We start from the raw sequence: 129,275 nt of genomic DNA on the forward strand, positions 1-129,275 counted from the left end.
ACTGCACTCTAGCCTGGGTGAAAGAATGAGACTCCGTCTTAAAAAAATAAAAATAAAAATAGTTTCAAACTAGCGGCAGCCTAAAGGCTCCTCATGCCAGCGCCATCCTCCATGCACCTGCCAGAGCTTACCAACGCCGTCTCTGGGTCAGGTGTTCTGAGGCTGCTGGGGATACACAGAGACCCTGTGTCCAAGGCAGCCTACACATGCTGACGGTGGGGGGGTTGGCCTGCACCCTCCGTCCCTTCTGTAGCTAAGGACCGCGGTGTCAGCCACCACAGGCATGGCTATTAAAGACCCGCACAGACGGCCACATAGCGTACACTCCAATTACAGGATCTGTCTGGAAGGCAGGTCCCTGGGGACAGAAGGTAGACGGGTGGGTGCCCAGGGGAGGGGGAAGCGGGGGTTGATGCTAACGGACACAGGGTCTGTTTTTGGGGTGATGAAAACATTCTGGAATTAGCAGTGACAGTTGCACAACCTTCTGAACATACAAAAAACCACTGAATTATATAAAGTGGTGAATTTTATGGTATGTGAATCATATATCCCATTTGAAAAGCAGACTGACAAAAATTTGTTTCTAGGCAGGAAGCAGGAAACTGGGGAAGCCAAGTGTAGCTTTACCACTCAGGGAGAACAGTGTTGGAGAGAAAGCTGTCAGCTTTTAGAACGCGATGGCAAAAGCTGTGTGTGTGTTGGGGCTTTTGGCAGCAAGGAAAGTTCTGGGCAACCTTCATGGCAGTGACTTCCCCTCTGGAGCCTCAGCTTCAGCAAAGGATGAGGGCATGTCCCCAGAGCAGCCAGAGTCAGGCCTAGATCAAGGTTTCAACCCACGGGGAGGCTGGGCTGGGGGCTCCGTGCAGGGGTCGAGCCACGAGGCATCTTGAGCATCCCTGCAAGAGCATAAAGATGAAAGCCAGGGATAATTAACGCTGTCAGGCCTCGGTTGACTCCACAAAATCCTTTGTGGTGGCCTGAAAGGAAAAGCAAATCGATGCAAAACCCATCTCTGGTTTCTAGGACAGAAGGACCTTTGAAATTATAAGACATTAAAATAAAGCTTCGGGTAAAAGGACCGTCATGTTCTAGCTGCAGATTTGATGTGAGATCAAAACGCAATTGCTCCTCAAAGTCCAGGCACCGGCCTGCTGTGCAAGGTGCGCCCCACCCCAGCGTGCAGAGAAGCGGCCTGACCCTTGCGGCTAATCTCACCTGAGGCTGCTGTCTCTCCTCGAAGGGCTGAGGGTCCCCTCCTGATCATCCTTCTCTGCTTCTTTGTCCCCCCCTTTTTTTTTTTTTGAGACGGAGTCTTGCTCTGTCGCTCAGGCTGGAGTGCAGTGGCGCGATCTCGGCTCACTGCAAACTCCGCCTCCCAGGTTCACGCCATTCTCCTGCCTCAGCCTCCCGAGTAGCTGGGACTACAGGTGACCGCCTGGCTAATTTTTTGTATTTTTAGTAGAGATGGGGTTTCACCGTGTTAGCCAGGATGGTCTTGATCTCCTGACCTCGTGATCCGCCAGACTCGGCCTCCCAAAGTGCTGGGATTACAAGTGTGACCACCGCGCCCAGAATGTTCTGTTTTTTTTTTTTTCTTTCTTTTTAGACAGGGTCTCGCTCTGTCACGCAGGCTGGAGTGCAGTGGTGCAATCATGGCTCACTGCAGCCTCGACCTCCCAGGCTCACATGATCCTCCCACGTCAGCCTCTGGAGTGTCCCCTCCACTTTCTTAGGGGCTCCTCAAGGACATGTCAGAGGCCTGAGACTACTTGGGGGGTGTCTATGGGACAGGCAGGCTGCCAGCAGCTGAGCTGTCCTTGCCCTGTGGCCCCTCTGCAGTCAGAGTGACACCAGGCATGGGCCTGGCTTGGATGCATCAATACTTGACTGCAAAGACTGAAACGACAGACAGAAAAGGTGATGCTGCGGTCTCCAGGGGCAAACGCAAAGCCCCCTTAGCTGCCGTCCCACCGAGGGGTGAAGGCCCATCGTCTCCCTTTGGCTTGGTAACTGCCTGGCGCAGCGCAAGGGTTCTCTTTAAATCCCCAGCAAATGGAGCTGAGTGGAAATTCCACCTCATATTAGCAGGCACACGTCTCCTTCCACTCCTCACTATACCCTGCCCATGCCACGGCCGCCTTCTGGGAATAACGCCGACAGTTCCATGGCCCACACCCCCTTTAGTTAACTCGCTGTGCACACGGCAGCCCAGCCAGAAACACGCAGCCAGGTCGGATATTGGGAGCATTCAGTCGTGAAGCCTGAGGCTTCCTGGCTCCCACTGAGCACAGCGCAGCGTTCTGAAGGACAGGAAGAAGCTGGCCTCACTGCTCTTCTCAGACGGCTGACGGAGAAAAGCTCACAGCTGTCTGTGCCGCTCTGCCTGGACTTGTATCCTTGGCCCCACCCCTTGTGCAGATGTGAGGCTCCCCAAGACACTGGTGCCTGGGCTTGCTGTACCACAGGGCTGCTGGACAATGGGCCAGACCCAAGCCCAATGTGGATCCAGAGGTCTCTCTCCGTAGCAAGCCATGGAAGCGTGACGGGCACTGTGCTGAGAACCCTGGTCTGCACCTCTGACCTGGGGCTCCGGCTGTGCGGTTCTGTTGAGCTCACCCGAGAGTCCATGCGTGCATGGCGGAGACCTGAGTCAGTGGCAGGGCCACCCCGTTATGGGCACTCCTAACCCCTTATTAGGGGTGTTAATCAGCACAAATGAGCCAACTGGCTAATCAGTCGGCGCATGCTGACAGGTGCAGGAAATACAGAGGGCAGGCGGGGTGGGGGGCACGGAATGCTTCCTAACTTGAGGGCATCCCAGGCCAGCAGGCGGGGCCCAGAGACCCAGAAGCACCACAACTCCCCCGTGTCCACAAGGCACTTCCTTTATGCATTCAAAGCCACCAAGTTCACACCCAGGTTTGCTCAGAGGCCCAGAGGCGACCCCACTCTGGCGTGGCTACCACCTGAGCGGCTGGCGGCCCTGGCCCAGCTCAGCCTCCGTGTAGGCGTCATACAGCACCTTCAGGTGCAACAGCAGCTGCTCCAGGTTCTCGCCGGTCAACGCCGACAGCACGATGACCTCCTGTCCCAAGTGATCCTGGAGCTGGGACAGATTGGCTTGGGCTTCAGGGAGGTCAATCTTGTTTGCGATGATTGCGTGGGGCCTCTCAGATAGGCCCTTTTCATACATCTCCAGTTCGTATTTTAAATCGTCAACTTGAGTCCACGGCTCAGGCTGAGAGAGATCCACCACGAACAAGAGAAAGCGGCAGCGCTCGATGTGCCTGAGGAAGGCGGACCCCAGGCCCCTGTTCTGGTGGGCACCTCGTATGATGCCGGGGATGTCGGCCACTGCAGGGAAGACAGGGGCGCACGAGGTGACCACTCGGCACACCCAGCACCAAGAGTGCCTTCCACCTCGAGTCTGGGAGGGAAGGCCTGGAGCCCACTGCGGAGGCAGATCTCCTGAGTTCTAACACTTTCCTTTCAAGGAACGCCTTGAACTGAAGCCATCTGATTTAGCACCTGGGTGATTCATTGGGCCAACTGACACCTGAGGAATTCAACGCTTGGAGATGTTTGGGAGACCGGCATGGCGATGGATCTATCTAATAGGAAACATTTCATACCTTCTCTTTCTGCTTCAAATAGGATTCAAAAAAGAGGAAAATGGCCACCTGTACTCTACTAATCATTTGATTACTGACAGAAATTTACACTGTAGAGTACTCTGCAGATATAAAGTGCCGTTCAAATAACCTCACCAGCAGGCTTACTATTTTTAATGGGTATATTGTCTTCTGGGAAAAAGTTTTATTCTCTCAAAAGGCACAAGGAAAGCTTTTAAGTCACATGTTGTGATGCTGCTGAGCTTCCACAGATGAAAGAGGGGTACAAATAGGGAAGAAATACTGTCCTCAGGGCTGGAATTTCAATGCAGGTTTCTGAACTGTAACTGACAGATTCCTGGGGGATGGGGTGGGAACCTGATTTTCATAGAGAACAGGCTGATTAAAATTGTTTAAATTAGGGCCGGGTGCGGTAGCTCACACCTGTAATCCCAACACTTTGGGAGACTGGGGCAGGGGGGCGCAGATCACTTGAGATCAGGAGTTCGAGACCAGCCTGGCCAACATGGTGAAACCCCGTCTCTACTAAAAATAGAAAAAAATTAACTGGGCGTGGTGGCGCATGCCTGTAATCCCAGTTACTTGGGAGGCTGAGGCAGGAGAATCGCTTAAACATGAGAGGTGGAGGTTGCAGTGAGCTGAGATCACACCACTGTACTCCAGCCTGGGTGACAGAGTGAGACTCCGTCTCAAAAAAAAAAATTGTTTACATTAGGAAAAACAATGCTACATTTTTTTTTTTTCCGAGACAGAGTTTCGCTCTGTCGCCCAGGCTGGAGTGCAGTGGCGCGATCTCGGCTCACTGCAAGCTTCGCCTTCCAGGTTCGTGCCATTCTCCTGCCTCAGCCTCCCGAGTAGCTGGGACTACAGGCGCCCGCCACCACACCCGGCTAATTTTTTTGTATTTTTAGTAGAGACGGGGTTTCACCGTGTTAGCCAGGATGGTCTCGATCTCCTGACCTCATGATCCGCCTGCCTCGGCCTCCCAAAGTGCTGGGATTACAGGTGTGAGCCACCGTGCCTGGCCAACAATGCTACATTTTAAATAGAAAGCTAAATTTAAGAGTTACATCATGATTTTTCTGAATTACATCATTTAACTCTAACCTTTGGGAGAATTCTGGAAGTTCTACCTGCTATTTGTTGGTGGCCTTCGTAGTGGACGATCCCGACGTGGGGCTTCAGGGTGGTGAACGGGTAGGAAGCCACGGCGGGTCTGGCGTTTGAAATGGCCCGGAGCAGTGAGGACTTCCCGGCATTGGGGAATCCCACCTGGGGGAAAGAGGGAAGACGGTGGCACGGCCCGCGGCAGCACCTTTGTTAGTGCAGAGTCTGTAACTAACTCGGATTGGAGGGAGGATTTCAGGGCTGGGGGATTCACAAGGGCTCGTGCTCACGACCAAGTCAGCAGTGTACTGATGGGAAAAAGGTGAGCCGCAAAGCTGCTCTCTTCCAGGCCACTGGCAAATCCCCATCGAGAAAAGTGGATTTTCTAGAGTTGAGTGTGTGCAGATGCTGTTGGCAGTGGGGACACCTACCATTCCGGCGTGGGCCACCGTCTTGAGCTCCAGTTGGAGAACTCGCTGCTGTCCTGGCTGTCCAGGGGTACAGGTCACAGGGGCGCGGTTGTTGTTGGCCAGGAAGAAGCGGTTGCCTTTCCCTCCTGCCCCCCCCAGCGCGGCGACGTACTCATCTCCCACGCAAGACAGGTCGGCCACAACTCTGCCTCTCTCCTTCACCAGTGTGCCCACGGGGACCTGGGAAACAGCAGGCACTCATCAGCTGAGCTCTACGAGCAGTGAGGAAAGGCGGCCTTAACCCATTCCTGAAGCAAGTACTAAGCAAAGAAGACAAGAGCGGACTGTCCCCGGGGTGGCTGCCCACCCCACTCACCTCTGCTAACAGCTCCGGAGTACAAGGAAAAGGTCCCAGTGCTCCAGGGGTTTCATGGGGCTGGGTACACACCCTTCTGACTGCACAAAGGGCTTTTTCAAATAGTGTTTCTAAAACATTAGGGTGAACTGAAGCAACCGGAAAAAACAGCTAATCTAAGAGACGAGTGAATTCAGCTCGCGAAGGAGACGAAGGCCCGCTACGTGCCAGTGGCTTCCCTCAGTCAGAGGGCGGCTCACGGGGTCAGAGACGGAGGAAGTGTGCGTGCCGTGGGCTCCCTTTTTAAAAGAGCATCATTTCACGAGTTTTTCACTAGACATGCACACAGTGCGACCCTGGTACAAAGCCCGTCTGGGTTGCTTTGAGGGGTGGGGCTGCTTTCCTGCTGCCTGCCAGCCTCCGTTTCCATTGTGCTACTTCCTGGCTGTGGGCATCAAGTCACAGGGGCCCCGTGGGTCACACGGTGGCCCCCAGGAGCTGGATGATCCAGAACAACGGGGACAGGGCCAGCTGCGGCTGTTTCAGCTCACCCGGATGTAGAGGACGGCGCCACTGCGCCCGAAGCAGTTTTTACTCCCGCCATCTTCTCCACTGATACCCTGGTACCGCGACAGGACCGACGACAGGGACTTGACTTGTGGGTCAACTAAAGCGAGAACAAGAATCTCAGTCCCTTTGTGTTACGACAACCACGGCCTATTGCTGACGTGTCTGGGTCCAGTTTAAGAACCTTAAAAATACGTATGGAAGCATGGAGTGAGGTTGCAGCAGAAGTTACAAAACCAGCAAAGTGACTTTTTTAAAATGAAATCCTTATTTTCCTTCAAAAAGTGCTATCATTTCTGAAAATTTTTAAATTTCTTATTTTTTACAGTAGCTGTATTCTATGCTTTTGTTGTGAAGGCTTCACTCCCAGCTCGCTATGCGTCTATGCTGAGTGAGTGTGAATATAACCAGCAGCTGGCGGCACCCACCGAACCCACCGCACAGGCCTCGCGCTTTCACGCGACCGACATGTCAGCTTCCCTGACAGGAAACTCTCTGTGCTCCTGAAATTAAAAAACAAAACAAAACATGTTCAAAGTTGATTTTTCTTTTTTTTTTTCAGACAGAGTCTCGCTCTGTCGGCCAGGCAGGAGTGCAGTGGCATGATCTTGGCTCACTGCAACATCTGTCTCCCGGGCTCAAGCAATTCTCCTGCCTCAGCCTCCCAAATAGCTGGGATTACAGGCGTCTGCCACCACGACTGGCTAATTTTTCTATTTTTAGTAGAGACAGGGTTTCTCCATGTTGGCCAGGCTGGTCTCGAACTCCTGACCTCAGGTGATCCACTCGCCTTGGCCTCCCAAAGTGCTGGAATTACAGGTGTGAGCCACTGCGGCTGGCCTCAAAGTTGCTTTTTTGGGTGTGCTATTTAACTATGAATATCCATATAATTTATTTTTTTTTATGTTTTTTTTTTATTTATTTATATTTTTTTGAGACGGAGTTTCACTCTTGTTGCCCAGGCTGGAGTGCAATGGCATGATCTCAGCTCACTGCAACCTCTGCCTCCTGGATTCAAGCAATTCTCCTGCCTCAGCCTCCCTAGTAGCTGGGATTACAGGTGCCCGCCACCACGCCCAGCTAGTTTTTTTTGTATTTTTAGTAGAGACGGGGTTTCACCATGTTGGCCAGGCTGGTCTCGAACTCCTGACCTCATGCGATCCACCCACCTCGGTCTCCCAAATTGCTGGGATTACAGGCATGAGGCACTGCGCCCGGCTGAATATCCATATAATTTATAAAAATGATATCCATACATCAGGGTTTTTGTTGTTGTTGTTTTTTGTTTGTTTTTTTGAGATAAGGTCTTCTTCCTCTGTTGGCCAGGCTGGAGTGCAGTAGTAGCACAATCGGAGCTCACTGCAGCATCAACCTCCTGGGCTCAAGCCATCCTCCTGCTTCAGCCCCGAGTAGCTGGGACTATCAGTGTGTGCCACCACATCTGGTTATTATTATTATTTTTTAAGAGACAGGGTCTCACTATGTTGCCCAGGCTGGTCTCAAAAGCCTAGGCTCAAGTGATCCCCCACCTTGGCCTCCCAAAGTGCTGGGATTACAGGCATGAGCCACTGCACCTAGCTGGGTTTAAAAAATTTTACTTTCATCTTTTTAGAGACAGGGTATTGCTCTGTCACCCATGCTGGAATATGCAGTGGTGTGATCATGACTCACTGCAGCCTTGAACTCTGGGCTCCAGCAATCCTCCTGAGTAGCTGGGACCACAGGTGCACGCTACCATGTCTGGCTAATTTTTCCAAAAATTTTTTGTAGATCCACAAACCTTGAGGCCAAAAAAAATTACAAAAACAAAAAAGACATGGTCTTGCTATATTGTCCAGGCTGGTCTTGAACTTATGGGCTCAAGTGATCCTCCTGCCTCAGCCTCTCCAAGTGCTGGGATCACAGGCATGAGCCACTGTGCCTGCCCATACATCAGGTTTTTAGTTCAAATGCATATGCAGTCTCGGGGCCCCTCCCCAACCCCACTTGCACTGCCCCAGGGCACCTGCCTCTCAGTATGACGTGTCCACCGTTGCCTCCGTCCCCTCCATCAGGGCCTCCAAACTCCTTGCGGGGCTCACTGTGGAAGCAGCTTGCTCCAGCGCCTCCGTTTCCTCCACAGACAAGCACTCTCCGATAGTCCACAAAATACCTTTTCTACAGAGAACACAAGTATCCCACGTCATCTCAACACTCCGAGGTCCTTTCAAGACACCATACATCCATCTGAGATGTATGTCTTCTATCTATAACAGCCTATTAAAATTAGAGGTTAATGACACTAATATCTTCTAAAATCCAAAGATAAAAAACAGTTCCCACAAGTCAGTAGCATTTGTAGACCGAGGTAAATCCACAATGCAGATGTAAGTATTCTGTGTGGACCTACACTTCAAAAATTCAGCATTTCGGCCGGGCGCGGTGGCTCACGCTTGTAATCCCAGCACTTTGGAGGCCTGAGGCGGGGATCACAAGGTCAGAGATCGAGACACGTGAAACCCGTCTCTACTAAAAATACAAAAAAATTAGCCGGGCGTGGTGGCGGGCGCCTGTAGTCCAGCTACTCGGAGAGGCTGAGGCAGGAGAATGGCGTGAACCGGGAGCGGAGCTTGCAGTGAGCCGAGATTGCGCCACTGCACTCCAGCCTGGTGAAAAGCGAGACTCCGTCTCAAAAAAAAAAAAAAAAAAAAAAAAAACAAAAATTCAGCATTTCTTATTCTAGGTGAGACTGATTTAAAAACAACAACAACAAAAATCAGCATTTCTAAGCTAAAAAACCCACATCTTATTTAGGAAATATTCCTTAAATAATGTGTCTTTCCATCCAAAAAAACCATTCCTGAAATCATAGATCTTTACTCTTAGAAAGTTCTAGTTTCCCAGGATGCGATAGGGAAACAGGGAGTTAGAATCGTTCCTGGACAATTACCAGGCTTTCGACTCTGAAGAAAGAGTATTTTCTGGGGCCTGATGAAAACAGGTCTCATTTAAAAAATGTAGTGATGCAAACAGAGCCCCTTGCTGGAGGGAAAGCTGTTTTGTTTTGTTTTTGTTTGTTGTTTTTTTTTTTTTTTAGGCAGAGTCTGGCTCTGTCGCCCAGGCTGGAGTGCAACGGTGGGATCTCGGCTCACTGCAAGCTCTGCCTCCCAGGTTCCCGCCATTCTCCTGCCTCAGCCTCCCAAGTAGCTGGCATTACAGGCGCCCGCCACTGCGCCCGGCTAATTTTTTGTATTTTTAGTAGAGACGGGGTTTCACTGTGCTAGCCAGGATGGTCTCGATCTCCTGACCTCGTGATCCGCCCGCCTCAGCCTCCCAAAGTGCTGGGATTACAGGCGTGAGCCACCGTGCCCGGCCAGGAAAACTGTTCTTTAGGTCACTAAGGTAGGTGCAATCTGGATAAAGAGAGAGAACCAACCAGGTTACTGTTCAACACACAACAGCTCCTACCACAGGAGGGTCAGCTCCCGCGGCCCAGGGTGCTGCAACCTCACCACACCCTGGGGAGGACACCTGGCTTCTGCCCACGTGCACAGACAGACGCGCCCTGCCCCTGACAGCCACCCAGGGCTGCTGCCTCTGCACTCCGATCCAATACTCCTCAAATGCATCTTTTTTTTTTCTTTTAAAAGAAAATACACAAACATTTTAAGATTCTTTGGCACCACCATGTGGAAAAACCACAAACTGTTATTTGCAAATCTCAATGTGTAATGCTGTCATGCGCCAACGCAAGCAAAATCCACCAGACAGGGAGGAAAGCCCCCCTGGTAAGCACTTCGTGGAGGCAAAACCTCGACTCACTTTCTCTCCTGGGGAGGAGAGAAGCCTGTGCGAACGCTTCAGCTATCTAAGCACACATCCCACCAAAGTGGCTTTTCCACTGGAAGTGCTGTTCGTCCCAGTAATGCTTATCTGAAGCCCCTCCATTCAGGAGGAAATGAAGGGAGTCATAAACGTGCATTTTCTTGAATTTATTAGAGACAATTCATGTTTTAAATAGGAGGTTTTGGTAAATAGAAGAAGAAAAACTTGTAAGGCTTAAAGAACCATAAAACGGAAGGTCTATTTCCCCCCACTTTGTTTATTTTTATTTATTAATTAAAATTTTTTTTTTTTTTTTTTAGTAGAGACCGGGTTTCACCATGTTGGCCAGGCTGGTCTCGAACTCCTGACCTCAAGTGATCCTCCTGCCTCAGCCTCCCAAAGTGTTGGGATAACAGGCATGAGCCACCGTGCCCAGCCTCCGCATTTGTTTTAAATTAAGAAATAGCCACACATATTAAAGGACATATGTAACATACATGTAAGATACACAGGCTCATGGTAAAATGAGCAGCCTGTATCACGGCTTTCCAGGCACCCAGCGCCTCTCCCAGCCTGCTGGGATTTGCTGAGTGTGGGATTTAGCACACAGACCTGCATTTCACCCCATCATTTTCAAGAAGCTCCACGTGCCCCATCACTAAGATCATCAACTAACATCAACAGAGATGAGATCAAGAGGAGGACCCGAAACCACACCCTGTGCCTTCTGAGGAGGAGACAGGCAAGCTGCTCTAACTCCAGAAGTCTCACCAGCTTTTTCTCAGAGAGTGGCTTCTTCCCCGGGAGTTCCTGATGCCTGGCAAGGTCCGCACAGCTGACCGAGAGCAGCCTGGGAGAAGCCTGCTGTGGCAGTAGCCGGCTGGGCTTGAGGCCAGCCCGTGTGGACAAAGCCCAATGCCCCACGCCCTCAAACACGGTCCTCAATCTTGCTGAGAAAAGCCTCGCAGGTGTCATGGCCCCTACAGAAGTCAAATTGGCAAAATGAGATACTTGGTTTAATCCTGGGCATGAAACAGAAACTGAAGGGGAGGACCTCATGCAGCAGGTCTCCATGCACGTTTCTGAAACAAACAAGTGAACTGATGAATCCAACTTTCCTGGTCACTCACCCTCTCGGCCCTGGGTCACATCTTGTCCTCTGACCCATCAGCCTATCTGTGACTTGGGAGCAGGATTTCTGTACAAACGATTTAAAACATTAAATCTTCCACAACACTGGACAGATCCTCTTATGGAAGAGCAAGTATCCGCGCAACAAACATATTAAAAAGGAAATCTGAAGTGCAAGTCAAAATTTCTTCAAAATAAAAACATCCATTTATTAAAATGTTATCAAGAGTGTTATCCTGTGTAATTTTAAAGTTGTGATATTGGAACACAAGCATATTAAACATGGGGCATAGCAGCTAAGCACCCAGGCTCTGGAAAGTAACTCTAAGGGAAGGCCACCCACCTGTGTGGCCTTGGCCTCCTCACTTGCAAGGACAAGGCTGGGTGAGGACGGGCTGAGCTGATCCACACGGCTGCACAACTGCCACCCTGGCTGTGGCACTGACAGAATGAGAAGAACACACTTGGCCTCTGCTCCTGGCTCCTGACAGAGCTCTCAGAACGCTGGTAATTTCCTGGGTGACAGGGGTGATAGGGGTGCCTGACACAGAGCTCCTAAATCCCTTGGACTTCGCAGGTGACAGAAGAGTCTTCTGTTCTAATGAGGCACCTCTTGGTGGGCTCCTGGATGGCCTTGGGAGGGGGCTGGTCATCATAAAGACCAAGCCATGATGAGAAGCCTGGACCTTTCGGCCCCACCCCCCACCCTCAAAAAAGGGGAGAAGGGCTGGAGGCTGAGTTCATAACTGATCATGTCTCCATGACGAGGCCTCCATGGAAATCCTTGAACTAGGGGCTCTGGAAAGCTTTCAGTTTGGTGAACTCATCGCCGTGCTGTAAGGCCAGCCACACAACTCCCTGGGGACAAAGGCTCCTGTGCTTAGGACCCTCTGGGCCTCGCCCGTGCCCCTCCTCACCCAGCTGCCCACCCACGCCCGCTGCGGCATCCTTTATAGTAAACTGGCAATGCAAACCAAGTGCCTTCCTGAGTTCTGTGAGCCACTACCGCAAATCATCAAACCTGAAGGGGTTGTAGGAACCCCCAATGTGTAGCCAAGATGGACAGAAGTGTGGGTACCCCAGGGACCCACTACTTGCAATTAGCATCTGAAGTGGGGGGTGACTGAGCCCCTAACGCTAGGGACCGTGATAACTGCGGCAGGGTCAGATTGAACTGAATTACAGGATGCCTGGCTGGTGTCTGCAGAGGACTGGCGAATTGTTGGTGCGGAAAACCCACACATTTGGTGCCTGATGTGTGGTGTGGGTGGAAGTATCGCCGGAGCGACAGGGTTGGCACAGCTGCAGACTCTAAGTGCCAGCTACTGTCACTCTCGAAGCCTCATTTAAGCCGTCACTCATTCAACAAGCCGCTCATGACAGCCGGCTACCTTGCAGGTGCCAAGGGCACAGTGAGGAAGTCACTGACCCTGCCCTCCAGGAGAGGACAGCCCCTCTCCCTTCACCATGAGCACAAACACCTGCCTGCTCCCAGAGCTCCCCAGTCTTCAGCAGGTCCCACAGGAGGGACCTTACAAGGTGCTGCCCATCCTGACTACGAAAGACGTGTACAGAAGGCACCCCAGTGGATGGCTGAAAACTCAACATGAGGCCAGCGCAGGAGCACAACGAGGGGACACCGCCCGCCTCCTCCCTCGCAGTGCCTCGGACGCCTCCCTCTCCCCAGCCTCACTCCTCTGAAAAGGCGCCACCTCCTTTGGGGGGGTCACTACCTCTGCGGGGTCCTTGGCTATTCTGCTTTAATTCTGAGGCAATCACAGTTACAGAAAAGCTAGAAGAGTACAAAGAACTTCCTCCTGAATCACTTAAGTCAGTCGCCGACTGGACTTCCCTGCACCCAGAACAGTCCATGTGTGTTTCCTACAGAAAATGGTGTCCCCTCCAGAACCAGGGTGTCACTGAGACTGGCCATGACAGACAGCCCCTCCCCAGGCCCTCCCACGTGGGCCCCGGTCTCAGCAGTGCCTCTCCCTGTAGGAGAGTCTGCGTCCCCATCCCTGCTGCCTGCAGCTGCCACACCTTGTCCGGCTCCTTGGGCTGGAAGGTTCCTCAGCCTCTCCTGACTCCCGGGCCGGCCCTGACACCTGGGAGGCAGCAGGCCAGCTGTGCACAGGACATCCTCATTCCCAATTCAGCACTCTGGGGTCATTCTAATTTTCCCTTGTGGTCTCGGTAACTCCATTCTCCGCCTGTAAGAAACCAGGCCTCCATGCACTTTAAGATATTTATGGAGCTGCTCAACCCCTACCCTGCTGTGACACGCCCTCAGCTCCACCTCCCCGCCTGCTCCCAGAGCTGCCCATTCTTCAGCAGGTCTCTGTTCCCCGACTGGCTGAGTCCCCGTGCTGGGCCACCTCTCCATGGGACACCCTCCCCTGGATACCCTTCCTGTAAACATATTTTACAGGACAGCTGATTATGAGATGGTTTTAGATTTGTGGACAAGGTGTAAAGGCATCCCTGCGGACTTCCTCCCCAGTGTCCCCCACAGCCGCGCCTGCGTGCACTGCTACTAACTGAGCTCCAGGCGGGGCTTGGGGCTCAGCAGTTTCCCAAGAGTGTCCTTCTTCTGGTCCAGGATCCAGGCCAGGATCCACCCCGCTTTTAACCATTATGTAGGGATATTTTTAAGTGCTTGAAGAAAAGAGGCACCGAGGTATTCTATACACAGGGAAAATATCTTTCAGAAACGAAGGTGCAATAAAGATTCTAGATGGCAGAAAACGAACATAGTTTGTCACTAATATAGCTGCTGTATAAGGAACGCTGAAGAAAGTTCCTCGGGTTGAAGGAAAATGATACCAGAGGGAAGCCTGGATCTTGAGGAGGGAAGGGAGAGCAACAGAAATGGTAAATATAAAATACTATTGTTTTCCTCTTAGGAGTTCTTAAATATGTAAGACTGTAGACAAAAAAACATTGTGTAGTGGGCTTCCAACACGCACAGAAATAATCCACATGAAAGGCAACGGAAAGGTCAGGAGGGGATTCAAGGGACCCAGAGGACTGCAAGGTCCCCACGTTTCTGTGAGGGGCACAGTATGAACTCTGAGCAGACAGTGAAGGCTAACAGGTGCGCAGACTGGAACCTCCAGAGCAATGAGTAAGACACAACACAAAGACACAGATCCGAAAAGCCAACAGATAAATGAAATGCTCAGAACTAGCCCAACAATTCAGAAGAAAAAGAACAAACCAACAAAAAACAGAGGGGACAAATAGGAAACAAATAATAAAAGTGCACCTAAATCTAACCATATAAATGATTTCATTAAATGTTAATGTTGGCCAGGCGCGGTGGCTCACGCCTGTAATCCTAGCACTTTGGGAGGCTGAAGCAGGCGGATCACGAGATCAGGAGTTCGAGACCAGCCTGACCAACGTGGTGAAACCCCGTCTCTACTAAAAATACAAAAATTAGCCAGGCATGGTGGCGTGCGCCTGTAATCCCAGCTACTCAGGAGGCTGAGGCAGGAGAATCACTTGAACGGGGAGGCAGAGGTTGCAGTGAGCCGAGATTGCATCATTGCACTCCAGCCTGAGACAGAGCGAGACTCCATCTCAAAAAAAAAAAAAAAAGTTAATGTTTACAAATTCTAATTAAAAGGCAGAGGTTGACAAAGTGGATTAAAAAGAGCTAGCTGGGCACAGCAGTTCCTGGCTGTAATCCCAGCACTGTGGGAGGCCAAGGCGGGAAGATCTCTTGAAGCCATGAGTTTGAAACCAGCCTGGGCAAAATAACAAGACCCCTGTCTCTACCAAAGGAATTAGCTGGGCATGGTGGCGCGCCCCTGTAGTCCCAGCTACTTGGGAGGCTGAGGTGGGAGGATCACTTGAGCCCATGAATTCAAAGCTGCTATGAGCTATGAATATGCCACTGCACTCCAGCCTGAGCAACAGAACGAGAGAAAGAGACCCTTTTTTTTTCTTTTTTTTTTTGAGACAGGGTCTCACTCTGTCACCGAAGCTGGAGCGCAGTGACATAATCACAGCTCTTACAGCCTTGATTTCCTGTACTAAAGAGATCCTCCTACCTCAGCCTCCTGAGTAGCTGGGGCTACAGGTAAGTGCCAGTGTGCCTAATTTTTAAATTTTTTTTGCAGAAACGGGGTCTCCCAGTTACCCAGGCTGATCTCAAGCGATCCTCCTGTCTTGGCCTCCCAAAGTGCTGAGATTACAAGCATGAGCCACCACACCTGACCTGAGACCCTATGTCTAAAAATGGAAAAATAAAAACAGTAAAGACACAAAATCTGAACAATGCTATCAAAATATTTATCTAGTTGACATTACGTAACAGTACATCCAACAACTGTAGAATATACACTATTTTCAGGTACAGGTGGAACAGTCACCAAAACAGACCATAAGATGTGTCATAAGTCTCAATACATTGAAAAGAAATCATATACAGTCACTCCTCCATATCTGTGAAGTCAACAAACCTCAGGTCAAAAATATCCAGAAAACAAACAAAAAAAACAGTAATAATACAACAATTTTTTTAATTAAAAAAATAAAGTATAACAGCTATTTACATAGCATTTACATTGTATTGTACTATAAATAATCTAGATCAGCACACACCTGACAGACAGCCAGAGGGCAAGAGAATGCTGGGAACGACTTTACGCCAGCAAATTCAGTAACAAATTCAACTTACGTGAAATGGACAAATTTCTTGAAAAAGGCAACTTATTAAAGAAACACAAGAATAAACAATCTAAAATAGCCCTGTATCTACTCAAGAAGTTAAATTTCTTACAAAAGAACACTCCCCAAAGGAAAACTCTAGCTCGGCTTGTTTTCCTGGTAAATTCCATGTAACATTCCAGGAAGAAACAGTGCCCATCTTACACAAGCTTTTTCAGAAAACAGAGGACGTGAGATCACTATCCAACTCATCCTATGAGGCTAGTACCAAAACCTGACACTCAGAAAAAATAAAATTACAGACCACACCCCTCATGAATATAGATGCAAATAACTCTCAACAAAATACTACGCAATTGAATCCAGCAGTTCAGAAAAGATCACACATCAAGACCTAGCAGGGGCAATCTCAGAACACAAGGCCACATCAAGCAGTCAAAACTCAGCCCAGGCACTTCACTCTATCAACAGGTGGTACCACCGTCTCAACACCCATTCATGAGGAGGAAAACAAAACATCTCAGCAAACTGGGAACAGACAGGAACATCTTCGCCCTGATAAGGGCACTACATAGGGCCTACAGCTAATCACATTTAATGAAGAAAGACTGAATGGTTACCTACCAAGATGGAGAAAAAGGGCCTCCACACGCACCGTTGCTATGCAACAATGTCCTTTCATACACTGAAATAAAGGGGGAAAAAAGGAAGAAGTAAAACTGTCCCTGTTTACAGAAGAGAGGACAGAGTTCCATAGAGAATCCCAGGTAAGGCTGGGCACGGTGGCTCAGGCCTGTAAACCCAGCACTTTGGGAGGCCGCCATGGGCGGATCATTTGAGATCAGGAGTTCGAGACCAGCCTGGCCAACATGGTGAAACCCCATCTCTACTAAAAATATAAAAATTAGCCAGGCGTGGTGGCACGTGCCTGTAGTCCTGGCTACTTGGGAGGCTGAGGCAGGAGAATCGCTTGAACCTGGGAGGCAGTCAGCCGAGATCGCGTCATTGCACTTCAGCCTGAGCGACAGAGCAAGACTCCATCTCAAAAAAAAAGCCCCAGGGAAGGGAACGGAGCAAGATGGCATGTTATCGGGCTAATATAAAAAATCAATTGTATTCTTAAATACCAGCTGCAAACAACTGTAAATTAAAGTTAAGAAAAAACCCCATTTATGGTAGTGCCAAATACAAAAAGTACCTGAAAATAATTGAACAATAAACCTTCAAGACCTCTACCTCACTACTTGCAAAATACCGTTCTAAGTATTTTTCAGGGATTAACTCATTCAGTCCTCATAAAACTCTGTGAAGTCAGTCCTTCATCATCCTCATTTTAAAGTTGCGGAAACTGAGGCAGACAGGTGAAGAGACTTAACCTAGAGCGATCAGATGGGAAGGCTCAGGGGTGGGGCATAAAAACAGGCTGGGGAAAAACAACTCGGGCTCATCAACACAAGCATAGTCACGGCTCAGCCTGCTGGAATGTTACAGCATCCAGCCCGGATATTCTGGAAACCAGGCTTCCTGATGCAGGTGACACGGAACCTGAAGATCAACCGCAGAGAAGGTTGCAAAGCCAACCAGAGACCTCAACTCGGAATCTTGCCTAATTTGCTTCCTCCTTTTTGCCCTTTCAATTTCTCTTTGGAGGCCCGCTGAGTGCTGTGCTCTCCCTGCCGGATGAACAAATCCCACTGTTTCACGCTGCTCTTTGGTGTCTTTATTTGCCTTCCAACAAGGCTGTCCTTGACCTGTCCAGCACAGTCCCCACTGGCCAAATGTGGCCATTTGGCTAAAATTAACTGAAATGTAAAAACTCAGTTCCTCAGGTAACATCTAAGTGCTCACAGCCACATGTCGTGAGTGGGTACCATATGGGGCAGCACAGATTAGAAAACACTGCCCTCATCACAGAAAGGTTTTTTTTGAGACAAGTCTCACTCTGTCTCACTCCCAGGCTGGAGTGCAATAGCATGATCTCACCTCACTGCAACCTTCGCCTCCTGGGTTCAAGCAATTCTTGTGCCTCAGCCTTCCAAGAAGCTGGGATTACAGGCACCCATCACCACGCTCAGCTAATTTGTGTATATACATATATGTGTGTGTGTGTGTGTGTGTGTGTGTGTATATATATATATATATATATTTTTTTTTTTTTTTTTGAGACAGAGTCTCACTCTGTCGCCCAGACTGGAGTGCAGTGGCGTGATCTCAGCTCACTGAAACCTCTGCCTCCCGGGTTCAAGGGATTCTCCTGCCTCAACCTCCCGAGTACCTGGGATTACAACTGCGTGCCACCACGCCCAGCTAATTTTTCTATTTTTAGTAGAGACAGGGTTTCACCATGTTGGCCAGGCTGGTCTTGAACTCCTGATCTCGTGATCTGCCCACCTCAGCCTCTCAAATTGCTGGGATTACAAGCATCAGCCACCATGCCCCGGCCATTTTTTTTTTTTTTTTTTTTTGAGGCAGAGTTTCACTCCTGTAGCCCAGGTTGGAGAGCAATGGTGGGATCTCAGCTCACTGTAACCTCCGCCTCGTGGGTTCAAGTGATGCACTCGCTTCAGCCTCCTGAGTACCTGGGATTACAGGCACCCACCACCACGCCCAGCTCATTTTTGTATTTTTAATAGAGACGGGGTTTCACCGTGTTGGCCAGGCTGGTCTCGAACTCCTGACCTCAGGTAATCCACCCGCCTCGGCCTCCCAAAGTGCTGGGATTACAGGTGCGAGCCACCACGCCTGACCAATATATCCACTTTTAAATGTATTCCTAACAATAATACCCTGCGAGGGGTAATACTGCATGCCGAGCTATCTTCCATTTGCTTTTCCAGACCAGTTTTCCACCCTGCCCTGTGCTGTGTGTCAGGAGCCTGAGCTTGCCCCACAGGAAAACCTACTGGTCCCTCTACCAGAGACAGGAGGCAGGAGCAGGAGGCCAGGACATGCACCTCCCTGCCCACTCAGACTGAGGCTAACACCTCCAGTCCAAGAAGCCCTCCCCAGTGACTCTTCTCCCTGTCCCGGTCACTGCTGCCTTCCCTGATCCTTTGGAGTCCAGGAGTAGAAACTCCACTGCCACCAGTTCCAGGCTAAAGGACCAACTGTCATTTACCTGCGCTCTGCCTTTGCAAACGGTCCCTTTATAAACCCTCCTCAAATCCTCCTGTGGGCATGAAACCTGATTTTTTTTTTTTGTATGTTTTTGAGACAGTCTTGCTCTGTTGCCCAGGCTGGAGCAGAGTGGTGCGGTCTCGGCTCATTGCAACCTCCACCTCCCAGGTTCAAGCGATTCTCCTGCCTCGGCCTCCCCAGTAGCTGGGATTACAGGCGCCTGCCACCACGCCCGGCTACTTTTTTGTATTTTTAGTAGAGATGGGGTTTCATCATGTTTCACCATGATTACAGGCGTGAGCCACAGCGCCCAGTGGAAACCTGATTCTTGACTTTACATTTTTTATGCCCATCTAAAGCAGTGGAGGCTGAGACTCACAGAGGTTAAGTCACTTGCCCGAAGTCACACAGTATCCTCTGGCCTCCCTGGCATGTTGCTGACACCTGCATTTTACGGCAGGAATCTTCCCACTGAGGTTCGCGTACACAGACTTCCCAAGGGACTAAGGCCAGGATAATTTCAAAGGAATCCATTTTCTGCCCAAGTTTTGCAACGTTCTCTCTGCTAAAACAGAACTGCCTGAGGACGAATCTGCGTTTAAAACAATTTGAATTCTCCTTTTCCGTCCCCCTTTTATAACGGGTCCTCCCCTTTACAAAAGAAAGGTATTTCTCTAGTGACACTGCCCAACAACCCCTCTAATTCCCACCTACAGGTCTATGTGAACGCCGTTCCTCAGTATCTACAGCTACGAGAACGTAAATGGGAATAGAAAGGGTGACCCGCTCTCACTGGGCAAAAGCCACTCACGGACAGTGAATTATCTGGAAATGCGTCTCCTTGAGGCGCGTTTACAATACAAAACTTTATTGTTTTATCATCCAAATATGTATATATTTATGTTGTTTTGTGCAACTGTACACTGCCAATAATCACTTTAAAATGTTTAATACTTAGAGCGCTGGATCAAAGCAAATTCCTAACAACTTGACTCGGAACTCACACGGCACCCATCCTGTGACAGAGCAGCACCGGGGTGGCTGACAAGACTTCCCACCCCAAAACGCGGTTCTGCGGAGAGAGTGGGGCAGGACCGGGGAGCAAAGCGCAGCTCCCCACCGCCGGAACGCTCGCTACTCCGGGGCCGCAGCGCTCCGTCCCGCCGGGGTTCGCAGCCCGGCAGCCCTCCAGGCCTCTCAGCTCCTAGGCCGGGACCTCTCCCGCTCCCAGCGCCCCGGTACCCCGCGGCCCAAGCCGAGGCCCCTCCTTACGCCCGGGCCGCCACCACCCCCGGGGCCCACGCTCCCCGCTCCCCGCTCCCGCACTCACCGGCTCGGGAGAGTACGTCACTTCCGGAGCGTCGCAAGCGGCCGACCACTTCCGGGGGCTTTTGGCTCCGGAAGCCCAAGGCTTGCCCAGTGCGCAGGTGCAGAAAACACGCCGACGGACCCAGGAGCGACCTTGTCCCTGGTAGCAGAAGCAGGAGGAACAGCGGGAGGGCTGCGGGGCGCTCAGCTGCAGCCGCGCTTCTCGCCGGCGCCCTCGCTGCCCGAGCACAAGGACAGCCGCCCCGCCCGTTCCACCTGGTGCTCAGGGCGCCCCAGCTCCTCTGACCCCTCCGGCGTTTGCGGAGCCTCCCAGGTCTGATGAGGACACCGCCCTTGCCCGAGGAGGCTACGGGGCAACGCAGAGCAGGCAGTGGGGACCGCAGGGCAGCCCCGGGGCGCCGTCCCCTCCGCCCTTACCCTGGCTTCGCCTTGCCGCCGCGGGGAATCCGGTGCGGACGCACGGGAACTCTGCCCGGGAGCCGAGGTGACAATCTACCGGGTCTTGGTAATAAGTATTTGCAAAACAAACCACACCAAAATCCCGTTAACTTCATGAAAACTCACTTTATAGGATGATTTTTGAAGAACCAGTTTATTAAGAGATTACACCAAAAGCATAAACAATTTATACGTCAAACTCCGACTGAAAAAAAATTAACCGATAAGGATGTTTTTTAAATGTACTGTACTCACAAATAACAAGACAAATTTGACCTGTTCAATAAATAGAAATGAAGTGGCTAAAAATGTTTTAAGTGGAAAACAGTCTTCTTTGTACAGTTTTGAAGAGGTGCCCCCTATTCAAGCCTATACGTAGAAAAACCCTGACAAAATCAGAGGTTCACTTAAGACTCCAACCATATGAGCATATTAAGGTTTCTTTTCAGATCTTAAGAGATCTTGTCCACCTTAATCCCATTCATAAAGACTCTTGGCATGAGTTCTGATGTACTGTTTTAATATGCTAAGTACTGTTGATTCAACAACAAACCCTAATGGGTGATGAGTTTTTGCATACCCATATGAATTTGTCAGCACTTCTGAAAACTGTGGCCATCATTTTTCAAATTCACAATTTGCTGGATGTCAGGGAACAATAGGAAGAAGAATGAGCGTCAATTTTCATGTCTTCCTTTGCTTCTTCACTGGCCTTCCACAGAAGTAGTCAGAAAAAAACAAAGCACCATCAACCACACTTCACAAACAATTCATGTTGGCCTAAGCTTTGCTCGACATTCATATGACAGAAGATAGAATAAGTTAATGAAAAGGAACTGCTGGCATCACTTTCCCCACAATATTACATAAAAATGGACAGCACATTAAATAAACATTCTGTTATTAATCATTAAATATATTAACACCAAAAATCATGTATAAATTAGGAAATAAATGTACAAACTATTTTGCAAAGTGCTTTTTAAAATATATACACAACATTCAAGATATTCTTAATGTAAGACATTTCAGATTGAAGTTTTGGGATAAGTGTCCTTTTCTTTCAGAAAGTATTATTAATACAGCACTTAAAAAAACACACAAACACACATAAAAGGCATATTCCCAGATTGGCAAGGAATAAAAATAAACTATTTTCACAGTTATCTAAAATGTTTAACATTTTCAGTGGGAAATTGTAGTCCCCGATTGAGTTTGCAAATTCTATGAAAATTGACAGGAAAAGAACAAAATCAAGGGAGAAGACTCCCTAACTGAAATTGCTAATACTTTTGTCAAGTAGCAATTAAGAACTCTCATTTCAGTAATCTAATATGAACATATACATTTATTTTTAAGCCCTTACCAGTGTTAAGGGTTTTAAAAACCCTTATGCCTACCAAATAAACACTTCTATCCCCATTTGTGTGTGATATCTGTCTCCTAGAAGAGGGGAGAATGTCCTAGAACAGGACTGGTATTCAACACAGGCAAGTCCTTTAATCTGTGCCTCAGTTCTTCATCTCTAAAATGGGAACTGGTACCTGCCTCCAGATTTCCTCATAGGGGCTGTCAGAATTAATTCAAGCAAAACACATAAGTGACTTGTAAATTCTAAAGCACTCAACTCTGGATAAAGAATTAATTTTAACTTTTTTTTTTTTTGAGACGGAGTTTCACTCTTGTTGCCCAGGCTGGGGTGCAATGGCGTGATCTTGCCTCACCACAACCTCTGCCTCCTGGGTTCAAGCCATTCTCCTGCCTCAGGTTCCCGAGTAGCTGGGATTACAGGTATGCGCCACGATGCCTGGCTAATTTTGTAATTTTAGTAGGGACGGGGGTTTCTCCATGTTCGTCAGGCTGGTCTCAAACTCCCGACCTCAGGTGATCTGCCCGCTTTGGTCTCCCAAAGTGCTGGGATTACAGGCGTGAACCACGGCGCCTGGCCAAGAATTACTTTTAACTTTTAAAACAAAACATCAATTAAAGAGAAATATCGTTATTAGTAGGCCTCATATACCAAGCATTGGATATCTTTTGTATTTTCTTGGTAGTTCTTGGAAATTTGTCAGCATTTATCCAAAGATTTTTTTTTAAAGGATTCATAGCAAATATGAATATTATTATTCCAACTAAAGGTTGATCAAATGTCCATGCTTACTTATTAATGGAAATATGGGATTTTTTTCCTTCGACCATACTTTTGCAAGTGTGCTGTCTTTAATGTTCACACAGAATTTAAATGGATTTAATGTCCTAGAAATGTAAAAATTACTCAAGTTTCTCTATATAAAACCTTTACTTTTCATTAGAAAGAACACAGTAACGTGACTGGATGTGACTTTCAGACATCCCTAAAAGGAAAGAATGCTTGCTTGGAGATCTGAGCAAGTAGGTCCTGGAAGAAATAATATAAAATAAACAACTGGACAACTGTTTGGAAGATTTGGTTTGAATATTTTAAATTACCTATCAACTTAGAATTGGGCATATTAAATATTCCAATCCCAGAAATGACCATCAGCTAAACAAGGGTCAAAGCCAGAGTCATCTCTGAGGGCCCACTTCCCAGAGAGCTGCCCCTTTCCTTCAGCAATGCCGCTGGCCCTGGGTTAGGCAATTTGTCCATGGCCCTTAGGGATTCATATTTATTTGGAATACAGTCATTGATCCCTGTTTACTTGTTAATACAAAAACATGTACCTTCTTGGATAAACAGAGCTGACGAGAGACAGGCAATGAGCAGGCTCTGGAAGTGGCCATCTGTGGCCTCTCCCGTGGGAGATGTTTATCCTTTTCGTTATGTAACAGAAACTGACCCAACACACAGAAGATGCCCTCCCACCCACCCCATCGAGGCACAGGAAGAGGCTGCCCTCCAGGGGCTGCATGTGTGTCCAGCTGTGGTGTAGCCAGTTAAAGTTGACAACCCACACCACAACACTGCATGAGGAGGGAAATGAGACCTAAGGTCTGTTGACGGGAACAGGTGGACTGTGGTGTCCTCGAGATCTGTCCCGTCCCTGGGCACAGAATGCTCTGATGACAAAATGACCCCCAAAGCTAGCTAGAAACATTGAGAAGGGGGCAGGGGACAAAAAAGGGATACCTCTCCATGTACCGACATACAATACTATACACAGCACCAAAAGTATCACACCACCAAGCGCTGTCTCACGCCAGTGGTGTGCGCTCGGCGTCATACCCAGCATGAAATGAGCACGCTTCACATGCAGACGTGGCACTGGGCGAAAGGGTAACCAACATGTCACAATTCACCAGAGCTGCCGCCAGCCCATCCGGCCCCTGGATGAACACGCTACCACAAGGGCTCCAGCCAGAATGTGTGTCCCTTACTGCTGGTAATTTCCATACTGGCCCTAAAAGAGATCAAGACACAGATTACACCCCTATAGTCATGAGTGAAAGGAAGAGAGACGTCCACCCCAGCCAGGACAGGGGGTAGAAGGGTCAACGGCAAGCAAACAACCTCTGCTCACATCTCTGCGGGGCAGGGAACGGCTTTCCAGAAGCCACCAGCCAAGCCTGGGGCTAACAACGTAGACAGGGCCAAAGGTTCATTCGTTCAGTCACACACTGGCATTGCTGCGGCTGGGCCTGTGTCAGGCCTGGCATCAGAGCCTTATGCTGGGCCTGCTATGCAGGAAGGCTCTCCTCCAAGTTGGCCCCGCTGGGAGCCAATGCAAACACCATCTGGCCCCCAGCCTGCTAAAGGAAGAAAATGGGAGCGGGGACGACCAGGGTAATGGGTTTCAATCTATAAAAAAAATCTGAAGACCCAGCCTGGGCAACATGGCCAGATTCCATCTCTACAAAAATCCAAATACTAGCTGGTGTGGTGGTGTGTGCCAATAGTCCCAGCTACTTGGAGGGGGAGGTGGGAGGATCGCTTGAGCCCAGGAGGTCAAGGCTGCAGTGAGCCATGATTGTGCCACTGCACTCTAGTCTGGGTGAGACCCTGTTTCAAAAAAAAATCTGAATTTGGGAGGCCAAGGTAGGAGGACTGCTTGAGCCCAGGAGTTTGAGACCAGCCAGGGCAGCACAGCAAGACCCAATCTCTAAAAAAAAAATAGAAAAAATTAGCCTCAGCCAGGTGCAGTGGCTCACGCCTGCAATCCCAGCACTTTGGGAGGCCGAGGTGGGTGGATCATTTGAGGTCAGGAGTTCAAGACCAGCCTGGCCACCATGGTGAAACCCCATCTCTACTAAAAATACAAAAAAAATATTAGCCAGGTGGTAGTGGCACGTGCCTGTAATCCCAGCTACTTGGGAGGCTGAGGCAGGAGAATCACTTGAGCCTGAGAGGTGGTGGAGGTTGCAGTGAACCAAGATCATGCCACTGTATTCCAGTCTGGGTGACAAAGTGAGACCCTGTCTCAAAAAAAAAAAAAAAAAAAAAAAAAAAAATAAGCCACATGTTGTGGCGCATGCCCAGGAGGTTGAGGCTGCAGTGAGCCATGTTCCTGCCAATGCACTCCAGCCTGGGCGACAGAGTGAGGCTCTGTCTTTAATAAAAATAATAATAAAAATAAAATAAAATAAAATAAAAAGGCCAGGCACGGTGGCTCATGCCTGTAGGATTACAATCCCAGCGCTTTGGGAGGATCACCTGAGGTCAGGAGTTCGAGACCACCCTGGCCAACATGGCGAAACCCTGTCTCTACTAAAAATACAAAAATGAGCCGGGTGTGGTGGCACGTGCTTGTAATCCCAGCTACTCAGGATGCTGAGGCAGGAGAATCGCTAGAACCTGGGAGGCAGAGGCTGCAGTGAGCGAGATCACGCCACCGCACTCCAGCCTGGGCAACAGAGCGAGACTCCGTCTCAACAACAACAACAACAAAACAACATGAAGAAGAGAGAACTTAGAGAGCCTGTGCCCCACAAGGCCACAAGGCAGAATTCCTTGGGCAGCAAAACAGAGCATCGGACCTGTGGTGAAAGCCACTCGGGAGACTGCCACGGAGGAGGACAACGGATCATCGTCTGCATGCCTGATTCTCCCTGTGTCCCCACCTAGTTAATGATCAGATTTCCTGAGTGCCCCCAGCGAGGAAGTGGGGGAGGGAGGAAAGCTGTTCCGGCCTGACAGAACACATCACATTCTCATTCCCAGAGCTGCCTGTGATGATCCTAGTTAGTGGGAGTCTGTTCTGATGTCTTTCTGCCCCTGCACCATTGGGTAAGACGGAAAGCCTCAAATCCAGAGCTGCTCAGCTGAAGGGATGGCAGCCCTGGAGCCCTATAAAACCACGGGCAGCCCCAACGCCTCAGCACTTTTTTTTTTTTTTTTTTTTTTGAGACAGAGTTTCACTCTTGTTGCCCAGGCTGGAGTGCAATGGCACGATCTCAGCTCACTGCAACCTCCGTCTCTATCTGCTCCCACCTGCCTCAGCTTTCCAAAGTGCTGGGATTATAGGCATGAGCCACAGCGCCTGGCTGCCTCAGCACATTTTTAAGTGTAGCCCAGTGGTTCTCAAACGGAGACAATTTTGCCCCTGGGGCATCTGACAATGTCTGGAGTCATTTTAAATTGTCAGACTGAGCAATGGGGGTGCTACTGGCATCATGGTGGAGGCCAGGGGTGCTGCAAACACAACACAGTGTGCACAACGGCCCCTTGGAGACGCCCAGCGCCGGCAGTGCTGTGCCAAAACGCCACAGCCAGTTACACTGGATTCTGACTAAAGACTATCTTATGTTAATATTTTGCAGTTAGATGGACACATTTTCCCCCAAATGTGAAATTCTCTATCTTCTCCATTGCTTTGTGTCTTTTTCTTTTCTTTTTTTTGAGATGGAGTCTCTCTGTTGCCCAGGCTGGAGTGCAGTGGCATGATCTCAACTCACCTCTGCCTTCCCGGTTCAAGCGATTCACCCACCTCAGCTTCCCGAGTAGCTGGGCTTGCAGGCACCCTGCTAATTTTTGTATTTTTAGCAGAGATGGGGTTTCACCATGTTGGCCAGGCTGCTCTTGAACTCCTGACTGCAGGTGATCCACCCGCCTCAGCCTCCCAAAGTGCTGGGATTACAGGTGTAAGCCCCCACGCCTGGCCTTTCTTTTTCCTTTTTTTAAGACAAAGTCTCGCTCTCTGTAGCCCAGGCTGGAGTGTAATGGTGCAATCACGACTCACTACAGCCTCGACCTCCTGGGCTCAAGGGATCTTCGTGCCTCAACCTTCCAAGTAGCTGGGATTACAGGCATGCACCACCATGCCCGACTACTTTATTTTTTGTAGAGACAGGTCTCGCTATGTTGCCCAGGCTGGTCTCAAACTCCTGGGCTCTAGCGATCCTCCTGCCTTGGCCTCCCAAAGTGCTGGGATTACAGGCATGGGCCACCGCGACCGGTCACGGTCTTTTCATGGGTAGGTATTAAGGTTATATGTCCTCTGGTTCAGTCTTATAATTAAGTTAGGACATTCACTTATTTCAAAAATCCAAGTAAGTTATTTTCAGGACTGTATGAAGGAGGTACAGCGTCTCATCAGAATCATTCAAATAATTATAATTTAACATCAGGATGCAGACTGCTGTCCTTCTAGACTCCAGCATGACCTGTGCAAACCTCGAGGGCCAAGCTGGGACCTGCTCCCCGCTGACCAGCACCCAGCACACACTGGGGATAGGCGGCCCCTGGCGTCGGCTGCAGTGGCCTCAGTGTCCCAAGAGCACACCAGAGCCCTCCTGACGTCTGTGTAAATGCCTCATCGGCGTGCCCTTCCCAGACGTGGCCTTCTGAGTACTGCGCCCTGGCAGGGAGCCTGTGTTACATGATCTTTAGGCTTCTCTACATCTACCTGGTGACCCTTTGCCCTCTTGAAGGAGGAGGACGAGAAGCATTTAAAAAACAATATTTGGCCTCTTACCTACCCAATTCCCTGAGAAAAACAAACTTGATCGACGTAGTGCTTTGAAATTTCACTGGCAGTGTAAAGTGTCCCTCCGGCCAGCCCAGAGTCACCAACACAGAGCCACTTCCTGCTAAGGACTCTCTCAAAGGAGGTTCCAAAAAATGTCCCAGACCATTCTCCTTCGTATGCCCCGTGCTCCAGCCACCGAGCCTCCTTCGGGCTGCCTTCACTGGTGCCTTCACAAACCCCCTGGTGCCTTAGGACCTTGGCACACCCTCTTCCTGTGCCTGGCTCATTTTCCTCTAGGAGGCCCTCGCTCCTGCGTGCTCTCACCACACAGACCCTGTCCTCCTCCAGGGGCCTTATCCCACTCAGAGGGAAGGCGATGCCTGCTTTATGGAAGCCCCCACGCCCACCTGTCCCTGTCACCTCCCGCCACACCGGCCTCCTCATTGTCCCGAGAGCTCCCGCTCTTCCATCTTCCAAGCTGCTCTTTCCTCAGCTCCTTCAAAGCCCTGCTCACTGTTCCTGGGCAGAAAGGGCTTCCCCCTCCCTGGGCTGAGCCTGGGGCTGCCAGCCACTCCCCGCTGTGCCTTTGTCCTGGAATTGTCCACACCGGCCAAATGCGGCCGCCTGCGCCCCCACCTGGAAGGCGGGCTCCATTTGGGGCCCCCCACTCTGTCCTCAGCACAGTCTGGCCCTGTGGGACCACCTTATGTCTCCGAGCGAGACTTAAGCTCTCAAAGTGCAGGGTTCGTGTCGCGGCCACACGCCAAGCACTCAGCAGAGACCGGACGCGTGCCCAGTACGTGACAAACGTTGGCAGAGTGAATGTGAGACCCAGGCATGCAGCTCTAACGGGGAGCTTAGGGGGTGAAAAGCCAGCTGGATGACTGAGGTGAGCGTATACACAGAGGTAATTCTGAAAAACCTTACAGGCTCAGAGACTTAACATTCTGGAAGGAACCCTGGAAGCCAGTTAGTTCCAGCTCATTATTCCTCATGGCCATAAGAGAAATCTTCATTATGTCTCGACAGGTGTGGCGGATGGGCACATCTGGAAACATCCAGAAAGCTTGCCTGTTCATAGCCGTAGGGCCGCTGCTGCTGGGCAGACGGCGCTGTCTGCGGTGCTCGGTAGCTTCCGTACTGCTGGCCTTGGCCTTGCTGGTAGCCGGGGTACTGCGATGGGGCTCCCTGGGCAGGCCCTGAGAAAACACCAGGAACTGTGAGGCCGCCCAAAGCAGGCACATTTTTTTTTCTTAACTTAAAATTTTTTTTAAAAACTTCGTCTTTTCCGGCCGGGCGCGGTGGCTCACGCTTGTAATCCCAGCACTTTGGGAGGCCGAGGCAGGAGGATCACGAGGTCAGGCGATCGAGACCACGGTGAAACCCCGTCTCTACTAAAAATACAAAAAAAATTAGCCTGGCGTAGTGGCGGGCGCCTGTAGTCCCAGCTACTCGGAGAGGCTGAGGCAGGAGAATGGCGTGAACCCGGGAGGCGGAGCTTGCAGTGAGCCGAGATTGCGCCACTGCACTCCAGTCTGGGCGACAGAGCGAGACTCCATCACAAGAAACAAAAACAAAAACAAAAACAAAAAACAACAAAAAAAAAACTTCGTCTTTTCCTTGAAAAATTCCTGTCTCAATGCATCAGCCTTTTGTCAATCTCCAGAACACCTGGCACCTGCACCTGCTCCACGTTAACTCTGTATGGCGAGAGCACCACATAACCGTCTCACCAGCCCCTCCAGTCCTGTGAGGTCCTAGGACCGTGCCCCAGGCCCCCCACCAGCATGGCGAGGGCTGACTGGCTCTCTCCATCACCCCAGAACTGCTCCTACCTTCTGGAGGGCAGGACAGCCCTCCAGAACCCACTGGCACCAGTCACACTGGCTGCTGTAACTTGTAACTTAACTATCACAGGAGCTGCTGAAAACTTGCAGGCAGGAGAGACAGAGACATCGTCGACGTCGTCTCTAGAAAGGCTAAGTCAAAGGCTCCGGAAAGAACTGATAAGATGCCTTTTTTTTTTTTTTTTTTTTTTAAAAAGACGGTCTCACTCTGTCGCCTAGGCCAGGCTGGAGTGCGGTGGCGTGATCTTGGCTCACCGCAACCTCCACCTCCCAGGCTCAAGCGATTCTCCTGCCTCAGCCTCCCAAGTAGCTGGGACCACAGGAGTGTGCCACCATGCCCGGCTAATTTTTGTATTTTTTGTAGAGATGGTCTCACTATGTTACCCAGGCTGGTCTCAAACTCCTGGGCTCAAGCAATCCTCCTGCCTCAGCCTCCCAAAGTGCTGGGATTACAGACATGAGCCACGACACTGAGCCTCAAGTAATTTATTTTTAAATTTTATTTTTTGAGGAGTCTTGCTCTGTCGCCTAGGCTGAAGTGTGGTGGTGTGATCTCGGCTCACTGTGACCTCTACTTCCTGGTTCAAGCAATTCTCCTGTACTCATCTCCTGAGTAGCTGTGACTACAGGCCCCCACCACCATGCCCAGCTAATTTTTGTATTTTTAGTAGAGACGAGGTTTCACCATATTGGTCAGGCTGGTCTTGAACTCCTGACCTCAGGTCATCCACCCACCTCGGCCTCCCAAAGTGCTGGGATTACAGTCATGAGCCACCGCACCCGGCCTCCTCAAGTAATTTCTACACTAATTAGTAATGGCTGTAAAGGGCTGAATAAGCATAGCAGAATCAGGCATGAGCCTCATAAGAAACCACATGTGTGGAGCTCATCCTGAGAACTGAGATTTTGCTCCAACAAAAGACGTGGGGCAGCCCAGACCTTATTTTTCAGAAGTTTCCTGGGTGATTCTAAGCTGCTGTGAAGGCTGAGACCCACAGGCTTTGACCTGCTCTGTCAAAGAGGTTGAAGCTGGGCCTGAGGCGTGCAGGTGACAGATAAACGGGACCATGGCTCCCGTCACAGGCCACGTGGACAATGAATTTATGTTTAAGTTAAAATAAGATGTTTCAGGTCTACATGCATGGATGTTTCCAACTTTTCTGGAAAGCTAAAGGTTTCAAAATAAGTTTATTACACATCTGCCTGCGCACCAGGGTCACTGAGCACGTACCCATGTGCGGCAGGGGCAGGGGTGGGCACTGGGGGGCCCGGAGGAACGTGCTTCCCCTCTTACCATAGCCCTGCTGCTGTCCGGGGTAGCTCTGCTGGCTGGGGTACTGCTGCTGAGAGTAGGTCTGCTGCTGCGTGGCGCCCTGCTGGTACCCGGCCTGCTGCTGGCTGTACTGGGAGTTTCCTGGAGGGAGGAAGAGACATGGAAATGACTTTCCCCACCTGGGCTAAGGGGGCTCATTCTGTGGCCCACTCGACACGGTAACTTTGGAATCCCAAAACCAAATCCATTGCTTCAGCATGTTTACTTTTTCACAACCACTCAAATACTATACTACACCTTTATCTTATAGAAATACAAATGGAAAGCTAAGAAACGAAATGGTTAATATGACAACTAAGACAGAGACGAACGCCAGCGTCGCGGGTCAAACTGTGCTCCCCAGAGAGATGCTGACATCCGAACTCCAAGTACCTGTGAATGGAACCTTATTTGGACATAGGGTCTTTGCAGATACAATTTTTTTTTTTTTTTTTTTTTTTTTTTTCAGAGACAGGGCCTTGCTCTGGCACCCAGGCTGGAGTGCAGTGGTGCGATCAGAGCTCACTGCAGCCTCCATTTCCCTGGCTCAAGTGTTCCCCTCACTTCAGCCTCCCGAGTAGCTAGGACTACAGTGTGTGCCAGCGTGCCCAAATAATTTTTTTCTTTTTTTGAGATGGAGTCTCGCTCTGTTGCCCAGGCTGGAGTGCAGTGGCGAGATCCTGGCTCAGTGCAAGCTCTGCCCCCCGGGTTCACGCCATTCTCCTGCCTCAGCCTCCCAAGTAGCTGGGACTACAGGTGCCTGCTACAACGCCAGGCTAATTTTTTGTACTTTTAGTAGAGATGGGGTTTCACCATGTTAGCCAGGATGGTCTCGATCTCCTGACCTTGTGATCTGCCTGCCCCGGCCTCCCAAAGTGCTGGGATTACAAGCGTGAGCCACTGCGCCCGGCTCTTTTTTCTCTATTCTAAGAGCCCTCTGGCATTCTGTGGGGTGCCCGTGAGAAGGTGCTGGCAGCATGGTGCGTCTGTGAAACGAGAGGCCAGAGCACACCCTCTGCTTGCGCAGGAGCAAGATGTGGACACAACGAGCCACGAGGAACAAGTGAGCGATGCTCAGAGCCATGTGAAATAAAACACGGTGATCCACATGAGGACGCAGCCAAGGTGGTCCCAGCGCTGCCTGGGGAAGATGTGTCCAGCAGGCCCCGGCCACACCACCCTGTCGTCCACTCCTGAGACACGCTGGTCACCACCTGGCGAGAGCCTGAGAAATGTACACGACACGCCAGCCGTGCTCGGGACTCCAGGAGGTGTGGACAGCCATAAAGTGAGGTCCTTTCAGTTTCTGTGATAGCCAATGATGTTCCTTTTTTTTTTGAGATGGAGTCTCGCTTTGCCGCCCCAGGCTGGAGTGCAGTTGCGTGATCTTGGCTCACTGCAACCTCTGCCTCCTGGGTTCAAGTGATTCTCATGCCTCAGCCTCACAAGTAGCTGGAATTACAGACATGTGCCACCAAACCTGGCTAATTTTTGTATTTTTGGTAGAGACGGGGTTTCACCGTGTTGGCTAGGCTGGTCTCGAACTCCTGACCTCCTGGTCTCGAACTCCATCCACCTCAGCCTCCCAGTGCTGAGATGATAGGCCTGAGCCACTGTGCCCGGCCCCAATGATGTTTAACTTAACTACTGAAGCTGCCAATACATCTACATGATTCAAAGGTACAGACAGACAGACCCATACCTTCAAGAGGTCCTGGGAAGGCGGCCGCTTCCACCCCTGCTCTGGACTGCCTGAGCCCTAACCCCATCTCCTACCTGTAAGCATTTCTTTTGGTTGTTTTGGTGTTTGTCCATTGGCTGATGGTGTGAGTGTGCGTGTGTGCAAGGGTACAGTCTCATCTTGCCTGCATTTTCACAGAGGCGCATCCCACATACCCAGCTCCATACCTGGCTTTTGCAGCTCATGGGCGGTCTCTCCTAGCAGCAATGGCGCCCAGATGCCAGGTCACGAGGGGCTGGGCTCTGTCCAGTCTGAGCCACTGCAAACCTCACTGTAATGTGAATGCGGGTCTCGCACCCCTCTCCTGGCCCCCCTGCCACCGAGCACCACATCCCGATGCTCCTGCCCAGCACGAGTGACCCCGTGGCCCCCGCTGTCCCCTCCTGGCTTGGTCGGCCTCACTCTGGTCCCCTCCTATTACTGGTGCCCTGCGCATGAGCACGCTCTCGTTTTATCAGATCCTGTAGGCTCCTGACTGATGCCGTCACCAGGAACAATTCCAGCACCAGCCTGTCCCACTCATCCTGCTGTGGGATGACTCAAAAGTTGGAAAATTCTCTTTATTTTTGAGACAGGGTCTTGCCCTGTTGCCAAGGCTGGAGCGCAGTGGTGTGATCATAGTTAACTACAGCCTCGACCTCCCGGGCTCAGGCTGTGCTCCTGCCTCAGCCTCCCAAGTAGCTGGGACAACAGGTGCATGCCACCACACCTGGCTAATGTTTTTGATTTTTAGTAGAGAGGGGGTCTGACTATGTTGCCTAGGCTGGTCTCAACCTCTCAGGCTCACGTGATCCTCTGCCCTGGCCCCACAATGCTGGGATCACAGGTGGGAGCCACCACACCCGGCCCGGAAAGTTCCTTATGGTGCCTTTGACCCATTCCTCCTAACGTCCTCCCGGCCTCTCCACTGCACCATCGGCCACAGTTGTGTTTGAAGGTGGCTATGACACATCCGCCAGTCTCTTCAAAGCAAAGCACCCCCAGGCCTCTCACCCCTGCAAGACTTCACAGTACCACCTGCTGTAGGGTAAAGTGTCACCTACGTATGTGCACTCCTCATGTCAGAGTCTAACAAACAGATGGAATAAAATGCTTCTAAATCAAGGAGGAAACCACGCCATCTGTCTTACTGGTCTTAAGAGGTTACTCAGCTTTTTAGCAAATTTCTCAATGATGGAAGGCAAGAGTAGTAACCCACAACAAGCTACAGAAGTACCTATCAGCCGGGCGTGATGGCGCACACCAGGAGCCCCTGCACTGTAGGAGGCTGAGGTGGCACTTGAGCCCAGGAGTTCAAAACCGGCCTGGGCAACATGGCAAGACCTTATCTCTACAAAACTTAAAAAAAAAAAAAAAAAAAAAAAGCCCGGCCTGGTGGTGCATGCCTTTAGTCCCAGCAATTCGAGAGGCTGAAGCAGGCGGATCACTTGAGCCTGGGATTTCAAGGCTGCAGTGTGCCATGATCACGCCACTGCACTCCAGCCTAGGTGATAGGGCAAGACCCTGTCTCTTAAAAAAAAAAGTAGCTACATCAGACATTAAAAGACTGAACAGCACATCCTGCGTTTGTTTTTGGGATAAAGTGTGATAGTCTTGGGCAGATGTGGACACCTCGCCATGGACAAGGCTGAACCCTGTGCTCCAGCTGGAAGGGACAGGGCCAGGCCCATGATGGCAGAGATCCTGCCGACTCCCAGGGCTTACGGAGGCACCACTGCAGCCAATATGCCAGAAGATAGCCTCTGGGCGCTGGCCACAGGGTGGCTTTTGAGACAGGGTCTGGCTCGGTCACCCAGGCTGGAGTGCTATGGTGCAATCTCAACTCACTGCAACCTCTGCCTCTAGGTTCCAGCGATTCTCCCACCTCAGCCTCCTGAGTAGCTGGGATTACAGGTACCCGCCACCACGCCCGGCTTTTTTTTTTTTGTTTTTCGGGAGAGAAAGGGTTTTGCTATGTTGCCCATGCTGGGCTCAAACTCCTGAGCTCGGCCGGGCACAGTGGCTCACGCCTGTAATCCCAGCACTTTGGGAGGCTGAGGCAGGTGGATCATGAGGTCAGGGGTTCGAGACCAGCCTGACCAACATGGTGAAACCCCGTCTCTACTGAAAATACAAAAATTAGCTGGGCGTGGTGGCGGGGCCTGTAATCCGAGCTACTCAGAGGCTGAGGCAGGAGAATTGCTTGAACCCAGGAGGCGGAGGTTGCAGTGAGCCGAGATCGTGCCACTGCACTCCAGCCTCGGCGACAGAGTGAGACTCCGTCTCAAAAAAAAAAAAAAAAAACAAAAAAAAACTCCTGAACTCAAGCAATCTTCCTCCACTGGCCTCCCAAAGTGCTGGGATTATAGGTGTGACCCACCATGCCTGGCCATTTCTTTCTTTCATTTATTTTTATTGTTTTTTTGAGACAGTTTCACTCTTGTTGCCCAGGCTGGAGTGCAATGGCATGATCTCAGCTCCCTGCAACCTACACCTCCCGGGTTCAAGCAATTCTCCTGCCTCAGCCTCTTGAGTAGCTCGGGTTACAGGCACATGCCACCATGTCCAACTAATTTTTGTATTTTTAGTAGAGATGGGGTTTCATCGTGTTGGCCAGGCTGGTCTCAAACTCCTGACCTCAGGTGATCCACCCACCTTGGCTTCCTAAAATGCTGGGATTACAGGTGTGAACCAAGGCACCGAGCTAATTTTTTTTTTTTTTTTTTTGAGACAGGGTCTTATCCTGTCACAAGGCTGGAATGCAGTGGCAGGATCTCGGCTCACTGCAACCTCCACCTCCCAGGTTTAAGCGATTCTCCCGCCTCTGCCTGAGTAACTGGGACTACAGGCGTACACCACCATGGCCAGCTAATATTTGTATTTTTTGGTAGAGACGGGGTTTCGCCATGTTGGTCAGGCTGGTCTCAAACTCCTGGCCTCAAGTGATCCGCCCGCCTTGGCCTCCCAAAGTGCTGGGATTACAGACATGAGCCACAACGCCCAGGCTCTTTCTTCTTTTAAACTTTCATTATGTATTCATGTACTTTTTGTTTCCCCCAGGTTTACGAAGGTATAACTGACATTTCAGCGTCGCAGGCATTTGTAGCACGCACCATGATGTTTCTATATATGCCTACACTTGTGTGTTTTATTTCTTCACAGCAGGCTGAGATGTGTAAGCTCAGAAGCAAAACTTTTACACATCCAATTCTTTAAGAAGTAACCCAAACAAGGAAATCTGTAGCCGTTTAGTGCCCACCTGCTTTGTGCACCTGGTGAGGCCTTACCGACACTGTTACCTCTTGATAAATCGCAGCCCTGCAGTGGGAAGGCCTCAGCCACTGCTGCCTGCCGGTCAGTGTCAGCAGACACGAGGCCCCTATCCCCAGGGACTGCAGGCCCGCCTTCCCTCCCGGACGAGGTCATGCAATCCTGCAGGCGATCATCAGCTCTTCTCTGGGGGCCACCTTTATCCCGGGGTGGGGCTGGAACTGGCTGTGTGCACCTCTTCCCAACTCCATTATCCTGGGGTGGGGCTGGAACTGGCTGCGTGTACCTCTTCCCAACTCCATTATCCCGGGGTGGGGCTGGAACTGGCTGCGTGTACCTCTTCCCAACTCCATTATCCTGGAGTGGGGCTGGAACTGGCTGCGTGTACCTCTTCCCAACTCCATTATCCCGGGGTGGGGCTGGAACTGGCTGCGTGTACCTCTTTCCAACTCCATTATCCTGGAGTGGGGCTGGAACTGGCTGCGTGTACCTCTTCCCAACTCCACATTCTGGGACGTTCTATTGGGGTTTCAGGGCAGCCAGTGTGGGGGCACAGACACCACAGAAAGGGGCAAGTCCACCCGACACACAGCCCCCAGCGCAGCACTGCCCAGGACGGCCACGAAGGGCAGCAAGCCCCCAGCCACAGATGTGCATTTCCTGGCCTGCAGGTGTCTGAAGAAACACAAGGCCACACCCAACGCAGCCACTGCTGGCCTCCGGCTGAGGAAGCTCCAAAGAGTGGCTTGCAGGCCCCATGCTCCCTGGCCGGACCCAGTAACAGAGTCTGTACCCCCAACCCCAGTATGGCCGGCTGAACCCTTTCCTGTCTCATGAACACACACATAAGGCAAGCGGGGCTCCCGACACAGCCTGAATTTCCAGCTCCCAGAACACACTGTCTCTCCTCCCACGCGCTGTGCTGTGATTTAAGGGACTCACTGAAGGCAGGCACTGCGTGCTCCTAAGGGTGCAGCGTCTTAACTCTGCTGCGTGTGGCGCTTACGCTCGAGCCTAGCACGCGGCCGTGCTCCTTACCCCCCTCATAGTAGTGCTGCGTGGACTCCTCGAAGGACCGGTCGTAGCTCTGCTCCGTGTAGGATGACTGCTGGTAGGCGTAATCGCCGTGGCCTGTGCGAAATGGAGACGGCAACAGTCAGCAGAGGCTGCGCACTGCACAGGTCCCGGAGGGGGCAACTGAGACCCAGGCTGGGGAGATGCTGTCGGGCCAGGGAGACAACAAGAGCCGGCAGGACCCGTGTCCCCACAGACCATGCCCCACCCTCCTGAGCCTCGGCCTCCTCACTGAAACACAGACATCAATGCCTCCTTCTCGGGGCGACTGTGAAGCTACCTGGGGATTTACGCAGAGGATCAGCGCTCTCAGTGCCTGCCACACAGCCATGCTAGTGACCTGACTGCCTTCTCCTCCCCACCGCTAGCTCCTGGGAGGACGCAGGCAGGGGTGTCCAACCCTTACCGAGGCCTTCGCTGCATGTGACCATCACGTGGCAAGGGTGGCTTGCCCTGCTGCCACCTGCCCACCTGCCTGTGCACCTGCCGCTTGCTGGCTGAGGCCAGCTCCCTGCCTGGATGCCTCCCAGGGATCAACCCAGCCTTTAAGACCACTTTATTTTATTGTTTTTTTACTTTATTTAGAGACAGGGTCTTGCTCTGTCACCAAGGCTGGAGTTTGGTGGCGCGATCATGGCTCAATGCAGCTTCAGCCTCCTGGGCTGAAGCGATCCTCCTGCCTCAGCCTCCCAAAGTGCCGGAATGACAGGTGTGAACCGCTCTTCTCAGCCAAGACCACTTTCAGTATCCCCTCCACAAGCCCTGGGACTATGCAAAGACTGAAAGGTGACGACAGTAAAATACTCTGCAGAGATGAGAAGGGGCAGGAGGAGGTGCTGAAGGTGGAGCCATCACCTTCAGGGCATTCTCTGTGAAGCTGGGAGGGGCCTTCTTGAACATTTCCACCTATCTACAGCTGGGGGCTGCAATTATCCGCCTCCAACTCCCACAGCCTTTCAGGAAGTAGAGGCAAGGCCGCGTGGAGGTGAGTGCAGCGGTGTGTGCCATAGCTTCTCTCTGCAGAGGCCAGGCACCACTGCCAGCCCAGCTCACCCCGTCCCCTACCTTGCTCCTGCACGGCATCTGGCCGCTCTGCCTGTAGCCCACGCCTGAGCTGGAACCACTGAGGACACACTGCAGTGCCCACACCCTCCTTGCCCTCCCTGCCCTCGTCGCCCTCCTCGCCCCTGCAGCTGCTCTGTGTTCCTGGGCGGGGTCAGGCTGCCGCCAGTGCTCACCGTCGGGGTAGTACTGTTGGCCCATGGGCTCCGCAGCGCCCTGGCTGTGGCTGTACTGCTCGCCATAGTATTCCTCCTGGCCCAGGTACTGCTGGGAAGAGCCTGCGGGGGAACCACATTCAGCGCCAGCGCGTGCCGCGCCCTCCTCCCTCGGAGGACTTCCTTGCTCGCTGGGGAAGCTGAGGCCTTGCTGAACGGCCTCACCCACCGAGAACACCCCACGCTGTCACCGTATCCGACTTATGTTTTGTATTTTTAGTACGGAGTTTCACCATGTTGGCCAGACTGGTCTTGAGCACCTGGCCTCGGGTGATCCGCCCACCTCGGCCTCCCAAAGTGCTGGGACTACAGGCATGAGCCTCGCCTGTGACACTCTTAATGACAACTGCCGCCCCTGCCCCCAACACTGACTCCTCGGGGACAGCAGACCCTCCACGGGCCACACCCCGGCCCTCACCCACAGCGTCCACACTCAACGTTAACACCAAGGCGCCAAGCCTCACTCCCCCAGGCTCCCCGCAGAGGAGCACACAAAGCCTGGCGTTTCACGACCCGCGGCGGTCAGCTGTGCCCGAGACCTGGCCCGGCCGGGCGTTACCTTGCTGGGAGGGCCGGTAGGGCGCCATGGGCCGCTGCCCCATCATGCTGCTCCCCTGGCTGCCCTGCCCCATCATGGCGATGGACGACTGGCCCTGGTAGTGCTGGCTGCCGCCCTGCGCCGAGCTGTAGTGCGACGTGGCCGCCTGCTGCTGCATCATGGAGACTGAACGACAGGACAGAGGCCCCACATCACCCCGGGAAGCCACCCGCCCTCCCTCCCACACCCAACTACCTCCTGCGCCCGGGCGGGCTCCTCGTTATTTTCCTGTGCTCCCCACGAGAACGTCGTCCTCCACTGCAAGGCACATGTCCCCTATGTGGCCTGCACTGACGCCCTGCATGCTCAGACCCGCTGCTTGCACCATTTAAAAATGTGCCGACGTGCAGAAAACAACAGGGAGAGCCCCCGGGCGGGAAGATCCAGCGGCTTCCACAGCCAACAACCACCTTTCCACCTCTCCTCGGACACACGGCTCCCGTGACAATCCCACTGCCACCATGGCTCGAGTCCTGTTCTCCCTGGTCCTTTGAGCTGGCCTCACACTGTCCCTTCCTTAGCAGCTTTGCAACCTCACAGCCCTTCACATTGGCCTGTCGTACACGTCCCCCTGCTCAGAAGCCCCTAGTGGAGCCCCGTCCAACAGAAATGACACAAGCCACACTTTTTAAAGTTTCTAGTAACCACATTGAAAAAGTAAAAACAAACAGGTGAAATCCATTTTAATCATGCATTTTATTTGAGTCAGTACGTCCACAATAAATGCTTAACATTCAGTTATTGTGAGAAAATCCTAAGGAGGTCCTCGGCACCCTTTTTTGGCACTAAGCCTCTGAAGTCCGTGTGTCTCCAACACTCAAGAAACTCAACCGGGACCGACGCCCACAAAACGCGACCGGGGCCGATGCTCATGGAACGCGACGGGGACCCGCTGCTTCTCAAGTGCCCAACACCACACGTGGCCGCCATGGTGGACGGCCCCGCTCTCGGGCTCCCGCTGCCCTGCAGAAAGGCTGGGGCCTCTGGCCCAGCGCTTCTGGCCCCTTGTCTTCTCCACTGATGTGCCTCTGGCCAGGCTGTTCCCTCCCCGGGGAACAACTCTACCCCACCTCTGAGAGCCCAGTGCTGTCTGTCCAGACCCAGGGCCAGTGGCCCCCACTCCCTGGGGCATTCCGTGAGACTCCACGGGAAACACCCCAGCCCCTCGCAAAGCTGGGGGACAGGAGGAGTTGATTGTGCACCCACTGGCGCCCATTGCTCCGGAAGCTCTCGGAGGCGGCGGCCAGCCCCGATTCACGGGCCCCTCCCCTCCAGCACCCAGCAGGAGGGCAGCTTCCCGGGGAACACATGTCCAACGTGCACGTGTCAAGGGTCTTGGAGGCAGACCCAGGCCCCCCGGGGTTGCAGAGGCAGAGTAGGTACCTGGGTTGGACTGCATGTTGATGTTGGTCCGAGACACGTAGTTGCCGATGGTGCCTTGCCCCTGCATGGGGACGCCCTGCGAGGCGGGCCCCGCGTGACTGTAGCCGGGCCCAGAGATGCTCATGGAGGTGGTGGGCAGCGTGTTAGGCGCCGTCTGCTGCATGGACACGTGGCTCGGCCCTGGCAGGGGGAGGAGGGAGTGGTGTCAGGCGCTGGGGAGCCAGGTCACCACTTCTGAAGGTGAAGACACCCCAATTTCCCTTCAAGTGATTTTTGGGAAGAGTTGCTATCAACAGCACTATTAATGATTAAGTGACTAATAAAGAAATAAGTGGCTGGGAGCAGTGGCTCATGCCTGTAATCCCAGCACTTTGGGAGGCCGAGGTGGGTGGAGCACCTGAGGTCAAGAGTTCAAAACCAGCCTGGACAACATGGTGAAACCCCGTCTCTACTAAAAATACAAAAAAAATTAGCCAGGTGTGGGGGCACCTGCCTATAATCCCAGCTACTTGGGAGGCTGAGGCAGGAGAATTGCTTGAACACGGGAGGTGGAGGTTGCAGTGGGCCAAGATCATGCCATTGCACTCCAGCCTGGCCAACTACAGTGAGACTGTCTCAAAAAATAATAATAAATAAATAAAACAAAGAAGCATACATGCTAGCAAAGTACTGGATGAATCGTTTATTTGTTGTTATTTTGTTATTATTTTCTGAGACAGGGTCTGGCTCTGTCACCCAGGCTGCAGGGCAGTGGCATGAACAAGGCTCACTGCAGACTCACCCTCCCAAGCTCAAGTGACCCTCTCTCCTCAACCTCCCAAGTATTTAACAGTTTGGACTACAAGTGTGCACCATCACACCCGGCTAGTATTTTTACGTTTTGTAAAGATGGGGCTTTGCCATATTGCCCAGGCTGGTCTCAAACTCCTGGCCTCAAGTAGTCTGCTGGTTTAGGCCTCATAAGGGGTTGGGATTAGAGGTCTGAGCCACCACGCCCGGCCTGTTACATTACTGTTAATAGTCTCCAAATGTTATCCATGCTTCTCAGTCCAAAGACAGGAGCATTCCATTCTTATTACATGATCCACCTGGAACCCTGCAACTTGAGTTTGAAATGGATGGAACGTGACAGTGTCAGAGAGCGCGGGCAATCTGCAGCAGGGGCTCATCCCAGCCGCACAGCAAGCTCGCTGCGGCCCTGAGCCTGGGCGATGGCAGCCGACCTGTGGCTACCCCAGGAGTGGGTCCCCATGCCCAGCCCTGTGAGGGGTGGGGTGCCCCACCATGGCAGCCGGCTGCCCTAGGGCTGCCTCGGTGGCCTCGTGGCCAGGAACACCCTCCTCCCCCGCCGCACTCACCGTTGCCAATCTGGCCCTGCAGGAGGGAGGAGGGTGGCAAGCCCGTGCTGATGGCGTCACTCAGGCTGCCCTGGGAGTGCAGGCCCTGGCTGGAGCCGCTCTGAGTCAGGGCTCCGGGGCCCAGGTTCATGTTCTGCGTGGGCGGCTGCAGGCAACAGGAAGTTTTCAGGGAAGAACGGTTAATTTACAGAGAGCGACCTCCACAAGCCAGGCCAGGGATGAGAGGGCACCCGAGATTTGCCGCCAGACGTCATGCCACCTGGTCAATGTTCATAATCAGCAGCCATCGTCACAGCCAGGTGACCGCGGAGCACCAGGCCCAGATGGAGATGGCAGAGTGAGCGTCTGGGTGAGCGTTCAGAACTCTACTGAGTATCAAGTTCATCCACACGTGCCTGGGTGTGAAAAGCTGGACCTCCTTCTCCTGGGACAGCAGGGAACCCCTTCCCGGCCCACCAGGCTGAACGCACCCCGTCCCCCTCAGGCACAGCTGGCCGGTACCTCTGTGCTCCCCGACCACGACCCCTCTGTGCCGAGAGCCTTGGCACAGGCGGGATCCCTCTCTTGTGTCTCATGCTCCTGCTGCGTGTGCCCCTCCCCCTCACTCCCCCACCCCACGCCCACCTCGGATCACACCACACAGAAGGGAGTGAGTGTGAAGTGGCCCTCAGCACTCAGATGGAGGTGAAACAGCAGCAGCTCTGGAGGTCTGCACACACATGCTGTCTACACCTGGCCAAGAAAAGGAAACTTCCACCACGACCTGCGGGTGTCTGCAGGGTGAAGAACTGCAATTTGACAGGTCAGTGGAGGTGGGTTTCACATTTTTACTCGCAAAACACATCCTGGCATTTATGCCATCACTTGCCGGAGACTAAGGGTCCCTAGGAGATACATCATTCCCGGCGACATGTCTGTCCCGGAACCCCGTCAGCAGGACAGAGGCTGCAGCAGCACGACCTCGTCTTCACTGTGACAATTTAATCTTGGAAAAATGCATTTAAAAAAATCAAACAAAATAAAATATTTGAACTAACACTGGGAGAATGTACTGTGCCGGGCATGTTTTCTTTTAAGTTCCGTTTTCACCCACAGCAGCGCATGTGCACGGTTCACAGCGGCTCAAAGCACCCGGAGAGGTTCCAGGGAGACGCAGGGGCCCCCATCCCACCTCTCCCGACCCCCGACCCCGACCCGAGAGCTGCGGCTGCTCCTAGAGTGGCTCCTCCGGGGCTTCCCTTCCTTCAATACATAACGAGGCTGAGCCACAGTTCTGACCTGGCCACCTCAGACGCTGTCATTACCCCTGGTCTGTCAGGAAGGGGTGGTCACCACCGCCCACACTCCCGTTTCTGGTGGCTCTAGTGGTATTTTTGGTTTCTCTGAGTCATCTTTGCTACCTGAGGTGACATGCCCACAATTCCGATTTTAGGCAGTGCTGCAGTCCTTGCTGGGTAAAGGAGGCCAACCCCCCGCGGGTACTCACGGCAGGAAGCAGGGACTGCATGTTCTGGTTGGAGTCTGCGATCGTGGCCAGGTATACCAGGTTCCGGTGCAGGATCTGCTGGTACCTGCAGGAGAGGGGGCACGCATGAGGCAGGAGGACGGGACCACGGAGTCCCCAGGTGGATCCAAGGCGGAAGTAAAGTGTGAACAAGACAGCCTGACATCCAGCCAAACCCCATGAGGACATGGACCCCAGATGACACCCAGCTGGACACAGGCAGGTGGCAGGGTGCGGGGGTCTAGGTGGGGACGGCAGGGCAGCCTCTACCCTAAACCCTGAGCAGGCTCCCAACCCATGACAAAAACTCTGGAAAGACTCTAAGGTAACAGCTAAGAGGAAGCTGGCACTGGTCTGTTCAGAGGATGGAGATGGGGGTAGGGCACGAGGAGGCAGGGGCCTGAAGGTGACAGAGGGACAGAGCCCTCGTCCAGCTAAGCCAGGCAGTGGGCAGACTCCATAGAGCCAGCGACCCTGAGAAAGTCCTGGAAAGAAATGGGGAAGCACAGTTCTGCCAGGGAAGGCCCCTCGTACACCTCGCACAAGTGGGGACCCAGTCCCTTCACCCCACTCACACCCAGGGGTGTCTGAGGCCATTCACCCACTTCCCACCTCCAGGTCAGTCTGACGGCCACTTGGACAGCCGCTTGGAGGGTGGCAGGCTGGCCACGCACCCCTCCTATGCATCGGGCCCTAGGTTCACAGGGTCACAGGAGGTCCCACCTGGAGCAGGTGCTGTCTCCTGGTGTGCTGGCTGTTGGCCGCAGAGCTGCCCAGAGAGGCTGGCCCAGGCCTCCCCACACTGCTCCTGCCTCCCACCTTCCGCCTCCCGCCTCCCTCAGAACTACTCCAGTTCTGGCGGCAATGCTTCGCAGCTGTGCTGGGGACTCTCGGGACACATCTGACCTCCATGCTGGGGACTCCTGGGACATATCTGACCTCCATGATGGGGGACTCTCGGGACATATCCGACCTCCATATCCGACCTCCATGATGGGGACTCTCGGGACATATCCACCTCCATGATGGGGGACTCTCGGGACATATCCGACCTCCATGGGGGGACTCGGGACATCGACTCCGGGGGGGGGGGGGGGGGGGGGGGGGGGGGGGGGGGGGGGGGGGGGGGGGGGGGGGGGGGTGACCATGATGGGGGACTCCTGGGACATATCCGACCTCCATGATGGGGGGGACTCTTGGGGGACGGACATATCGACTCCATGTGGGGGACTCTGGACAATCGACTCCTGATGGGGGACTCCGACATATCCGACCTCCATGATGGGGGACTCTCGGGACATATCCGACCTCCTGATGGGGACTCTGGGACATATCCGACCTCCATGATGGGGGACTCTCGGGACATATCCGACCTCCATGATGGGGGACTGATCCATGTGGGGACTCTGGGACATATCCGACCTCCATGATAGGGGACTCTTGGGACATATCTGACCTCCGTGCTGGGGGGCTCTCAGGACTTATCTGACCTCTGTGCTGGGGGACTCTCGGGACATATCCGACCTCCATGATGGGGGACTCCTGGGACATATCTGACCTCCATGATGGGGGACTCCTGGGACCTATCCGACCTCCGTGATGGGGGACTCTTGGGACATATCTGGCCTCCACGCTTAGACTCTGCATGCCACCCTCCAAGTGCTGCCATGTGCGGCGGGCACTCACTGCGTGCACTCGGCCGTCTTGCCCTTGCTCTGGTACTCCAGGATGCACTGGATCAGGTGGTGGTTCTCGTCCAGCATCTGCGGAGAGAGCGTGAGCGGGTGCTGCCGACGCGGGGCTGTCGCTGACCCTCGGGATGAACTGCCATCGCTACACATCTAGTTTTCATATAGGTTGAGTGTCCCTTACGTGAAACGTGTCAGATTTCAGATTTTTCCAGATTTGGGGATATCTGTGTTAGACCCACCGGTTTGGCATCCCTAATCCGAAAACCCGAAATCTCAAATGCTCCAGTGAGCATTTCCTTTGAGCCTCATGCTGGTGCTCAAAAAGTTCTGGATTTTGGGGCACTTCAAATTCCAGATTTGGGATGCTACACCTGTTCTGTATATGAAACGGTCGTTACATGCATTGCCTCAGCCACCACAGACCAAACACTCACACATCCCTGTGCTAAGGACTTCATCCGTAAGCGGCAGGGCCATCTCAGCCCACAGATGAAAACACAGAGGCCCTGTGCCCCCAGCAGCCCCCACCCTAAAGGACCCTCCAGCTTCCAGGGCCCTTGACAGCGGAGCATCTGTGCAGCAAGGGTCAGCCAAGCCGATGGCAAGGATGTCAGGACCCTGTGGGCACCCCACAAGAGGCCCTGGTGCCCCTAGCTGGAGGGGATAGCCTCAAATTGCAACCACAGGGTGGGGCACAGGTAGCTGCCCCCCCAGGATCAGCAGGGGTCCAGGGCACTCCCAGGTGGAGGCATCAAGACTTCCTGCAGGGGCTGCACCAACCAGGGTTGGGGAGAGAAGGAAAGGGTCTGGGCGGGGGGCAGGGACAGCACCACAGGTAGAAAATACACAGGCCGGCGTGGGGGCAGAAAAGATGGGTGAGACTGCGGAACTGGGCATGACCTAGACCTGGGGCTGGCGACCTGCAGCCCTCACCCCCAGGGGTGCTGCGCTGAAATGCAGCGAAACGGCAGGATGGGCCCGCAGGCCACACAGGGAAGGCCAGTCGTGTCTTGAACCTTCTGTCTTACACATAGAGTGTGTGTGCACAGACAGGGTCATGACCCTAAACCCAGATTAAACCAGTCTCAAGTGGCTCAGGTGAACAGCCAGATGTGGGCCTCCCAGAGCTGGGCCAGGGGTCTCTGCAGGCGCCATGTGCTCCTAGAACTGGCAAAATGGAGGCTTCTGGTCCAGGGACGGCCAGGCATACACTCTGCCAAGCATGGTCTGCGCTCAAGATGGGCACTGCCAGGAACCTGTCAGACGCAGGGGCTCAGCCTGTCTCTGATATGGTGACCCATGTGCCTGGCCACACCTGATCAGCAGGGGGCTGGGCCCACAGATTCCCCAGGTTTCCTTCCCAAAGGGCTTCCTGAACGTGCTCGTGTGGCCCCAGGAGGGCTCTGGAGCAGCCCTCAAATCAAGCGGCCCGAGGCCTTGTGTCCACAAATCTGCACGCACTCAGGACGTGCTGAGTCTGGTGGTTGGTAGAAGTGGGGAGGGGTGGGTGGCAGCAGAGGAACAGGTGGCTGGGGCCGGGCGGCATCCTGCAGACACCACACAGGATGCCCACAGGCCATGGGGAGCAGGCACAGGAGAGCCACCTCTTCCAGTGTCCACCTGGGGGCAGCACTGGGTAGCCCGAGGAGACCCAACGGGAGGTGAAGGAGGAGAGAGAGGGCATGGGAGGGGACTGAGAAGAGGGGACACCCACCCTATGACCAGCCGCCTCTGTCTGCAGGGAGGCACAGAACTGAGCCCACCACACCTGCTGCTTTTCATAAAAAGGCCTTTGCTCAGAGGCTAGCACCCAAAGAAAAAGCAGTGCCTTTTGGCTCGGCTACCACGTGCTGGGTCACGCAGCCCTAGGAGGCCACTCCCGACAGGAGCTCTACAGGCCCTGGAGCAGGGGAGCCCTAGGGCAAGGGGAGGAGCCGCCTACCTGCCTGCCGGGGGCCCTGGGGCCACCCAGCTGTGCCTCCACCCTGCAACATGGCCCCTTTAACTGCGATTTGACCTTGGGGCCCAAACTCATCCACAGGCAGAGGGAGTCCCGGGCAGAGACAGCCAAGCCAGGCCACCTCACAGGGCAGAGCCCGGACCCATAGCCCCAGCTGAGTGACTGCCCTCAACTCAGCTTCCTCCTCTGACCGTCTCCACGACTTCAGGGTTGGTTTCTCCTGCTCTGCTTTTTCTTTAAGTTATAGCTTCCCCCTTTCCACGCTTTGCCACTTTTCTCCCTGCTGGGGACAAGGTGCCCTGCACTCAGCTGAGCCCAATGGGGCCGAGGAACTGTCCTGAGATGGGGGGGGGCGCCGCCAGGGGGCACTGTGGGCCAAGCTTACCTGTGGGCAGGTGAGGGAGCGTCCACCTGCCAGGCGCCGGCATTCCAGATGGGTCTGCCTTCAGATGAACTGAAGGAAGGGGACAGCTATGGGCTTTCTTCCTTTCCTTCTAAAGGGCTTCCCCTCCTTGACTCCTGACCCCCAGGCAGAGATTGTCTCCAGGGACACGAACTAGACATGGCGGGCATTTCAGCATCACTCCCAGCACGGGGCTGGGATGGGCCGGGGGGGGTGGGGCGCAAGCCGCTGACTTCATTAAGCAGAGCCCCGCGGGTGTGCACTGGCCAGGGCAGTGCCGCGAGGTTTACGCGCGCGTGACGAAACACAGTACTGGTGCGGTTGTTTAAAAAACTGGATACAGAGAACTTTCTCACGTACGTTAGACACATACCCATTTCAAAAACGGCAGGACAGGCAGAACGAAAGGTGGCAGACTGGACACCCCAAACCCCAGGCCCCGGGCAGTGACTAACGATGGAACAGGTGCGGCCCTCTAAGGACAGAATGGGGAGGGCACAAGATGGCAGCGGCGGGAGTTTGGAAGCTGAAAAGCACATGGATGAGTGCCCCCAAATCAGTGCCCCCAGGGCGCCTGGCCTGAGCCACACTGTGCTGCGAAGCCCCACAAGGCTCAGGAATGTTAAAATTCCGGCACCTTTCAGGGTCGCCCAGGATCTGCTGGCAGGAGATGGGATTGGAGGAGGGGGCATCTCCAGGAAAGTTACCAGCCTGGAGGAAGGATGCTCGGGCACTGAAGGGAACGAGCACCTCAGGGTGAACCACAGACCACACGCCTGCCTGAGCACAGCAGGCAGCGCCCCGGCCTCCAATCCCCGGAAGCCACGGCAGTGCGGCCCCAGCCTAGGCCAAAACCAGCCGCAGAGGCCAAAATCCAAAGATGAAGCTTATGCAAGACGGAAACTTTTTCTATCTGCTTTTCTTCTGAGACGGGGTCTCGCTCTGCCACCCAGGCTGAAGTGCAGTGATGGTGATCTTGGCTTACTGCAACCTCCACCTCCCAGGATCAAGTGATCCTCCTACCTCAACCTCCTGAGTAGCTGCTGAGACTACAGGCGTGTGCCCCCATGCCAAGAGACCATGCCAAGAGACCATGCCAAGAGACAGGGTCTTGGTAGAGACACGGTCTCCCTGTGTTGCCCAGGCTGGTCTCGAACTCCTAGGTTCAAGTGATCCGCCTGCCTCTGCCTCCCCAAGTGCTCATGACAGGCATGAGCCATTGCGCCCGGCCCGAAACTTTTTAAAAAAATCCAACAAAACCTATTATTAATATCGTCGCGAAGTCAGCCGGTGTAGTGATGCAGGTTACCGGAGCCCCAGAAAAGAAGATGATGCCGGTTAGAAAGAACAGAGGGGGCAGAAGAGCTCTGGAGGTGAACACCTGTTAGCCAGAACGCAACTCAACAGGGGGGCAGGGTATGAAGTTGAGGAAGAGTCCCAGAAACCAGGACGGATCGACCCAGGAGAAAACATTGCGAAGAGAGGGAGTGGGCCAGCGCGGCCCTCCAGGAGCCCCAGAGACAGGAGCAGCGAGGAAATCACCCCCAAATCCTTCAATCATTTTCTCAGAGCTGAAGGACGCATTTCCCCATTGGAAGGGCCCCCAGGTGACCAGTTTGCCAAAAAAGACCAGGGACAAAGAAAGATCCTAAACATGGCAGGAGAGAAAAACCAGGTTCCACGTGAAGGACGGTGGATGCCGATGGCATGGAGCCCCCCACCTGGGCCACCGGGGGGTGACGACCCCACGGAGACTTCCGGAGGAGCCGTGCCCCATACCAAGGGACACCCCTTGAGGTGTGATAACCCAGTCCCAATGGAGACCTCTGAGGGGCCGATGGCCTGGCCTGAGGGAGGCTCTGGAGGAGAGATGAACTCACCACAGAGGTTTCTGGAAGGGCTATGGTCTGATCCTGAGGGAGACTTCTGCACAGAAATTCTAGTCAGCCGAAACCCCAACCAGGCGTGAAGGGAGAATAGACGCACTTTCAGACCCACAAGTTAGGAAAACGTACCTTGTACCCAAACCAAGGGCACTCGATGACTGGCCGGCATTCTTCAAAAACTTTCAGAGTCATCAAAGACAAGGAAGATGGACAAGTGGTTCTCAACCAGGAGAGACTCAACAGACATGGTCCGGGGTCCTTCCAGTAATCCTTAATGATGTCCTACAAAGGCCATTACTGGGACAACCGGGAAGTCACAGTGAGTTGGAGCAGATGGCCGTGTTGCTGCCACGTCAGCTCCCCCGTTTCAATCTTTGTACAGCGTCACGTCCTTGTTGGCAGCAAAGTCACGCTCAATCATTTGGGAGTAAAGGAGCACCAAGTCTACAACTCATTCTCAAATTGTCAGGGCAAAAATAACGTGTCCACAGGACAGAAGAGGGGAGGGGACAGCAAATGAGGTGGCGTTAACATGCGAGCAGTCAAGTGAAGTGAGTGTGGGAATTCTGTTTAAAGGGGCACATCTCAAACACCTGTTCTCAGGAGGCCATAAAATGATGTGCCTAAGGAATTCGGCCAATGGTGGGAGGCCCACGGAGAGCAGCCCTGAGACTGAAACCTGGAAAAATACCTGAGCCAAGGAGGAGATACACTAGTGACAAGTGATCGAAAAGAAAAACAATCAACAACTCCAGGGAAAACAAAAGCCAGGCAGGAAAAGCAGTCACACGGTCCTGCATGGTCCAGCAGTGAGCAAGGTGTTTATCATCACCATGTCAACAGCAGAGGCAGATCCAACCCCCGAGAAAGCCACTCTGACGGGTATGAGTGGGGAGCACAGGTGTGCAGCGGGGAGGACAGACCTTACTCGGTGACCTGTTCTCCCTGGTCACCGGGTAAGGTCAGCAGCCCTAAACCCATTCCAAAGTGGCCACTTGGTTTGGCCTTGAGAAGGGCAAGACGGTGCCTCTGGGAGGCGGGAGGCATTACTCCTCAGGTTACTCACACCCTGATAGGATCTGGCTGTGTCCCCACCCAAATCTCATCTTGAATTGTAGTTCCCATAAGCCCCACGTGTCATGGGAGGAAGCCGGTGAAAAGCAATTGGATGGATGGGAGCCGTTTCCCCCACACGGTTCTCGTGGTGGTGAGTGAGTTCTCACGAGATTTGTTGGTTTTACAAGCACCTGGCATTTCCCCTGCTTGCGCTTCTCCTTCCTGCCGCCTTGTGAAGAAGGTGCCTTGCTTCCCCTTCCACCATGATTCTGTTTCCTGAGGCCTCCCCAGCCCTGTGGAACTGTGAGTTAATTAAGCCTCTTTCCTTTATAAATTACCCAGTCACAGATATTTCTTCATAGCAGTGTGAGAACAACTAACACACACGCCCATGGTGCTTCTTGACTCCTGATGTGCACGCGGGGCTTTGAGCATAAAATCCAAAGCAAAAGACCCTGACAGGAGGGAAATGCACTGACAGGCAGCTGTGGCCCCTGCTCTGGAGCTTGTCAATTCGTAGTTTCTTATGTGTCTGTGTTTATGAAAATATCTAAGACCAGCATTTACTCACGGTATCATCTGCAAAGCGACCTTAAAGAGGCCTGGAGTGAGTCTGGGGTTGCCAGGGCTGGTGATGGGCCCACCTGAGTCTCCTCTACCTGGTGTGTACCTCTAACACTAAGCTGAACAAAGAAGCCATTCCCGTGGCCTGGAGCGTTCAAGATCTTCTCTATTTACTGCTGTCTTCTGCAGACACTGTTTCCCAGCTTCCTGATGTGCACTTGTGGGTTTTTCTGCAACGTGAGATACAGTTCTCCACACCCTTTCCTGAGAGGCTGAGTTTCTACAGGTTCAGGGGTAAACCGGCGCCAGAGACGTCACCGGGAAAGCGCTGAAGCTGGTGGCCTGAGGCCTCCTGAGGTGAGGGCGCTGGGGACAGAGATGAGGTGGCAACTCCATCTGGAGGAGCCAGAGGCTGGCATCAGGGGCCGCAGCAAGGAGGGGTGGCGAGATCCCATCTCTGGGCATGCTTCATTGATGTGCCCATCCTAGGCCTGGGTGAGTGGAGGCGACAGTGAGGAGGTGCGACCCACTCTGCTCATGGTGGAGTGGGCGTGGGTGGCCAGTCGGGTGAAGACTGACGTGGGCATGCATCCGCTCAATGCCATGAGGCAGCGGAGCCCCAGGAGGCTCCTGGGGTTGACCTCCAGCTGGGCTGGAGGCTAGGCAGGAGCACATGGGTAAGGTGGGGGAAGGGCAGCCCAATGGAGGAAACAGGCATGTGTGAAGGCCACGGGGCATGTCCAGGAATGGAGACCAGCTCTGGGGAGCTGGAAAAGAGGGGAACGGGGGCTGCTGGGGGACATGAGTCCTGTGCCCACTGTGGGGGTGACTTTCTCAACCAAAGCCTGTGCTCACTGCAGAGGCTGGCTGGACCAAGATCCTAACGCGGCCGGGTGCATCCATTACCCAATGCGCAACAAACCTCCCGGAGCCGCATGGTTGAAACGTGATTTCTTAGTTCTCATGATTCTGGGCTGGCTCGGAGGATCTTCTGCTGGGCTTGGCTGGGCTCACCGCTGGGGCAGCTGGGACACCCGGGCCTCCCACTCCCTCTCTGTGTGTTCACCCCTGTGGTCTCAGGCCCTGAGGGGCGGCCCCAACGTGTCTCTGTTGGTTGGGCTGGCTGATTCCCAGGGCCAAGCCCAGCACCCACAGGGAGACGAACCCAAGGGGCACGGAAGCTGCGGCCATGGCGATGGACCATGCGGGTGAGCAGAGAAACTGGATATGGCAGGTGGGGACTGACGGGGGACACGGGGCTTGGCTTGGAGGGCCCAGGGCACAGCCAGGCACCAAGGATGGGGTCTGGGGCTGCTGAAGCCCCACTGTGGGGTCCTGACTGGGTAGGCGAGGGAGTGAGGATGAGAACTGGGGACGGAGAACAACTGGGGTCCCAGAGCACACAGAGAGTAGGGGAAGGGCTGGGGCTGCCAGGCAAAAACCTGGGTGAGGGGCTCTCAGCAGAACAGTCTCTCCCCAGTGACAACCTGTGTGGGGCCCTGGAAGCCAGAGAGAGGAGGGTGGGGCTCTGAGGCTCACTGCCGGGGCTGGCTCAGCCCAGACTGGGCAGGAAGACCTCCACCGTCCTTGTGGTTGTCCTTTCTAATTACAAAGACTTTTGGAACCTTTTTAATTTTGTAGGAGGAACCCCTGGCTCCTCCTACCCAGAGACCAGCTCTGCTCCTTCTGGAAGCGTCTCGCATGGAGCCTGTGTACTCGCCTCCCGACTCTGCACACACCCGATAATGTTCCACTCCCGCTGCTCCACACAGTTCCCTTTCCTCTCAAATATCTTGGAGACTGTCCTCTGTTAGCACATAGAGACCCCACCTGTCCCTTGAGCCCAGGAGGACAAGGCTGCATCAACTGTGATCACGTTACTGCACCTCAGCCTGGGCGAAGGAGCAAGACTCTGTCTCAAAAAAAAAAAAAATCCACCTCAATGTTTCTTACGCTGCGGAGAATTCCACAACATGGACACAGCGTAGTACTCCGTCTGCGCCGACAGACACTGAAATTGTTCCCCGTCTTCTGCCACTACATGCAGGGCTGCCATGCACTCCCCACGCATGGCATGGACACAGACGCAGGATCAATTCCTAGGAGTCATCAAGGTGTGAGGGGGACCAGCCTGGCTAACTGGAGAGCTGGTCGAGCATCAGCAGGTGGCTAAGCCAGAGATAGCACCTGCGCTAGTGCCTGCCACTCCTGTTCTCGGGGCAGACATCGCTGACCCACCAGCACTCCTTCCCTCTGAGCCCAGCCTGAGCTGCTCCGTCCCTGCCCCCGAGGTCAGCAAGCCGACACTACAGACTCCACTGATGGAAGCCAGTGGGACCCCTCCAAACATTCACCCAACTGTGGAATATGTGAAGTCGGTGTGTAGGTTTCAGAAGAGCCTCTAAACTTACACATGTGCAGTCTCCTTGGGAGGAGCTGGCTGCTGCCTCACGACCCCACCACTGTGTGCCTGACATGCATGTGCAATTTCAAAGACTCTAAGAACATGTGAAGACATGCTTAACACAGACACAACAGCAGCCGCATTTGCATGCACCTTGGCAATCACTTTCGGTCTCATGGCGCTCTGGGCTTTCACAGCACAGCAGTCACTTTGCTCCTGACAGTTTCCAAGCTGGAGACATGCTTATTGTACTAGCGACACGCGATGTTTGTGTGCATCTCATCCATGTGCTGACACTGCCTTTTCTTTTTGACACGACCCTGGACTTGCGATGGTTTCCTGCAGTTTGGAATGGAGTCCTCACCTCCCTTTCCGAATACCACGGATAAATTCCGGCCGTTCCTTGCTGGTTGATTGCCTGATCAAAGGCTAAAGCTGACCAATTACAAGGCTGCTGGGCATTGCCTTACCCATATTACCCATACACACAGGCCATGAGGGAGGCCACAGCCCTGTCCTCTTCCTAAAGACAAGGAAACTGGGGCACAGAAAGGCGAAGCACACATCACCATCAGCAGGCTAAGAATGTGAGCCCAGGAGGCCCGGCCTGCCCCACCCTGCCCTCCTGCAGCTCCACGGCCCCCATCCGCATCCTGGTAACACCGAGGACCTGCCTGCATCCCACACCTATTTCCAGTTTGAGGAGGATATAAACAGGCCATTTCCGTCCCCATTGTGCACAGCAACTGTGGTGGCCAATTAGAATCAGACCAGCATCACAGGAGCCCCCTTCCTACCATCATCCATGGCACCTTCTCCCAACCCTTTGGACTCCTCTTGTGATCACACGGAGGGAGGCAGTGGAGATGCCTGCCCGGACCAGGAGGGAACACCTGCACTCCCTCTTCCCAGGCCCCATAGGCCTTACAGGCCATCAGCACCAGCCCGCTAACTGCTCAGCACCCAGGGCCTGTTTATTCCTGCATCCACTGGGGGCAGGCGTGACACTTCCACCACCTGCAGCCCGGGGATTCCAGGGAATCTGTCTTCTGACTCCAAGCACACAGAGGCAGGTGCCCAGGCCCCGACCCGCTGGCCCAGGGCACAGACCGCGCAAAGGGTCGGAGCCTTGAGGAGGGCACCCACAGGACCGCCGGTTAGCGAGAGCCACCTGGGCAAGACCTGGGCTGCCTTCGGCTGCTTCCTCCAGACTCCACACCCAGCAACTGGATGGCAGACAGGGACTCTGGAGACCCACCAGCCTTGGAAAGGTCAGGGGTAAAGGACAATGGGCAGGCACAGTGTCTTTATCCAAACGCGTCCTCACCCTCCAGGCTGGGCAGGAGTTGGGAGAGCACCTTCAGGAGCGCCCAGCAAGAGGGTGTACGGCCAGGCTTTACAGGCAGAGGGGAAGAGGCCGGGCTGCGGCTGCTCCCTCTGGGACAATGCCTTTCTCCTGCCCACCTCCGCCAGAGCGCTCAGGTTTAAGGGCCTTGCAGAGCGCCTCCCTCACCTGACCTAAGACCTCAAGGAGGCCGAGCCTCCCTCACCTGACCTAAGACCTCAAGGAGGCCGAGCCTCCCTCACCTGACCCAAGACCTCAAGGAGGCCGAGCCTCCCTCACCTGACCCAAGACCTCAAGGAGGCCGAGCCTCCCTCACCTGACCTAAGACCTCAAGGAGGCCGAGCCTCCCTCACCTGACCTAAGACCTCAAGGAGGCCGAGCCTCCCTCACCTGACCTAAGACCTCAAGGAGGCCGAGCCTCCCTCACCTGACCTAAGACCTCAAGGAGGCCGAGCCTCCCTCACCTGACCTAAGACCTCAAGGAGGCCGAGCCTCCCTCACCTGACCTAAGACCTCAAGGAGGCCGAGCCTCCCTCACCTGACCTAAGACCTCAAGGAGGCCGAGCCTCCCTCACCTGATCTAAGACCTCAAGGAGGCTGAGCCTCCCTCACCTGACCGAAGACAGCAAGGAGGCCGAGCAAGGCTGGTGGCTGCAGGGTCCCTCCCCGGGGCTGAGCCCAGGCTCCGGAATGAGGGGACCCCACCCCCCCATCTCTGGGGATGTAAAGACAGGCCCCCGTGCTCCCCTTCTCAGGTGGGGGGAGCCTCTGATGGCAGGAGGAACGCTGTCAATCAGCCATGTGCAAGAGAGGCTCGGCGTCCCCAAGCCATTCAATCACTGGACAGCTTTAACCTTACGAACCCTCCTAGCCAAATTAGCTTGCATTCCTTCAGACAGCAAGTTCCACGTCTGAGGGAGCACACACGGTGCCCACTGCCTGCTGGGTATGCACCCCATCCTCCGCAGCCCATCCCCACCCAGAAGTGAGCCCCTTGCCCATGCCCCACCCCTGCACCTGGGTACCAAGGACATGGGGTAGGGCTGGTCCAGGTTCAACCACTCCCTGGCTCTCGGACCCTGGGCACGGCACCAACCCACCCCACAAAGGTCTTGTCTTCCCACACCAAACCCACCCAGCAGGCAGCCCAGAGGCCCACCTCCTCTCAGCTCTGTCCCATTCCCTCAGAGCCTTTCCCCAACCCTGCCCCGCAACAGGCGCGGGGGATCCAGACACCCAGCAGACAGGCAGACACCACTGCTATTATCCGGCCAAGGAAACCAAAGAGAAAACCAATACAAACAGAAACAGTAACACATTTACTGAGCAATTACTGTATGCCAAGCAGCAAAGAGGCAACTCAGGGGTCCCCTTCAAGCCTGGCCACGTGGTCCGAGGTGACCACTGCAGCCCCAGCCCCAACAGCAGCGTAAGGAGCACACACTGGACAACAGGACACTACAGTTCCCAGCTGGTGGCCAGAGAACAGCCAGCCAGGCCCAGGGGCCACTGTGGGGACATGGCCCAGCCCCACCGCAGGGTTCCCCAGCACACTCATGTCCTCTGTGGTGCTTGCCACAGAGCGGTTCTGTCTGTTTCACCCACGCACCGCTGCCTGGTCACCACCAGCTACCCTCCCCACATCAGCCCAGCACCCCCTGCCCTTCCCCTTTGGGTCCCCCAATACCTGCTCCATGCAGGCCAGGCTCAGGACCCTCTGTGACTCTCTGCCTCTGCCCCATGGTTCTCTTTCTCTGGGACAGCCCTCACCACAAATGCACTCTTGTGGGCTGAACTGTGCCCAGACCCCTGGTGCCTGCACATGGGAGGTACTGGAAACGAGGTATTTGAAAATGAAATAAAGATGACGTCATGCTGAATTAAGGTAGCCCCTAAAACCAATGACTAGAGTCCTTATAAAAAGTGGAAAATTGAGGCCAGGCGCGGTGGCTCATGCCTATAATCCCAGCACTTTGGGAGGCTAAGGGGGGGAAGGGGCAGATCACCTGAGGTCGGGAGTTCAAGACCAGCCTGGCCAACATGGAGAAACTCCGTCTCTACTAAAAATACAAAATGAGCCGGGTGTGGTGGCACTTGCCTATAATCCCAGCTACTCAGGAGGCTGAGGCAGGAGAATCGCTTGAACGTGGGGTGGGGCACAGAGGTTGTGAGCCCGAGATCGCACCACTGCACTCTAGCCTGGGCAACAAGAGCGAAACTCCATCTCAAAAAAAAAAAAAAAAAAAGATGATCAAAGCAGAGACCGGCTGCATGCACCTACAAGCCAGAGAACACCAACGGCTGCCCGCAGCCATCAGAAGCCAAGAGCGGGGCAGGGAACTGACCCCTGGACTTGGGACTTCTGGTCTCCAGAACTGTGAGGGAATAGATTTCTGCTGTTTGAAGCCACCTGGGTTGTGGGAACGTGTCAAGGAAGTCACAAGACACGAACACATCTGCTTATCTCAAAACACTTCCACTGATGGGACCAGCGTCACAGATGCTCCGGCACGTGCTCAGCACTAACTGCGCTCAGGCACTATGAGAGGCCGGGGATCAGCAAAGAACAATCAGTCACATGCCAAACTCAGGAGCCCAAGCAAGTGCTGCCCGGGCCACATGACTGCCGACGGAGCACGAGACAGGGAACACCTGAGTAAGGCTTTGAAGGTTGAGAAGCTGACCTGGAAGATCCCCACCCACACAGAATGCTGTAAGGACAAGTTGTATACTTCCTTCTCCTTCACTACCAAGCAGGCTTCAGAGGGGTCCCTGGCTTCTCTTAATGCTCTCGGCATGAGACTACTAGCACACACTGTGGACACAGCACACGTTTTAGGCATAGAACATGCACCTCTCACACCTTTCTCAGCCTTCTCACACCTCCCAGTAAAAGATCCCTGGGTACATATATTCACTGTCAAAACACCAAGTCCAATACGCAGACTGCTGACCCTCCCACCAGGCCACGTCAGCAGCCTAAGCTGAAGGCCTATTTCCAATGGTCAGCAGGCTGAGTTTCTGCCCAGGGATGCACAGTCCACAGGTGCATTTCTTCCTTTCTCATCTGATGTTTGGGGCGGCACCTCAATACACACTTTTACCTGGAGAATTTGGGGAGCCTCAATGGAAGTGTGTGTGAAGTGCAAATAACGGGATAAACGTTGAAGCCAAGGGTAGCTTCAGGAACAATGACTGTTAAGCTCCAAAAAACCAGAGTGCCAGGAGACGCTCTGGGTTCCAACATTTGCCTCCGAGCCTAGAGCTTGACCTCTGCCTGGCCAAATGTTCCCAGATCAAGGGGCACCAACAGAGCAGACCCTGGAGCCACAGTATGGGTTCAACACCTGGCTGTGCCACTTACCAGCAAGGCATTTAGCCCCCCTAGGCCTTAGCGTCCACTTACCAGCAAGGCACGGCCTCCCTAGCCCTCAGCCTCCTTAGATATTAAACGGGATGCCGGTAGCTTCTATGAAGAATTAGATGAATCAAGATTTATAAAACCCCTAGAACAGCGTCTGGGATCCAGTAAGCGCCACATAAGTGTTTATTAAGTAAAACGCCACACTTGTAAATCTGTATTTCTGCTATTCTCAATCTCTCTTGTTCAGAGTTGGCCAACGTTCTCATTTGTTAAGACCATCAAATTTCTAAAACTAGCAACAGCAAAGGTAGTCTCAAAATAGGCGATAAATTTAGGACAACTTCCACAGGAGACTGGCACGTCATCAAGGAATAAGAGCCTCAGTTAAGGTCAAGGTGAACCCCCTTAGGGAGACAAGCGGCTCCTGGGAACCTAAGAATACCACTGTTCATCCCTGCAATCCCACCACGGTGTAGACGGAGTCCGAGTTTAGGAAAAAAACCAATGTCACTCCAAAAAATGTGACAACTGAAACGGGAGTGGCTAATGCTGATTTCCTTCCGAATCTGTCTTCTACAGAAAAAACAGCAGAAAATACAAAGCCTCAATTTCAAAACTTAGGGCTTTGGATAACGGTGTCCCAAACCCACGTAAACGCTGTTTCTTGAAAACCACAAGGCCGAACTTACGGAGTTAGAGGAAAGGTTGTGAAGCAAATCCGTCAAGTTTGTTAGGCGAGGCGGCGGGCGAGGGTGTCACGCTGAAACCCGGCCTAGCCGCGAGGAAAACGGGAGGGGGGGGGCGGTGCACTCCCTACGGGGCCGGGCTGCGTAAGATGCCCCCTAAATGGCGATCTGGACGCGTCCTTTCGTGCCTCCATCGTCCGCGCCTCGCCCCAGCAGCAGGAGGGGCAGCCCGGCCACAGTCTCCGCCGTCGCCGTGCGCCCGGAAGCCGACCCGGGCCCCTCACCACTAACCAAGCTGAGCGCAGAAACCGAGTGCCGCCTGCCGCCCGCCTTCACCACCGAAGCTGGCTGCGGAGCGCGACGAGCCCTCGCCGCGGCCCCGGCCCCGGCCCCGGCCCCGAGGGGTCCCCGTCCGCCCGGCATGGCCTAGGACGGTTCCCAGCGCGCGCCGCGGACTCGGGGGACAGTGCGCTCGGGGGCCGGCACCCTCCAGCGTCCGCCCGGCCCCCACCGCCCAGTGCCCCGGCCCGAGAGACCCGAGCGCCCCAACAAAGTTGGCGCAGGTTCTCCGGGTAGCGCCCCCCACACGGCCCGGTGCCCGCCGGCGCGCAGGCGTGGGACGCGGGGACGGGCACGCGGCCGCCGTCGGGGCTCGCGGCCGCCCGGCTGCACCCCGGCTTTGTTCGCGCCCTGCGCCCGCCAGCTGCCCGCGCCCCGGCCCCGCGCGCAGACCCGCCGCCCGGCGCCACCGCCCCGGCCCGGCCCACCTTCTGGATGGTTTGCTGCGTGACCTCCCCTTTGCCTCTTGGCCGGGCAGACGCGAAGGCCACGGACATGGTGGCGGCGCGGGGCTCAGCCCGTGGTCATCGAGGTGGATACTCCGGCTGCGCTCGGCGGCCCGAGGCGCTCATTATCCGCAGCCTCGGCGGAGGGGGGCAGGGGGCGGGAGCGCGGGGGGCGCCGCGTCGTGGGCTCGTCCGCCCTGTTGCCGTCGCCGCGCCTCGGGGTCCGCGGCGCCGCCGCTCCGCCCTGCAGAACGGTCTGCGGCCCAGTGCCGAACGGTGGCCCCCGGCGACTCCCTCGCACCCAGCGCCCGGCCCTCGCCGGAGCACCGCCTCCCACCCCCGGCCACCGGTGGTTCGGCCTGGCCCCGCCCCGGCGCGCGCCATCACGTTCGCCCGACGCCGCCTGACGCTGCCCGTCGCCGCCTTTCACCGCCCGACGCCGCCTGACGCCGCCCGACGCCGGCAGCGCAGGTCACGGCGCCGAGGGTGGGGCGCGGGCGTAGTGGCGCCGGCAGCCGCGGGTGCGCGCGGGCCGTGAGTGTGCGCTTTTGAGTCGCGGCGGAAGGAGCCCGGCCGCCGCCCGCCGGCATGAGCTACGACCGCGCCATCACCGTCTTCTCGCCCGACGGCCACCTCTTCCAAGTGGAGTACGCGCAGGAGGCCGTCAAGAAGGGCTCGACCGCGGTGAGGCGCCGGGGCCTGTGCGGGACCGGGGACGCGGGCGGAAGTGGGGCTGGGGAGCCGAGAGAGGGCCGGGGCCGGGCACGGAGCTGTGGGCGTGCGCGGGGCAGCGGCGCGGGCGGTCAGGGCTGTCGCTGAGCGCGGGCCCCGCTGCCGGTCTCCACGAGTGCCTGCAGAGGCGGCGTTTGGCGTGAGCCGCGAGCCCCCGTTCTCCCCACCCATCGCCTCGCTTGGGGCCCGGCCTCGCGTGGGGCCCCGGGCACGGGGGCCGTGGCGACGCCATCTTGGGCACCCCTGGCCCCGGCCGGGCGCGTGGGTCGCGCCGCCGCCCGGGCGAGCAGAGGCCGGGCGAGGGCCGCTCCGGTCCGCGGAGCGCGGGGGGGTTAGCCGTGCGCTCGCTGGGGGCTGTTCACGCAGCTGGGTGGCTGGGGAGCGAACTACTCAGACAAACCCCCGTTATGGGGACCCCCCACCCGCTCCGGGGCAACACTTATTCTCTAGGCCCAGGTGGGCTTCGGGAACAAAGCGGCTCGCTGGCCTGGCCGGTGGCGGGCGCTTCCCGGGTCTCCGCACTCTGCCGGGAGGAGCCTTCCCGGGGCCGGCCTGCAGCCGCCCGGGTCAGGACTGGTTTGAACACGGCCGTTTCGTTTTGACAAGGGCTCGTGTACATTGACCTTAGTGACAGTTTGAAACTTAAATTCGTACCTTCAAGACCTGTCAGTTTAATTGGTCAGCCTGTGAGATCGTTATGCTTTTATCACCTGGTATTCAGAGGTTTGAGCAGGCAGAGAAAGCAGCACACACGGTTCTGTAAATTTTGAATTGTTTTCATTTTCTGAATCTTTGTTTTGAAATGAAGGCCCAGTGTTCATCAGGTGATGTAACTCAGCTTAAAGAGGACTAGGAGTCGGCTGACTCCTGCCCCCCACCCCAATACTGCCACCCCCGCCAGCTGGCCGCCGCTGGCTTTAAGGAACCCATATAGCTTCTCTGGGCCTCGAGTCAGTTGAAGGTCAAGTGAGTCAGTACCTGAGAAAGCTCCCAGAAAACCCCAACACTTCAGATCAATACTTCTCAGCCAGGGATGGTTTTGTGCCCACAAGGGGCCACTGGCAGTGTGTGGAGACTTTTCCAGTGGTCCAAGACCTTGCAGAGGTGCTCTTGGCATTTGGAGGGTAGAGGCCAGGGACGCTGCTCAATATCCCACCCGTGCTCAGGGCGGCAGGCACAGGGAGGTCACCCTGCCCAGGTGCTCACAGTGCTGAGCTGGAGAAGCCCTGCTCTAAACCAGGAGGCGCTGTTTATCCCAATGATGGTTCCCTTTGTTTCCGGCTTGACTCGGGGTTGACTGTCAGTGATTGTTCATGCTGTTAATAACAGCTATATCCTTCTCTAGTATCAGCCATAAACAATTTGGGATAACAGTTGACACCTTGTCCACTGACGGCAGATCAGGCCCCTTCTCACGGCTGTCACATGAGTATGTCACGGTGCAGGAAACAGTGCATTGTGGCTCAATGTAATTTCACAGCTACAGAAACACTGCCTTCAGAACACCAGACTTGCATGAAAGTCTCAGGCTTCCAGGCTTTGCATGGGACTGTTTGATTCATTGGGTTGAAAGGAAACACATGCCGATTATATAATGGTTACTTACTAGCTATGTTGTAACTAAAACTACATCTCAGTATTTGAAAGGCACAGGTTGGGCACCTAGGTGAGCACGCCTGGGCTAGCTCTACCAGCAGTAGATGAATGCCCCTGGGTTTGCAGGATGTGGTGCCAACCACAGTGACAGACAAGTAGAGGAGAAAGGGGTGTGGGTGAACACACCTTCCAGTGGGAGCTGCTACCCAGAGTACGTACCCCCCAGGACCCAGGTTCAGATCTGCTCCTAGTGCTTGCTGCCTGGCAGTAGAACCGTGTGTCACTTTTTTGGGAGGGTGGGGTGGGGTGAGGGGACAGGGTCTTGCTGTCCCTGTCTCCCAGCCGTCATGGCTCACTGCAGCCTCCACCTCCCAGGCTCTAGCGATCTTCCCACCAGCCCCCACAGTAGCTGGGACTACAGGCTTGAGCCACCACGCCTGGCTAATTTGTGTACTTTTTGTAGAGACAGGGTTTTGCCATGTTGTCCGGCTGATCTTGAACTCTTGAACTTAAGTCATCCACCCACCTCTGCCTCCCAAAGTGCTGGAATTAACAGGCATGAGCCACTGCACCCAGCACTCATACCACTTTCTTACGTGGTTTGTGGATCTTAATTAAAGGTTGGTGTTCGAGGAAGAGACATTGTTGTTCTTGGTGTGGAGAAGAAGTCAGTGGCCAAACTGCAGGATGAAAGAACGGTGCGGAAGATCTGCGCTTTGGATGACAATGTCTGCATGGCCTTTGCAGGTATGAGTCGGTGGGGAGCGCTGTCTTACTCTCAAGTCTCAGCGAAGAATAGGGCTTTGGAGGTTAACTTGGGTGTGTGGGCTATTGTGAGCCACAGAAACTGAGTAAGTGAAAATCATGTAAAAGAATTGGATTTGGACTTTTAAGTTGGCCAGTTTCTTTGGTGGCCTCTCTGCCATAGCGGGTGAAACAGAAATGACTAAATGGATGAAAACACTTGTGGCTGCTGCGCAATCTGACCTCTACTGTTATTTTTCTGTATCAGTCAGTTACAGTCTAGAGGAAGGCTGGACTTTCTAGAGCTAACTGCATCTGTGGCATGGAGAGGACAGAACCACGTCCTGCCATCCCCAGCAGTAAAAAGGACCACATTGGTGGATGCAGGCCATGCGTCACCATGTTCTCAGCGCTGTTTTGGTCTTGCTCATTTCTCCTCTCAGCAGATCCAATCTAGGAAGATCTCAATTCATGTAATGAAATTAGGGATTAACTCAATTTCTAAGATTCCCAAAAGGACTCAGGTACTGTATTTAAGTATGGTCCGAGGTACACAATTTTTCGTATACAGACACTCCTTGTCAATCTACGATGTTTTTAAAAATCCAGATTCTGCACAGCAGCCTACAATTTTTTATTTACAATGGGTTTATGGGGTAGTAAATGCATTTTCAGCCAGGTATTTTTGACTTACGATGAGTTTAGCGGGATACCACCCCACTGCACATCAAGAAGCATCTGTACCCAATTTCCTAGGAGTTCCCAGGGGCTGATAGGTTCCACTGCCAGTCAGTTAGAATAGCGTTGCTGCCAGTTTGGGGGTCTGTGGAAGGTTAAATGCTGGGTCATCGTGTCTGTCCCCCACCCTGTAGTTTGTGCTGTCTCTCTAGCAGAAGCCTCTCTGCTTTCCTTGCAGGCCTCACCGCCGATGCAAGGATAGTCATCAACAGGGCCCGGGTGGAGTGCCAGAGCCACCGGCTGACTGTGGAGGACCCAGTCACTGTAGAGTACATCACCCGCTACATCGCCAGTCTGAAGCAGGTGGGTGTCTGCCCGCTCGCATGCTCACCTCTGGCAGCAGGGCAGTCACGGCTCTGCCATGGAGGGTCCTGCCATATCACTTCATGTGGATTTGCATGTCACTTCAGGTGAATCAGAAAACTGATTTATTCCAGGGCATGATCCTAATCTTGACTAATCTTGACCTGCACAAGTGTAACTTGACCTAGCTCACCAATTTCAGTAACACTGTTCTGTTCTCACTTCCTGGCATGGGATATTCCAAATTCCTGTGTCTGGAGGGAAATGATGGCTTTTGTCTTGCCATCCTGAGTGACCAGTCACGAAGCAGTTGAAGGGGGCTGGAAGCCACCCTATGAGGAAATGCCATTAGTGTGTAAGCAGAATGCATGTCTACCTGTCAAAGTAATTTCCAGTAACCTGAGTTGTGCTCCACGGTACAATTCTGGTCCTAGGTGAGTTTTTCTAGGAGTGAAAATGCAGAAAAGGATGTTGAAAGCTATTGGCTAATGTATCATTTGAACTGCTAATAATCTGAGAGGGGGCTTAGGCATGATTTAAAATGTTCATGCCTTCACTAAGTACGGTTCTTTCCTCACATGCAAGTTCTTAATTGGATGGCACTGACCTGTTTCTTTTCTTGCTAGCGTTATACGCAGAGCAATGGGCGCAGGCCGTTTGGCATCTCTGCCCTCATCGTGGGTTTCGACTTTGATGGCACTCCTAGGCTCTATCAGACTGACCCCTCAGGCACATACCATGCCTGGAAGGTGAGTTGGTGACAAAGTCTTGCCAGAAAAAGGCTTTGAGGGGTGGGAGGTCCTGGGCTTCCTGCTGTACGCCCCGTATCAGTGAACGAGTCAGTTTAAGTTAACCTAGTCCTATGAGAGCAAGAAAATTATTAAACATTGCTGTTTGGAAGAAAATCAAAGGGCAGCAAGGTGTAAGGGTAGACCACATAAATTAAAATCCTTGGGTGAGTGTGGTGACTCACGCCTGTAATCTCAGCACTCTGGGAGGCTGCGGCAGTTGGATCACCTGAGGTCAGGTGTTTGAGACCAGCCTGGCCAACATGGCAGAACCCCCGTCTCCACTAAAAATACAAAAAAAATTTGCTAGGCATGGTGGCACATGCCTGTAATCCCAGCTACTCAGGAGGCTGAGGCAAGAAAATCGCTTGAGCTCGGGAGGCATAGGTTGCAGTGAGCCGAGATCACACCACTGTACTCCAACCTGGGCAACAAGAGCAAAACTCTATCTAAAAAAAAAAAAAATCTCCCATTGCCTCTTGATAGTGCAGTAAAAGGTATAATTGTATAATCCCATTCTCAGTAAGAATCAGCACCAACTCTAAAGAGCTCTTTGCAAAAGGAAGCCACAAGGCAGGGCCTGTGTCCAGGGCTGCTGTCCAGCACTCCAGCTTGCCTCCTGCCATCGCCACTGGCTGGGCGGCCCATGTGGGGCAGCTGTGTTCCAGGGCTGGCCCTAGGTTGTCATGCCCTATGCCACGTGAGAACATACGTGTCTGTTTTAGGCCAATGCCATAGGCCGGGGTGCCAAGTCAGTGCGCGAGTTCCTGGAGAAGAACTATACTGACGAAGCCATTGAAACAGATGATCTGACCATTAAGCTGGTGATCAAGGCACTCCTGGAAGTAAGTTTGCATTTGGAGTCCAGGCAAGGTGGTGAAGATACCCCGTTTTGGTGGTGACTGGTAGGTAGATGGGCAGCAAGAAAGGTGGCAAGGACCCAACAGTAATGCTTAATGACTGCTGTGTGCCAGGCACTGCTCTGGTCTATGGTGTATCCTAACTGCTGTGTTCCTTGAAATAGCCATGCAAGGTGTGATCATTAGTGTCCTTTATCCAGCTGGGGCAGCTGAGGGTTGTGCAGGGGCACACAGCATAAGAACCAGAGGCAGGATGTGAACCCAGCTGTCCAGCTGTGGAATCTGTTCTCACGCCATCACTAGGCCTTCCAGAGGCTTGAACTGTTGCTAAAGTCAGGGAATTAGAGAACTGGAGATATGGTTGGGCTTTGTCAAGACCTTGAAGTGCTAGCAGGTGAAACCAGAGAGGGACTAGCTGGAAGGCCAAGCTGGAGTGTAGGCATCAGGATTTCTGGTGGTAACGACTGTGTCAAGAGGAGGGCCTCAAGCACAGCTGCTGTGCAGGAGAGAGGAGTCCCAGTGCTGGGAGGCGGGGGTGTGCTGGCATCCCAAATAGACTTCACAAATGGCCATGCGTTTAGGACAAAGACACAGGTTTTGGGGGCTGGGACCTCTGTTCCTGGGACGGTGCTGGGATTGGGTACACACCTATTTAAGGTACTCCTGAGAGCTGCTTTTGTCTTGAATAGGGAAAGGTGGCTAATGCTCCTGTCTTCTGTCCCTTCAAGGTGGTTCAGTCAGGCGGCAAAAACATTGAACTTGCTGTCATGAGGCGAGATCAACCCCTCAAGGTAATCGCCAAGTTTGTCTGCCTTCTTTACCTGTGAGTTTTCTCCCACGATCAGGGCTGGGCAGTACCAGTTCAGAAGGAAACATCATAGGGCCATTCTGTGGTTTTAACATTAGGAAAATGTCTTTCCGAGGCTCCCCATACGTCAAAGAGAAGATTCCCGTCTTCCTCTGATTAGATGGTCCACGCGTGTTCTCTGGGCATGCTGAGCAGCTGCCAGTCAGATCTGCTGCTGCTGCTGCTGCTTAATACTTGTCTAGGTCAGGCCAGCATCCTCTTGTTTTCCTTGAGGTCCCCCTCCAAAGAGGCTGTATGAGCAGCAGTGCCAAAGCCTGGCTGCCTTCCCCAGGAGAGGGCGCTGGTTCCTTGGCACCTTGTGTGCCTTAGGTAACCATGAAGTTTTTTTCGATAGATTTTAAATCCTGAAGAAATTGAGAAGTATGTTGCTGAAATTGAAAAAGAAAAAGAAGAAAACGAAAAGAAGAAACAAAAGAAAGCATCGTGATGAATAAAATGTCTTTGCTTGTAATTTTTAAATTCAAATCAATCATGGATGAGTCTCGATGTGTAGGCCTTTCCATTCCATTTATTCACACTGAGTGTCCTACAATAAACTTCAGTATTTTTTAACCTGTTGTTTTTTTAAGAGACTGTGTATCTTTAGGTGCAATCACAGTAGTCCTCTCATCTCTCACCCTTCTTTTTCAACCCTGAGCCGCCGTAATTGAGCTTTCCTTTCTGTTCCTTGTGGCTAAGACAGCAAGCCAGTGTGAGACACAGGTTCCTCCCTTGGGAAGTCAGAGCTGCTGCCCTGGGTCCTGCAGAGAAACCTGGCCTTCAGCAGACCTGTTGCTCTGTTGTAGACACAGAATGACTTCTGTTTGCTTTTAGACCTTCATTCTAGTCCCCTAATGAATGTATAATGTCAAAGACACAAACACAAGTAGCCCTGGGTTCATTCTGTAGAGCAGCTTTGTTCAAAGCAGCTTTGCATGTCTGACTTTCATAGACCACGTCTTGACGTCTGCCCCCTACTTTCTGTTGAAGACTGGTTCTGGCTATTCTCTGCCCTTTCCTGTGTTTTGACTTCTAGTCCAGCAGTTTAAGGCTTTTAGATCCTCCTCTGGTCCTTGGTTTTGGGCACCTATCTTCTAAAAAGGAGTAAAGGGGCCCAGATACATTTTGTCCTTAGCATAAAATGTGCAATTGTCAAAACAACATTTTAACAGCAAGGTCAGGTGGTACGCGATAACCTGACTACCTTGAGATTCTCTGGAAGGCAATACCTGTTTTCACCAAGTCATCTAGCTGGGTGAGGGCTGTGGCCACCAGTATCTGACATACATAACATTTATTTTTCTGCTGATCAAGGATATCCATTACCCCCACCCAAGAAATGGAGGGCCCCCCGCTGGCAGTTCTGCTGTGGAGCCTGATGGCCACAGGCAGGTAATGAAAGGAGAAGCCATGCAGCTGATGTGTCTCCTCGTCCTGAGGGCCACTTTTAAGGTCACCTGGAAACCCGTTAGACTAAAATGGGATGCTCTGAGCCTAGAACCAGCCATGTCTTTGTTTTTCTGTGTGGGTCCAGGGTGTGGCTCGCTCATGGCTGTGTAACATGCTCTACGGTGCCTGAGAACATGAACGCTCCTGAGCTGGGGAGCTTGGAGGCAGCAGGAAGGTGGCAAAGGGGCCACTGCTTATGATAACAGGTGTTATCTGTGAGCTGGGTTTTTAAAAGGACTTTATATCCAGTTTCTGAGAGCAGAGCCATTCATCCCAGAAGCGTGGCCCACAGGGAAAACCTGGGTCTGCTGGCCACACTTCACCCGGCCAATTGGGTCAGCCACCTTGTTCCATCACCTGACAGGGCCCAAGTCTCCCCAAATTCCACCAGCCTAAGTGTGTGCTCCAGACCTGGACATGATGCAGAGGTGACTTGGGCAGAAGAGTCAACAGGATTCTTAGAGCATCAGAAAAGATTTTAAAGGTTTGCATGTTTATTTATAATTACAATTTACATTACTCCAACAGAGGAGCCCCCTTGCTATGTTCTAATTCTTAGCCATTAAGTCCTACAAAAATAAACCCAAGCTTTTACAGTAACTTAATCAATACAGAACTAAAGCCTTTATAGCTATTAGAGGGGTTTAGTTACCAAGGTGCTTATTTTCGACAAAATGCCCTGTCACTCGGAGGACGCATGCGTATACTAAAGTTCTGACCCATTGACTCATGCAACAAATGTAGACCCCGCCCTCCCTCCACCCACTGTGACAACACAAACACAAAACAACGATGTACAACAGAGGGGAAATATGCTCTTGGTCAACTGACCTTGCAGAAAAGACTGGCTCGTTTCCAAGTGGATGAGAACACCAGTGTGTGGCCAGAGGCCAGCAATGACTGACCGGCCCAGGTCAGAGGCTGGCAGGGACCACAGAAGGGCCAAGGCGCTGCCGGGGCTCATCCCAGGCTCCAACCCCAATCTGGAAGCTTGTGGACACCAGGCTCTGTGCAGCAGCTCCGTGGCTGGCGTCCAGGGCCCCTGGCCACTACTCCCAAATGCTTCTCTAGTCCACCCACCCCTGGCTAGCCCCAACCTTGACATCACTGTGGATGCCATCAGGGTGGTCTGGTTCACTTATACAACATGATCCATGGGACAACCCCTTCCGTGCCCTCCACCCACCCACCCCTGCCCCCCCACACCACTCTGTGCTGGCCCTGCCTGACTCCTGAGACCCCACCCTTGGCAGTGGGGGTGCCAGGCAAGCAGCACCAGGGGCCAGCTGGGTTGCAGAGATGCACTTGGCTGCCACCTCCGCCAACTGAGATTTGGTTCCACTTTTAAAAGTCAAAGCTGTCATTAAAAAAAAAAAAGTCACAAAGTAAGGATTCAGCTTTCACCATAGAAACCTTTTTGCAAAATACCAAAACCTTAGAATTAGGCTATGCGCAACTAAAAAGGAAACACAGGTAAAGAGACCTCAAAGAGGTTACCCATGAATACTTCCCCAAAACAAGTGGTTCTAACTCAGACCATGTCCAAGTTCAGTTAAGTCCAAAACATAAGTAGCAGTATAAACCCCATAAACAAAGGGACCGCTTCTCCCGTAAGCGCAGCGCTTTCCTCGCGTCCTGACACAGCATCAGTTCTGCGCCACTTCGGTAGGAGCCTGCAAGAGATCACAGGAAGTCAAGCATCTGCTGGGATAAGCTGGCACTGCTGCCCCTGCTGGCAAGCAGAAGCCACTCAGCCTCCCTCCTGCCCCCAGAGTCAGGCTGGCTACCCCTATTCTTCTCACAGCCCACTCTGAGAATCCTACTGGTACAATACACTGGGGACAGGGAGGCAGCTAGTGGCAGGAGGCCTAGTCCTTCCAGGGCCCACCTGGCTGTCCCAAGGCCCTGGGTGGGGTCGGCACCAGGCACCCCATGTGGGACACTACCCAAACCCTAAGGTGCCCACAAATCCACTGGGACCTTGTTAAAAATGAAGCCTCTGATTCATTTAGGGCCAGGTTGGGCCAAGACACTGGCTTTGGAGCAAGGTCTCGCTGGCTGGCTTCACTTCGGTGGCGAGCCCCAGCCCACGCGACTCTCACACCACCTCACCTCCCACACCTGCAATCTCACTTGGAGAATGCTGGGGCCTGGGTCCTACCCCCACAGATGCAGGTTTAAGTTGGCCAAGAGCCCCTTGGGTGACTCGGTCGCGGCCCTCGGTTTGGCTTTTACACCTCTGGGCCTCTCTTCTGCCTGGGAAACCGAGCCTGCTCCCCACCTTCCTAAGCTCCCCAGGTGTGCCTGACCCTACACCCTCCCACCAAAGCGTCCAGAAGGCTCATCCACTCACCTTTGGCTGCACCCTCACACCCTGCCAGTCCCAGCCCTGTGGGAAGTGGGGTTGCGACGGTTGGTCCCACTGCCCCTGCCTCCTCGGAATCCGCCCCGAGAACTGCGGCCACGAAGAAACCTCCCTGATACCCCAAAGGTCTCCGTGTTGAGCTTCCTCTCTTCGGCCCAAGTCGTCCGCCTGGAGCTAAACCATAGAGGAAATGCTGATTGTAGCAGGCACTGACTCCCAGGCTTCTGGCCAGGCCTCGTCCTCAGAGCGGCCCAGGGAAGGAGGGACAGACTCACCAGGGCCGCTACAGGGAAGGGGTGGCCCCATCAGCTCTGGAGCCCAGCTGCTCCCTGCCACATTTCCAACCAGGACTATCCCCACATGGGTGAGGGCTCAGGATCCATCTCTATCATCTCTGTCACCACAGGCAAGCAGTGATACTAGTTGGCTACCAAGGCAGCCCCTGTTGCTTTCTGAGCACAGACAGGAGCCCTGGGGAGGCCCAGGCGCCCAGGAGACCTGAGACCGGAGCATGAAGTGGACCCTCCTAGACAAGGAGGGGGCTAGGATAGATGGAACGAGGTCCCTGGAATGTGATGCTTCTGCTTTGGGGGTTGGAAAGACAAGGATACAGCATGGACACTCATGCCACCCAAACAAGCCGCTGGTGGGAAACTATCTCCCACATCCAACTGTGCGCCCAGCACTCCCAGCCAGCACTCCTACTGACACAGACCACAGCTCCGGCAGCACACCCACCCTGAGCTCCTCTTCAGCCGGAAACCTGCTGCTCCCACAGACTTCTGTGCTCAAAGAAACAGCAACTCCACCCATCAGCTGCCCAGGCCAAGACTTAGGAGTCATTCTGGCCTCTTGTCATGTTGGCCAATTCTGTTAGCGCCACCTTCAAGATACATTTAGACTCTACTCCTTCCCTCTGTCACCACCACTGCCTGGTTCCAAGCCACCTGTGCTGCAGCACTGGCCCCTAACTGGCCAGTCGGCAGCCACACTTGCCCATCGTCCAACCACTCTCACCAAGGACGCCGTAAAACATCAGACCGCACCAACTTCAGCACAAAACCCTCTGATGGCTTCCCGTGGCACTTGGAACAAAAGCCAAAGTCAATGCCATGCCCTACAAAACCCTACAGGAACCCACCCCCCAGACTCGGCCTGTCTGGAAGCACTTCCCGCACTCATCTGCGCAGCCTGCTCCACCTGTGAGAACTGACCATCCACTTCCCATCAAGTCCACAGCCCCATCCCATCGCCCTCACTGCCTGGCCTTCACGACATGCTGTTCTATTTTTCCCCTGGCAGAACTGAGCCTGAGGAGGTGGGGCTCTCCAGCCTGCCTTCTGAGGCCCCCTCAATGCCCTGCGGCATGTCTGGCGCTCAATCTGCAAGACAAATGGGCCCAAGTCTCCAAGCCAGGCCCACACTGTAGATGCCACCCACTCCCTAGGTTGCTTCGCGGGACTTCTGACCAGCTGTTAGGTGTGAAAAATAAAACACACCACATGGTCCCTGGCCTCAAACAATGAAGTGAAGGAAAGCCAGTGTGAGCATGCTCTAGCCATACCTCAGGCTGCAAAGCAAGGTCCTCAGGCCGCCAGGCCAGCGGGACCAGCAAGCAGAGCATAGTGAGGTATGCTGAATGTGGACACGGGTCTGCCGGGGAGGGCGGTGCAGCCTAGCCTTTGTGGGGACAGGGCAGCAAAGCCAAGAGGAAACAGGCTCGACCTCAGCCGACTCCTCGGGTCGGGATCCCCAAGAGGCTTCCCACACGCAACCTGCTGGGACTCCTGCGCCCATCATGCAGAAACACAAGCAGGACCCTAGAACAGCTACCCTGAGCCTCAGAGTCCAGCTCTGCCCTCAGGTTGAGAGCCCTCAGTCCTGTCCTTTCTAGATTGGAGGACTGCCCTCCCCTCATTCATTCAGCCTCTCACCTGGTCTTGAGTTCAGAAGAGATGTTGTCGAAGAACGATTTGGATTTGTCATAGTAGCAGTTGGGCCCCAGAAGGTCTTCCTCAGCGGGTGCTTCGGCACTCTGGGTCACCACAGCCAAGTCCTTCTCTTCCCCCTTCTCAGCCTTGTCATCTACAAAGAGATGCAGAACACGTGGAGATGGAGGAGGGGCAGAGCGCATAGGCTTCTAGCAGGGTGGTCCCTCCGGGCTCACTCGGGAGCCACCTTCATGCTAAGACATCAACTATGACTTGTGCAAAGCAGAGATCTCTTCTTCTACCTTCTAAGCACAGGTCTCGTTCTGCTGTCTGGGCCGTGCAGTCTGCACCTTATCCCACCCATTTTCACACGTCCTGGCACCTCACTTCATTAATTCCTCACTGCCAGTCACCATCCGCCTGGCGTCCCCAGTTCCTCCAGGCATCTCTTCCTTTTCCTTGAGACAGAGTCTCGCTCTGTCGCCCAGGCTGGAGTGCAGTGGCGCAATCTTGGCTCACTCCCACTGCAACCTCCACCTCCTGGGTTCAAACGATTCTCCTGTCTGTCTCCCGAGTAGCTGGGATTACAGGCGCCCACCACCATGCCTGGCTAATTTTTTATTTTTAGTAGAGACGGGATTTCGTTGTGTTGGCCAGGCTGGTGTTGAACTCCTGACCTCAGGTGATCCACCCATCTCAGACTCCCAAAGTGCTGAGATTACAGATGTGAACCACCACACCCAGCCAGGCATCTCCTCCTAACACTCTCTAGGGGTACTCCTGCGCAGAGGATAATTTTCATACAATGAGCCAAACCTTTAAAATTCAGTTTCTTCTTAAATTCTTTGTCAAGCTCCTCTCGGTTGAACTGGGCATTTGCACTCTCGAAATCAAAGTCACCCTCAAATTTGATTGTGTTTTCCTTGACGTTAGTTGGACGGTTTTGCCCTCTGGAGCGATTCCTTGTTCGCCTGTTTCCTGTGAGGACGAAGGACAGCCCTGGCTGAAGTAGGTCACCAACCCAGTGATCTCAAACACCTCACAAGGAGTTTCCAGGCACACCCCCAAGGCCGCAGAGGGGACAGAGCACACAAGCAGCGACTTCGCACCAGCACCCCTGAAACCATCACCCAGAGAAGCAGGCAGGAAGGCAAGCAGAGCTCAGCCTGATCACTCGTGGGCCCCAGAAATCAAGTGGCAACAGGTGTTACCTGATCGCCTCCTCTGAGGTCTTCTGTTCTCATCATTCACCTGCCCTTGAGTTTGCACAGCTGCCGGCTGGACTACATCTAAGGCGCAAAAGGGAAGAGTAAGGCAAAGCTCCTACAGAAGCCGGAAGCCAGAACCCAGCTGTGGAAGCAGGCCCCACCACCACGGGGCACGCGGCCAGGGCGGCACCGCAGGAGGCTGCTGCACAGGCCTGCCCTGCAAAAGCACATGGGACTTAGGATGGGGGAGTAGTATTTTTTTAATAAAAAAAAAAAAATGGCCCAGGAAGTAGTGTGCCACTTTTAGAACATCAAGCAAACTCCAGGAAAAGATGTGTTCAAGTACCGCTGGCCGTCTTGCTGCTTGGCTGGGCCTGACGACCGTTGAGCTGCGTCCCTATGGTTCCCTTGCCAGGTAACAGCTTTTTAGCATTCAGGTTGTCAGCAGAACCAGTCTGCACAGCCTGCTCCACCATGGGGCTCTTGCCGACTGGGATGGATGGAAAACCAGCTCCTGAATTGAGGAGGGGAGGAGGGTTTAAAAACAGAGAGAAAAGAAGCAAGCCTTACATCTCCAGGCATTTCTCTTCTGCTGGCATGTCAGGAAGGAAAGGAGGGCAACTGCCTAGATGTTCTACCAAATCCAGGCAAAGCACCCCCAGACTGGGCCGTTCCCTCTGAGGCTAGCCCAGGCAGCAAAAGAAGGCCAAGTCACTGGGCAGCACCAAGGCCAGTTCATCTTTGGACTCCCCACTCCCAAAGCCCTGAGCTTCCCAAGTTAGGGAACCTTAAGGACAGGAAAAACAACATGTCTACAAACAGGCACCTCCCTAGCAGTGTGGAAACAGCTTTCTTAAAACCACATAAGCTCCAATCCCAAAGGAGCTCAGCAGCCCCAAGATCCTGATGAATTCAGGATCTGAGAATTTGTTTCATTCTGGTCCATACTGGAGAAGAACCAGCCCAGCCTGGGATTTTCTAGAAAATGCAGTGATCAAATTCTGAAGTTAAATTCTAGAACACTGTCATTTCCACTTAAGGCACAATAAAACTAAAAATGATGAAGCAGGACCTGACTTCCGAGACAGTAGCAGCCTACACTTCTCTCAAGGGCAAAGGCTCATCATGAAGACACAAAGGGCTCCTAGGTAGCCTTTGGCAAGGGGCTGTGCCTATGAAACTGCAGTCCGAGGCCTACGCACAGGGAATGAACCCTCAGAAACCAGGCCCTCCGAACCAGGAGGAAAAAGGGAAGCACCACCCACCTCTCTCCATCTCCTCCCTTTCCAAAGTTCCAGGACCTGTAGGGACTCTAAACAGGACAATGTGGGACTGGGTGTAAGTGAACAGAGATCTGAAACAGAAAAGGCACCCTAACCACAGGGTAATTATTATTAGAGGAACAGCCCAATACACATGAAGACTGGGCATCTTATCTGTTTTTATGGAATACAAATGAAAAAAAAACTGACTGTAGAAAAATTCCTTGTAACCAGATCAAGAGAAGCTCTCAGAGGGCAGGTTGGAACGACTCTGCATAGAGGTCTGGCAAGCGTCCTCTGGCGGGAATGCACCCGGGCCACTTTCTCACTGATTGTCTCACTCAGCATGTCCGGGAGACGAACACAGCACTGCCTGCTTCCTGATCATACTGTGACTGCAGGGGCATGGATACGGGGCTTGTCTGCTTTTTACACAACCAACTAGTTCAAACAAAGTCTTGCCCTATGAGCAGGTTTAGGTAACTGATCCTAAGAGCAATAGAAGTATCTGTGTCATTTTTAAGTGGGAAAAAAAAATGACTACTCTGTAACTCAGATACACAGCGTGCATGCAGGATTTGGAAAGCAGCACCTGCAGAATGACAGACTGACAGCAGCTGTGTGCCATAAGGAAAGCCCAGGCATCATCCTGGACCAGGGCCGGGTAATGGCGATGGTTCAGCTTGTCAGGGTGCTACGTGTAACACAAACATACACAAGATCGTCAATGTGAATTTTAGAACTTCAGGGGAAATGAGTAGAATGTGAGGAAAGGTCTAGAAACCCCACAGGTGCCGCTGCCACCACAGCACAGAGATAGTTGGTGTACACCAGCACTGGCCAGCTGGCCATCAGGCTGATACTGTCCACCTGGCCAAACAGTTGGCGACTGTCACCCAAGCCCCTAATTTTGAATCCCCTAAACGAGTGACCTATGCACCACACAGATCAAAGAGCAGCACAGGCATGTCAGGTGCTTTGGGGAGTCCCCCCTGCAGCACTCTAGAACACATTTAGGACCCAGCAAAAACCCCAGGGAAATGACTTTCTGTGAACACTGAAGTTTCTCGTATGTGGTAGTCATGGTACAGGTCAACAGAGAACCTGGACCCAGGGAGAGAGAACAAACTACTCCACTGATTCTTTGTAATCCCTTCTTTAACACTGAGAGTTCATAAATCACGACTACATGCTGAAGCAAACAAGCAGCTCAGCGGCTACATGGGCTTGGCAAATGATCTGCTACAGCTACTGTCATTCTGTTTGCTGCTTTACCCCTCGCTCTCAGAATGGTTTGCAAGACAGCATGCAGTTCTCCCAAACTGCTGTTACCCTTGGCAGTGAGCTGCTGTGGCTCTGAGGACAAGTCAAGCTCTGAAACGGGCTGTGGAGATGGAGAAGAGCTAGGGCTGGAAGCAGCGGCTGAGGCTGGAGGGCTTACCAACTTCTCTAAAGGAAGATAAAGGAGAAAGAGCAAAAAGAAAGCACACAAATAAGTCAGGATACACTTGTCTTCTGTCTAGCAAGCTTGGAAAGAGCCAAGCAACCTCTTGTAGGATTCTGTCATACAAACACATTTTAGAAACATAGAGAGCTGGGCTGGGAAGGCCACCTGTCACACTAGGAACAGCAACCAAGACAAGCATGATTTGTAGCAGCAAGTGGCCTACAGACCTCGTTTAGGGTTCCCTGTCTCACTACTTCATGTGGGATTCTGAGCAAGGGCGGTGGATCACCTGCCAATTCTACACTCTGAGCCCATCTGCAAAGCTAGGTCCAGGTCAAGGCCAAGGCGGACTCATACTCTGGGGTTTTCCAATCTCGGTTGAAACCATTTTTGAGCGAGGTACTCACAGTAGAATAAGGGACATGATGGGTGGGTTTGTATTTCACTTCTATATTTACAGGCTTATAAATGTGCAAATAGCTAGACCTCATCTGTAACACTACATATATATCAGCTATTTCTTCTTTGAAGCAGATATACCAGGACTTCCACCTATTTATTTTTTTGAGACAGAGTCTCACTGTGCCGCTCAGGCTAGAGTGCAGTGGTGCAATCTCAGCTCACTGCAACCTCTGCCTCCTAGGTTTAAGCAATTCTCATGCCTCAACCTCCCAAGTAGCTGGGATTACAGGTGTGTCCCACCACACCCAGCTAATTTTTATATTTCTAGTAGAGACAGGATTTCCCCATGTTGGCCAGGCTGGTCTCGAACTCCTGACCGTGGGATCCACCCGCCTTGGCCTCCTAAAGTGCTGGGATTACAGGAGTGAGCCACTATGCCTGGCCCAGGACTTCCACCTAGATCCGCCCTGACTCTTCGAACGAATTTTGATTTGATTCTTCTGTTCCAACGCTCAGGCCGCTGCCTCTTTTACTTTCAGCTGAGTAGTTACTAAATGCTCTCACAAGCTGAAGTTGCACTGGGTAATTTACTAAGTGTGCAACAAAAGAGTCTACGAGCTGAGCATGACAAGAATGCACATCCCCACCCTCAGGCTCCATCGCTCCACTCGGTGACAGTTACATGCAAGGGTAGTTTACCGGACAGAAACAGGTCACTCACCTAGACCCAGGGAGGCGGCATACTGCTGGCTGAGCAGGGAGCTGGCCGCCAGCGGGCCGTAGGGCGCCATCCCTCGGAAAGGGCTGTAAGGCACGTGCGGCTGGAAGGGCGAGGCGGAGGCAGAACCCAGGGAAGACTGAACAATGAGACATGGGGTGAGAACGGCGAAGGCCATCCCATCACCCCGCACGCCTTCATCAGGGCGCTTGTTCAGCTGGGAAACAAGCACTGTCCCATCAGCCTGCACCCTTGAGATGCTGGAGGAGCCCTTGGGGTGCAAGTTTCCAGTATGGTGAGAGCTGCCTTTTCCACAGCATTTCAGTTCCAGTTTCACCTGTCCATGTGATTCCTTTTTTTTTTTTTGAAACAGAGCATTGCTCTGTCACCTGGGCTGGAGTGCAATGGCGTGATCTCAGCTCACTGCAACCTCTGCCTCCCAGGTTCAAGCGATTCTCCCTGCCTCAGCCTCCCAAGTAGCTGAGATTACAGATGCCTGCCACCACACCCAGCTAATTTTTGTATTTTTGGTAGAGACGGGGTTTTGCTATGTTGGCCAGGCTGGTCTTGAACTCCTGACCTCAGATGATCTGCCCGCCTCGGCCTCCCAAAGTGCTGGGATTACAGGCGTCTTGTCCATGTAATTCTAACCCAAATTTCTCCTAACTCAAAGCCATCGGATGGCTTCCCACTGCTCCCAAAGCCCGCCCTGTGTGATCCCACCTTCCAGGATGGGTGCTCAGCATAGAACCTAATGCAGTCTGAACCCCAGAGGAGCTAGTGAATATTTAAGTTTAAAAGTGAAGAAAATATTAATCTGGGCTCCCTGGTGAGCATGGGCAAAATAAGCCATAACCCAACAAGCAGGCACATGGCATCAGACTTGCAAATCTGGTGTCGTACAACAGCAGCATGGAACGTCTGGGCGTAACCCGAGGGCAAGCCCTGCAGTCCCTGCAGGTATGTCACGCCACTCACAGCAGCTGCTCAGGGCTCAGACTTCTCCAACCAGAAACTAAGGGCAAACGCTATGCCCCAAACATCACAGGTCCAGGAGCATCCACTCATACCGCACTACACTACATATGCACGCACACACACCCAACTCCCCAGGTCTCCTTCCTTAAGAGCCATGCGACACAGCACACACCACCTACCGTGTGTGCTACAAGAATCAACACCTTCTGTGAGAGCAGCAACAGCCCGGACAAAAGTTAAGCCACTTTTCATTAAAAGGTTATTCCTCAGGCCGGGTGTGGTGGCTCACGCCTGTAATCCTAGCACTTTGGGAGGCCAAGGCGGGCGCATCACAAGGTCAAGAGATTGAGACCATCCTGGCCAACATGGTGAAATCCCGTCTCTACTAAAATTACAAAAATTAGCTGGGCATAGTGGTGCGCGCCTGTAGTCCCAGCTACTCGGGAGGCTGAGGCAGGAGAATCGCTTGAACCCGGGAAGCCGAAGCTGCAATGAGCTGAGATCGCGCCACTGCACTCCAGCCTGGCGACACAGCGAGACTGTCTCAAAGAAAAAAAAAAAAAAGGTTATTCCTCACATTGAGCATTCTGACCAAACATGCTACCAAGCTCCAAATGGAAACCAGCGTCTCTTACAGCATGCACAGAGGGATAGTGGCACACTTACCTGAACAATGGCGGGATCCTGCGGGAGTGTGTGCTGAGCTTTCGGAGGTTCACACACAGTGATATCCTTGATGTCACTTCCTCGGAAAATGATGTACTCATAAATCTCCTCTCTGGGGGGCGCAGGCCTATCTGTGGGACGGTCTTCAGTGCCAAACGACCTCACTTATGAGTGGAGAAAGAGAAGCGTTATTGTTGTCCTCAGCCAGTTCAATCAACCCTGACACTACCGCTCCCAAGCCTTCCAAAAGACGGCGACACTTGCTCAGAGCCACAACGCAGCACCCCAGGTCCACATTTCAACAACTACTTAATTGTTTTTCAGTGGACAGTGATTTTCAGTGGACAGTGCTGATAACGCACCAATTGGTGAAGCTCCAGACAACAGACAGTTCTAGATCACAAAGATGACAAGGAACAGTTTCACAGACTGACAGTCTCACGTGCGAAGGCACCAACGTACAGAGCTCTCAGCAAACCAAGGCTTGCTTCATAAGGCCTCCTGTTCACATTTGACTCTGTAGATCAAACAGCCAGCCGGCTGCTTTATGCCCAAAGCCTCACCACACATTGCACCTGAGGAGGCAGTTTTCTCACAAAGGAATCTAGACGAGTGTTCTCCTTACCCTTCTATCCACAACAAACCTTGGAACAGCCGTAATAGAAAACAAAGGGAGACAGGGTCCCAGGATTATGGACCTCTGACCCCAGCTTCTGCATCTATAAGGAATCCTGAGCCTACTAACCCCTAACCAGCAGGCTTCCAGGAGCCCTACCAAGTCTCTTTTTAGCAAGCCTCTAGGGGCAGAGCTGGGTGGGACAGCAGCCTCTGATAAGAGCACAACTCCTGCTAACTCCAGGGCCTACTCTGGGCCTCAGCTTCTCTAACTGGGCTCTCCTGTAATAAGTGTAGTGAGGTCCCATGGCTGCAAGTGAGTGCATAGCCCTGGCATACTCAACGAGCTCCTGAAGCCACGCAGGAGACGGGCTTCAAAAGGAGACACTCCCTGTTTGGAATGAGTGCGTTTTTCTACACATGAGGTTCCCTGTGACCTAAGCAGCGTTTCAGACGCGTCTAGACACTTCAAGAACCCCTGGGAGCCTAGCGCCAGATCCAGCACACACACGGGCTTAGGCAGACGTGGCTCCACCGGCACTTTTCTCCGAGAGGCAGGGGAAGTGCACTCCCCATCTTCTCTGGGTGATGAAGACAAAGAAACTCTGGACCACCCGCTGCCTCAACAACCTCAGAGATTCTGACTCTAAAGAAGAGCTCCTCTCCTGTAAGTCTCCCAGCGGCTACAGCGGGTTACCAGCGCCCACAGGCGGCTGTCACCAAAAGGTAAGCCCCACAGTGGGAAGGTCAGGATAGAGCAGGAGAACCGTTTAAACCGGGGCATCTGGCTGCCAACGGATGCTTCTGCCTTGGCAGGAGGCTGCATTAGGACGCGGTATTTGTTCAGGATCAAGGCCCCAGCTGTCTAATAGGTTCCAGAAGGGCTTGCAGGATTCGAGTGTTGTGACCCCACCCCCAGCCTTCGGGAGAGGCCGGGACACTGGCCCCGCCGCCCGACCTCGAGGCTCCCCCGCAGGGATCCCCCCAGGCTGGCGGGGAGGAGGCCCGCTGACGGGAGCCGCCCTGCTCCTCGTAGCCGGCACCTGCAGAGGTGGGCTGGGCGGCCGAGGGGGCGGCACCGCGGGGGCCGGGCCCGCCCCTCACCAAACACCGCCCGGCGCCCGCGCACAATAACGCCGCCCTGGGAGCCTAGGGAGACCATTGTGCGGCCGGCTACGCTGGGGGAGGGTGGCGCGCGGGAAGGGGGCGCCTCGGGGGCGTCCGGGGTGAAGGCGTGGGCAGGGGATCTCGGCCCGGGGGTGCCCTGGGTGGGTCCTGGGCGGGGTCTGGGCGCCACGCTCCGGGGTGGTACGGGAGTCTCAACGCCAGGCTCCGGGGCGCCCCGGGGCGGGGAGGGCGGCGCGGGCCGGGGCTGTTGGCGGACGGGGGTCAGCGGGCTCCGCGGGCTCGGGCGGTTGGGGCCGGCGGGCGCGAGGGCGGGCGGCGGCCGCTACCTTTGGCGAGCGCCACGGTGGAGTTGTCGGTGTCGATGGTGTAGAGAATGCCCTCGTAGCGGATCTGCGCCTTGGAGATGAGGCTGATCTTGCTGCCCAGATACGGGGTGCCTGAGGAGCCGCTCATGGCGGCGGCCGGGGTGCGTCGGGCCGCGGGGAGGAACAAGCACCGGGCCGCGGCCCACTCCGCCGCCGTGCGGTGGCCTGGCCGCCCGCCCCTGCGCTCCTCCGCCCGCCGCCGCCTCCGCCTAGGCGCCTCCTCGCCACCGCCCGAGGGGCCTGCGCGGGCACCGAGCGAACCTAGGAGGGGCGCGCGACCGGGGCTCTGAGAGGAGCGCGGGGGAGGAGGGGCCGCCGCAGCCACATCCGGGGCCTCGCGCCGCCACGCACCACCCCCTCACGCTCGCCGCCCATTGGCTCGCCGCGCCCGCCGTCCTTTAAATACGGCCGGGCCGCCAGCTGGGGGGCGGGCCCGCGCGTCGCTCCTGCGCAGCAAGGCGCCGCTGGCCGGGGGCGGGTCTCCCCGGCGCTCCGCCCCCCGTCGGCCGGCTCCCGGCGGGCCCCTCGCCCAGCTGGGAGCACTAGACTGAGCGGGCTGGGGGAAGGGTGGGAAGCCGCCAGGGCGGAGCGCGCGTGCGCGGGGGCGGGCGGCTGCGGTTTGCACGCTCAGTGGGCGGGACCGGGGAGGAGCGCCAGGCCCCGCCCCCGCGCGTGCCGGCCCCGCCCCGGACCCTGGGCGCCGCGAACACGGGGGCTTTGCCCCCTTGGCCTCAGTTTCCCCTCCTACAGAAGTGGGGTCCGGACGACTCCCCTATCTTGGGCCAGATGCGCCTATAGCCCTCACCCTCATGGGGGACCGGGGAGTGGGGGAGGCCCTGGGTGCCGGGTGTTCCCTGGGAGCCCCGGGACTCCCGCCCCAGTGCCCAGGTGCCGGCGGGGGGCGGGCGCGGCGGCAGCTCCCGGGAAGGCGGCGCTTCCGGCGTGGCAGCCTCTAAATATAACATGCTGAGCACACTTTCTCTTTTAATCCTGCCCCTCCTCCCAAAGCCTGCCGCAGCTTTCCATTTCCCTTAAAATAAATTTTGACTGGCTACCGGGGGCCTCGGAGCCTCCGCTCGTACCTGGGGCTGCGGCCCGGAGGCCTTGCCCACCTCCCCGGCCGTGGAGGAAGCTCGGCCGCCCGCAGTCGCTTAGCTGCGGGCCCTCCCCGCGTGTACTCCGCGTAATTAGTGACCGAGGGCTCGCGGTGTGTGCTTTTTTTGCCTCCGTCTTGACCGTGATCATCATCAGATCAGGGACCAATATTGGGTCCTGGAAAAAAAAAGTAGTGGGTGGTGACTATAAAAATGCAGTAGGCTGGGCGCGGTGGCTCACGCCTGTAGTAATCCCAACACTTTGGGAGGCGGAGGCGGGCGGATCACTTGAGGTGAGGAGTTCAAGACCAGCCTGGGCAACATGGTGAAACCCGGTCTCTACTTTAAAAATACAAAAAAATTAGCCGGGCGTGGTGACAGGCACGTGTAATCCCCAGCTACTCGGGAGTCTGAGGCAGCAGAATCGCTTGAGCCTGAGAGGTGGAGATTGCAGTGAGCAGAGATCTCACCACTGCATTCCAGCCTGGGCGACAGAGCTAGACCCCGTCTCAAGAAAAATAATAATAAAAATGAAATAGAATAAGATAGAAAATATCAGATGGCGTGGTGGGTGGCTCATGCCTGGAATCTCAGCACTTTGGGAGGCCGAAGCGGGAGGATCACTGGAGGCCAGGAGTTTGAGATCAGCCTGGGCAACATATGGAGACCCCATCCCTACAAAAAAAAAAAAAAAAAAAAAAACTGGGGGCACATACTTGTAGTTCCAGCTCCTGGGGAGGTGGAGGCAGAGGCGGGAGGATAACTTGAGCCCAGGAGTTGGAGGCTACAATGAGCTGTGATTGGACTACTGCACTCAGGGGTGGCAGCAAGACCCTATTTCTAAAGGAAAAAAAGAAAATAATAGTATCTCGCATGGTGAAAGTAAGTATTATTTTGTGAAATATTTAATTCACCTGTTTGTGTAAGTGTGGACTTGGTAAGGACCTAAAATGTGTTTCTGACTATACTTAGAAGATCTTACCTGCCCTGCAGGATAGACGCTGTGATTCCCCATTTGACAGAAGGGGAAACAGAGGCCCAGCACGGAGGAGTCACACGCAGGGAAGTTGCAGTCTGGCCTGGTGGCATCCTCCACAGGCTTGGGGCCGCATCACACTGTCTCTTGTCTCTTCACAAAGGTGAAGCCAACCTGCTCCCACCAGAGTCCGGCAATGGCCAGTAAGAGAACAGTGATGAGTTTAAGGAAGGGGACACAGGAAGCAGAAGAGAAGAGGGAAAATTCAGTTTCATCTGCCAAGATTGACCTGTACATTCTAGAATTGCTTCTTGGCTCCTGGAACATCATGTGCAGGAAGAGAACAGAGACAGCAAAGCCATGGAATCAGCCCAGCTCAGGGAAGAGAGGTCTCCAGCGAATGGGGCATCTGGCCCTGGGAAGCGCGACCCGGACTCTCAGCTTCTCAACATAGCACATCCTTCCCCACTTGGACATACAGGGTGCACCTGTCAAGAGGAGGTGCCAACCAGGTCTCCTGAGTGACCTGGCCTGGTGATCCCGTGTGGAGTCAAAGTCCTTCTGTCCCCCCACCCCACCCCACCCCATTTTCCAAGTAAGGAAATCCAAGGTCATAGATCCTGTACTTCATGCCTCCTAGTTTCTGAGCTACAAGCTTCTAGCTGTGTTGGGGGTGGGGTGCATGTTTCACTAGCAGGAGCTGATTCTGCCTTGAAAGAGGAGCTGGCTTCTGAGCCCCAGGACTGAAGGCAGGGAGGGTGCAGTTCCCAGAGACCTCTGAGTGCCCGGCCAGCCAGTGGGTGTGCAGCTGGTGGCTCCCTGGGAACGTTAGCCACCCTGCAAATACCCAGGAAGGCAGAGGCTAAAAATATACGTAGTGACCAGGTCCGGGAATGCAGGCCCTGCCATTCATTCCTTGGTGTCCTGCCCAAAGTGGAGGGCACTTGGGTGAGGTCTGAGAAGGCGAGCAGTTGTGCCAGGCCTAAGTCGACCTGGACGTTCACTGGCATGGCTTGTTTTCCAGGCTGGGGCACATGTATCCAGTAACTCCACTGTAAGTAGCTCTTTACTGTGCACAGGTCTGAACAGCCTACCCGCCTGGTAATCACCAGACTTTAGACCAGTGAGACCAAGGATCTAGAGGAATGAGCTGGGGCTTCTGGGAAACCCTGGGCCAGTTGGACAGCCTGCCTCAGTTTCTCCATTTGCCTGCCCATCTCACTGGTGTGCTTCAGGCCCCCGGAAGATCATGCCTGTGAAGGGCTCTGGGAGTAACCAGGGGCTCTTCTGGAGGACCGTGTAGGAACTGGGTGTGCAGAGGGCACTGGGAGGGCCATAGGGACAGCTGGAGAGGTTTCTCCTGCAGCCACAAGCCACTCATTACATGCTCGCTCTGTATATGTAGGAGCATGCCGTGGTCCCCAGTGACAGGTGGGGAGACATGGAGTAAGGACCCTGCTCCGCGTTGCATCACCAGTCTAGCTGGGTGGCACAGGCCAGCATCCTGCAGCAGGTAAGGGTACCCCACCACAGAAAACCATCCTGTGACTCTAATGTTCCCCTGAGCAGGAATGACTGGCACAGCCATTGATCTCACAGGTGTCATTGTTCAGTAGGAGCCATACAAAACAGCTGAGTTAATTCAGAGGGCGTTAACGATGGATGGTCCACAGATAAAATAAGTCAGTGGTCTGAAGTGTGGCCGCGTGCTGTTGAGACAGGACTCAACTGTCCCCCTCCCCTCATTCAGGATCTGGCACAGGAGAGGGGATTGGGGAGGCCCTGCAGGCCTCATGCCCCCTCCCCTGAGGAAGACCTCCAACCGCACAGGTGCAACAGCGCCAGCCTGGAGGGAGCTGAGGAGGGCACAGGTGCGCCGGGTGGGGAGGCTCAGCGCCAGCTTAGCTAGGAGGCCTTCTGGGCAGGGAATGGGACAGTGAGGCCCAGGGAGGGTGTTCGGGGCACAGGGACCCACAGGTGGCTGGACAGTAAGGTGAAGAGGGAGGGCTGAGTTGATCCTGCACAATCAGGAATTCTCATGGAGGTCTGACCTGCTCTCTGTGAATCCAGTTAAAATCCATTTCCTCCTGCACGGGGCTCTGCAGGGCTGTTTTCCCAGGAGGCTGGATGAGCACCAGTGGGTTGAAGTCCAGGCATCCTCAGACCCTCTTCCCTCTTCCTATCCATCTCCCCCTCCTGCCTCCTGTCCCCTTTCCACCTCCCTTTCTCCCCTTCCCACCCCAACAGCCGAGTTTCCTGGCGTGAGGAGCCCTGTGTGATGGGAAGTTCCTTGGAAAATAAAAGAGGAGCGTGTTAAACTCCAGTGCCTAGCGGGCAGCCTCAGCCCTGCTTCCAGGTACAGCTGGAGGGACAGCCGGGCAGAGCTGATGAGAACCTGGGCAGACCCAGACACCAGCTTTCGAAATGTCAGATTCTGATAGGGCCAGCCCTGGTGCTGCCACCTCAGAATGCAGGATCAAATGCTGAGAGATCCTGGTGGAACAGAAGATGGGCCGTGAGCGGGAGGCCGGCAGCTTTTCTCTCCCGGCGGCTTTGAGGGGCTCCTGGGCTTTAGGGGCTCAGGAATGGCTGGGGTGGGGGCAGCATTCCCCAGCCCTGTGTTCTACTTGGATAGAAAGTAAACGATGAAAGGCCCCTTCTGAGTCAATCCACCACTGTCTTACTAAGTGTCCACCAGCCCAGTCCCACCGCTCAGTGCCAGACTTGGTGCCCAAGCCGGCCACGCATTTCCTCCCCGAACCCCTCCGCAGCCCTCTGGATGTGGTGCTGCACCTTGCGAGAGGAGGAAACCAGGCTCTCAGCCTGGGCTAGGTGACAGCCAGCGTCACACGGCCAGCACATGACACGGCTGGGATTCCTGTCTCGGTCTGCCGGCTGCTAACCCTGGGTGCTCAACGTCTGGGCGTCCTCCCTGGTGGTCCTCCGTGCTCAGCCTTCAGGTTGGGGCCGGGGGAGGGGATAGTTAACGGCAGGAAAGGACAAAGCCCAGACACGATTTCTGCACTTGGAGCTCATGCTCTGCCGATGTCCAGATGGAGACTGACCTGAGGCTGGCACTGGGCATGAGGGGAGGAAGCAGCTGCTTCTTCAAGGGTCTCTCCGCTTGCATTGTATCCTCCCTTGACTCCATGCGAAGGATGCCGGGTGCGTCCTAGAGCGTTGCCATGGTTACCGAAGAGGCCTACGGGCGCGTCCCAGCCAGGCTGGGCACTTGTCTTTACGCCTGCCTGATGCGGCACGAGCGCCTGCTGGGCAGAGTCACAGCCCGGGAATGAGGTCTTGTAGATAAAGGAGCGGTGTAGATGTCGGGAGGGGTGTGCCAGGCCTCCCAAAGCCTGTCCTCACCCGGCAGCGCACCTGTGGACCCTCGTCCGTGCACCAAGACATCCTCGCCGTCAGATGGAAAGCATTCTGCCAGGGCACGTAGTTATTTTTATTCATGTTCAGTTCCGACTTGTTAACACTGTAATCCTTTCCTTATGTCGCTGCCTTCACCACCCTGAGAGCATAGGCTGGACTGAGGCTCTGTGTGGCAAGAAATGATGTGTTTCAGAAGCCGGCAGGCACCCACACGGGTCCACCAAGGTCGACCCTGGCGGTGAAGCCCATAACTGGCTGCGCGGGGGTGTGTGCGGCGGAAGGGGCAGGGCATGCGCCGGGTGAGAAGAAGGTGCGCCAGTGCAGGGCTGCTCCAGGCTTGCAGTGTGTGCGGCGGAAGGGGCAGAGCATGGGCCGGGTGAGAAGAAGGTGCGCCACTGCAGGGCTGCCCCAGGCTTTTCCAGCAGGTACCAGGAGCTGGATGGGGAGGATGGCGCCTGAGACATTTCTGGTGGCTCATCTCGTTGAGACAGGCAGTCACGGATGGACGCGAATACGTGTTAGTCTTTCCCAAGCACCGGAACATGGAGACCCCATTTGCCCTGAGAGCCTTGCTGCATTCAGGCCAGAGCGTGTTTACAAATGGCCTTCCCCACGCACTGCGGAACCTTGGAGCCTGGCCCTTCTGTGCTGGGTTGAATCGGAACTCGTGCCTTATTCATTTATATGTCTAACAGCTTTATTAAGGTTGTTTATTCTATAATATTCACCCATTTGAAGTGTACAGTTTCGGCTGGGCACGGTGGCTCATGCCTGTAATACCAGCACTTTGGGAGGCCAAGGCGGGCAGATCATTTGAGGTCAGGAGTTTGAGACCAGCCTGACCAACATGGTGAAACCCCATCTCTACTAAAAATACAAAAAAAAAAAAAAAAACTAGCTGGGCATGGTGGCGCATGCCTGTAGTCCCAGCTACTCAGGAGGCTGAGGCAGGAGAATTGCTTGAACCTGGGAGGCAGAGGTTGCAGTGAGCCGAGACTGCACCACTGTGCTCTAGCCTGGGCGAAAGAGCAAGACTCCGTCTAAAAAAAAAAAAAAAAAAAGGTGTACAGTTCACTGATGTTTAGTATACTCATAGAGTTGTGCAACCATCACCACTAATTCCAGAATATTTTCCCCACCCCAAAATGAAACCCCAGGCTGGGTGTGGTGGCTCACACCCATAATCCCAGCAATTTAGGAGGCCGAGGCAGGTGGATCACTTGAGGTCAGGAGTTCAAGACCAGCCTGGCCAATATGAAACCTCATCTCTACTAAAAATACAAAAATTAGCTGAGCGTCGTGGCATGCGCCTGTAATCTCAGATACTTGGGAGGCTGAAGCAGGAGAATCACTTGAACCCAGGAGGCAGAGATTGTTAAAAAAAAAAAAAAAAAGAAAAGAAAAAAACCCCATGTCCATTAGCAGCCTTTCTCCATCCCCCTTCCCCAAGTCCCCGGCACCCACTGGTCTCTTTTTTGTCCTGGTGGATTTGCCTTGTCTAGGCATTTCCTGTAAATGGAGTCATACGGTAGATGGCCTTCTGTGCCCGGCCCCTTCACGTAGCACGTCTCTTGGTTTCAAGGTGTGCCCATGTGGTGTGGGAGCCTCTTTCCTTGTTAGGGCTGAATGTGGTGCCACCGTGTGATGCTGCGTATCTGTCACCAGCTGATGAACACATGGCTTGTTTCCACTTTTGAGCAGTTACAAATCATGCTGCTGTGAACATTTGTGTGTGTTTTTGTGTGGACATATGTTTTCATTTCTCCTGGATACATACCCAGGAGTACAGTTGTAGGGTTATGTAGTGATTCTTATTTATTTATTTTTTTTTATTTTTGAGATGGAGTTTTGCTCTTGTTGCCCAGGCTGGAGTGCGATGGCGCGATCTTGGCTCACTGCAACCTCCGCCTCCCGGGCTGAAGTGATTCTCCTGCCTCAGCCTCCTGAGTAGCCGGGATTACAGGTATGTGCCATCACACCCAGCTAATTTTGTATTTTTGGTAGCGATGGGGTTTCTCCATGTTGGTCAGGCTGGTCTCGAACTCCCGACCTCAGGTGATCCACTTGCCTAGGCCTCCCAAAGTGCTGGGATTACAGATGTGAGCCACTGCGCATGCCCCCATGTGGTGATTCTTTGTTTGACAGTGTGAGAAGCTGCCAAATTGTTTGCCAAAGTGGCTGCATCATTTCCTGTTCCCAGGAGCCATGTGTGAGGCAGAAACTTCACTTTTTTTTTTTTTGGAGTCTTGCTCTTGTCGCCCAGGCTAGAGTGCAGTGGCGCGATCTTGGCTCACTGCAAGGTCCGCCTCCCGGGTTCACGCCATTCTCCTGCCTCAGCCTCCCAAGGAGCTGGGACTACAGGCACCCGCCACCACGCCCGGCTAATTTTTTTTTTTTTTTTTAATTTTTAGTAGAGACAGGGTTTCGCCGCGTTAGCCAGGATGGTCTCGATCTCCTGAACTCGTGATGCACCCGACTCGGCCTCCCAAAGTGCTAGGATTACAGGCGTGAGCCACTGCGCCCGGCCTCAGCCGGTCACTTCTTGAATGCTTTGCTGCTTAGAAACTTCTTCCAGCAGATATTCTAAATCATCACTATGAAGTTCAAACTACCATGGATCCCTGGGGCATGAACGGAATACAGCCAAGTTCTTTGCTAAGGCATAACAATGGTGACCTTTGCTCCAGTTCTCAATAAGCTCCTCATCTCCGTCTCAGGCCTTGGCAGCCTGGACTTCATTGTTCTTATCATTATCAACATTTTGGTCACAACCATTTAACCTGTTTCTAAGAGGCTCCAAAGCTTCCTTCATCTTCCTGTCTTCTTCTGAGGCCTCCAAACTCTACCAACCTCTGTCTGTTACCCGGTTCCAAAGTTGCTTCCACATTTTCAGGTACCTTTATAACAATGCCCCACTCCTTGGTAACAATTGTCTGTATTAGGCTGTTCTTGCATTGCTATAAAGAAATACCTGAGACTGGCTGGGCATGGTGGCTCACGCCTGTAATTCTAGCACTTTGGGAGGCCAAGGCAGGTGGATCACGAGGTCAGGAGATCGAGACCATCCTGGCTAACACAGTGAAACCCCGTCTCTACTAAAAATACAAAAAATTAGCCAGGCTTTGTGGCAGGCACCTATAGTCCCAGCTACTCAGGAGGCTGAGGCAGGAGAATGACATGAACCCAGGAGGTGGAGCTTACAGTGAGCCGAGATTGCACCATTGCACTCCAGCCTGGGGACTAGAGCGAGACTCCATATCAAAAAAAGAAAAAGAAAAAAGAAATACCTGAAACTGCATAATTTTTTTTTTTTTTTTGAGACAGAGTCTCACTCTGTCACCCAGGCTGGAGTGCAATGGTGTGATCTCAGTTCACTGCAACCTCCGCCTCCCAGGTTCAAGTGATTCTCGTGCCTCAGCCTCCCGAGTAGCTGGGATTACAGGCACGTACCACCATGTCCGGCTAATTTTTTGTATCTTTAATAGAGGTGGGGTCTCACTATGTTGGCCAGGCTGGTCTTGAACTCCTTACCTCGTGATCCGCCTGCCCTGGCCTCCCAAAGTGCTGGGATTACAAGCGCGAGCCACTGCGCCTAGCCATGACTGCATCATTTATAAGGAAAGAAGTTTAATTGACTCATGGTTCTGCAGGCTTTACAGGCATCTGCTTCTTGGGAGGCCTCAGGAAGTTTCCAATCATAGTGACAAAAGAAGTGGGAGGAGACACATCACACAGTGAGAATGGGAGCAAGGTTGGTGTGCCACACACTTTTAAATTACCAAATCTCATGAGAACTCACTCGCTATTGCAAAGACAACACTAAGCCATGAGACATCCACCCCCATGACCCAAACACCTCCCATCAGGCCCCACCTCCAACGCTGGGGATTACAATTCAACATGAGATTTGGACAGGGACAAATATACAAGCTATATCAATTAGTTTTTTTTTTTTTTTTTTTAGACAGAGTCTCGCTGTGTTGCCCAGGCTGGAGTGCAGTGGCACAATCTCTGCTCACTGCAATCTCTGCCTCCCGGGTTCACGCCATTCTCCTGCCTCAGCCTCCTGAGTAGCTGGGACTACAGGCGCCTGCCACCATGCCTGGCTAATTTTTTTTTGTATTTTTAGAAGAGACAGGGTTTCGCTGTGTTAGCCAGGATGGTCTCCATCTCCTGACCTCATGCTCCACCTACCTCGGCCTCCCAAAGTGCTGGGATTTCAGGCGTGAGCCACCGCACCTGGCCTATCAATTAGTTTTGTGTTAATTTTTGTATATAGTGTGAGGTAGTATCCAACTTCATTCTTATGCATGTTGATATTCAGTTTTCTCAGCACCATTTGTTGAAAAGACTGTTTCAACAAATTTCCCATTGAATGTGCCTGGTACCCTTGTCAAAAACCAGTTGCTCATAAATGTGAGAGTTTCTTTCTGGTCTCTCTGTTCTGTTCCATTGGTCTATATGTCTATCCTTATTCTAGCACCACACTGTCCTGATTACTGTAGCTTCGTAGTGAGTTCTGATATTGGAAAGTATGAGTTCTCTAATTTGGTTCTTCTTTTTCAAGATTGCTTTGATTATTCTGTATTCCTTGCCTTTCCATATGAATTTAGGGACAGTTTGTCAATTTCTGCAAAGAAGGTAATTGAGAATTTGATAGGGATTGTGTTGAATCTGCCATACCAGTAGCATCAGGGAAATGCAAATAAAAACCAATTTGGGCAGTAATGTCATCTTAAAAATATTCAGGCTTCTAACCTATGAACATAGGTTGTCTTTCCATTTCTTTAGGTCTTTTGAAATTTCTTTCAACAACGTATTGTCATCTTCAGAATATGTGTTTTGCACTTATTTTGTTAAGTTGACTCCAAAGTATTATGGAATTGTTCTCTTCATCTCACTTTTGGTTTGTTGATTGCTGCTGTATAGAAACACAATTGATTTTCATATATTGATCTTATACCCTGCAGCCCTGTTGTACTCATTTGTTAGCTCTAATAGTTATTATTTATTTATTTATTTTGGGACAGGGTCTGGCTCTGTTACCCAGGCTGGAGTGCAGTAGTGTGATCATAGCTCACTGCAACCTTGAGCTCCTAGGCTCAAGTGAGTCTCCTGTCTCAGCCTCCCAAGTAGCTGGAACTATAGGCACGTGCCACCATGCCTGGCTAATTTTGAATTTTTTTGTAGAGCTGGGGTTTTGCTATATTGCCCAGGATAGTTTTGAACTCCTGGGCTCAAGCAATCCTCCCACCTTAGCCTCCCAAAGTGGTAGTTCTAATATTTTTTCAGTGGCTTCCTTAGGATTTTCTATGTACAAGGTCATGTCATCTGCAGATAGAGATGACTTTACTTCTTCATTTTCTTTTCTTTTCTTTCTTTTTGAAATGGAGTTTTGCTCTTGGTGTCTTGTTCCAGGCTGGAGTGCAATGGCATGATCTTGGCTCACTGCAACCTCTGCCTCCTGGGTTCAAGTGATTCTCCTGCCTCAGCCTCCTGAGTAGCTGAGAGTACAGGTGTGCACCACCATGCCCGGCTAATTTTGTATTTTTAGTAGAGACAAGGTTTCTCCATGTTGGTCAGGCTGGTCTCGAACTCCTGACCTCAGGTGATCCACCCGCCTCGGTCTCCCAAAGTGCTGGGATTACAGGCATGAGCACTGCACCCAGCCTACTTCTTCCTTTTCAATATGGATGCCTTTATTGTGTCTTCTTGTTTAATTGCCGACTCCCTCTCTTTTTACAGATGGGGCTCAGAGAAGAAAAAGTGACTTTCTGGGTTGCTCAGCTGGGGACTGGCAGTTGGGGCTGATGCCCCATTAAGTAGAGGCAACTGCTGCCTCCCGGGCCCTTCCTTCCCCACCTGTGTTATTGCCTTTTACTGCTAGGCCTCTCACTGGGGTCCTGGAACTCAGCACGCCACCACATGTAAGGCCTTGTGTGGCCATGGGGATGGGGAAGGCCCAGCATGCTCCAGCATCTCCAGGAAAGCCTGTAAGGATCCTGTCTCCCCACAGCAAATTTCTGGTTTTCTGTCAGTCTTCCTGACCTTGATGGCCTCCTGTGGTGAGAGGCTGGCTCTTATGAGCACATGGCAGGCTAGGTCTTCATCGACTTTACAGGCGCTAGCCACCATGCCTGGCCAAGACGGCATCATTTATAAGGAAAGAAGTTTAATTGACTCAAGGTTCTGCAGGCTTTACAGGAAGCGTAGTGGCATCTGCTTCCTGGGAGGCCTCAGGAAGTTTCCAGTCATAGTGACAAAAGAAGTGGGAGCAGACACATCACACGGTGAGAACGGGAGCAAGGTTGGTGTGCCACACACTTTTAAATTACCAGATCTCATCAGATGGCAAAACCAGATGCCTCCCCAGATGCCATTCTGCAAGATGGAGCTCTCTGGAGTGCTGGTTACTTCTGTGCCCAAGCCAGTGGGCTGTCTCTCCTGGACGCCAAATCAGGGTAAGAAGCTGACTTGACCCTGACCCCAGGCAGGTAGGGACCGGCAGGTGCATGGGGCAGCCTGATGCACTCTCCCCTCAGGGCATCAAACGGCAGTAGAGTCCAGCCAGGCACCCCCTGCCTTCCCAGGAGCCCCTTTTCTGGGGCTCTGTAGATACCCCATCACTCTGGGAGGTACGTGATGAGGGAAAACCAGGCTGGGGTTGCCCTCATGGAGCATCCAGTTGAGAGGGGGAAGGAGAGGTAAACCGGATACTCACCTGGCTGAGTAATGACCGGCAGCCAAGCAAGCACAGAGAAGACAAGGAGAGGGTGTATGAGGCCTGACCCTATAGGGGCCCCAAGGAAGTGACAGCTGAGCCCCAAATTGAAGAATGTGTGGAGGTTAACGAGGCAAAGACAGGAAACTGCATGGCAAAGGTCTTGTGGCAGAAGGGAAGATGGCCCCTCTGGGGAGCTAGAAGGAGACCAGAGTGGCTGGAGGGGCAGAGGTGTAGGTGGCGTAGAGTGAGGTAAGGCTGGGAGGGTTAGGGTGGGAGAGTGGGGGCACAGGTATGGGTGGGCCAAGGAGAGGCTGGACAAGGGGCAATGGGGAGCTTCAAAGGGTTCGAGGGAGGCCCCTTATGTCTGAAGACCAGGCAGGGACATCTCTGCAGGTTGCATCCCAGGGCAGGCGCAGCCCCGAGAGGAGCTCAAGTAGAACACTTGATTGTCTTTTTTTTTTTTTTTTTTTGAGACAGGATCTCGTTCTGTAGCCCAACCTGGAGTGCAAGGGTGCAGTCACGGCTCATTGCAGCATCGATCTCCTGGGCTCAAGCGATCCTCCTGCCTTAGTCTTCTGAGTAGCTGAGACTACAGACATGTGCCACCATGCCCAACTGATTTGTTTATTTATTTGAGACGGAGGTTCACTTTTGTCACCCAGGCTGGAGTGCAATGGTGCGATGTCGGCTCTCTGCAACCTCTGCCTCCTGGGTTCAAGTGATTCTCCTGCCTCAACCTCCCATGTAGCTGGAATTACAGGCGCTCACCGTCATGGCTACCTGATATTTTTATTTTTGTACAGACGGGGTCTCACTATGTTGCCCAGGCTGGTCTTGAACTCCTCTGCCTCCCAAAGTGCTGGGATTACAGGCGTGGGCCACCATGCCTGGCCTCATTATCTTAATGATTAGAACATTGCCAAGGCCACAGGGGTTCAAACATGGTTGATTTATCACTCTGGTAGTGAGTCTGTGGTTCAAAGGCAGCGTTAGCCTCTTGAATTATTTATAAGCTAAATGTGTAAACATGAAGAATTTAAATAACAATGTAAGGTTATTTGTAATTATGTCCAGAAATAAAGGTTATAGGCAAGAACTTCTTGAGAAAAAAGAGAAAGAGAAAAGTAATGTGAGAAAGGCCTTTGGATAAAGGTTTTGGGGGGTGTAAAAGACAACAACCCAGTCCTAAGAAAATAGAGTTGAACTAATGTTCAGCTACACATGCATCTATCCATCCATCCACCCACGCATCTACTCATCTGCCCACGAATTCGCTTATCCTTCTATTCATGCATGTATCCATCTATCCACCTACCCACCTATCTGTTCATTCACCATCCATCTGCCCATCCATCCATCCATCCATCCATCTGCCCATCCATCCATCCATCCATCCATCCATCTGCCCATCTATCCATCCATCCATCCATCCATCCATCCATCCATCCATCCATCTGCCTATCTATCCATCCATCCATCCGTCCATCCATCCATTCATTTCTATTTTTCATTCATACATTTATGCATTGTATTGGGTCTGGAAACACAATAATGTACTGAACACAACAGGGTTCTCCCTTTGGAGCTGGCAGAGATCAGCTGCAGCTGGTGGCAGAGACCAACGTATACCCAAGTGTGTGCTTAAGACGGGGTAAGGCTTCTTGATAGGCAGGTGCAGGCTGCAGGGAGGTAGGGGGAGCAGGATGGGAGCGCTGCTCCCTCTAGGAAGGTGAGAAGGCCTCCCAAGGAAGAAGCCGGTGTGATGGGGCTTCTCTCTGCTCCCAGCAGACGCAGACCCTCCCCACACTGGCCTGTCCACTCCTCCTCCTCCTCCATCTGGGGCCTTTGCTCAGCCCATGGTCCTGTCTGGAAAGCCACCTCCCCTCTACCTGGCTGATTTCTGCCCATACTCCCACCTCTTCCAGGAAGCACTCCCTGATTGGTATCTACAGTGACCTGTGTTTCTCAGAAATGCTAAGAACATTCACTGTTTGGATGAAGAACGCAATATTTTTTTTTCCTTCACATGCACTGGATGACTTCACCGTGTTTACTGTCTTTGGTTTGGTTCCAAAGTGGTTGTAAAAGTTGAGCCTGAGATGTGAAAACATCATTCCTTGATTGCTGTTTGTGCGCCTGGCTGAGTCCAAGTCCTTACCGGCAGTCCCTCCTGCCTCCCATGTGTCCCCCACTTCCGCCTCCCCCAACACCTAACTCTTCCTCCTTTCCCAAGGGCCCCTCCCGCCTCCCCCTCCTTTTCCCCACCTCCCCTGCCTCCCGCCTCCCCTTCCCATTTCCCCCATCTCTTGTCTCCTTCCTTCCAGACGACTCCTCCCCTGGCCCCCCGGCCTCCCTTCCCTTCTGCTGAGTCTGCTCCTGGGAACTTCAGCTTTCCCCTCTCTTCAGAGCCATCCCTAATAGCCCCCAAGTATTCTGCAATTTTGCCCACTCTAAACCCCCCTCCTGTAACCCCCTATCCCCTGCAAGCTTGCCTCCCGTTTTCTGCAAACTCCAGAGGAACCGCCCCTGTGATCACTGCCGTTCTGCCACAAGCTGATGCTGTCATGGTCAAGGTCACCCATGACCTCCTGGAGATTAAGTCCCTTAAGCTGTCCTCTGGGGTGGGGAGGGGTAGCTCGGCCACAGTCCCCCCTTCTACTGCTGCCAGGCTCCCCAACATCCCCTGGTTTCCTCTCTCTGCTGGCCCCACTTCTAGTCTCCCTCGGGTTCCTCCTGGGGCTCAGCGCCCAGTCCTGGCCTGGCCATGTGCAACCTCACCGCGTGGGGGCTTCTCCCTGAGCTGCAGCCCCCATGGCTCCTAGACTGCGGGTTCCCGTCCCCCCGGGGCTGCGTGCAAAGGACTGCAGTTCTGATGCCAGGAATGCAGATCTGTCTCCACCCGTCCCAGTGGCATCGGTCCCCACCACCAGTGCTCAGGCAAAGGCCCTGGAGCTCTCCACGACCCCCTGTCTTTCTCTCACAGCCGGGGCCAGGAAATCTCAATGCCCTGACTTTCAACACCCATGCAGAATCCGACACCTAACCCGCAGCCACCCGGTTCAACACCCATGCAGAATCCAACGACACCTAACCCGCAGCCACCCGGCCCCACCGCGGCCACCTTGCTTGCATTACAGGAGGAGCCTCTGCCTGGCCCTCCTCTGCCCTGGCCCCTCACCTGGTGCACACGAGGTCAGGGGGATCCTTTCTGGAGCATGGAGAGGCCTGGGGATCTGCCCAACTGCCCACCTCCCTGCTCCTCACCCTTGAGGTGCCACTCGGGTCCCCCTGCTGTCCCCTGAGGCCACTCTTGCCTTGGCGCCCTCTCATCTGCTGTGCCTGCCTGGAGACTCTTCCTCCAGACCCCACGTGGCTGGGCCTCAGCCTCCTCTGCTCTGACTTCATCTCGGAGAGGCCACCCGGCACAGATGGCAAGCAGCTCCTCCCTGCCACCCTGGGTCCACCCTGTACTCAACCCATCTTTGCCTCATGTTCTTTCTGGCTCCCTGGCTGGCATGCCTACCCCGTGAGGGTGGCATGTGTCCCCAGCTCCCACAGCAGGCACGGAGGGGCACCAGCCCAGGCCTGAGGAGTGAAGGGCTCGGAGGCTGCCCCTGCACAGTGGAGGGGAGAAGGGGCCTAGAGTCGCCCCACAGTCACCCTAACTCCCTAGGCCCAGGGGTCATAGACTCACTAGTAGGAACGGCGGTAATGCTGGGGAGCAGGCAGATTGGAGGGGCACAGATCCTATCCCAGGGGGTGGGGCAGTTGTCACCCCAGGCCATTTTTTAAAAATTAAAAGTAAATGTTTATTTTACAGATAAATACTTTGACACTCAGAACAATGAAGTGGCTTGTCAAGAAGCCCTGGCTCTAAACAGACAACAATGCTGCTTTGTGGGAACTCGGCTCCAGAGCTGTTTTTTCTTTTCTTGAGACAGAGTCTCGCCCTGTCGCCCAGGCTAAGTGCAGTGGTGCGATCTCAGCTCACTGCAACCACCGTCTCCTGGGTTCAAGCGATTCTCCTGCCTCAGCCTCCCGAGTAGCTGGGACTACAGGCACGCTCCACCATGCCCGGCTAATTTTTTGTATTTTTAGTGGAGACAGGGTTTTCCCGTGTTGGCCAGGCTAGTCTTGAACTCCTGACCTCAGGTGATCCACCTGCCTTGGCCTCCCAAAGTGCTGGGATTACAGGCGTGAGCCACTGTGCCTGGCCCAGAGCTGGTTTTTAAGAGGAGCTGTGTGTTAGGCTGTGGTTTTTGTTTTGTTTTGTTTTGTTTTTTTGCATTGTTATAAAGAAATACCTGAGGCTGGGTAATATAAAGAAATAAGTTTAATGGGCTCACGGTTCTGCAGGCTGTACAAGCATGGCATCGCCATCTGCTCGGCTTCCAGGGGTCCTCAGGGAGCTTCCACTCGGGCAGAAGGGGAAGCACGAGTGGGCACATTACCTGGCGAGAAGAGGAACAGGAAAGAGTGCGGGGCGGTGCCACACGCCTCTAAACAATCAGATCTTGGAGAACTCACTATGGCAGGACAGCACCAAGCCACCAGGGATCTGTCCCCAGGACCCAATCACCTCCCGCCAGGCCCACTTCCAGCACTGGCAGCCACAGTTCAACAGGAGATTTGGAGGGGATGAACATCCAACCTACAGCAAGCTGGAAGTCTGAATGTGACGAGAAATCTCCTGATTTTGTTTGTTGGCTACTCCTACAACTGCCCCATCAGACTATGCTCTGGATTCTTCCTGAGGTGGGAGAACCGAGGGCAGAGGCTGCTGGCCCAGCCACCCAACCCCAGCTCTGGGCTTCAGCTCTTGGGCCAGGTGTGCACACTCTTTCTTCTTTTCTTGTGCAAGTGACATCCCAGGTGCCATTTCTCGAGGTTGCCAGGCTTCCCAGCCTCTGGCTGCTGCTTGTGTCTTTGTAGGGGAGGTGGCGATGATGGTGACAGCACATTTGAAGCAGCAGTGGTTACAGTTTCCTTCTAAAAATGCATTTAAGACCGAGTCAAATGTAAGGGGGTGACTTCTGGTTCAGCACCGTGTGCAAAGCACACGCTTCTCCCTGGATCTTGGACCACAGAGGGGACACTGCTGACCTTGCTCCTCTGGGGCATCCCCTCCCTGGACTCATGGGAGGACCACAGAGGACACGGCTGACCCTGCTCATCTGTGGGCATCTCCTCTCTGGCTCAGCTGGAAGACAGACAGCTGGGTGGCACCAACTGGGCAGACCAGGGAGAGGCAGAGCCCAGGCACACAGGGTGGGGAATCCCCAGGACCCCAGAGGGACTCCATCCAGAAGGCCAGGCAGCTCTGAAGGTGGAGAATGGGGTGGACTGGGAGCTCAGACCCACCCCTAGGAGACTGCTTTTCCTACAGATGCAGGCAGAAGACAGGGGTCCAGGTGCTGCTCTCAGGAGTCAGGGCTGGGAGGTTCTGGGCTGGGGCCAGGGGTAGGCACAGCCTATGAGAGAGCAAGGCCAGGAGATCAGGTCACAGCCACATCCTGAAAGGTGGCCTGAGCCCTTTACTCTGCTCCCTCCCAGAGTGCCAACAGCCTGATGTGTCTCCCATGTGGGAGATGGTGGGCTCTGTGGAATTGCACTGGCCTCTTAAGAACACTGACCACATATTCAGACCTTGCTACTTCCCCCTCTGAGGTCCACCCTGGAGCAGCCCCTCATCCCCCTACACCCACACTGCTCCACCTCAGCACTTTTGAGCCTCTCATGAAGACACGTGGACCCCAAGGGTCACTGGACTTTGAAGAAGAAAAAGACCCCACACGAAAGACAGATCCCACATCCCCACGTACCAAAGAAGGGAGCTTGGGGGAAAGAGTAGCAACCTGAGGAACAAAAAATATAAAAAAGAAAAAACCCTATTGCTGATACCCTTGGAGAGAGAAGAGAAAACAGCACATCCGTGACCTAAGAACAGGATGTAATAAAAAAGGAACAGTGAGAAATTAAGAAAGAGCTCTTGGAAATGAAAAAAAAAAAGCACAAATGAAAACTTCCATAAAAGATAAATTTCTCAGGCCGGGCGTGGTGGCGCACATGTGTAATCTCAGCACTTTGGGAGGCCAAGGCAGGTGGACCACCTGAGGTTAGGAGTCCGAGACCAGCCTGGCCAACATGGTGAAACCCTGTCCCTACTAAAAATACAAAGATTAGCTGGGCATGGTAGTGGGCACCTGTAATCCCAGCTATTCAGGGGGCTGAGTCAGGAGAATCACTTGAACCCGGGAGGTGGAGGTTGCCATGAGCCGAGATTGTGCCACTGCACTGCAGCCTGGGTGACAGAGTGAGACTCCGTCTCAAAAAAAAAAAAAGATAATTTTTTCATAAAGTAGAGAAAACGAAATGGAAAACAGGGAAGAAAACAGTATTAAGAGCTCCAGAAAAAGAAAACAGAATGGAGAGCATCGCCAAGCAAGTGATTTATGAGGAAACATCCTAAAATGTGCACGCGAGGCTCCAGGTTGAATGAGTGAAGGGAGGCCGGCGTGGCATCATGAAATTTCTGAACACAGGACATGAAGCCAACTCTCGGCAGAGCAGGTCCCAGTCCCACGAAAGAGCTGGTGATCTGACTGGCACTGCCTCTCAGGTGGCCGCAGGTGGACACTGTCGGCAGCGGGCAAAACCTTCACAGCCCCGTGGGAAGCTACTCTGCATCCTCGTCCCCGGGGGGACCCTAAGACTGAGGAGGCCTCTAGGCACCTTTCTCAGTGAACTAGAGAATGTGCAGGGAGTGAGCGGGGAGGGCAGTTGGGGGACCCAGGTTCCGCTCAGGACAAACCCCAACAGAGGCGTGGGAGCCCATTGCCCGTGGACAGCAGTGTGAAGAGCAGCCGCTGTGGGAGTCAGAGCCAGGGTGCCCACGAGAGCCTCTGGGAGGATGGGGCTGATGGCTTTCTTGCTCCCCACGTGGAAAGGTGGCCCAGGACATGCTTTCTAGAGTCCCTGGGGAGGTTTGGGATGGGAACGGGCAGACATGGGATAAACTGACCACAAGAACGACTTACACCCAAAGCCTGGAGGAGTGCACTGCTCAGGCCTGCGTGGGCCCAGGGGACCACCCTCTGCCGGGCAGGTGAGCGGAGGAAGTGCAGGGAAGAAGCAGCAGGACAGCAGGGCCGTGGGGCTGGGAATCCAGAGCAGGCAAGGCCACTTTCTTCTCTTCGTGGCCTCATCTGTGGCCTCAGATCATTTTGATGCAGATGCAAAGGATGCCTTAGGAGAGTCAGCTCTGTCGTCATCAGGATTTCCGTCGGTATCAAAGGCGAGGGTGTACCCATGGGAAGCAGAGGTGGGTCCGGGGGTGCACGGAGGAGGGTGGGCTGCTCAGACAGCAAGCAGGTGGTGAGGAAAAACCCGAGAGAAGCCATCTCAGCCAACAGCAGTGGCCACTCAGATCATCCAGTCATTGGTTCATTCATTGATCCGTTGATGGACTGATCCCCCCATCACTGACGTATTGATCCCACAGAGAGTCATTGAGTGAGGGTCAACATATGATCCCCAGGCTGGCGAGCATCGGGGCTGGGGTGGGGCTGGGCAGTCTATGGTGAGGGCTCCCTCCTCGGTCTGGGACTGAGGCCTCCTACCTGCTGCACCTGGATGTACCTCGAGGCTTCCGGGCCAACTCTAGGTGTCTGGTTTAATGGGCCTGGGTGTGGCTGAGTATGGGGTTTTATCCAAGCTTGCCAGGCACTCTAATAAGTAGCCAGGGATATGAGCTGTGGGTCTAGGGAGAGCGGGGAAAGCTTCAGTGAGAATCTAGGAGGAAGGAGCGGGCAGAGAGGTGGGCTGCAGAGTCCCCTGAAGGCTGGTGTGGGGAGGCAGCTGTGAGGGTCTGAAAGGGGGTGTGGAGGGACAGGCGGGGGAGAGCCAGGAGGAACCCCCACGGAAGGGCTGGGTTGAGGGAGGGCATGGGAGAGCAGAGCTGGGAGGTTGCAGGAGAGCCTGGAGACGACAGAGGGATGGCCTCGGCATGGAGGCTGGACCCACAGAGTGGGCAGTACCACGTGGCACCTATCGGATGCTGCCAGATGCCCAGTGACTGAAGCAGGGCTAGTGGGGCGATCTGTAGGCGGGATGTGTGTGGGGTCCTGGGTCTTGAAGTGAAGAACACGCTTCCAGACTGCTCTTCACTGCCCTGCTCAGCTTTCCCCTGTCCAAGACGCCGGCTCCCAACAGGTCGGGGGGTGACCTGGAATGGCGTGGACATCCTCACCGGCTGGCAGATGGTGGAGTTGGGTCCAACCCAGCAGCCACCCCCTCCACCATGAAGTGGTGGGAGGTGAGTTCTGGGGAAAGCTGGTTGGTTCTGAGCAGCACCCTGTCTGTGGCAGGACAAACCCACCCGACCCAGTTCTGTGCTATTTTTTTCTTTCCTTTCTTTGTTTTTGAGCTGGAGCCTCCACTGTCACCTGGGCTGGGGTGCAGTGGTACAATCTCAGCTCACTGCAACCTCTGCTTCCCGGGTTCAAGCGGTTCTCCTGCCTCTGCCTCCCGAGTCGCTGGGATTACAGGCATGCGCCACCACACCCAGCTAATTTTTTCTATTTTTAGTAGAGATGGGGTTTCACCATGTTGACCAGGCTGGTCTTGAACTCCTGACCTCATGATTCACCCGCCTCGGCCTCCCAAAGTGCTGGGATTACAGGCGTGAGCCACCGCGCCGGGCCTGTTCTATTTTTAAACTCCCAGTTTGCGGGACTCCTTCACCATCACCTTTTGATCTCCCTGGAAGACAAGGGTTTTTTTGGTTGTTTTTTGGTTTCTTTTTTCTTTTTCTTTTTTTCAAGAAGGAAATGTTCTAAAACAGAAGATTTGTCCAGGCCCACATCTCCTTTTCCACAAGATTCACCTGGGAGGGGGTGAGGCCAGGCGCCGCTGCAGTGTCTTTTCCTGCCGTTCACTCTGGTGCGGGAAGGGACGCTGGGGATCCTGTGACTGAGGGAACAGTGGACCCCAGGCAGGCCCTTCCCCAACGCCACCCTGCAGGTCCAGCTCTGCTGGAACCCTACACTTGTCCTGGCCGCAGAGTCTGTCCTGAGCAGCCCGTGAGGCGGTCGGGGCCCTGCCTGGCTCCTGTCCTGCTTCCTCCTGGCCAGTGTCCAAAGAGCCCCAGCCCCAGGCCTAGGTCCCCACCCCGGGCTCCCACAGAGCTGGCCTCCAGCACATTGAACCCTGGGCTTTTAGGATGACTGTGTTTACTCTGGGTTTCAGAAATCCGTTTTGACACCAGAAAAGCCATGGGCTGCCCATCCCATCTTCCGTTTCTCTGCAGTGGGGCCTGTCTGCCTGTGTGTAAAATGCTCCCTGGAATGTGCCCTCCGCCCAACTGTCCGCGGTGCCCCCACCCTGCCTCTGGCAACACCCATCCCCCTGCATGGGGGCACCGACTCCTGTCTCCCCACACCCTCCCCCACCTGCACCTGCCCCTTGTGAGGGTGGGGCAGGCTGCCCCATGGGCCAGTCCATGCTGGGGGATGGTACTGAGAGCCATGCCCCCGCCAAAAGCATGCAGATGCCTGCCTCATGCCCACCTTGTTCCTGGGAACCCTCATGCCCATGTCCGAAATCGCCTCCCGCCCCCGACTCCGCCGCGTTTGCCCTGAGCGTGGTGCCTGCATGGCCTTCCCGGGGCAGCCTCTTGACAACTGTTCTGCTGGGGCTCGAATTACCCATTACTGGACAGCACGTGCAGTGAGCAGGGGGAGTCCCCAGTGTGAGGACAGGCAGGAACTGAAGTCATGTCATGGGATGTGGTCGTGGACAGGATGGTCTCCCTCCCCCTGGCGGGAGGATCCGAGGGTCTGGTCCCATGAGGCCCCCAGGGCATTTTGTCCTTGGCTATGCCCGTGGTGGCATCAACACGACTTCCCCAGCCTAGAGGCCATCCTTCCTCTTTGAGACCCCCACCACCCCCCACCCTGCTCTCTGATCTGACCAGGCAGGCCCTCTATTCCCCTGGTCCTTGCCATGCCCCACGAGGGGCGCAGAGGTGGGCCACTGTCCCTACTGCATGCATGAGAAACCCAGGCCCCAGGGGCCGCCTCAGGCTACACAGCCGGTGGGGACGGAGGAGGTGCCCAGTGCCATTCTGGATGACAGGTAACTGCAGGGCCCAGCCCTTCCTGGATTCACTTCTCGGCTCCCGGCCTGGGCAGTGCAGATCCCCCTGCAGGGCGCATCCCTCCCCATGCCTGACAGGGTCTGTGCCCATGACACCTCAGGGAAGCCCTCCCTGGCTCCTGTCCTCCCCCTTGCAGCCCTGTTGGCTCCTCCTGCTGGCACAACTGTGCTTGTCTCCTTTCTCCCTCCACTGTGGTAATGTGTCCCTGGCACCTGGAACATGCCCAGCCCATCGTGGCACCCAGGAGGTGTCTGTGGAGCCAGTCAAGGTTGTAGAGGGGAAGCCTGGCCCCTCTTCTTTCCCTTGAAATGTCTGCCAGCAGATCTGAGAGGGCCTTAGATGGGGAAGAATGAGGGGACCTTAGGAAACCCTGTGGTCCCTGCCGCAGGCCCCCAGGGGAGGGCTGGTGAGTGTGTGGGGCGGGGGTGTAGCAGAGGAGGCAGGACTGGGGTCCCAGAGGGAGATGTTGAGGTGGGGCGGTGGGCCAGGGCATGTGTGAGCATGAACGTGCTGTATGCAAGGGTGTGCAGCGTGTGAGAGCGCAGATGTGTGCATATGTCCGGCAAGGTCTCGTATTATCTGTTCTATGTTTCAACTTGGTACTTTGGTCCTTTCTCCTGCAACTCAAGTCCAGGATAGAGGCCCAGCACCAGGCTCCTAGTGAGCAGATTCTGGCCCTCATCTATTCCAGAGCATTCTTTCTGGTTTTGGGTTTTTGTCTTTTTTGAGACAGTGTCTTTCTCTGTCCCCCAGGCTGCAATGCAGTGTCATGGTCACAGCTCACTGCAGCCTCCACCTCCTGGGCTCAAGCAATCCTTCTGCCTCAGCCTCCCAAGTAGCTGAGAAAACAAGTGCACACCACCGTGTCTGGCAAATTTTTAATTTTTTTGTGGAGACGGTGTCTTGCTATGTTGCCTAGGCTAGTCTTGAACTCCTGACCTACAGCGATCCTCCCACTTCATCCTACTGAGTAGCTGGGACTACAGGTGTGTACCATCATGCCTGGCTAATTTTTTTTTTAATTTTGTAAAGACAGGGGTCTCACTATGTTGCCCAGGCAGGTCTTAAACTCATGGTCTCAAGTGATTCCTTCCTCAGCCTCCCAAAGTGCTGGGATTACAGACGTGAGCCACTGCTTCTGGCCTCCCTCTGCTGTGTTACTTTATTTTATTTTATTTTTTATTCTATTCTATTCGAGATGGAGTTTTGCTCTGTCGCCCAGGCTGGAGTGCAATGGCGCGATCTTGGCTCACTGCAACCTCTGCCTCTCAGGTTTAAGCGATTCTCCTGCCTCAGCCTCCCAAGTAGTGGGATTACAGGCACTCACCACCATGCCTGGCCAATTTTTAGTAGAAATAGTGTTTCACTATGTTGGCCATGCTGGTTTCGAACTCCTGACCTCAGGTGATCTGCCCGCTTCAGCCTCCCAAAGTGCTGGGATTACAGGCGTGAGCCACCACTTCTGGCTTTCCTGTTTTTTAAGCTGAAAAAAAAATGTGCCTGGTTTATCAAGGCAGGACATTCATTTTGCAAACTGTTTCTGAACCCCACACCCCATTTTATAAAATATGAACATTACAATGCAGATTGATATGAATTTGGGAAAGGTTTTAATGTATGGGATTACATTCATCAGCCTCTTCATGACTTCTAGCCTCGTACAGCACGTTACTCACTTTGGCTTCTCATGCAAACAGCAAATGATGTTTCAATTATCCCTTATTTTGGGAAACCTGAGGGAAAAGATTTGCGAGCGTGAGCACCTTTTGTTGTGGAGCAGGAGGTCTCGATCTCGGTGGCTGTGAGAATCATCTGAACGGTCTTTGCAGAATATGCAGGCGGCTGGGTCCCACTGAGAGAGCTCCTGAGAGAGGCTGGGCACACCTGTGTGCACACCTGTGCAGGTGCAGGCACATACGCAAGTCTCTGTGTGTGAGCATCTGCCTTACTGTTTAATATTAAATGTTTTTAGGCCGGGCACGGTGGCTCACGCCTGTAATCCCAACACTTTGGGAGGCCGAGGCGGGTGGATCACGAGGTCAGGAGATCAAGACCATCCTGGCTAACATGGTGAGACCCCGTCTCCACTAAAAATACAAAAAATTAGCTGGGCTTGGTGGCGGGTGCCTGTAGTCCCAGCTACTCAAGAGGCTGAGGCAGGAGAATGGCGTGAACCCGGGAGGAAGAGGTTGCAGTGAGCCAAGATTGCGCCACTGCACTCCAACCTGGGTGACAGAGCGAGACTCCATCTCAAAAAAAAATAAAAAATAATTTTTTTTAAATGTTAGAAGAGTGCAGGCTGGGCGTGATGCCTCACACCTGTAATCCCAGAACTTTGGGAGGCTGAGGTGGGTGGATCACTTGAGGTCAGGAGTTCGAGACCAGCCTGGGTGACATGGTGAAACCCTGTCTCTACTAAAAATACGAAAATTAACCGGGCGTGGTGGCAGCCACCTGTAATCCCAGCTACTCAGGAGGCTGAAGCAGGAGGATCACTTGAACCCAGGAGGCGGAGGTTGCAGTGAGCCGAGATTGTGCCATTGTACTCCAGCCCAGGTGACAAGAGCGAAACTCCGTCTCAAAAAAATAATAATATTAAAAGATTACATATATCAGGGTGTGTATAAAAGAGTGTATATATCACACATGCAACTAAAAAAAAAGAAAGTGCACACCCATGCACCCAACACAGCACCCAAGAGGTAGAATAGAAGCAACACTGTGAGGCCCAGGAAGCTTTCTCGATGGCTTCCCTTAGTAAGAGACTTCGTTTAGCTCACCTGCCTTGGTCTCGCATATGGCAGCTCTATGGGCTGCCATAACAAAGTGCCATAGACTGGGTGGCTTATAAACAACAGGAATGTACTTCTTACAGTTCTGGAGGCTGAAAGTTTGAGATCTGGGTGCCAGCATGGTCGGGTTCTTGCGGGGGCCCTCTTCCAGCATGCACCCGTCTCGGCTTCTCAGTGCACCCTCACGCGGTGGACAGCAGAGAGACTTGCCCTCTGGAGACTCTCATAGGGCGCTAGTCCCTCTTGGCATCAGCTGATAATGATCACCTCTCAAAGGCCCCACCTCCAGATGCCATCACACTGGAGATCAGACTTCAACATATGAACTGTGGGGACACACAAACATTCCATCCCACCCTCCCCAAATTTATCTATTCTTCCCATGTAAAATACATTCATTCCATCCCAACAGCTTTGCATGCCTTAGGCTTGCTGCAGGTTCTACTCTAAGGTGTGAGGTCCAAGTCTCATCTAAATATCATCTAAATCAGATACAGGTGAGACTCAGGGAACAATTCATACAAGGCAAAATTCCCCTCCAGCCGCAAGGCCTTTTAGCCAAGCAAGTTTTGTGCTTCCAAAATACAATGATCGGGGCTGGGCCTGGTGGCTCACACCTGTAATCCCAGCACTTTGGGATGCCAAGGTGGGCAGATCACTTGAGGTCAGGAGTTTGAGACCAGCCTGGCCAACATGGCGGAACGCTGTCTCTACTAAAAATACAAAAATTAGCTGGGCATAGTGGCGGGTGCCTATAATCCCAGCTACTGGGGAGGCTGAGGCGGCATAGTTGCTTGAACCCAGGAGGTGGAAGTTGCAGTGAGCCAAGATCATGCCACTGCACTTCAGCCTGGGCAACAGGGCAAGACTCTGTTTCGAAAGCAGACAAACAAACAAAAATGGTGGGATAGGCATAGTATAGACATTCCCATCCTAAAAGAGAGAAATAGGGAAGAAGGAAGCTATGGATCCAAGCAAGTTGAAACTCGGACTTGGAAAACTCCAAGGAAAACTCCAAGCCAAAAACTCCAAAGAAAACTCCAAGCCGAAATAGTCTTCTTTGGCTCCATGCTCTTCCTGCCAGGTGCACTGGGGCGGCAACCCCACCTACCAGCTCTGCCAGGCAGGGGTCCCACCCCCAGGGCTCTGCTGGGCAGGGGCAGGCCCCCATGGCTTCGGGCAAAGGTCATCTGGTCTGCCGAAAGTGAGCTGAGACCCCCCCTTTTGAAATCAGGGAGGCAGCCGTGATGAGCTTGGATTCACCTATGGGGTCATTCTTCCACTGTCTTGAAGAATGGAGCATATTCACATAGAGCAGCTCTATGGTCCTGACCCATTAAATCCAAGAAGTCCAATTCCTTCATTCCTTCATTCCTTCCTGTCTCCTTCCCCTTCAGTTTAAGCTGCAGTGTTCCCACTGGGTGGCTGATAGAGTCCGAGGTTCACACCCACACGAATCTCCTTATCCACTGGTTGATGACTACACCCTTAGTCTTCTTTGTCAAATATGCTTTCTCATTTGTTGCAATGCGGATGGATAGGCTGACCATTTTCCACATCTGTTTTTTTTTCTTTTTTTTTTTGAGACGGAGTCTCACTCTGTCACCCAGGCTGGAGAGCAGTGGCGCGATCTCTGGTCACTGCAAACTCTGCCTCCCGGGTTCACACCATTCTCCCACCTCAGCCTCCCCAGTAGCTGGGATTACAGGTGTGAGCCACCACGCCCAGCTAATTTTTTGTATTTTTAGTACAGATGAGGTTTCACCATGTTGGCCAGGATGGTCTCAATCTCCTGACCTTGTGATCGGCCCTCCTCAGCCTCCCAAAGTGCTGGGATTGCAGACGTGAGCCACCGCGTCCGGCCCATTTTCCTCGTCTTTAAGTTCCAGTTGCTTTTTGCTTAGTAATTCCCTCATCAGTCATTTCTTTCTTCATGCGTTTTGCTATAAGCAGTCAGGAGGAACCCAGCTAGTCCTTCCACACCGCTTAGCAATCTCCTCAACTCAAATCGAATTTCATCACTGGTAAGTTCTCTACCTTTCCCTTAACACTAGAACATGAGCGCGATTCAGCCACGTTCTCTGCCTCTTTATAATAAGGATCATCTTTTCTCCATTGTCCAAGAACATGTTCCTCATTTCCGTCTGAGACCTCATGAGAATGACCCGACTGTGCACATTTCTCCCAACAATCTGGTCATTGATTGCATATTCGCTAAGAAGACAGAAGCTTTCGCTCTGGCCTCCTCTTTGTTTTCTGAGCCCTCACCAGAATCACCATTAAAATCCCTTCATGACAATCTCGGCTTCTTCAAGCATGCACTTCACAACTCTTCCAGCCTCTACGCTGCTACCCAGTTCCAATGCTGCTTCCGCATTTTCAGGTATTTGTTACAGTGGCACCCCACTTCTTGGTACCACCTTCTGTGTTAATCAGGGTTTTCCAGCGAAGTGGTGCCAATAGGAGGTATATACATATACAATCATGTGTCACTTAATGATGGGGCTATGTCCTGAGACACTTAATGATGGGGCTCTGTCCTGAGAAACATGTTGTTAGGCAACTTTGTCCTTATGCAAACATCATGGAGTGTGCCGACACAAACCTGCATGGTACAACCTACTACCCACATAGGCTGTACAGTAGAGCCTGTTGCTCCTAGCCTATCAGCCTGTACAGCCAGCATGCTACTGCACTGAGCACTCCAGGCCAGTACTGCAGCTCAAATGCTTGTTCCCTCCAAACCCACACAGAAGCTTGATCCCAGGGTGGTAATACTGGGTGGTGTGGCCTTTAAAAGGTGATTGAGTCATGGGGGCTGTGCCCTCGGAATGGATTAATTCATTCATGAATTAATTAACGAGTTAGTGGATTCCTGGGTTATCACAGGAATGGGACTGGTGGCTTAGAAATAAGAAAAGACCTGAGCTAGCTGGCTCAGGCCCTTCACCGTGTGATGCTGGCACCACCTCAGGACTTTGCAGGTTCCCCATCAGCAAGAGGGCCCTCACCGGATGCATCCCCTCCACGGAGAACTTCCAACCTCCAGAACTGTAAGAAATACATTTCTTTTCTTTATAGACCAGTTTCAGCTGGGCACAGTGGCTCACACTTGTAATCCCAGCACTTTGGGAGGCTGAGGCGGGCGGATCACGAGGTCAGGAGTTCGAGACCAGCCTGGCCAACACAGTGAAACCCCCCCACCTGCACTAAAAAATACAAAAATTCGATGGGCATGGTGGTGGGTGCCTGTAATCCCAGCTATTCGGGAGGCTGGAGCAGGAGAATCGCTTGAACCTGGGAGGCAGAGGTTGCAGTGAGCTGAGATTGCACCACTACACTATAGCCTGGGCGACAGAGCTAAACTCTGTCTCAAAAAAAAAAAAAAAAATTACCCAGTTTCAGGTATTCTGTTATAAGCAACAGAAAATGGACTAAGACAGCAATACGTATTTCTGTATTTAGACATATCTAGACAGAAAAGTTAAAGTTGGCTGGACGTGGTGGCTCACACCTGTAATCTCAGCATTTTGGGAGGCCAAGGGGGGTGGATCAGCTGAGGTCAGGAGTTCAAGACAAGCCTGGCCAAATGGTGAAACCCCATCTCTACTAAAAATACAAAAATTAGCCAGGTGTGGTGGTGTGCACCTGTAATCCCAGCTACTTAGGAGGCTGAGGAGGGAGAATCGCCTGAACCCAGGAGACGGAGGTTGCAGTGAGCCATGATCATGCCATTGCATTCCAGACTAGGTGACAGAGCGAGTCTCCATCGCAAAAAAGAAAAGAAAAGTTAAAGTAAAAATGTGGTACAAAGATAAAAAGGGCACCTGTGTAGGGCACTTAACCATGGATAGAGCTTGCAGGACTGGACGTTGCTGTGTGTGAGTCAGTGAGTGAATGTGAAGACCTAGGACATTGCTATAACTACTGTTGGCTTTATAACACCATACACTTAGGCTACACTACATTTATAAAAAATAGTTTTTTTTTGGCCAGGTGCAGTGGTTCACGTCTGTAATCCCAGCACTTTGGGAGGCCGAGGAAGGAGGACCACCTGGGCTCAGGAATTTGAGACCAGCCTGGGCAACATAGCGAAACCTCATCTCTACTAAAAATAATAAAAAAAAATATATCAGCTGGGCATTGTGGTACATGCCTGTAGTCCCAGCTGCCTGGGAGGCTGAGGTGGGAGAATTACTTGAGCCCAGGAGTTTGAGGCTGCAGTGAGCTACGATAGTGCTGCTGGACTCCAGCCTGGGTGACAGAGTGAGATGCCATCTCCAAAAATATATATACTGTGTATACATATATATATATGTATATATATCCTTACCTCAATAACAAATTAACCTTAGCTTACTAGGACTTTTTTACTTTATAAGCTTTTAAAAACTTTTTGATTTTTTTTTGTATTAACAGCTAAAAACACGAACACATTGTGCAGGAAATTATAAAGAAAATATTTTTCTTTGTATTTTTATTTTATAAGCTCTTTCTAATTTTTAAAATCTTTTATTTTATTTTTACTTTTAAAGCTTGCTTGTTTAAAAGTGAGACACAAGCACACACGTTAGCCTAGACCTACACAGCGCCAGGATCGTCCCTGGCTCCCTCCACCGCCACACCCTGCCCCACTTGAAGGTCTTCAGGAGACATCCTCTCCCGTGATAACAGTGCCTTCTTCTGGATACCTCCTGCAGGGCCTGCCTCACTGCTTTACAGTTCACTTTTTTTTTTTTTTTTTTAATAAGTAGAAGGAGTACACTCTAAAATAACAATAAGGGCTGGGTGCAGTGGCTCAAACCTACAACCCCAGCACTTTAGGAGGATGAGGTGGGAGGATTGCTTGAGCCCAGGAGTTTGAGATCAGCCTGGGCAACATAGTGAAACCCTGCCTCTACAAGGCAGAAAAAAAAAATTAGCCAGGTATGGTGGCACATACCTGTAGTCCCAGCTACCTGGGAGGCTGAGGTGGAAGGATCTCTTGAGCCCAGGAGTTTGAGGCTGCAGTGAGCTGTGATCACACCACTGCATTCCACCCTAGGTGACAGAGCAAGACCCTGTCCCAAAAATAAAATAAAATAGGCTGGCGCAGTAGCTCACGCCTATAATCCCAGCACTCTGGAAAGCTGAGGCAGGTGGATCACTTGAGGTCAGGAGGTTGAGACTAGCCTGGCCAACGTGGTGAAACCCTGTCTCTACTAAAAATACAAAAATTAGCCAGGCATGGTGGTGCGGACCTGTAATCTCAGCTACTCAGAAGGCTGAGGCAGGAGAATGGCTTGAACTCAGGAGACAGAGGTTTCAGTGAGCCAAGATCGTGCCCCTCCACTCCAGCCTGGGCAACAGAGTGAGACCCTGTTTCAAAAAAATAAATAAATAAAATAAAACAAAACAAAACATAAAACTTATAGCACAGTAAACGTATAAACCAGTAACATAGTCGTTTATTATCATAACCAAGAATTATGTCCTGTGCATAATTATATGTGTTAGACTTCTACGTGAGTGGCAACACAGGTTTGTTTACAGCCACGTCACCGCAAACATGAGTCAGTAGGTTTGTTTACAGCCACGTCACCGCAAACATGAGTCAGTAGGTTTGTTTACAGCCACGTCACCGCAAACATGAGTCATGCATTGCCCTAGGATGGCTATGATGTCACTTGGAGAAAGGAATTTCTCAGCTCCACTGTAATCTTATGGGACAACCATTATATATGCAGTCTGTTGTTGCCCCTAACGTTATTATGTGGTGCATGACTGCATCTGTGTGTGTGTGCATGTGAACACACATGTACGTATATCTCATATACATAGTCACAGTCATACAGGAGCATGTGTGAGTGTGTGTGCAACTGAGTATACAGGAGCGCAGGTGAGTGTACAGGAGCGTGTGTGAGTGCATGCAGGTGAGTGTACAGGAGCGTGTGTGTGTGCAGGTGAGTGTACAGAGTGTGTGTGCATGCAGGTGAGTGTACAGGAGCGTGTGCGTGTGTGCAGGTGAGTGTACAGGAGCTGTGTGTGCATGCAGGTGAGTGTACAGGAGGTGTGTGTGCGTGCAGGTGAGTGTACAGGAGCGTGTGCGTGCATGCAGGTGAGTGTACAAGAGCGTCTGTGCATGTGCAGGTGAGTGTACAGGAGTGTGTGTGAGTGCATGCAGGTGAGTGTACAGGAGCGTGTGTGTGCGTGCAGGTGAGTGTACAGGAGCGTGTGTGTGCATGCAGGTGAGTGTACAGGAGCGTGTGCGTGTGTGCAGGTAAGTGTACAAGAGCGTCTGTGCATGTGCAGGTGAGTGTACAGGAGCGTGTGTGTGCGTGCAGGTGAGTGTACAGGAGCGTGTGCGTGCATGCAGGTGAGTGTACAAGAGCGTCTGTGCATGTGCAGGTGAGTGTACAGGAGTGTGTGTGAGTGCATGCAGGTGAGTGTACAGGAGCGTGTGCGTGTGTGCAGGTGAGTGTACAGGAGCGTGTGTGTGCGTGCAGGTGAGTGTACAGGAGCGTCTGTGCATGTGCAGGTGAGTGTACAGGAGTGTGTGTGAGTGCATGCAGGTGAGTGTACAGGAGCGTGTGTGTGTGTGCAGGTGAGTGTACAGGAGTGTGTGTGAGTGCATGCAGGTGAGTGTACAGGAGCGTGTGTGTGTGTGCAGGTGAGTGTACAGGAGCGGTGTGAGTGCATGCAGGTGAGTGTACAGGAGCGTGTGTGGTGTGCAGGTGAGTGTACAGGAGCGTGTGTGGTGTGCAGGTGAGTGTACAGGAGTGTGTGTGAGTGCATGCAGGTGAGTGTACAGGAGCGTGTGAGTGCATGCAGGTGAGTGTACAGGAGTGTGTGTGAGTGCATGCAGGTGAGTGTACAGGAGCGGTGTGAGTGCATGCAGGTGAGTGTACAGGAGCGTGTGTGTGCGTGCAGGTGAGTGTACAGGAGCGTGTGTGTGTGTGCAGGTGAGTGTACAGGAGTGTGTGTGAGTGCATGCAGGTGAGTGTACAGGAGCGTGTGTGTGTGTGCAGGTGAGTGTACAGGAGCGAGTGTGAGTGCATGCAGGTGAGTGTACAGGAGCGTGTGTGGTGTGCAGGTGAGTGTACAGGAGCGTGGTGTGAGTGCATGCAGGTGAGTGTACAGGAGCGTGTGTGTGTGTGCAGGTGAGTGTACAGGAGCGTGTGTGGTGTGCAGGTGATGTACAGGAGGGTGTGAGTGCATGCAGGTGAGTGTACAGGAGCGTGTGTGCGTGTGCAGGTGAGTGTACAGGAGCGTGTGTGAGTGCATGTACACGAGTGTACAGGAGTGCATGTGAGTGTGTGTGCAGGTGAGCATACAGGAGTGCGTGTGAGTGCATGCAGGTGAGTGTACAGGAACATGTGGGAGTGCACGTGTAGATGAGTATGAGAGTGAGTGCTTGGGAGCAGACGTGTGTGTGAGTGTGTTTTGCATCTCCCCTCTTGCCTTTCGTGGGGCTGGTGCAAACCAGCAGGGCAAGCTGGGCAAGAGCAGCTTGTCCCAGTGCGGTAAGCCAGGCTCCGCCCCTGGTCTCAGCAGGGTTGGATGGTCCTCAGATGTTTGCCACAGCCCGAGTTGCAATAGATACAGCTGTTGCGTTGTTCGTTCAGGTCTGTTTCCTTTGCAGCCTGTGGGCTCCCCACCCAATGTAACATCCTCAGTTGTTCTTTAAAGACCCCCAAATTCTTGGAAGGGATGTGGCTGCTGCCCTCATCCCGACCTCGGCTGGGCTGGGGTCCCAAGACTGTGTTTCTCCTTCCTTCTTGAGGCAAGAACTGGCCGCTGTGCCTACCCAGGTTTTACTGCCTTCAGGAGCTCTGAGCCTCCGCTCCCTACTGGATGGGCCAGTGGTCTCAGAGACCCCTAAAACACTTTTATGCGGGAACCTGAGGGGTTCCCTTCCCAAGGCGCTCTGTGCCTAGCAGTGATTAACACTGAGCTTCCTGCGTAAATTCCAAGGGCTAGAAGTGGAGACAGAGGTGTTGTTAGAGAGTGAGGGGTGCCTGTTACCTACTGACACACAACCACTCACCCCCAAACTTAGCAGGTAAGACAGCAACCATTTTATCCTCTCTCTGTTTCTGTGGATCAGGGATCTGGGCAGGGCACCATAAGGATGGTTGATTTCTGCTCCCTGGAAGCCTATCCAACCTCTGTGAAACCCCAGGCCCCTGCCTCTGTGTGACCCCAGTCTCTCTGTGTGCCCAGCTTCCATGTCACCCTCGAGGGATCACATGGGTGGAGAGAAGGCCACCTCCTCCGTCCTCACAGGCAGAAAGAAGGCAAGGACAGACCAGCTGCAGATCCGCTCATCATGGTGGGAGCAGAGGGCCAGGGTGCTTCACAACCTCTCCCTTCTCAGACGAGTGGGGACCAAGATGGAGGGTCAGGAGAGAGGGTTTTGTGGTGGTGTAGGAAGTTGGAGGAGTGTGGACAGTTTGAAATGCAGCAGTCGCTTGATCTTAAGACACAGAGTCTTTCTGCCATCAATGTTCAAACTTCATTAATGGCATTTCTTTTTTATTTTCTGAGTTTTTTTTTTTTTTTTTTTTGAGACAGAGTCTTGCTCTGTTGCCCAGGCTGGAGTGCAATGGTATGATCTTGGTTCACTGCAACCTCTGCCCACTGCAACCTCCGCCTCTTGGGTTCAAGCGATTCTCCTGCCTCAGCCTCCTGAGTAGCTGGGATTACAAGCATGCACCACCATGCCCAGCTAATTTTTTGTATTTTTAGTGGAGATAGGGTTTCACCATGTTGGCCAGGCTGGTCTCAAACTCCTGACCTCAGGTGACCCACCCACCTTGGCCTCCCAAAGTGCTGGAATTACAGGTGTGAGCCACCGCACCTGGCCTGGCTTTTTATTTTACATAGTTTTGACGACATAAATCACACAACACCATCTTCTCCTGGTAAAACATCAAAATATCATCCAAAATGCGAACTTCCTGGCGGCCACTCCTCCTCGTCCAAAGACTCCTTCACAGGGAACTAAGCTGTTTAAACGAGGTTTTAAAAACTTCATTGAAAAAGTAACATGGCTGGGCGCGGTGGCTCACGTCTGTGATCCCAGCACTCTGGGAGGCCGAGGCGGGTGGATCACGAGGTCAGGAGATCGAGACCATCCTGGCTAACACGATGAAACCCCATCTCTACTGAAAATACAAAGAATTAGCTGGGCATGGTGGTGGGCGCCTGTAGTCCCAGCTGCTTGGGAGGCTGAGGCAGGAGAATGGCGTGAACCCAGAAGACGGAGCTAGCAGTGAGCCGAGATCGCGCCACTGCACTCCAGCCTGGGTGACAGACCGAGACTCCATTTAAAAAAAAAAAAAGTTATGTGCATAGGTAGAAGAAAAACGTCCAACCGTCCAGGGGGGAACTGGCAGGGAGTGTGACTCCTCTTCAGCCCGGCTCTACCCCCATGTGTCCCTCTGTGCAGTTCCTCAGTCACCCTCAGTCCAGGCTTCTTTCTCCCCTGTGAACTTGCACACATCTCTAGAGACCCTGGGAATTCTGCAGGCTGACTCAAGTCCAACACAGGGGTGCTGGCAGGCCTCCCAGACTCAGCCCCTCGAAGTCACCAGGCCCCGTCCGCGTCTGCTGCCCCTGCCTTGAAATCCTCCGTGACATTTGAACAAGGAGCCTTCAGTGTGACCTGGGGCTGCTGTGACAAATCACCACAAGCTGGTGGCTTAAAACAGCAGACATTCATCTCTCACAGTTCTGGAGGCTGGAAGTCCAAAATCAGGGTGTCAGCTCCTTCTGGAGGCTCCGAGGAGAATCTGGCCCAGGCTCTCCCAGCTTCTGGTGCCTTTGGCAACCCTGGGCGCTCGTTGGCTGGGGGCAGCAGCACCTGCCCCTGCCTCTGTCCATAAGATGCTCCCACTGTGTATTTCTGTGTCAAATCTCCCCCAGCTTCCTCTTAGAAGAACTCCAGCCACTGGATTTAGGGCCCACTCTAGTCCAGGATGATCTTATCTCAACATCCTTAATTACATCAAGAGACCCTATTTCCAAATGAGGCCACATTCGCAGGAACCATGCTGTCAGGACTTGGAGATACCTATATCTATATCAATATCTTTATCTATATCAATACCTATATGTATGTCAATATCTTTATATCTTTGTCAATATCTTTATCTATAGACAATCTTGAAAAACTGTAACTTTATGTCCATTAAAACACAGCTCCCCACTTTTCCCTCTCCCCAGTCCCTGGTAACTGCATTCTACTTTCTCTTTCTGTAAATTTGAGCACTTTAATTTTTTAATGTTTATTGTTTTATTTGAGACAGGGTCTCACGCTGTCACCCAGGCTGGAGTGCAGTGGTGCGATCTCAACTCACTGCAGCTTCGACCTCCCTGGGCTCAAGTGATTCTCCTGCCTCATCCTCCCGAGTACCTGGGACCACAGGCAGGTGCCACGACGCCTGGCTAATTTTTGTATTTTTTGTAGAGATGGGGTTTCACCATGTTGCCCACGGCAGGTCTCCAACTCCTGGGCTCAAGGGATCCAACCACTTCAGCCTCCCAAAGTGCTGGGATTACAGGCGTGAGGCACCACGCCTGGCCTTGTCAAATTGACTACCTTAGATTTTTCTTATTTAAGTGGCATCACGCAGTATTTGTCTTTTTATGACTTGCTTATTTTGCTTAGCACTTATTTATTTATTTTCTGACTTTTTTATTATGGTAAAATACATGTGACATAAAATCTGTCATCTTAACCATGTTTTCAAAGATTTTATTTTTTATTGACAAATAATTGTATATATTTATGGGGTACAATGTGATGTTTTCAGACATGTATACATGGCAGATGATCAAATCGGGCTAATTCATACATCCATCACCTCACAAACTTATCTTGTCTCTGTGGTGAGAAAATGTCAAACCCACTTTTTGGCAGTTTGGGAATCTGTGATGTGTTATTTCTCACTCGAGTTGCCCTGCTGCCTGTGCCACAGATCAGCGGAACTCACTGCTGTCCGGCAGCGACTTCGTGTCCTTTGAGTGAGGTCTCCCTTTCCTGCCCGTCCTTGGGTGCCCACCATTCTCCTCTCTGCTTCCAGGAGTGCTTCGGCTAGGGTTCTCCAGAGAGACAGAGCCATGGAAAGGTGAGGGGCTTGATAGGGGAATTGTCTCACAGAGATCAAGGAGTCTGCAAGCTGGAGAACCGGGGAGGCCAGTGGTGGGCTCAGTCCAAGCCCGCCGGCCTTGGAACTTGGAACCTCAGATTGCAGTCACCAATCTGAGGCCAAAGGCCCAGGAGCCTTGTGAGGCCCGACTGCAAGTCCCAGATCCCAAAACCAAACGACCTGGAGTCTGATGTCCACGGGCAGGCAGAGGAAAGGTGTCCCAATCTGGAAGTGGGAGAGAGGGAGAGAGAGAAGGAGAAAGAGGAGGGGAGAGAGGGAGGGAGAGAAAAAGAAGGGGAGAGAGGGAGGGAGAGAAAAAGAAGGGGAGAGAGGGAGGGAGAGAAAAAGAAGGGGAGAGAGGGAGGGAGAGAAGAAGAAGGGGAGAGAGAAAGAGAGGCAGAGAGAGGGAGAGAAAGAGAGAGGGAGAGAGAAAGAGGTGGAGAGAGGGAGAGATAAGGAGAGAGAGGGAGAAAGGGGGAGAGAGAGGGAGAGAGAGAAAGAGACAGAAAGAGTTGAGACAGAGAAAGAGACAGAGGAGAGAAAGAGAGAAAGAAAGGAGAGAGAGGAACGAGAGAGGGAGAGAGAGAGAAAGAGAGAGAGCAAGCCCCCCGCTTTGGCTATCTGTCCCAACCTGGCCCCCAGCCAACTGGATGGTGCCCACCCACAGTGAGGGGGTCTTTCTCAGTCCACTCACGCGCCAGCCTCCCCTAGAAACAGCTTTGCAGACACGCTCAGAAGCAATGCTGCAGCAGCGATCCGGGCCTCCCTCAGTCCAGTCAAGCTGACCCCTAACGTGGGCCATCAGCACGAGTTTGACTTGTTTGATTCCACATGTAAGTGACACATCGTGCGGTATTTGCTGCCCTGTGCCTGGTTTATTTCACTTAGCTGTGGTCCTCCAGGTTCACCCATGTTTTAGCAAATAAGAGGCCTGCCTTCTTTTTTAAGGCTCAGCAGTCTTCCCTTGTGGTTATACCGCACATGGGAAAGGTGTTCATCCATCGAGGGGCACTTCGGGTGTTTCCACACCTTGGTTTCTGAGAATGACGCTGCAGTACGTGTGGACTGCAGACATCTATCTCCTCCATGTTCTGGTTCCAGTCCCTTTGGATACATACCCAGAAGTGGGATTGCTGGGTCATACCGTAGTTCTAATTTTAGATTTTTGAAAAACCTTCATTCTGTTTTCCAAAATGGCTGTCCCAATTCGCATTCCCACCAACACTGCACAGAGGTTCCCTTCTCTCCACACCTGGCCAGTACTTACCTTTCACCTTTTTGACAGTAGCCTTTCTAACAGGCGTTCGGGCATCCAACTTACCCAACTTCAGTGTACGAGTAGCATTAAGTACATTCATAATGGTATCACTGCCTCACATCATCCATCTCTACAGACTTTCCATCTTTTTAATTTTGTTTCAGAGACAGAGTCTCGCTCTGTTGCCCAGGCTGGAGTGCAGTGGCACGATCACAGCTCACTCGCTGCAGCTTCAACCTGCTGGGCTCAAGTGATCCTCTCCCCTCAGCCTCCCGAGTAGTTGGGACCACAAGTGTACACCAAGAACTCTTTGTGTCTTGCAGAATTGAAGCTCTATACCCATTAAACACTAACTCCTCATTCTCTGTCCCTGAACGTATCTTTTCCAGGGACACTATTCCACCTTCCCCAGAGCACCACATTTTCATTGTGCAGCAGGCCCTGCAAATTCTGGAATTGCTCCTGGCTCACATCTACTGCCAAGTCCTCCTGTGTCTATGGGAGAAGAGTTGTCTCTGTCCACACTGACATGTGTGCCTTCACACTGGGGCAAGTGTTAAGGAAAAATGGGTAACTTGAGTGGCACATACACCACATCCAGCTCACAAGAACCAGCTGTTGTGTCTCTTCCCAACACCACGTTCAGTGACATCACACTGACAGCTTGAAACCAGCCAGGGTGGGGGCATTTCCACCAAGGACGTTGGCAGACGCTATGCCTCAGGGCTTTTTTTCCTTAGGGAGACGGTTATTAAACACTTAGCAGTACCCACCTAGATAATCAATGTCTGACTCTAGAGCCTCACAGTTTGCTTGAGGTAGTAAAACCTACAAGTCTTAAATAACTTACGAATGTTGTTATTCAGGCTCACGCCTGTAATCCCAGCACTTAGGGAGGCTGAGGCAGGCGGATCACAAGGTCAGGAGATTGAGAAAATCCTGGCTAACATGGTGAAAATCTGTCTCTACTAAAAATACAAAAAATAATTAGCCGGACATGGTGGTGGGCGCCCATAGTCCCAGCTACTTGGGAGGCTGAGGCAGGAAAATGATGTGAACCCAGGAGGCGGAGCTTGCAGTGAGATTGTGCCACTGCACTCCAGCCTGGGAGACAGAGAAAGACTCCATCTGAAAAAAAAAAAAAAAAAAAAAAAAAAGAACATTGATGAGGCCACTTTTGGATTATATCCAAAAGAAGTGAAAGCAGGATCTCGAAGAGATATTTTCATACTCATGTTCATAGCAGCTTTATTATTTTTTTTTTTTGAGATGGAGTCTCACTCTGTCACCCAGGCTGGAGTGTAGCAGCATGAACTCGACTCACTGCAACCTCCACCTCCCAGGTTTAAGTGATTCTCCTGCCTCAGCCTCCTGAGTAGCTGGGAATACAGGTGTGCGCCACCACGCCCAGCTAATTTTTGTGTTTTCAGTAGAGACAGGGTTTCACCATGTTGGTCAGGCTGGTCTCGAACTCCTGACCTCGTGATCCGCCTGCCTTGGCCTCCCAAAGTGCTGGGATTACAGGCATGAGCCACCGCACCCGGCCTCATAGCAGCATTATTTATGATAGCCAAGAGGTGGAAGCAACCCAGCGGTCCAACTGTAGATGAAATGGAGAAGGAAAATGTGCAGTGGAATATTATTCAGCCCTGAAAAGGAAGGAAATTCGGACACACCCTACAGCAAGGATCACCCATGAGGCTGCTATGCTGTGAAATAAGCCGGGCACAAAAAGGCGAATGCTGTGAGTCCACTTACATGAGTTATCGAAGCACTCAAATTGACAGAAACAGACAGTAGAATGGTAGTTACCAGGCACGGCAGGGAGGGGTGAAATGGAGAGCTTAGAATGGGTGTAGAGTTTCAGTGTTTCAAGATGAACAAGTCCTGGGGATCTGTTGCACAACAATGTGAATATGCTTACTGTTCCCCAACTTACACTTGAAACTGGTTATGACGGTAAATTTTGTTTTTATTCTTAACTACAATTTTTAAAAATGTTGTTGAGAGACTGCTGGCTGGGAATTCAGGAAATGTGGGTTTTGGTCCACATTCTACCATTTCCTGGTGGCCTTAGGCAGGTCACTTGCCAGCTCTGGACTCTGATTTCCTTCTCAAACAAAATAAGGGTTTTGTTTTAGGTTTTCCAGCTCAGAAAGCTGAGTCTGCTCAGAAGGGCTGGACATTCCCTCACTGTCTTTCATTCAAGTGTAACATATTCCAACAAATGACACACATCAACATATTCTCTTAAACCAAACATACCTGATATGGTTTGGCTGTGTCCCCAGCCAAAATCTCATCTTGAGTTGTAATCCACATAATTCCCATAATCCCCACGTATCAAGAGTGGGACCAGGTGGAGGTAACTGGATCATGGGGGTGGTTCCCCCATGCTGTTCTTGTGACAATGAGTGAATCTCACGAGATCTGATGGTTTTATAAGCATCTGGCATTTCCCCTGCTTGCACTCACTCCGTCGTCCTGCTGCCCTGTGAAGAAGGTGCCTGCTTCTCCTTTGCCTTCTACCATGATTGTAAGTTTCCTGAGGCCTCTCCAGCCATGCTCAACTGTGAGTCAATTCAACCTCTTTCCTTTATAAATTACCCAGTTGGCCTGGCGAGGTGGCTCGTGCCTGTAATTCCAGCACTTTGGGAGGCGGAGGCAGGTGGATCAACTGAGGTCAGGAGTTTGAGACCAGCTTGGCTAACATGGTGAAACCCCGTCTCTACTAAAATAGAAAAATTAGCCGGGCGTGATGACACATGCCTGTAATCCCAGTTACTCAGGAGGCTGAGGCAGGAGAATCACTTGAACCTGGCAGGCAAAGGTTGCAGTGAGCCAAGATCGTGCCACTGCACTCCAGCCTGGGCAACAAGAGTCAGATTCCATCTCAAAAAATAATAAAATAAAATAAAATAAATTACCCAGTTTTGGGTATTTCCTTACAGAAATGTGAGCATAAACTAATACAACACCCATCTCATGCTGTTATATGAACAGGTTGCCATTTATTTCTCCATTTTACTGTTGATGGAAACTTTGGTTGCTCCCGTTTTGAATATTAATGTGCTGCTGGGATGTCCAGGCACTTCTCTTGGGGCACAGAAGGACTCATTTCTTCTGGGTGCATACGGAGTAGAGTTGCCGAGCCAGATGCCGAGCAGTTATACAACTTTAGTGGAAATGGCCAAGCAATTTCAACAGTGGCTGAACTGACTCCTGTCTCTTCCGTGAGTGCTCCTTACCAACACTAGATGTTGTCAGTCCTTTTAATTTTGGCTGTGCTGGTGGGTCTGCAGTGGTTTTAATTCAAATTCCGCTGATGACTAATGAGGTTGAGCATCTTTTTACACCCCTGCTGGCCATCTGGCCATCCTCTTTGTGAAGTGCCTGTTCCAGTCTTTCGCTTACTTTTGTATAACGCATATGTCTTCTCCTACTCTGTCAGCTGTCTTTCCATTCTTGTAATGGTTTTGATGAGATGTTCTTTTTTTTTTTTTTTTTTTTTTGAGACAAGGTCTCACTTTGTCACCCAGGCTGGAGTGCAATGGCATGATCATGGCTCACTGCAGCCTCAACCTCCTGGGCTCCAGCAATCCTCCTACCTCAGCCTCCTAAGCAGCAGGGACTACAGGCACATGCATGATGCCCAACTAATTTTGTACTTTTTGTAGAGACGGGGTTTCGCCATGTTGCTCAGGCTGGTCTCAAACTTCTGAGCTCAAGTGATCTGCCTGCCTTGGCCTCCCAAAGTGCTGGGATTACAAGTGTGAACCATTGCACCCAGCCCGTGAAAAGTTCTTAACATCACACAATTTATCAATTTTTTTTCCTTTATACGGTTTGTCACTTTCTTGGGGGGGATGGGACAGGGTCTCACTCTGTTGCCTAGGCTGGAGTGCAGTGGTGCAATCATACATCACTGCAGCCTTGAACTCCTGGGCTCAAGTGATCCTCCCAGCTCAGCCTCCCGTGTAGCTGGGACTATATATAGTGTTCGCCACCATGCCTGGCTAATTTTATTTATTTATTTATTTATTTATTTATTTTTGAGATGGAGTCTTGCTCTGTCACCCAGGCTGGAGTACAGTGGCGTGATCTTGGCTCACTGCAAGCTCCACCTCCTGGGTTCATGCCATTCTCCTGCCTCAGCCTACCGAGTAGCTGGGACTACAGGCGCCTGCCACCACGCCAGGCAAATTTTTTTTTTTTTGTATTTTTAGTAGAGACAGGGTTTCAGTGTGTTAGCCAGGATGGTCTTGATCTCCTGACCTTGTGATCCGCCCGCCTCGGCCTCCCAACGTGCTGGGATTACAGGTGTGAGCCACTGCACCCGGCCATGTCTGGCTAATTTTTAAAGTTTTAGTAGAGACAAAGTCTCACTATGCTGCTCAGCATGGTCTCAAACTCCCGGCCTCAAGTGATCCTCCCATCTCAGCCTTCCAAAGAGCTAGGATTACTGGCATGAGCCAGGTGCCTGGACAGGTTTAGCACTTTTTGTGCTTACTTTTGAGAAAATTTTTGCCCTAAGATTAAATATATGCTTTATTCTAAAAGTTTTTTTTTTTTTTTTTGAGACGGAGTCTTGCTCTGTCACCCAGGCTGGAGTGCAGTGGTGCGATCTTGCTCACTGCAAGCTCTGCCTCCCAGGTTCATGCCATTCTCCTGCCTCAGCCTCCTGAGTAGCTGGGACTACAGGCGCCCGCCACCACGCCCAGCTAATTTTTTGTATTTTTAGTAGAGACGGGGTTTCACCGTGTTAGCTGGGATGGTCTCGATCTCCTGACCTCGTGATCCACCCGACTTGGCCTCCCAAAGTGCTAGGATTACAGGTGTGAGCCACCGCGCCCGGCCTATTCTAAAAGTTTTGCCTGTTATTTGACAGTCTACACATAGGTTGGAAAGCTTTATTTCAATATTTTAAAGATGCTGTTCCACCCTCTTCTGGTTTCCAGAGTTTCTGATGAGGTCATGAGTTTTAATTCTTTGTTCCCCTGCCTGAACAATTATAGGTCACTCTAGCCTCTCACTCCTGGGCTCAAGTGATCCTCCCACCTCAGCCTCCCAAGTAGCTAGGACTACAAGTGTGTGCCACCATGCCCAGCTAATTTTTAAACTTTTTGTACAGATGGGGATCTCACTATGTTGTCCAGTCTCAAACTCCTGGCCTCAAGTGGCTCTCCCATCTTAGCCTCCCAAAGCACTGAGATTACAGGCCTAAGCCACCATGCCTGGCCTTAGAACTGTTTTGAGGCACATATCAATTTATCATATCTGTCTTCTTATGAGTTAACCATTTTATCATTATGCAGTGTCTCTTTTTATCTCTGAGAAGGTTCTTTGTGTTGAAGTTTATTTTATTGGATGTTAACATTGCCACCTAGCCTTGCTAGGCTTACTGTTTGCATACCATATCTTTTCTAAAGCATCTCTCTTGAAAGCTGTAGTCTTGTCTTTCTATCCTTTTTAATTGATGTGCTTAATGCATTTAAATCTAATATGATGATTAAGGCCTGGCACGGTGACTCATGCCCGTAATCCCAGCACTTTGGGAAGCCAAGGTGGGCAGATCACCTAGGTGGATCACCTGAGGTCAGAAGTTCAAGACCAGCCTGGGCAACATGGTGAAACCCTGTCTCCACTAAAAACATAAAAATTAGCTGAGCATGGTGGTGTGTGCCTGTAATCCCAGCTACTCAGGAGGCTGAGGTAGGAGAATCACTTGAACCTGGCAGGCGGAGGTTGCAGTGAGCCGAGATCGTGCCACTGCACTCCAGCCTGGGCAACAAGAGTCAGATTCCATCTCAAAAAATAATAAAATAAAATAAAATAAATTACCCAGTTTTGGGTATTTCCTTACAGAAATGTGAGCATAAACTAATACAACACCCATCTCATGCTGTTATATGAACAGGTTGCCATTTATTTCTCCATTTTACTGTTGATGGAAACTTTGGTTGCTCCCGTTTTGAATATTAATGTGCTGCTGGGATGTCCAGGCACTTCTCTTGGGGCACAGAAGGACTCATTTCTTCTGGGTGCATACGGAGTAGAGTTGCCGAGCCAGATGCCGAGCAGTTATACAACTTTAGTGGAAATGGCCAAGCAATTTCAACAGTGGCTGAACTGACTCCTGTCTCTTCCGTGAGTGCTCCTTACCAACACTAGATGTTGTCAGTCCTTTTAATTTTGGCTGTGCTGGTGGGTCTGCAGTGGTTTTAATTCAAATTCCGCTGATGACTAATGAGGTTGAGCATCTTTTTACACCCCTGCTGGCCATCTGGCCATCCTCTTTGTGAAGTGCCTGTTCCAGTCTTTCGCTTACTTTTGTATAACGCATATGTCTTCTCCTACTCTGTCAGCTGTCTTTCCATTCTTGTAATGGTTTTGATGAGATGTTCTTTTTTTTTTTTTTTTTTTTTTGAGACAAGGTCTCACTTTGTCACCCAGGCTGGAGTGCAATGGCATGATCATGGCTCACTGCAGCCTCAACCTCCTGGGCTCCAGCAATCCTCCTACCTCAGCCTCCTAAGCAGCAGGGACTACAGCCACATGCATGATGCCCAACTAATTTTGTACTTTTTGTAGAGACGGGGTTTGCCATGTTGCTCAGGCTGGTCTCAAACTTCTGAGCTCAAGTGATCTGCCTGCCTTGGCCTCCCAAAGTGCTGGGATTACAAGTGTGAACCATTGCACCCAGCCCGTGAAAAGTTCTTAACATCACACAATTTATCAATTTTTTTTCCTTTATACGGTTTGTCACTTTCTGGGGGGGATGGGACAGGGTCTCACTCTGTTGCCTAGGCTGGAGTGCAGTGGTGCAATCATACATCGCTGCAGCCTTGAACTCCTGGGCTCAAGTGATCCTCCCAGCTCAGCCTCCTGTGTAGCTGGGACTATAGTGTTCGCCACCATGCCTGGCTAATTTTATTTATTTATTTATTTATTTATTTATTTATTTATTTTTGAGATGGAGTCTTGCTCTGTCACCCAGGCTGGAGTACAGTGGCGTGATCTTGGCTCACTGCAAGCTCCACCTCCTGGGTTCATGCCATTCTCCTGCCTCAGCCTACCGAGTAGCTGGGACTACAGGCGCCTGCCACCACGCCTGGCAAATTTTTTTTTTTTTGTATTTTTAGTAGAGACAGGGTTTCAGTGTGTTAGCCAGGATGGTCTTGATCTCCTGACCTTGTGATCCGCCCGCCTCGGCCTCCCAACGTGCTGGGATTACAGGTGTGAGCCACTGCACCCGGCCATGTCTGGCTAATTTTTAAAGTTTTAGTAGAGACAAAGTCTCACTATGCTGCTCAGCATGGTCTCAAACTCCCGGCCTCAAGTGATCCTCCCATCTCAGCCTTCCAAAGAGCTAGGATTACTGGCATGAGCCAGGTGCCTGGACAGGTTTAGCACTTTTTGTGCTTACTTTTGAGAAAATTTTTGCCCTAAGATTAAATATATGCTTTATTCTAAAAGTTTTTTTTTTTTTTTTTTGAGACGGAGTCTTGCTCTGTCACCCAGGCTGGAGTGCAGTGGTGCGATCTTGCTCACTGCAAGCTCTGCCTCCCAGGTTCATGCCATTCTCCTGCCTCAGCCTCCTGAGTAGCTGGGACTACAGGCGCCTGCCACCACGCCCAGCTAATTTTTTGTATTTTTAGTAGAGATGGGGTTTCACCGTGTTAGCTGGGATGGTCTTGATCTCCTGACCTCGTGATCCACCCGACTTGGCCTCCCAAAGTGCTAGGATTACAGGTGTGAGCCACTGCGCCCGGCCTATTCTAAAAGTTTTGCCTGTTATTTGACAGTCTACACATAGGTTGGAAAGCTTTATTTCAATATTTTAAAGATGCTGTTCCACCCTTTTCTGGTTTCCAGAGTTTCTGATGAGGTCATGAGTTTTAATTCTTTGTTCCCCTGCCTGAACAATTATAGGTCACTCTAGCCTCTCACTCCTGGGCTCAAGTGATCCTCCCACCTCAGCCTCCCAAGTAGCTAGGACTACAAGTGTGTGCCACCATGCCCAGCTAATTTTTAAACTTTTTGTACAGATGGGGATCTCACTATGTTGTCCAGTCTCAAACTCCTGGCCTCAAGTGGCTCTCCCATCTTAGCCTCCCAAAGCACTGAGATTACAGGCCTAAGCCACCCTGCCTGGCCTTAGAACTGTTTTGAGGCACATATCAATTTATCATATCTGTCTTCTTATGAGTTAACCATTTTATCATTATGCAGTGTCTCTTTTTATCTCTGAGAAGGTTCTTTGTGTTGAAGTTTATTTTATTGGATGTTAACATTGCCACCTAGCCTTGCTAGGCTTACTGTTTGCATACCATATCTTTTCTAAAGCATCTCTCTTGAAAGCTGTAGTCTTGTCTTTCTATCCTTTTTAATTGATGTGCTTAATGCATTTAAATCTAATATGATGATTAAGGCCTGGCACGGTGACTCATGCCCGTAATCCCAGCACTTTGGGAAGCCAAGGTGGGCAGATCACCTAGGTGGATCACCTGAGGTCAGAAGTTCAAGACCAGCCTGGGCAACATGGTGAAACCCTGTCTCCACTAAAAACATAAAAATTAGCTGAGCATGGTGGTGTGTGCCTGTAATCCCAGCTACTCAGGAGGCTGAGGTAGGAGAATCACTTGAACCTGGGAGGCGGAGGTTGCAGTGAGCTGAGATCACACCACTGCACTCCAGCCTGGGTGACAGAGTGAGATTCCATCTCAAAAAAAAAAAAAAATTCTAATATGATTAATTGGTGGGATTTAGGTCTATCATTTTACTATTTGTCCTATGTTCATTCCTTCTAAAATTTCCTCTTTTTCTGCTTTTTTGGGATTATTTGAAAACTTTTAGCATTCTATTTAAGTTTATCTATTGGATTTTTATCTATACCTCTTTGTGTTGCTTTTCTAGTGGATGCTTTAGGGATTATAATACACATTCTTAATTTATAATAGTCTTCTTTAATATTGTACCACTTCATATAAAATGTAGAAAACTTCCAATATCATAGTTTCATTTTTTGCTACAGTTGAGTGTATTCCATCTACAGAGTCAAAACCTCACAGTTCAATGTTATAATTTTTCCTTTATACTGACATATATATTTTAAATTAAAAGGAAAATTGTTTTTTAAAATTTAATCTACTATTTACCATTTCTGATGCTTTTATTCTTTCCTGATGATTAAATTTCCATCTAGGATCATTTTCCTTCAGTCTGAAAAATGTCTTCAGCAATTCTTTTTTTTTTTTTTTTTTTTTTTTTTTGACACGGAGTATCACTCTGTCACCCACGCTGGAGGGCAGTCGCACGATCTCCGCTCACTGCAAACTCCGTCTTCTGGGTTCATGCCATTCTCCTGCCTCAGCCTCCTGAGTAGCTGGGACTACAGGCACCTGCCATCATGCCCGGCTAATTTTTTGTATCTTTAGTAGAGACAGGGTTTCACCTTGTTAGCCAGGATGATCTTGATCTCCTGACCTCGTGATCTGCCTGCCTCGGCCTCCCAAAGTGCTGGGATTACAGGCATGAGCCACCATGCCCAGACAGCAATTCTTATAATACAGGTCTGGTGGTGATGAATTATGTTAATTTTTTTATATGAAAATGTGTTTATTTATCCTCATTCTTTTTTTTTTTTTTTTTTTTTTTGAGATGGAGGTCTTACTCTGTCACCCAGGTTGGAGTGCAGTGGTGTGATCTCGGCTCACTGCAAGCTCTGCCTCCTGAGTTCACACCATTCTCCTGCCTCAGCCTCCCCAGTAGCTGGGACTACAGGCGCCCGCCACCACGCCTGGCTAATTTCTTTTTGTATTTTTAGTAGAGACGGGGTTTCACCATGTTAGCCAGGATGGTCTCGATCTCCTGACCTCGTGATCTGCCCGCCTTGGCCTCCCAAAGTGCTGGGATTACAGGCGTGAGCCACCGCGCCCAGCCTATTTCCCTTCATTCTTGAAAGATAGTTTGACAGTCTACAAATGGGTTAAAAAGTTTTACTTCAATACTTTAAAGATGTTCTTCCACTCTCTTCTGGCTTCCATAGTTTCGGATGAGAAGTCATCAGTTTTAATTTCTTTGTTCCCTTGCCTGAAATTTTCTTTTTTTTCTCTTCTCCAGACAAAGTTTCACTCTGTTGCTCAAGCTGGAGCAGTGGCATGGTCTTAGCTCACGGCAACCTCTGCCTCGGGTTCAAGTGATTCTCCTGCCTCTTAGTCTCCCGAGCATCTGGGACTACAGGCGTGCACCACCACACTCGGCTAATTTTTGTATTTTTGTAGAGATGGGGTTTTGTCATGTTGGCCAGGCTGGTCTTTTTTTTTTTTTTTTTTTTTTTGAGATGCAATCTGGCTCTGTCGCCCAGGCTGGAGTGCAGTGGCGTGACCTCGGCTCACTGCAAGCTCCGCCTCCCGGGTTCAGGCCATTCTCCTACCTCAGCCTCCCGATAGCTGGGACTACAGGTGCCCGCCACCTCGCCCGGCTAATTTTTTGTATTTTTAGTAGAGATGGGGTTTCACTGAGTTAGCCGGGATGGTCTCGATCTCCTGACCTCATGATCCACCCGCCTCGGCCTCCCAAAGTGCTGGGATTACAGGCGTGAGCCACTGCACCCAGCCGATGCCAGGCTGGTCTTGAACTCCTGGTCTCAAGTGATCAGCCCACCTTGGCCTCCCAAAATGCTGGGATTACAGGCATGAGTCCCTGCGCCTGGCCTTGAAATGTGTTTTCGTACAGTCACTTTTAGGAATTTTCTTTTTAGATTTGCTTTCCAGCAGCTTGACTATGATGTACCTACACGTGGTTTTGTTTGAGTTTATCCCAGTTGGGGATAATGAAACTTCTTAAATATGTAAATTTGTCTCTTATTAATATAGAAATTCCAGGCAGTGTTTCTTCAAATACTTTTTCCTGCCCCATTTCTTCTCTCCTCTCTTTTTGTAATTTTGACTACACATGTTACAGGCTTTCTGATATTGTTTCACAGGTCCTGAGGCTCTTCTTGTTTTCCCCCCACCCTTTCTTTTTTAGATCGGATACATTCTATTGATATATCTTCAAGTTAACTGAGTTAATTGTCATCTCCACTCTTCTGTTAGACTCATTCAGTTAACTTTATATTTAAGATGTTCTAATTTGCAGTTCTAAAATTTCCATTTAAAAAATACTTTCTGCCAGGCATGGTGGCTCATGCCTGTAACCCCGGTACTTTGGGAGGCTGAGGCAGGAGGATTACTTGAGGCCAGGTATTCAAGACCAGCCTGGGCAACATGGAGAATCCTCAACTCTACAAATAATACAAAAGAGTTAGCTGGGCATGCTAGCGTGAGCCTGTAGTCCCAGTTACTAGGGAGGCTGAGGGGGGAGAATCACCATAGCTGAGAGGTCAAGGCTGCAGTCAGCCATGATCATGCCACCGCACTCCAGCCTGGGCAACAGAGTGAGACCCTGTCTCGAAAAAAAAAAGTTTTTAATTATCTGTTGCGATTTTAAAATCTTGTTAAAAGTGTATTTTTGGCTGGGTGCAGTAGCTCACACCTATAATCCCAGCACTTTGGTAGTCAGAGGTGGGTGGATCACTTGAGCCCAGGAGTTCGAGACCAGTCTGGGCAACATGGTGAAACCCTGTCTGTGCCAAAAAAAAAAAAAAAAAATAGCCAGGTGCAGTGGTGCACACCTGTA

General features: G+C 52.6%; 4 protein-coding genes across 15 annotated transcripts; 1 reads left to right on the forward strand and 3 right to left on the reverse strand.

Moving 5' to 3' along the window:
- Positions 1-511: 511 nt before the first annotated feature.
- On the reverse strand, positions 512-16,368 carry MTG2 (mitochondrial ribosome associated GTPase 2). 4 transcript variants are annotated; one of them, XM_030825478.1, is made up of 10 exons: positions 16,308-16,368; positions 13,050-13,219; positions 11,353-11,654; positions 11,009-11,076; positions 10,650-10,858; positions 8,084-8,231; positions 6,059-6,174; positions 5,174-5,392; positions 4,769-4,907; positions 512-3,357 (listed from the first exon to the last, which is right to left on the reverse strand). In XM_030825478.1, exons 5-10 carry the CDS (start codon positions 10,851-10,853, stop codon positions 2,963-2,965), a joined length of 1,221 nt encoding a protein of 406 aa, XP_030681338.1. In that variant the 5' UTR covers positions 10,854-10,858; positions 11,009-11,076; positions 11,353-11,654; positions 13,050-13,219; positions 16,308-16,368; the 3' UTR covers positions 512-2,962. The 4 variants fall into 4 exon arrangements, 3 of the variants coding, with proteins under 3 accessions (XP_030681338.1, XP_030681339.1, XP_030681337.1); XM_030825479.1 differs by lacking the exon at positions 13,050-13,219 and having other exon boundaries at positions 11,353-11,524; positions 16,308-16,350; XR_004032952.1 differs by lacking the exons at positions 11,009-11,076; positions 11,353-11,654; positions 13,050-13,219; positions 16,308-16,368 and having other exon boundaries at positions 512-899; positions 1,219-3,357; positions 10,650-10,963.
- Positions 16,369-22,476: 6,108 nt separating this feature from the next.
- Positions 22,477-59,289, reverse strand: SS18L1 (SS18L1 subunit of BAF chromatin remodeling complex). 7 transcript variants are annotated; one of them, XR_004032953.1, is made up of 12 exons: positions 58,921-59,289; positions 44,481-44,557; positions 42,777-42,861; positions 41,291-41,435; positions 39,933-40,112; positions 38,511-38,675; positions 37,913-38,014; positions 36,639-36,731; positions 30,593-30,712; positions 28,523-28,650; positions 23,773-23,947; positions 22,477-22,965 (listed from the first exon to the last, which is right to left on the reverse strand). XR_004032953.1 is itself a non-coding variant. In XM_030825486.1 (12 exons), exons 1-12 carry the CDS (start codon positions 44,439-44,441, stop codon positions 23,921-23,923), a joined length of 1,200 nt encoding a protein of 399 aa, XP_030681346.1. In that variant the 3' UTR covers positions 22,848-23,920. The 7 variants fall into 7 exon arrangements, 6 of the variants coding, with proteins under 6 accessions (XP_030681346.1, XP_030681341.1, XP_030681343.1 ...); XM_030825486.1 differs by lacking the exons at positions 44,481-44,557; positions 58,921-59,289 and adding exons at positions 44,134-44,182; positions 44,233-44,265; positions 44,369-44,441 and having other exon boundaries at positions 22,848-23,947; XM_030825481.1 differs by having other exon boundaries at positions 22,848-23,947.
- Positions 59,290-59,375: 86 nt separating this feature from the next.
- On the forward strand, positions 59,376-66,124 carry PSMA7 (proteasome 20S subunit alpha 7). Its single transcript, XM_030825433.1, has 7 exons — positions 59,376-59,622; positions 61,887-62,013; positions 62,927-63,051; positions 63,678-63,800; positions 64,565-64,684; positions 65,428-65,490; positions 65,902-66,124. Exons 1-7 carry the CDS (start codon positions 59,527-59,529, stop codon positions 65,992-65,994), a joined length of 747 nt encoding a protein of 248 aa, XP_030681293.1. The 5' UTR covers positions 59,376-59,526; the 3' UTR covers positions 65,995-66,124.
- A 1,343-nt stretch (positions 66,125-67,467) lies between these two features.
- On the reverse strand, positions 67,468-80,405 carry LSM14B (LSM family member 14B). 3 transcript variants are annotated; one of them, XM_030825435.1, is made up of 10 exons: positions 80,042-80,405; positions 77,973-78,136; positions 76,332-76,431; positions 75,094-75,210; positions 72,846-73,013; positions 72,503-72,580; positions 72,108-72,269; positions 71,295-71,445; positions 69,349-69,534; positions 67,468-68,668 (listed from the first exon to the last, which is right to left on the reverse strand). In XM_030825435.1, the coding sequence occupies exons 1-9, from the start codon at positions 80,166-80,168 to the stop codon at positions 69,363-69,365; spliced, it is 1,239 nt and encodes a 412-aa protein (XP_030681295.1). In that variant the 5' UTR covers positions 80,169-80,405; the 3' UTR covers positions 67,468-68,668; positions 69,349-69,362. The 3 variants fall into 3 exon arrangements, with proteins under 3 accessions (XP_030681295.1, XP_030681294.1, XP_030681296.1); XM_030825434.1 differs by having other exon boundaries at positions 76,332-76,467; XM_030825436.1 differs by lacking the exon at positions 75,094-75,210 and having other exon boundaries at positions 76,332-76,467.
- Positions 80,406-129,275: the final 48,870 nt, after the last annotated feature.

This window comes from Nomascus leucogenys, chromosome 13 (genome assembly GCF_006542625.1).
Source record: "Nomascus leucogenys isolate Asia chromosome 13, Asia_NLE_v1, whole genome shotgun sequence".
NCBI lineage: Eukaryota > Metazoa > Chordata > Mammalia > Primates > Hylobatidae > Nomascus > Nomascus leucogenys.

Excerpts from the sequence above, each read along its gene's own strand:
- MTG2 (XM_030825477.1), bottom strand. The coding sequence starts at position 10,952 with ATGGAGACCTGCTGCATGAGGTCCTCCCCTTCAGTTTCTGTTTCATGC. Across the intron at positions 8,232-10,649 it reads CACTCTCTGAGAAAAAGCTG|AAAAGGTATTTTGTGGACTA; the intron begins GTGAGACTTCTG and ends TGTTCTCTGTAG. Across the intron at positions 6,175-8,083 it reads TGGACACGTCATACTGAGAG|TTGACCCACAAGTCAAGTCC; the intron begins GCAGGTGCCCTG and ends TTCTCGCTTTAG.
- SS18L1 (XM_030825480.1), bottom strand. The coding sequence starts at position 58,989 with ATGTCCGTGGCCTTCGCGTCTGCCCGGCCAAGAGGCAAAGGGGAGGTC. Across the intron at positions 30,713-36,638 it reads GCAGCACTACTATGAGGGGG|GAAACTCCCAGTACAGCCAG; the intron begins GTAAGGAGCACG and ends TCCTCCCTCCAG. Across the intron at positions 28,651-30,592 it reads CGGACAGCAGCAGGGCTATG|GGCCTGCCCAGGGAGCCCCA; the intron begins GTAAGAGGGGAA and ends GTGTTTTCTCAG.
- PSMA7 (XM_030825433.1), top strand. The coding sequence starts at position 59,527 with ATGAGCTACGACCGCGCCATCACCGTCTTCTCGCCCGACGGCCACCTC. Across the intron at positions 59,623-61,886 it reads TCAAGAAGGGCTCGACCGCG|GTTGGTGTTCGAGGAAGAGA; the intron begins GTGAGGCGCCGG and ends TCTTAATTAAAG. Across the intron at positions 65,491-65,901 it reads GGCGAGATCAACCCCTCAAG|ATTTTAAATCCTGAAGAAAT; the intron begins GTAATCGCCAAG and ends TTTTTTCGATAG.
- LSM14B (XM_030825434.1), bottom strand. The coding sequence starts at position 80,168 with ATGAGCGGCTCCTCAGGCACCCCGTATCTGGGCAGCAAGATCAGCCTC. Across the intron at positions 76,468-77,972 it reads AGGATCCCGCCATTGTTCAG|TCTTCCCTGGGTTCTGCCTC; the intron begins GTAAGTGTGCCA and ends CTCATTGTTCAG. Across the intron at positions 72,581-72,845 it reads AAGCAGCAAGACGGCCAGCG|ATGTAGTCCAGCCGGCAGCT; the intron begins GTACTTGAACAC and ends TTTGCGCCTTAG.